The sequence below is a fragment of the Parus major genome, chromosome 1A, assembly GCF_001522545.3.
Source record: "Parus major isolate Abel chromosome 1A, Parus_major1.1, whole genome shotgun sequence".
NCBI classification, from domain to species: Eukaryota; Metazoa; Chordata; class Aves; order Passeriformes; family Paridae; genus Parus; species Parus major.
In genome coordinates this window covers 57,711,146-57,836,009 of record NC_031773.1, presented here as the reverse complement: position 1 = coordinate 57,836,009, position 124,864 = coordinate 57,711,146, and the positions used below count along the sequence as shown (strand labels likewise).

Sequence of the window (124,864 nt, the reverse complement as noted above, 5' to 3'; positions counted from 1 at the left end):
TGAGGTCACCCCAAAGCCTTCTCTTCCCCAGGCTGAACAATCCCAATTGTTCCCTCAGCCTTTCCTCCCAGCAGAGCTGCTCCATCCCTCTGATGCCCTTGGTGTCCCTGCTCTGGCCTGGCTGCAGCAGCTCCCTGTCCTTCCTGTGCTGGGCCCAGGGCTGGAGGCAGCCCTGCAGGGGGGGCTCAGCAGAGCCAGGCAGAGGGGCAGAATCTCCCTTCCCTACTGCCCTGGGGCTCTGGGTGCAGCCAGGGGGGTTGTGAGTTGGGGCATGTCCAGCTCTCACCCACAGCACCCCCAGATCCTTCTCCCAGGGCTGTTCCTTCTGACCATCCCAGCCTGGATTGATCCCAGGGGTTGTCCTGACCAGGTGCAGCACCAGCACCTGGTTCCTATGACCCGTGGAACCTGTCCAGGTCCCTCTGGATGACATCTCGTCCTTCAGGTGCTGTCTGTACTTCTGCAAAGCCTTCTGTTAATGGTTTCACTGATTCCTTGCAGATTTGTTGTCTATTTGCTCTTGATGCATTATCAATCAGGTTATCATAAGGCAAAGATCACTGTTCCAGCTTTCATTATTTCTGAAGAAAACTAAATTATTTGATTATTTCCTTCTGTAATTCAAAGGGTCCAAAACTTTCATTTCCCAGGTCTATATTGGTTATTCTCAGATATACTGTTAATATGAAAATCTGTATTTTTAAAGTGGCTAAATAATAAAGATGTGTCTTAATGCTTATTCAGAGACATGGGATTTAATAAGGGAAACAAATATTTTCCCATTATTTTTCTAACAGAAACAAAAATGCCCAAATGCCGTTTCTTGAGATCAGTTGTATCAGGAATTCCATAAACTACTCTTTAATTTTCAACAGAGGCATTGGGTGTAATTTTCTCTAAGTAGATAAATTTATCACTTTTGTTGTCCCACCTTTCGTTAACCCAACAGACTCGAAGCATATCAGTGCAAACCACAAAGATGAAAACAGGATGTTAGCACTTCTGGTAACCCTCTGTACAAAACCTTGCTCTTTGCATTTGAAACACTTGGTCCTGCTGCTTACAAAGAATTTCTGGTCTGTCTCCACTCAGGTGTGACATTGTTCTCTTGAGAGGAAGCCGAAAAGCTGTGATTAAAAAAAAAAGAACTTTTTTGGGTTGAGGCTATTTCTGCTGTGCTGAATCTGTCCTCATACCCCCAATATTTACAACATTTGTGTACATTTACATGAAGACTTGGAGTATGAGTTGTTCCTGTACATTTGGGATATTAAAAAACTGAAATTTCTTTTTCTTACATTTTGTATTTTTCCCCATTGTTGGGATTTTTTAAATTGTTTTTGAATGTAACTCTAAAGTTAAAGGTTGGTTTTTTCCTAGCCCCAACTGAATAAAAGCATGGAAGGACTTAACTGGCATTGAGTGTAAAACAATCTACATGGTCCTTAGTGTATTAAAGCTCTATTTAATGCTCAGGCATCTCAATTCCTTCACCAAATTCTTTTCCATATGACAGCTCTTGGAGACACTTATAATAGTCCAATATACAAAGAAATTATGAGAAATAGAACTGATTGAAACCCAGATGATATTGTGATAGACCATCTTTAGAGCCAAAGATGACAGATTCTCTGTTTGCCTCCTTGAACAGATGAGAGATTTACTTGGCTGTTACATATTTTTTTTACTTCCAGTAAGTCTGTGTAAATCTTGCTTTCATTTTATTATCTATTTTCATATTATCTATCTTCACTTAGCTGAGGATTCTAAAGAGTTATAATCAGGCAGTTCTTCCACAAATAACTTGTGAACGCCATCCCAGCATAAAGGTTAGTAGATAGGTGCATATTTTTTAGGATGTTTAAAGTCTGTAACTATGTAGGAAGTCAACATTAGAGGGCATAATAACATCAAGTTATCATTCCAGTGCAGTAGAGCTATGTGGCTATCACTTGTATTTGCAAACTGTTTGCATATCAAAAGGTCACATAACAAATGTGAGCAAAATATCAATAAGAGAAAAAAGGAATTTAATAAGCCTTAACCATCTTTTTGTCAAGTATTATCAACAGCACAGCCACACTCTTAACACATTTTCACAGATCAGTGACTTATAATGTTAGTAGGTATTTCTTGCACTATTTAATTCAGTTATAAGCTTTAAAATACAGTTCTTTTCCAGATGTTTGCTACAATTTCTCTCAAGCATAAGTTAGCTCCTCCCTGGGTAAAGGTCATGTTGATACAATTTGTGAGTAGGGTTCAGCTGCTTCAGAGTCTCTGTCACAATTTAATAGGAACAGAGTTTCCTGTAAGTCAAAAAATGTAAGAATAGGAAAATCTTACTCAGCCCTGCCAGGCACAACTGGAGAGCTGTGTCCAGCCCTGGGCTCCTCAGCACAGGAGGGACAGGGAGCTCCTGGAGCGGGGCCAGCAGAGGCTGCAGAGATGATTTAGGGCCTGGAGCATCTCTGACAGGGAAAGGCTGAGGGAGCTGGGGCTGTCCAGCCTCGAGAGGAGCCCCAGCTGAGAGGGGCCCTCAGCCCTGGGTGTCCCTGTGAGCAGGGAGGGCTCAGAGCAGGGCCCAGGCTCTGCTCCAGGGGCCCAGCAATGGCACCAGAGGAACGGGCAGGGACTGATCCCAGGAAGTTCCACCTGGACATGAGGCTGAACTTCCGCGCTGGGCAGTGACTGAGCCCTGAACAGATTGTCCAGAGAGGGTGGGAAATCTCCTCACTGGGGATATTCCAGAACCATCTGGACACAATCCTGTGCCCTGTGCTCTAGGATGGTCCTGCTGGAACAGAGAGGTGGGACAAAATGATCCTCTGGTCCTTTCCAGACTGACCCCTTTTTCAGGAGTCTTTGATCTTCCCTACCATATCTAAGACAGGAAAAGGGATGCATTCAGAACAACAAAGTTAGGAGAACTGCATGGACCTCAGAAGATGGAGGCATAAATGGAACTCCCCAGAAACTTACAATTCTATTGTGCTTCCTTGCATTGAAAATAAGCAGCAATTGGCCAGTTTTCAGGAAGAATTTCTTTACAGAAAACACAATTGAACATTAGAATGGATTCTAGAATGGTACAAGAAGGTGGTGGAGTCACTGTCCCTGTGAGGTTGGTGAGGCCCTGGCCCAGGTTGCCCAGAGAAGCTGTGGGTGCCCCATCCCTGACAGTGTCCAAGGCCAGGCTGGATGGGGCTCTGAGCAATCTGGGATAGTGGAAGGTGTCCTTGCCCATGGCAGGGGAATGGAACTGGATGGGATTTAAGGACCCTTCCAACCCAAACCATTCCATGACTCTGTGATTCTTTGAGTATTATGATGAACCTGCTCTATCCTCACACACATGGATGCAGAGTTTTAGTACACATCACTATCATCACAGGAAAGTTTCTTTGTAATATGCAACCTAAACTCTCTTTCAATTTTAAACCTTTCCCCTTGTCTTGTCACTCCATGCCCTTGTAAATAATCTCTGATAACATCTAGAAGTCCTGCAGTGATTTTAGGTAGAACTCAATTCTCTTGTAAAAATGTTCCTCCTGGCTGTGTTCACGTGGCTGTGGAGATGTAACCATGAAGCTACTGACAGGTTTTGGGAAGGCAGGCCAGCTGTTTTGCTTGAGAGAAAGATCATGAAGTGGAACTCTTTTAAGCTCTTTTTCTTGCCACGTGGATGGGTTCTGGTGCTCCCACCCATTCCACCTGCACTTCCACCTGCACAAAGCCTGTTCTAGGAAGGCTGAATCTTGCCCATAAATCAAAGGCAGATGAGATATATTTACCCAGAGTTGGCTGCAGTTAGGCTACCTGCAGAGGAACTGCAAATGTGGAGAGCTGCCAAAGATCCTGGGAACATTCAAACCAGCAAGAGAGATATGTAGCACTGAATAGTTTGGAAATGATCATTTAAAGAAGAATCATGGCCAGTAGGAGATGTTTTTTATACCTCTGATTTGGAAGGGGGGTTGTCTATGGAATAAAGTCTGATTCTCCACATCTATCACCTTTTTGCCCTGTATTTTCATGAGCCCCAGTGAGGTTGCAGTAATAAGTGATAATGGAGAACACATTCCCTGCTGAACTGTGTCCCCTTTGGAGCTTATCTGAGATCAGCTCCTCCTTCCACTTTCCTCATTTGCTTTGATTCATCTTGCTTGCCAAAGAAATTTGGAGGCAGATTTTTCCAGCTGCTCCCAAAAGAGTGGGGAAGTGTGTTATTGAAGTTGATGGGAAGCATTCTGTCCTCCACACATCACAGCCTGTTCCTAAGTGGGAATACTGCCTAACTCCCAAACTTTCATCCATATCATTCCTGAGACACATTACCCAGCACATAATGCAGTAGCTCCTCTGTACTCCTTCATTTCTTCTGTGCAAAGGAAAAAATGGAAATCTGAGCAAATTCTGCATTTGCTAACACGTGATATGATTTCTTACTGTCCTGACGATGACATTAGTTTCCACTCTGTAGCTGGACCTGCAGGGCAGTTTTACACAGGGTGTAAAGTGAGTGGTGTTGTGCAAAGAGTGAGACAAGGCTGTGGTAACACACCTGAAAACGCAGGGCTGGTGTGGTGAGCGACACTGAAATATCACTGTCACAGAATTGTTTATATTTGTTACTTTAATTATTCTTTGTACAGTAATGGGTATGAAACAGTTCTCTTTTGAAATCTCCCTAATATTCTGAGAATTTATAATGCACATTAGCAGAGTACTATTAAAATATCTTCTACAAATTATAGGAAAGCTCTTTTAATAAATACATATTTCTCCTGAAACACCACTGGGGGATGATTTCTGACAAATTCCTCCTCCTGAAGAGAAAGTGAGGCAAAATACATCTACTATTTAATTAATGACAGCAATACACATGTGCCAGGCATGGACTTTTTTGCCCATTTATCGTCAATATATTGAGATTACTGTATTCAAATTCAGCATATGTAGATACTAACATAGATACCTAAAGAGTAAGTCCTGTGAGGAGTGGCTGGGGGTGTTTAGCCTGGAGAAAAGGAGGTGAAGCACGTTATTCAAGACATATCTGAGTACACAGCATGTGAAATGCAGACAGCAGCCTGAATCCCAGGGGTTTCCAGTGCTCTCCACTGCTGGGGGCAGGAAGAAGTAGACAGTGAACCACTGCACCAGGCATGCACCTGCATTCCTGATGTGCCCAAGTGCCTGCAGCATTTCTGAAAACTGGCTTTTGGCCTATGCAGCTAAATATAGACATCTTACAAGAGCTAAAAGTGAATTCCAGCAGAAGGCTGTCCAGCCTCCCTAAACAATAACCTGGGCTTCACATACAGCCCTTGCAACAAGACAGAACCATCCAAAATACTCAGAGCTGGTCTAGAGAAAAATGTAGGCACAGGGATGTGCCTGGAAATTGCATCCTGCCTTTGCAGATTTCCATGTAATCAATAGATCTGGTTTTAATTCTGTTCAAAAACCTATATATATACTGTCCTTATATTTTTTTTTTTTAGTAGGAGCCATGTAATTGCCGTTGTGATAACTGAGGTTAAAAGTGAAGTGAGGTTTGGAGAGAGAGGTGATTTCTTTCATGAGCCTAATTCAAAATTTTGGGAAGCCACAGACTTACTTCTTTGTTTTAATTGCTATTATTGTTTGTTTTATTTGGTTGATTTTATTTTCCTTTTTCTGGTGACAATTAGGCAGTTCACTTACAGAGCCAAACTTCATTCCTTTATTTATCCACTCATTCTGATTATATTTGTCATATGCCTTCTCTATTAGATGGTTCACTGGAACTTTTAGTCAAACTGGTTTTCCTCTTGGGGGAAAAAGCTGAGGGAATTTGGATTGTTAAATGTGGGGAAGAGGAGGCTTTGGGGTGACCTCACTGTGGCCTTGCAGTGTCTGAAGGGAACCCACAGGAAAGATGGAGAGAGACTCTTGACAAGGGCCTGCAGTGACAGGACAAGGGGCAATGGCTTCACACTGACAGAGAGCAGGTTTAGATTGGATATGAGGAAGAAATTGCTCCCTGTGAGGGTGGTGAGGCCCTGGCACAGGTTGCCCAGAGAAGTTCTGGTTGCCCCATCCCTGCAAGTGTCCAGAGCCAGGCTGGATGGGCTCTGAGCAAGCTGGGATAGTAGAAGGTGTCCCTGCCCATTGCAGGGGGGTGGAACTGGATGATCTTTAGGGTCCCTCCCAACCCAGAGCATCATTAAAAAAGAAAATCTGATTTAAAGATTTCTTTTCTCTTTTTTTTTAATTCCATGCCCACTGTGGCTTTACAGTTTTAGGGTTGGCATTGGTCCTCTGTTTTTAAAATATTTTTCTTTCACTTTAGTAAAATTTGTGTCTGCCTTTTTTCTGCCTTTTTTTTTTTTTTCAATTTTTAATATTAATTGCTTTGTCATTTTCATAAGAAAAGTAATAAAATTGAGACTAAGCATTAGATATTTCCCCATGGAATCTGTCAGGAATACTTGAATAAAACACCATCGAGGTCAGTTCCCTTAGTATTCCAGCTGAAGCTGCTCCAGCTGCAGGCATTTTGGTGATGGAATATCTACGGGGTCCATAGGGGATTAGGGTGTAAACAGAGACAGGACTACCTAGAAACACTCATTCCAAGATTGTCAAGAGTTCTGAGTGCTAAGAGGGAGTGTGGTGCTCAGGGGCACTGCTGGGATTCTCAATGGCACTGGGAATTACCTTGGATTTACTCTCATTAGACAGTTCTTGTTCAGGGCAGGTGACCTGAAGCTGCAGCTGTGTGTTTGAAAAAGAATTAAAAAACAGAAGGAAGGAAAGCAAAGCAAATGAGGCTCCCCAAGGGATGGGTTTGCAGTGCTGCTGAGCCTAGCTGACAAACATGCTGTGCTGGTGTAAAGTCCTCCAAGATTTCATAGAGCATCAGCTTCCCAGTTCAGCTCAATTTGGTTTGTGGCATTGCTGGGGAACATGGTAAAACAACCTGGGACTTGATTCCACCCAGCTCACCCTAAAAGTCATCAGTCAGCCCAAGCCTTTATTCACAGAGGAGCACGGGTTGGATCAGATTAACTGCAGTGTCAGGTTTAAATCACAAAGAGAACAATTTAATGGAGACCAATTTTAAACACGGAGCTTTGTCATTATGGGAAAAGCAAGAAAGAAGCAGTGAGAGCTGCTGTGATTTCAGCTTCTTCAGTAACTCTTGTCTACAAGTGAGAAGAAATAAAAGAGTCCAGCCTAAGGTAATCATGGTTGGCATTTTTTTTTATTGTTTGATGTACAAATGTTTGTATTAGGTTGTGACATACCTGTTGTGAGGAACTGAAAATAAACAGAAAGGAGATAGTTTGGTCTGTTGTACCATCTGACATCAATTCTTATGGTATTTTTATTGCATTAATCATTATTTAAATTTATTTGAAGAAGTAGAATTAAGATGTGTGATTCTTGAGACTATCCTGTGCAGAGCTTCAGTGATCCTTGTGGGTCCCTTCCAGCTCAGGATACTCTATGAATCTATGATTTTATGATGGCAATTTTTAATGAAAGCAGTATCATTACTATTGCTGCAAAGATAAGAAATCAACATTTTTAAATTACAGGGGTATCTTACAGGTTTCTGCATAAATAGTAAGCAAATAATTAATTTATAGATTCTCAGAGTACCTAGCATTCTGCAAAAGATTTCAGATTGACCTTTAGGTTTAAGTGAAAGTCTTTGTGGTATATTAAAAAATATATGTATACTGTAGACAATTGGTCTATTTTTTATTTTAGAGGAAAAGAAAGATGCTTTATAGAAATACAGTGAGCTGCATTACTCTGAAATCAGAAATCCTACATTATTTTTATGTGTTTCTAAGTTGAAAACTGACATTTGATGCTTTTGTTTAAAGTGACTTTCTGGAGAAAAATCACTGTGAATGGTTGCTCATTGCTGAGGTACTGATTTCATACAGTGTAACCCCTCTGAAGTGATGGAGTTGGGCAATTATTTCACTGTTTTTTCTCTTCAGAGGGCATTATTAAGGAAGCATATCTGAATACACAGTTGAATGTGTGATATCAGTAGGATTTGGGGAGGTATTTAGCAATTGCAGTTATGAACTACACAAGGACTGAGAGGCCTTAGTTCTCCTGGATCAGCCTCCAGCTTCTACTTCCAGGCAGCACAGGGATAACACAGACCCTCCCCACATTTCACCTGCAGATGGGTAGAAGCATGGAGGTCTTTTTTGAAGCTTGTTCTTGCAAAGCTTTCAGGGCTTGACAAGCAAGCCAAAAATCCTTTCCATCATGATCACGATCTTACCAAACCCAGCATCACTGGTGAGGCCAGTGAGGGGATTGTCCTGCTCTGCTCTGGGCTAGGTTGGCCTCACCTTGAATATTCTGTTTGGTTTTAGGTGCTGCAATATAAGAATAATCTAAAGTTTTTAGAGGATGCCCAAAGGAGGGACATGGAGAGGGTGAAGGGCCTGGAGGTGAAGCCACACAAGGAGCAGCTGAGGGCACTTGGTCTGTTCATCTGGGGAAGAGCAGACTGAGGTCAGAGCTCACAGCAGTTCTGCAGCTTCCTCACGAGGGGAAGAGGAGGGACAGGCCCTGATCTGTGCTCTGTGTGACCAGGGACAGGAACTGAGGGAATGGTGAGAGCTGTGTCAGGGGAGGGTTAGGGTGGGTATCACGAAAAGGTTCTTCCTCCAGAGGGTGCTGGGGCACTGAACAGGCTCCCCAGGGAATGGTCACAGCTCCAAGGCTGACAGAGCTCCAGGAATGTTTGGACAGAGCTCTCAGGCACAGGGTGGGATTGTTGGGGTGTCTGTGCAGAGCCAGGAGCTGGGCTGGAAGATGCTTGTGGGTCCCTTCCAACTCAGGAGATATGAAATCAAATATGATATATTTGCCTATCAAATTTTGTGGGGTTTGTTTTTTTTTTTTTGCCTATGACTTTTCAACATATCTTAGACCTACATTTCATCTGTGCACCCCACTTGATTTAAGTCAGCTTATCTGGTTCATATCCAATTCCTGCTTCTCATGTGATTCCTCTTCAGTTTGTGAGTCCAGGAATAACCATATTTTCTGTTCTTGGAATAGTCCTGAGAACAGATTGATGCATTAGAAAAATCAGTTGGAGCACTGATTTCTGGGCTGTCATTTCTTTGCCCAGTCTGTTTTCTAGAAATGATGATGTCGCTGGCGTCCATTTGGCTTTATTCAGTCAGAGAGCTGCTTGGAAAATCCCCATGTCCCCAAATTCTATTTGAATTCAGTCAAGGACACTTACTCAGATGTTAGGAATTATCTCAAAAGGTTCTGGCAATTACATCCTTAGCAACACAGTGCCTTAATTCCCTCCTATGTAAAATTGCATTCACGATTCTTATCCACCTCCTGAGAACATTTAGAACAAACAGCGTTGTAATTTTTTTTTCCTTGTTTGCTAGGAGAAAGAGCAGATCTTTGATAAGAATTGTTAATAAACTTTAAAGAGCCAATATGCTAGCAACTTATTTAAATGTTAGAATCTTGACTTTATCATATCCCAGGCTTTTGCACTCTGTGGAAGAAACATTCTAAAGGAGCCAGAACCCATGACTGGCTTTTCTATTTCTATCAGACTTGGACAGATGGGTTCATCTGGTGGGTTCTTTGCCCAAGTAAATGTATGCAAAACCTTAAATCACCCACTCCCTTTGCACTGATTTTGCAAAAGGCAAAAAGCATACTTCCTATGCTTTAGTAGAGCAAATAGAGCAGGAGTGGTTTAAGAAGTTTTCTGTCAACACCACTCACATTGGGAATTTGGTATTTATCTTTCCTGGTTCAGCCTGCAGTGGCAGCATTGGATGTTCCCTGTGGCACTACTCAGACTCGGATGGATGGCACAGCCAAGCACTGAGACAGGGCTCAGTTCATTGTTCCTCTGTTTTTTGCCCTCACTCAGATCAGGAAGACTGAAGTGCAGGAGAAGCAGAGCAAATGCTATAAAGAGTAGAATTAATCTAATTCTAGGGATGTAAAAGTTTGGGATATTTAGTCTACGTTATTGGAACAGGCTCTTTCTCAAGGCAAGCCAATAAAAAGACAGGGGGGCTTCCACAGGGAAGTTTGTTTACCTTGAATGTTTAGCTAAAATGGAATGAATTCTCTTCCCACTCCACGATGCAGGTGCTTTTCTTTGCAGGGAAAGCTCTTTAATTTCCTTTACCACTAATACTATTCTTCCTCACAGAGATGGTGCCAAACTTACAAATTTGTTAAAGATGTTGTCTGTGTGATGATCACAGCCAGTGAAAATATCCATAAGGAATTTATGTACTATTGCACTTAACTCCTTTAATTAACTGTCTTTCAGAAGTGGGTAATTAAAAAAAATAGTTACAAAGATCACAGATCTTTCCTTCAAACTTAAAAAACTCTGCTTTGAAATTTATAGCTGAAGCATTTTATGTACTACTTTTTACTTCAATGTAGCATGACTGAAACTTAGTAAGAACTCTGGCCAGTTTCTCTTGCTCTGAGAGTATTGTTGAGAAATGGAGGAGAAAACTGTATTCAGTATCTTATGTCACCAAAAATTAGTTAGTCCTCTTCAGATAATACAAAAGAATGATTCTGAAGGCTGTTTTTATTCCTGTGTGACTTATCACAGCAAAGTTGAATATGTTTAAAATGAGGAGAGAAAACATTGCCAAGAAAGAAAATAAAGAAAATAAAGTAGAGGATGTTCTTCTAAATGGGGCATGGCTGAAACATGAGCAAATCTGCATTTCACTCTTTTCTATGGAGGCCATTCTGGAACTACTAATTGACAAGGGCCTGGAGTGACAGGACAAGGGGGAATTGATTCCCACTGAGGGTTTAGGTGGGATTTCAGGGAGAAATTCTTCCCTGTGAGGGTGCTGAGGCCCTGGCACAGGTTGCCCAGAGAAGCTGTGGCTGTCCCAACCCTGGAAGTGTCCATGGCCAGGTTGGCCAAGGCTTGGAGCAACCTGGGATAGTGGAAGGTATCCCTGGTCATGGCAGGGGATTGGAATGAGATGATCTTTAAGGTCTCTGCCAACTCCAGCCATTCTAGGACTCTATGATCAGCATATCTACCCAGCTGGCACAACAGCCTGAGTGGTTATTTGGTGAGAAAAGGAGAAGTTTCTCTTGCACGTGAGGTTTATAATACTGGGGCGGATTTGTTGCTTAGAGGGTTGCCAAGCTTGGATGAATGGAAAAGTGGGAGTGATGGAAGTGTGAGCAATGTGGCTTTAAGGAAGGTGCAGCCCAATAATTACATGAGGAAAGGCTTTGCAGATAACCATGAGTGCAGAGGAATAACTGTTTGTCCTTTGACCATTCCAACAGCATCTGTAAAAGCAGCAGCCTTCAGTGGAGGAGCATGTATTTCCTCCTTGAAAACCCTGGTTTCTGAGTGAAAGTAGAATTATGCTGGGTTGTTGACAGATTTCAGACCAGCAGGGAACATGTCATTCTTTGGCTGTATGAAGGAGGAGACCACACTGTATTTTCACTTTAGATATTCCCTTAAGACAGCTGGGGAATAGGGACGCCTCCATCAGTGCCCCATCACAAATACAGAGCATCTAAAGAAGGAAGAGGAAAGACAGGAGGGCAGCTAAGCTCTGTCTCATTATCTGCACCAAAATCATCCACACTCTCATTATCCCACAGAGCAGAGCAGCTCTGTACCAGTGCCCTCAAGAACCACGGACCAAGGTGCCACAGTTTGGTCGTCATTAATTGACATATAATGCCCAATGAGAAACCAACCCTTAAGAAATTAATTAATTTTCATTTTCCAGTCTGTCAGTCTTGTTGAAGAGGTTTTGCTCACTGTATAGCAAGGTCCCTGTGACAAATTTTGACAAAATCCAAGTTCAAGTGTTTTTTGGTTTCGCAAGCACATGAGCTCAGTGAGAAAGAACAGACTGAGATGACAAGGAGAACAGCCAATCCTGTTATATTTGTCTTTCTTATTACTGACTTGCCATGATAAATATGGAAAATTATATTTGGCTAGAAGGAGGCTGAGAAAGGGAACAGATGGCCACCAAAAGAATACTAGAGCAGCTAATAGTCACTGGCATATTTCCGGGAGAAAAACTTAAATCTGAAGCCAAGCAGAAGCATTATCCATTTTTTTCTGCTCAGGGCACTGTGCATGGAACTGCTCCTGCTATGCTCTGACTAGATGAAGGTGGGCTTCCTGAAATGCCTTCTCCGAATGGAATAAACAGCTCCTATCCTGCACTTTACAGCTCTTGCAGTAATGCTGACAGAAATAGTTGACAAGGTGGGGAAAATGTTTGTGTTCCTACTGTGTTTTGAGTGAGAGAGTGTATTTGCTACGGCTTTTTAATGTGTTGCATGATTTAGCACCTGTATTGTATCGTCTCCATGTATTCTACAGGCTTCATTCAGTTCTGAGAACAGGGGAAGAGAATGTCTATGTGAATGAGGAGACAATGGGGTCTTTATTTTATGTAGTTGTGTATTTAAAAATTTCAAAAATTTTAATGCATTTCTGGTTTCTATGGTTAACATGGTACTGAAAAAATACTCTGATATTTTGAGAATTATGGAAAAATCAGACATCATGTGTCACGATGTCTGATTTTACAGAATGCTGTAAACCTAAAACTTTGTGACTGCGGGCTAGGTGGTGGATAAGGACCTTGTTCTGTTTCTTTGGTGGTAACTGGAATGAGCAAGGTGATCCAGGATTTGAATAGCTGAAATAGCAGGAGGTGATAGTCTGGGATTGCAGCATTGGAGCTGTAGGACAAGGCTGAGTTCCACAGGATCAGAGAAACCAGGAATGAAATGGAGTGGAATAGTAAGAGTTGCTGCAGTTTTCCTTTGGAGTGCATCTCCCACAACAAACCCAGCCACAGCAGCTCAGCTGCTGAGCCCATAGGGCAACTCCAGGCTTTTGCTAGAGAAGCTCTGTTGGGTCACCTGGATCAAGACCATCAAATAAAGCCACTGTGTGGATTGTCCAATAAATCCACCTGCTCCCCATGCAGCCACCAGCAGGACTGGTGTAGGCACAAATGAATTTTTATACAAATAAAAGTTCGTGTTATTTACCCATTTGGGGGAATTTTATGAAGGTTGGTCACTTACTGGTTTTATTGAATAAATTGTCTAAAGAGCAATAGATCCTTAGTAAGTAGGTTTTGAGAAAGGGGGACAAAGAGGATCACAGATTTCCATGGTTAAAAAAGGTGTGGACTGGTTTTGATTTTTCACTGTAAGTGAGGAAATGTCCACCTCAAAATCCTGTTAATCTTTCCCCAGTGAATAGAAATTAAATGGATTCCAAATTCTGGCAGCACATCTTGGAGCCCACTCACCCTCTTCCTTAGCTCTTGCTCAGTTTTAAAGACATTTTTTAAATTTTTCATGCTGTGTTAGTAAATCTACTTAAAAAAAAAAAAAATGTAGTAATATAGACATAACTGCCTAGCTTTTTAAAAGTATTGCTAAGAAATAAAATGCCATTTTGGAGTGAAGATTCTGCAGTCTGCACAGGTATGTGAAGTCATTGTTTCTTTAGTTTTCAGTTTTTTTAGTTTTCTATAGCTTTTTCTCTACAAAATCCTGACTTTGCATTGACTTGTAGTTAGAAAAGCATGAAGCAGTTAAGAAACTACCTTTAAATGAAATGTAAACAACAGCTCCAGAAACTGAACATTATAGCTTGCTGTGAATGAAGTATGGATGAAGTGTGAGGGAAAGTATAACGTGCACTAAAATGAATAGTCTCACAAAGAGCTGGGCTGATATAATTAGAGTTTTGAATGTGTATCCCAGATTCATCTTCATAACAAATATGACTGTCCCTTGAAATGCAAGATACATAGATTGCATGAGAAGATTACCTGTAGATTGTCTGTAGAAATACTCTGGTGCTGAGTTTTCCATGGAATCATCATCTAAAGAAATTCTTACAAGGATATTTGGTGCTCTGGGCAAACTGTTGTTCTCTAGGACACTCCTGTTTAGGATGCAGTAGTCTAGTGGCCCTTTTCTGTGGCATTTGCTGTGCTGGCACTGGGAATATTTTGGATTTACAGCACATCATCCCTTATCCCTGGCTGGGATAAGCCACCCATGACCCTTCATCTCAAGCCAGAGCTGTTCTCAGTTTGTCCCAAATCTGAAGTTTTCCCTTGCAGAAGGGTTTGTTTATTCATTTGTGAGCAGGAAGAGCACACACACAGAGCACCGTTACCTCAAGGGCAATTTCCAGCTGGTCTGCCCAGCCTGGGTGGTGTCTTTTTGGCTGATGGTGAGACAGCTGAACCTGTCATATGGCAGAATTTCCTCCATGTGGTCGGGTAGATCCGTACACAGAGTTTTATCTCCATATTTATTTTGGAGAAGTCTTTTAGAGTCTCTAATCTAAATGTATATGAAAGGATGGATGTGCCACAGCCTTTGGAGTCAGTTGAGAGGAGGCCATCAAGGTGATCAGAGGGATGGAGCAGCTCTGCTGGGAGGAAAGGCTGAGGGAACAATTGGGATTGTTCAGCCTGGGGAAGAGAAGGCTTTGGGGTGACCTCACTGTGGCCTTGCAGTGCCTGAAGGGAACCCACAGGAAAGATGGAGAGAGACTCTTGACAGGGGCGTGGAGTGACAGGACAAGGGGCAGTGGCTTCACACTGACAGAGAGGAGGTTTAGATTGGGATACGAGGAAGAAATTGCTCCCTGTAAGGGTGGTGAGGCCCTGGTGTAGGTTGTCCAAGAGAAACTCTGTATGCCTGGAGCCTGGGGCTCTGAGCAACTGGTGTGGTGGAAGGTGTCCCTGTAGGGGTTGGAACTGCTTGGTTTTTAAAGTCCCTTCCAACCAAAACCAGTCTGTGATTCTGTTCAGGGCAGGATGTGCCAGAGCCATTGTCAAGGTATGTTCAGTTTGATCTCCCTGTTTGTGGAAATGCTAATGTACCTTGCGTATATCAAGGTCACAGTGTGTGTGGATCAGTTTGCACGCAAGCATCCCTCACCCACTACAGCTTATATATATATATATATCTATGTCTATATCTATGTCTATATATGGATATCTGCAGTGTAGTGGCACAGGTGCAGCATCTAATCTGAGTTGTCCCTGCTTCTTCCAGGCTCAGACATAGCTCTCTTTTAGGAGCCCCTTTTTTGAACCAACCCAGTGGGGTTCACTCCAGCCCATAGAGGAGAGTTCCAATCTGCTTTAGCCACGGAGTTTTCACAGTCTAAATTATCCTAGAGATTTCTTCATTTCATTGCAGTTTGTTATTGGGCAGAAATGTACGATTCTACTTAGCATGTTTATTAAAAACTGCTGAAAGCATCAGCAAATTCTTTAAAATGGTAAGCTGCTTAGCACTTCCCCCATGGGTTTTTTTGCTAATACTATCATTGGATTCAATGGGGTTTTGTTATATATTTCAGTAAACTTAAACCTTGATTTTGTTTTTATAAAATTTGTACCACAAGATGGATCAGTTTAATGCCACTTTTAGCAATGTATGGGCTCACAATCTACCTTGTCAATGAGTTTAAAGCTGTCCTTCCAAGCAGACTCACTACCAGCTTCCAAGTACATATTTAAGGATGGCAGAGGGCCCCCTTTGCCGTGGCTGAGCACAGGGGCACACCAAGCATCTGAGAGGCATAATAACAAAATAAACTGTCTCTGCCCCAGCCCACAAAACAGCTGCTCAACTGAGAGAAGCATTGCCAGAGTGTAACATGTTTTCAGCAGCTTTTGTGGCCCTCTCTCACACCCTGTGTTGGCACAGACATTGCCACAAAGGAGGAAAACAGAAACCATGCAGGGGTTCCATATTTTTTTCCTCCAGAATAATTTTTATTAAAGCCTTGCTTCATGTTTGCAGTCTTCCCATGTGGATGCTTTTTCTCAGTCTCAGCTGACTGTTCAAGAGAGGGATCATCTGGGCTCTAACAGAGTTTTCCATCAGGTACGTGACTCTTCAGCTGACTTCAAAAATACCTGAATGCTTGTTTTTTAAGTGATCTCTTATAATAAATGAATATGGGCAGAGGCTAGTCCTCTATTCCCTGTCCTCTTCCATTTCCCCTGTGGCTGTATGACTGTCCCAAATGCCTGCAAGTATTTTGGTTTTGCTGTTTTCAGTAGCATTTGAGGCATTTCTTCTGCCAGACCACTTGTTTCTTGAAGCTTTCAGGAAAAAAAGTCTGCAGTCCCAGTTCTAAGGTTTTAAAGGCTATTCCACAGTATTAGAATAAAAAACTTACTTATTGAGGTTGATTGGCTTGAGAGCATTGCTCCTTTGCTTTTTGAGAAAATATCAAACCTCACCTTTGTTGTCAAATATGTTTCTATGCTTCCCTGAAGAGAAAAATTTCACAGGTTTATGTGGGTTGTAGCTTTAGCTCTCTGGACCTTATTCTGCATTTCACAGTGCACAGTTGATCTATTTCAGAACTATTTAAAATAATTTTCTTATTATTTGCCAAAGAAATAGTCTACCTGAAATAGTTTTCTTTGCTGCTACAAGTGTGACTTTTCTGACTTGAAATATTCAAGACATTGATAAAAGACATACAAGACATTCATAAAACTGCACCCTTAGATGACTGACTGTAATAAATGATATAGAAGTGTTTTGCAAATAATAAATGGGAGAAGTCAGGAAGGACTAGTAATCCTGAATTATTTAAATGATCATAAGCATTTATTTTTAAGCAAAGTTTGCTGAGAGCTTGCCTTTTCCTCACTAATAAGGAGTGCAACAAAAGGTTGAGCTCCATAGGAAATGAGGGGGAGGGAAATAGGGAGAAACCAGTGCAGGGAAGACTTCCACTGTGTCCACCCCTGGTGTTTGGCAGCAGTCTAATCCCAGTTTCTCTTCTGCCACTGGGAATAGAAAATGATATTTTCTGCCATTGACACTTCATGCCTACTTATTACCCTACGTGGGCTTTATTTTCCCTGCTTGCTGGAGTCCTGCTGCCTGGAATGGCTGCTGGGCTTCCAAACCCAACCACCCTTCGCAGCTGAAGCAGCTGTAGCTGCTCTGATGCTGGATAGAAGTGTTCTTGTGAGGAATCTCATTCCCAAAATCATGCTGGATTGCCCAGACAACCTCCTGCTGCCCATGAGTACAGCTGGAGCTGCCTTAGCATCTGCTCATTTCCCCTTTGCCTTTAGGTGTCGGAAGTGAACCACACACCTTTTCCAAGGATTTAAATCCCTTTTGGTGTTCATAGGTGTGGCACAGAACTGCTTGCTAGGTCGTTAAGTGACATTTCCTTGTGCTTTCTATTTAGAGAGTCAGCTGTGGTGTCCTTTCCCTCCCACATCTGGAAGGTCAAGTGAAGCATGGTCTGGCTGCAGACACTGCAAACCCTCCCCCCTTTGAGAGCAGCCTGACTCAAATAGCAAATAAGAGCTTGCAGAGTGTCCTCCCCTCTCTTCAGGTGAGTTGTAAAGCTCCTGGACATCTCGTTTGCCTGGTAAACCAGCGTTTCTCTTAAGTACCACTGAGAGAGTGTCAGTGGCAAAGTGTCTCAAGTGTGTAAGTGTGGGGGAAGAGAGATAAAGTGTCAGAATTAGAGACAAGCATGGACAGATGCATCATTTTGAAAATAACCCATTTTTACTTGAACACATCCTTAACTCAAACCCCACAAGCACCAAGATGCTTGTATTGAAGTGGTACCAGTCAGGACTTCTTGCAAGGGCACGGTGGACCCAGCTTGCCCACTTGTTAGTCCATATCCCATCACCTGGGTTCTCCTTGTCTTGGCAACCATGTGCTGGTTTTTGGATATGGCTTTGGTACCCTTCATACACCTTAGTAGATTTTTTTGTCTCCATCCAGCCCCACTTCTATGAGAACTTTCTCAAAGGATGAGAAAGAAATAAATTAATGAATCATTTAGGCTGGAAGAGACCTCTGAAGAACATCTGGCCCAACCTCTCAATACAAGCAGAACAAACTTGGAGCAGGCTGCTCACATTACTATCTATTTATCCAGTTAATCTCCCACTCACTGGACTCCAGTGTCACAGGCCCTGCTCAAGGCAATGTCCATGATGCTCACTGCTTTTTTCCCACTAGTCAAGCCAATCACTTCATCAGAGAAGACAACCAAGTCAATCAGACACCATTTGTTGGCATATCCATACTGGTTATTCCAAATCAATTTCCTGTCTTTCACTTAGTTTGACATGGTTTCCAAGAGGAGTTTTTCCACAGCCCTCTAAGGCTGACCAGCATGGATATAAATAACATTTCTAGAGAGTCCATATACTGAATGAATCTGGAAGATGAACTTTCTTCTCTTGTTTATAAAGATTTGTCTTTCCATGGTTCAACAGCCTTTAGTGCTTTTGGCAGAATTTGCTGTCTGAATAAGCAGGGTGTTCTAGTGCCCAAGCTTGCTTGTTCTGTCTCAGCACAAAATTGACATAGAGATTACTCAACTAATCTAAAATATATTGCAGCTTTGTCTCTGTGAATACAGCAGGTTTTAATTTTTAATTTTTTTTTCTGCTTGGCAGGAAAATGGAACTCAAGGCAATTTTCCCCAATTTAACCTTCCAGACAGTCTTCCTGAGAGTGATACCAGAGTCCATACAAAACCATCTGAACTGGAGAGCACCAGCATTGGGGTCAAACTGCCTATGACAGCTTCAGGTAGAATATCCCTGGATAAACTGACAGGTCTAGAGTGACAGGCTGCCTGCACAGATGAGGAGTGTGTACAGTCAGGACTCTCAGGGACCAGAGGTGCCATGCTAAATGGCTGCTGAAATATTTAACAATTTAGAGTACAGCAATATGGATAGGACTCAGTGATTTTTAATTATCCAGCTTGGGGAGGTACCTAACAGGAGAATGATTTGACCAATACAAATACAGAAGAGAAACATGCAGTATGAAAAAGAATGTGTATTTATTTACCTAAGACTTAGGTGGGGTAGCTGACAGCAATATCCCATTACAGGGATAAAACCCTTTCCCACTTCCTTGTGGCTGTGTCCCATTTTACTGATGTGGGCTAAATTGCACTTTGGGAGTTCTCAGATCTAGAAAGTTTCTGACAGAGTTAATCTATTTCTAGAAGGAGTCTAGGAAAAAAAAAAAGTAGTGGCCTTTTGCTTTGAAATGATTTAGCATCCTTGCATTGCTGGATGAAGATCTGCCACTGTTTAACAAAACACCCACACATGCATGCAACACATTGATTTATAATGCTTCTGTCTGAATATATATCCACATTTAAATGATGGGAGTGGAGGTGTTAGGGCAGCTGAAATTCTATGCAGGAAGAATCAGGACTAGGAGAAAAGCAGATTTGGGCTCCATTGAATCCCTAATGTCAGGCATCTGAGCTTGATGATTTTTATCAGAAAAACAGGTACTTGAAAGCTTTGGTTTACTAGATATTATTGATATTTTATAAATATGGCAATCAAACCAATAAAAATTTAACTTTTCATGTAAGTTGTGGAGCCTGAGGGAGCAGATAGAAAACAGATGGGATTTTCAAAAACATCTATATACATAGCTTCCCTCACAATTAAATAATTTTTACCTAAGTTCTCTTAAAGGTCTTGCTGAGAGATGATGAATGCTTTATTGAACTTAATACTACAAGCCAGAAAAAATAAGAAAATAAACAGAAATTTGTGTGAAATTGTAGAAGCAGAAGAATCTTAGTTGGAAGTGAACTCTAACAGCATTTCTCAGCATCCTGCTCAAAGTGGTGTGCTCTACTGTGAAATGTTCCATTGTAAAAGCACTTTGCCATCAGGTTTCTGACATTTTATTGATTTTTGGTTTTACATTCTTGTTTTCTGATTTAGAAGCCTTGAAAAATTTTAGAAACCAGTTAACAGTCTATGAGCAAAAAGAAATTTTCAATTATACAGAGCTCTGGTTTCTTGGCCTGGAAGCTAAAAAGATTGAAGGTTTGCCTGAAACCCAGAATAATAATTGTTATGATGATGAGCATGGTTCCTACTTAAAGGTAAGTGGAAAAATTATGGTACTCGTTTTGAGCTCAGTAAGTTTGTAGTGATTTTATGCCAACTCTTAAGTGTTGTCTGTGAGATAAATGTTGTTTCCAGAAGATAAATATTCACATAGTGAAAACATGCCTTTTAAAGCTCAGAGGAGAATTCACTTTGCATGTTATGCAGGGCTGATGCAAGGTAGGTGAGCTCTGGAAGCATCACTTTGGATTTTCTTTGTTACACTTATTTGATGTAGACTTCACCTGCAGCTAACCCACCATCTGTCATGGACAGCAGACTCACACACACACACGAGCTACAAGGAAGCCTGGTCTTTGCTGTACTCTTTGAATCTGAACTCTGTGTTCTTTTGAAGGTTTTACATGACCACATTGCCTACCGCTACGAAGTCTTGGAGGTCATTGGGAAAGGGTCGTTTGGGCAGGTGGCCAAATGTCTGGATCACAAAACCAATGAGTTAGTGGCATTGAAAATAATAAGGAATAAGAAAAGGTGAGATACCTGCTGACCTTAAACCAGTACAAACATCCCTGTTATATAGAGGCAAACTGTGACAAGGTGAACAAACCAAAATCAAACCTCCTGTACATTCATTAAACACAGTGAGGGCAGAGTGAGGAAACAAGATATCAGGACCTGGCCTGGACACAGAGGAGAGACAGCCTAGGAAAGAAAGCACAGTTTCTCCAGGCTCACAAGGAGGTCTCTCTATAACAGTGAATACACAACCCAGGGTAACCAGCTGCAGAGGACTGAGAGCAGGGAGCATCCCCACAAGACTCTAAAACCACAGGAATATGCTGGAAGGCACCCATCACTTGCTTGAACATGAAAAATTCTGTACTGTGGTCCTAAGCAACCTGTTCCTGTTAAGTGTCTGGTTACAAATTTGTGAGCTTGAAGCAGAGTCAGTGAAACAGATGTTCAGCTGTTCCATTTTCCCCCTCAGTGAACAGTAAGTGTAAAGATGCTTTTCAAAACCTGTCTGACTGTGGTAGGTGTGAAACACAGCACTGCTCAAGGAAAGTGAAGCATTTCTATAGACTTGAGAGCACCACGATTTTAGTCTGGATGCTCATTGGAAACCTTTTAATTTAAAGATTTTTTTCAGACAAGTCAAATTATCCTGAAGTGTTCTGTAAGGCCAGTGTATTTAGACTAGGATTCAACTGTAAGAAATCAAAATTACAGTGGTTACAAGGTTGATTGAAACATTTTAATAATTTCCCTACCTGCTGAGCTTACAGTAAGCTCATGGTGTTTGTAGCATTTGCAGAAATAGAAATGCTACCCTGAGCTGATACCACCATTCCCATGTCGTGATATTTCAGATTTCACAGCCAGGCTTTGGTAGAAGTGAAGATCCTTGATGCTCTGCTGAAGAAAGACAAAGATGACACTCACAATATCATCCACATGAAGGAATACTTCTACTTTCGCAATCACTTCTGTATCTCCTTTGAACTGCTGGGGTAAAGTACATTTTCCTTTACACACACCTTGAGGAGAATTGTAGATCTTGTTCCTTACAAGATTTAATTTTTATGTCTTCTTCAGAAGAATTGGCAGCTAGAAAGGAACACTGTCTAAATACAGACTGCATAACTGAGCCTTTGATCACCAAAGGTGAACTGAAAAAGGCCACGTTCAGACTTCACACGGGCAATGACATGATCCAACCCTTATTTTCTGTGCTGGGTATTGAAGTCTTCTTCCCCGAAAGACCTGTGAGGAAAAGAGTAAATTCAGGACTGGTAAACTTCAGGGTATATAAATATGAATAATATCAAATAATTTAAAAATAAAACTGCGTCTTGCTTTTTATGCATCTTTGCTGCAGGGCATCTTAGGAGGAATTCTGGAAGAATTTTGGAGAAGTCAGATCATTTTATTCATCAGCCTTCTTGTAATCAGGGAGTCAAACTGGAATTATCCAGTCTACCCATACTTCCCCAGCCCTTAGAGTAAAACCCCCATCGCTGCATGTGCTACAGCCCCTGCTGAAGATTTGGCATCATATGGGCAGCTTGATCCCAAAGAAACCTAAATCCCTTTGTTGCTGCATGTGAGTCTGTCACTTACAGGCACACAGGGTAAGAGGTGACTCCTCTCCAGGGAAGACACAGACCAATCTTTTCTGAAAGCTGCTATGGAAACACACAAGGAAATGGAATAGCCACTATCTTTAGCTGTTTACAGAGGAGTTGAAGATTGGTTGTCATAGAAAAATGTTTGTCTGGTAAAATTTTCATTGCCTTTAAAATGCCATGAAAAGCCTTTGATTTGTGATCTTTTCCATTAAGTCTTGGCAAATTTAATTCCAAAGGAATGGGCCCTGCCTGCCACCAGTGGACACTCCAGTGGGGAAGGCACGAAGCTCCAGTTGGTCATGTCCTTGCAGACATGTGCTAGTGCTGAGGACACCTCTCCCAGGGAAGAATTTGTTCCTAATATCCAATCTAAACCTTCTCCTTTTTCAGTTTGAAATCATTGCCCCTTGTCCTATCACTATCAAGAATCTCTCTCCCTCCTTTTTATAAGCCCCTTATGGCACTGGAAAGCTGCAGTGAGATCTTCCAGAGCCTTGCCTTCTCCAGGCTACTGGGCAGGGCTACTGGAAGGGGGTAAGATGTGAGGGTCACAGGAGGGATATAAAAACCTAATGAAAACTGAATTGAGTGGGTGGTTATCTAGAAACACTGCTGGTTAAAAACCTTTAGGCAGAAATTATTTACTCAAGATGCCAAAGCAAAGAGAAATGACAGCAAAAGGAGACAGAAGAAAATTTATTTTGGTTCCTGAATGATTATTGTTCTTGGTGAAAATCAGCACAGCTGCTTAACAGCAGAGGGTTTAGCAAGCAAGTTCACTGATTTTACATGTGCTTTAGATCTGGGAGGTGTTTGTGCATATCACATGCAGAGCATTCTCAGGGAGGAAAATAGCTGTCATTTTTCCTCTGCATGAGTCCTCCACGTGGGAAGACAAGCTCTTAATTCACTGGAAACTAATAATGCCTTTAAAAATCATTTCCCCAATCTCTTACCTGCTCTCTGTCTGCTGCATCTCCCTCCCCCACAGAATAAATTTGTATGAGCTGATCAAAAAGAACAATTTCCAAGGCTTCAGCCTGTCTTTGATTCGCCACTTCACTCGCTGTGTGCTGAGGTGTTTACAAGTGCTCTACCAGGAAAGAATCATTCACTGTGATCTGAAGCCTGTAAGTACAATCATTTCATCATCTGGTATCCTGTACAGAATAAATGATCTTGTCCTTTTCTTTATTGATTGAGAGGAACTGTCAGGAGAAACCCTAAAACCCAGAATGATGTTTGTACAGAAGCTGAGCTGTAATTTATTTCAGATTATGTTCATGCTACAGTCAACTGTAATAATCAACTGATTATTACCATTGATACAGTTCATTCACCAAAGCATTCAATGAGATTATTTGGTTGACAAAATGTATGCAAATATGAATCAAATGCAGGTAATAGGTAATGACTTTTTGCTTAAAGAAAAGAAGTACTTGTAAAATTAAGTATTTCAAGATGAGGGACGTTGTAATGTGAGGAGTATTCATAAGGCAGCCTGTTTCAGGTTGTCCTGTTAAGTCTATTTAATTTCTTAGGCATAACTATAAAATTAAGTAGCCTTGTAAATGGCAAAGGAATTCTGTGGAACAGTATTTAGGGTGTTCACTTGTTTCTGGAGGAATGTCTGCCATCCAATTCCCTCTGCTGTATCTGCTAAGCATTCATGCTAGGTGAAATATTTCCATTCTCCTTAAGCCCCAAATTTAAATTTTTGCAATTTTCAGAGATTTCTGAAGGATTTTAATTATATTTTCTGTTCAGGTGAAAGTTTCTCTTTATTTCCTTTTCAAAAGGGAAAATGAACCAATAAAAAAAATAAGTTCAAAGGTAAAAATGCTAGAATAAAAAGGATAAATTTCTGTTCTCACTTTGCTAAATGTATCTTGATTTAGAATTCTGAGAAGTCACATACTGTACCTTGTTGTTTTGCCAATATCTTTGCCAGACCAATTTGTAGTGAGAAGAGAGGCTTGCAAGATAACTCAAATATCTGAATCAAAAACAATTAGCCAAAAACAATTAGTCAATGGGAAGTCTGTTTCCAGGAAGCCACTGACAAGGAATGACGTTGGCAGCATCAATAAGTGTAGTCTGTATTTAAATAGAGCAACATATTAGTGAAAATGTAGTGAGTTAATTAAAGGACAATTTTGTTCTCATTCAACAATTGTACAGTTTCATTAATATATGTTGCTTGAAACTCACATCTGTTATCCCATCTGCCTCCTTATGATACTTCACAGCATAAAGTAGAATATGGAGTTTCTCTGGCCTTTATGCTAGGTAATCACTGCCTCCAAAGCCTGTTTTTCCAGTCGATCCTGGTTTTCCAGCTTTGATCAGCTCCCTTGCATTGTGAGGCATTCAGTATAAGAGACAGGGTCCTACCATGAGCACAAAGGGATATCTAGCTGCAGAGAGGGGATGCTACTTCCCTTACCAGAGCCAAGAGCACCTGGACTGTGGGATCCAGTCCTTGCCTTGACTTTCACCAGTAGCACTTCTCTTTCTTGGTACATGAAGCGTTTCTTTATGAGTTAATTACCCAGGAAACCACTTCATCTTTATTTGGCATCCACCTGGGAAGTGTTCAGTCCTTCAGAGCCCTGACATATAATCACTGTAAAACTGGTTGATAAAGGTAACCATCTGTCTGCTGAGGAGTGGAGAAGGAAATCCTTCATTTAGACAGACTTTTAATGAGGATAAAACTCAGCTGTGCAGAAGAGAGCTGAAGGCTGTATTTGCTTATCAGCAGACATATCCCTGAGCTGGCTGTTTAATAATCACTTCTCCAGCTGGAATTGCAGGAACCCAGTGCTGTACCCACCTGCACCCAGCTAAGAATCCATAGGATCCTGCCCTGTCCATTTATCCCTCCCTTGAGACCTGTGCATCATCACAGGGAGCTGGCATGGAGTCTGGAGCAAGGTGTGCAGGGAAGAACTATGGAGTGTGGCTCCTTCATGGGCCAGGGGCTTTCTGTGCTTAGAAAAGGAAGGTTCTGGTTAATTCAGCACAGCACAAAGCCAAGTGCAGTTTGGCTTTTACTAGATAAGCAACCCTGAGTTTTGGGGAGCTTGCTGGTGCCCTGTCTGGCTCACCTGCAGCCATCTGCATCTCCCCTCTGCTTTGCACAATTGCACATTATTGGCTGCCTCCTCATTTTAGCAAATGTATTCCAAAGGAGGTCGAATTTTGAAGTTCTCATTATGCTGACAAGTGTAAATGTGATTTGCATTCTGATTTTCCCAAGTGTTCACTAACTTAAAATTGTGCTAAATCCCTCTTTTCCCTGTGATTTTTTTTTTTTTTTCTTTTTAGGAGAACATACTATTATACCACAATGGGCAAGGTTCGGTCAAAGTTATTGATTTTGGATCAAGCTGCTATGAAGACCAAAGAGGTTTGCAGAAAAGTCAAGTTGATGTAATTTTCTTAATAAGCTTTCTTAATTTTAAATAATGTGGAAAAACTGTTTCTTGGATTGGGCTAATATATTGACCTATGCCCCTAATTAGAACCTGGTGAACTGTTCAGCCACTGGTGGTGGAGCAAATACTGGTAGAGACAAGTAAGCTATTACCATTCTTTTTCTTTGTCCCAAGCCTGATCAGCTTCTCTACTCCTGTTGAAATCAGAATTGCACTTTCAGGAGTGCTTATCTGGAACAAATTTAAGAGGATAATCCAAATATTTCACTTATCAAGAAGTTTGTCAGGTCCAGAGAGTCTTTCTCTGTGAAATGGTTAAATTATAATTGGTACTTTTTGTATGAATATCACAGAGAGGGAAGTGGTGACTGTGCATTTAATTTAGGAACTGTTGATTGATGCAAATGGAACACCTTAAAACAGGAAAATGAACATGGATAAACTGAATCACAGCATTAGTAGAACAATTTCCTTCAGTGAAACCTGTTGAAAAACAGTTTCTAAATAGAACAGTGGAAAGTGTATCACCCATTACTTTTAGGATGGGATAAGAAAATATTTCCAGAGCCCATGTGAGCAATCCATGGATAGACAGATTTATGATTCCTGAACATATGCCACTTTTCTGTGAAATCTGCAATTGACACTTCAGTCCCAACTGTGATATTTTGCTTCTTGTCTGATTTTTGATCCAGTGTACACCTATGTTCAGAGCCGCTTTTATCGCTCCCCTGAGGTGATTCTTGGTCATCCTTATGCTATGGCTGTTGATATGTGGAGCTTAGGCTGTATCATAGCAGAGCTTTACACAGGCTACCCACTGTTCCCAGGGGAAAATGAAGCTGATCAACTTGCCTGCATCATGGAGGTAACCTTTGGGATTGGTTTGCATACCCATTTGATAAACTGCACCACCAGAAACAAAGAGGAACCTCAAGCAATAATGAAATATAACTGGCTACGGCCTGGCCTTTCAGAGGGAGGTTTAATGCAGCCAAATGGCTATTTGAGCCAGAAGGTTCCCCCTGAGCCTCTTTTCCTCCAGAGTCCCTCCAGCTCCCTCAGCTTCCCCTCATCAGAACTGTGCTCCAGCCCCTTGCCCAGCTCTGTTCACTTCCACGGACACGCTCCAGCCCCTCAATGTCCTTCCTGAAGTAACAGGCCCACAACTGGACACAGATTTGAGGTGTGGCCTCACCAGTGCCACGGAGAGAGGGACAATCACTGCCCTGGTTCTGCTGGCCATGCTCTTTTTGATACGAAGATGTGTACCAGCAGCACTAAGGAATCCCTTAATTCCCTCAGCAATAAAAGGAAATATTTTGCAGGCATTTCAAGTAAATTGCAACATGCAGCTTCTTTTCATAAGGAGGGCAAAATGCCACATCTCACTTGTTGGTTGTTGTGTATCTCATGAAATGAGGTGTAACTCTTTGAATTAATTTTCTATGAAGGTATTGGGTCTTCCACCAGCTGATTTTATCCAGGCTGCATCAAGGAGGAGAACATTCTTTGGTAATTTCTTTTGATTATTTGTCCTTGCTGGATCCCTCCTTGGTAGTCAATCACTAATTAATAGCTCTAGTAGAGAGTAGAGTCAGAGATCTTTAGCTAATTCCTAGGTGATAAAAATACTTCCAGGAAGAGGTATGGAAGAAAAGCAAAAGGATAAAATGAGGCCTATAAACGAACCTGGAGCTCTGTTCTTCATGTCTTATGGGCCTCTAATTGCCAAAGTTATAGAGAAGTTGCTCCTTAAAGATTTTGCTGCTGAAAGGAATGCAGTGGGCTCTGGGAACTAATTTACATTGTTCATTTCTCTGTGTATAATTTGGGTTTGGAAATTGCTTAAAGCGAACAAACCAACAAAGTGTAGGGTGTGGTCTCTAGGATGTAACCAATCCACCACAATTCTGGCAGATTATCAATCCAACAGGGCAAAACTGGAGTTTAAGTGGGATGGACATGGATACTGTTTATGCAACTTCTTAAAGTATTTAGTGAAGGTTTTTAATGTAATTTTTCGAGGATGTCTTTTTTTTTTTTTTTTAAAGATTCCAAGGGTTTTCCTAAATCCATAACTAACAGCAAGGGGAAAAAGAGATGCCCAGACTCCAAGGATCTAAGCACAGTGCTGAACACTCACGATGCTGGTTTCTTGGACTTTTTGAAAGGATGCTTAATGTGAGTTCATATTGTATGCAATAAGCCAGTTTTTACTTTGCTTTCATTCTTTTGTGCCTTTTAAATCTTTGTTATATTTGTTTTTTTATTGTTTGGTGGTATGCTTTGGGTTTGGTTTGTTTTGTTTTCCTCATGGCATCATTTGTATAACTGTTATTACTGAGATTTTACTATGTCTTCTTTAGCAGTGACTTCAAATTTGTTTCTAGCAGTTCAGTAGAGCTTTCCTAAAGGAATTCTAAAGAAACTGCTAACTTGTGGTTACATGGGGAGAGAATTAAAAAATCATCCCACTCTGTTTCACAAGAAGGCTGCTTTCAGTGTTCTCTGTTTGCCAAGTCTGTGTGAATCATTGATCCATTTTGGTTTGCTGGTTGAATCAGAATTTTCAGAAAATAATTTCAGTGGAGCAAGAAACCAAACCTTAAACAAGGAATTTTGGTTCTCCACCCTAATAGAACCAGGAACTGCATATTAAAAATGGTTGGATGCTGCAGAAGGTTTGATCAGCACAGTGCTGACGTAAATAGGTTTTGAAGGATGGAGAAGATCACATAAGATTTTTCCATGGTTTTGTGATAAAAATATAAAAATTATTTTTTAAAAAAAAAAGTCCTCATGACTTTCAAAAGACAAGGCTAAACCTTTTTTACCTTGTACTAATTTTCAGACAGAAATAGTTGAATAATGATTTGTCTCTGTGGATTTAAGGTGGGAGCCTTCTCTGCGCATGACTCCCGATGAAGCGATGAAACACGCGTGGATCCAGGAGCCAAAAATATTCCGGAAAACACAGGCTCCAAGGAAGATGAGTGATGGCTCATTCTCTGCTCTGGAAAATAGAAGAGAGACCATTCGTAAGCATGTTCTACTTCAGAACTAAGTGCATTTTTATCAGTGTTTGGTGTTTCTTTGTGCTTAGTGTCATCTGCCTGGAGTAAGGGGAGGTGAAAGTGTGGAGATAGTGGATGGCCACTGAAATGAGGTGGGTAAAGGCACCATTCCTCAGCTGTGTAGAGCTGCATGCCTCATGTTTTAGTTCAGCTGCCTGCAAAAAGACTGAAAGTGCTGAAGAGTCTCATGGAAAGTCCTTTTCCCTGCTGAGAGCGAAACAGTATCTGACCCTACACTACAGTGCCTGTCACTTCCAGAGCAAAAGAATGCAGCAGTGGGGGTTGTAAGAACCCAGAGAAAACTTTCACCTGATTTGCTGGGAGTTTGTGTCAATCCTGTGTTTTACCTGCTGTTAAAAGTCTGCAGTCTTAACCTTCTTATTTTAATGATTTATTGTTACAGAGAATCTCTGGAAAAATGCAGCTGACAAAGTGAGAAGTGAATTGGCTGACAGACTGACTCCCTTCACAGGCACAGCAGAAAGTGATGTGCAGAACACAAGGAAGCATGCTATTCCAGACAAATATTTTGAAAACCACATGGAAAAGCCTATTAAATACAATCAAGCAGAAGACAGTGGCGAAAGAGCTCTTCCAAAAACTTCTCTTTTTTTCCCACCAATTAAGTAACAAAGAGCACAAGCTATGATTGGCTCGGTTGCATACCTAGTATATTTTGTAGGTATTAATTGTACTCAGGAATATAAGCTATATCTGTCTGTTCATGGGCTGTGCACATTGTAAGTATATTTAATGTTCTTTTTACCCTGAAATCATCTAGTCAACCAAAACGGAATTTGAGAACCATTCATTTTCCTCATCTACATCCTTATAATCAGAGATTCTTCACAACAAGCAGCAATAAAATGGAGACTGTAGAGGTGGAGAGTGGCTTATTCTTGGTGTTATAACAGACTTTTGAATTTCATATTTTCCTGGATATAAAAGAACAGATGTGTTGACTGAAGAATCTGAATTCTTTTACTTAAAGCAGCATAAGTCAGGAATAATTCATGGATAAGGTTACTGGATTTACTTATGTATATAAAAAAAATAAGAGCAATCAAACCCAGCATCCTCATTTTCCTCCTTCTCTATCTTCCTCTTTCTATAGAGAAGCTGCTAGATGGAAACCATTGTCACACCTTCCTAGCAGATTTAGAAATGTAAATTATGCTCTTTAGCTCTCCAGCAACAACAAAGCGGAGTGGTATTCTGGGCCTATTTCTGCAGGGACTCAACAGGAAGAATGGATTAAAGCAAACTGGTTTGATTTGGGAAAATTGTCCTTCATGGCAAGTTTAAGTTAATACTCTGAAAAAACCCCAACAAAAACCAAATTAATTTCTGTGATCCCTATGGCTTATGTGTTTAATTTAGGTATTTGGCTCCTCACTGCATTTGTAAAGCACCCATCTCATTACACATCTTACATTTATTGGAGCTTATAGCTAGAAATTCAGTTGAAAAGGAATAATGAGAAAATTGTCCTTTTAAAAGCAGCTGCTACTTTAGCAGTGACACTGCAGCAGCCCTAAGGGAAAGAGGTGTTCAGAGGTGTTTAGAGTCACCATAGCAGCAAACTCCCACAGGCTCTTTTGCAAAAGTAAAATCCAAAGGATATGGAAATGGTCCTCAAGCAGTTCCAGAGTTACAGGAGTAAACAATCCACCTGACAGGTACAGCTGAATCACTTAATGGTAGAAGTCACCTCAGGGAAAATGGACTGCTATGATTGTCCCCTCAGCTTCAGGCAAATCCTGGGACTTCTGAGGAAACACCTGGAAAATGAGTGACCCAAGAAGGGCAATAGCCCATTATTAAGGGTAATTGAGCAGAGAATTACAAGGATATTTTGGCAGACAAATACCACCCTGCTGTGATGCAGAGCATTCCTGACAATCAGACCAGCTTGCAATGCCGGAATTATTTGTACCTCTGGTTTCAGAGAGGCTCTTTTGGAGCTGAACCCTCCTGGAGACTATAAAATGCTCCCATTCCCATTCTTCAGCAGAATGTGCTGGGAAAAATGGGTTCTGTTCTGCACCATGTTGTGGCACAGCACAGCACAGCCAGGGTGGGTGCACTGTAGAGTGTGGGCCTTGTCATATTTCTAAGACCCTTGGAACAATAATTTACTAGTTTGGTGCAGTTGCTGGTCATTCTTCATCTGCCGTGTCACATTCCCTTCACTGCTTAGGCTGCCCCAAGTTAAAATATCTGATTCTCACAATTGTGCACTTGGTGTTTTGTCTGCTCTACTTCAGGGGCAAAATTTGGGGGCAATTATATTGAGGTGTCTGTGACACCTGCAATGGATGTCACCCTAATGAAGGTGTAAACCTCATTTGATAAATGGGCTTCTGTGCTGGAGCTGTGTTTTCTTCACAATTAGTATGTTTCAGTAGCTCTCTATAGTATCATCATATTATTTCTCATCCCATATGCTGATGGGTTTTCCAAGGCATTCTGTGTTCCAGGAAAAGTGGCAAAGTCACCTGAGCCTGTAATTCAGTTTGATCATGCTTCCATACAGAAGGCAGATGGATGGTATTTCACTGGAGTTGCCATGAATTTGCTGTCTTCCTTTCCTTGCTGGCCTGCTGTTCTGCTTTAATTCCTGCAGTCTTTATGGTAATCTTCATCTTCAAAATCTTTCCTAATAAGGGTTCTTTTGGATAACTTGAATTTTTTTTTCAGAGATGACAGAAATTAATATAAATTACTTAGCAGAAATATCTAGCCCTGAGATATCATCACTGCTTTCACATTCCTCTGCAGAAGCAAGTAGATCATCAGACACAAGTAGCATCCTCATTTCAGTGCTATTTGAAAGGAGATAATGAAAAAATTCTCTGTGTAAGAGGACAACCTACAAAATGCTGAGAAGAATCCTCTGACTCATGCTCAGCTTGAGCCACCCTCAGACTTTTCATGACGCAGACTCACAGAGAAAAGAAGCACTGATAATTTGCTTCCTTGAAAAGCCCAGTCCATACATCATGTTTTGTTTCTCTATGTACTGCCATTTTTTAACCACATTTGCCAAGAAAATTGAGTGTCTGCTTTCTTGTCCATCTCTGCACATTGGTCTGTCTCTCTGGTCCAGTGAAAGGTGTCCCTGCTCATGGCAGGAGGGTTGACATGAGATAATCTTTAAGGTCCCCTCCAACCCAAACCATTCTATGATTTTATGATTCAGTCTTCCAGTTGTTGGGCATTTTTACAGCACAGATAAGTGATTTGGGGTGTAAGGCTGGGAGGGGTATCACAGTATGAAGAAGTGCTAGGGATCCACGTCACTGAGTTGAAGAGAATGTGCAGGACCAGCACTGTTGCAGCAGTGGATATTTGCAGGATGTCAGATACAAATCTTGAGGTAATCAAACTGTGAGGACACAAAGGCTCAGTGACCAAGCTGTTAGAACACTTCTGTCTCCACAACCTCATTACAAAACTGTTGTCAATAACAACCTTTCTGGAACTGAATGCTTTCTGTATCATTACACTTCACCACTGCATTTGGGAGGCTGCATGGGTATCACCGCAATACATCAAACTCACAGTCATTGCAGAGCCCACATTGGTGGCCTTCAAAAGCAGAGACTCTCCTGATTACACCAGATCTACCATGCAAGGATTTACCAGCAGGCATCAATTTCTGCAGCTCTGGGTGTGCTTGTGCCCTCCTATTTGCTATGTGAGACAAGTAAAGCCAGTTTGTCAGCCTGGGACTGCTTGTCTTTGACCCTCACTGTGCTTCCACTGCTCTGAGCTTTCAGGTGACAAGTCTGTCCAGAAAATGGATATGTAGACACTGTTTATATCTGTTCCAAAATACCTTTAGCCATCACCTGGGATGGCCCTGCCTTCAACAGTATTTTTGGCACCACTTTAAAACTTGAGAAGGGAAAGGGGGAAAAAAGAACTGCAGTCCTACAATTCCCCACTCTGTAAATATCCCTCACATGCTGATGTATCTGGCCCTGCTAACCCACTTTGCAAATTACTTATTATAAAGAGAATCTCCACCTCTCCATCCTTGGGGTTTTTGGGCATCCAGGATTTTCAGCCGGTGAAGAAGGAAAGGGCTTTTCACAGCTGCAGTGGGACAACTCCTGGAACAGGAGGATTTGTATTACACAGCTCTGGATAAACAAGCCCAGAGCAGTGAAAGAGCTGAGAAATTACATTAAGCAAAAGTAAAGTCCTTTCACGAGGCAGCTTGTGAAAAAATTTCCCTTATGCCACCCCTTTTCCTTCAGGATTGCATGTATTACTCAACAAAGAGCTTTATATCTCCTCTGCTGCTTCCATATGATCCATAGGATTTGGAAGAAGTAGTCCTGCAGATGTGTGGCAAAAGGCGAGTCAGTTTGGCACCATCTTCCACAAGGGCTATAGTTTTTTGAAATAAAGAGAATCTGGGATGGATTCAGACATGGGAAATAGGACTCTCAAAGAAATGAGTAGCTGAATGTTCTAGCCTAGTTACAATAGGTTCAAGTTACCATGCTGTTAAATACCTATTTGGGTATCAGCCTTCAGACATTTTTAAACCAAATTTCTTTTTAAGTTGAATTTTTTGTTAACATTTGTCCTAAAAGAACAGAGGTGTCAATAACCTCACCAGAATGCAAATACTGTGAAATGCTACTGGCATTGCTTCACCTGGCTCTATATAGCAAGATTCTGCTACTTCCTGCACTGCAGCAGGATGAGCTGGGGAGGTGTGGGGTGGAAGCCGGCTGTGAGTCAGGGACGTGTGTGCTGCCTGCAAAGGATTTCAGCAGTGGAACAATCAGGGCTGTTTCCAGAGTACTGGGCATAGCATTTTCCTTCTTCTTCACCTCCCGAGTTTGTTGCACGCCATCATAATTGCCAGAGAGAAAACTCGGGGAAACTTCACTGCTTTCCTCTCCTGTCTGTCTCTGTCTGTTGCCTGAGGCAGATACTCAGAGGTGCCATCACATCCTGTGGTTCTGACTCTCCTCTTTCTTTTCACACTTGGCTACTGTACGAGCATTTAGTTTTCTAAAGGAAGCAGATTTTATCTTCCTCCCTCTTCTCAGGTCATCTATAATTTTAAAATCTTCCTTGGCATGCTGCTCACTGCCAATCTGCGGTATCTTCCTGCTTCTGCACATCTCTCCCACGCCCCTCAGCAGTGCCGTGCAAACACCACCACATCCTGTTCCACCCCAGAGACCACGCAACTCCAATCCTTGTCACACAGCTAAACCCCTTCTCCTTGTAATTCCAGAAGAGTTGCACATTCCAGCAGCGTCTCAGTTGCATCCTCCAATCTCACACTTTTCTCCATGTGAGGAAGGGATTTTCTGCCGAAAAGTGGAGAACAAGCCATAGTGAAAATTTCTCACATGGGCAGCTCTGCAAGATGCAGATTCCCTTGCCTTTTCCCCTCCCCAGTTCATGATTAATTCTGTCTTTGGTTCATATCCCAGAGGGGCCAAAGTGTCTCAGTTTTGATATCCCTGTGCTGTCCTAACCTTCAAATTCTCAATTTGCATTCTTGTATCCCTCAGTCCTGGCTCCCCCCCAAAAACAGAGTCTTGGGCCTCTCTGGAGTGGACAGTAATAAAAAAATGTCAGCACTTGATTAGAGAACTGAAATAAGAAACCATAAATATACTTAATGTCTAAAGCAGGTCTGACAACATGTCAACAACAAATTGCTGGGATTCAAGCAATCTGTATGCAATTCAGTCTTTTTAAACCCTCTCCCTGAGGATCAGATCAGGTAACTTGCCTTCTCTGTTGTTCATCTGTTCTTCCAACGCTTGCCCCAGAAAAATAATGCAAATGCTTTTTCTACATTTTCCCTGCAAGTTAATAGGAATAAACGACCACGTCCTCCAAAACCCACAGATGTGGGATAAGGTTTGTAGTGGATCATGCAACTGGGGAAATTGGAGATGATGGACAAGGCACTTCCTGGCAGAACTGGTCAAACATCTGCTGAGAGTTTTTGTTTTTATGTCATTACACTGAAAGATCTCAGGCAGCACAAGAGATGATGCACTTTTCTCCTTTGACTCACTCCCACCAAGGTATAGCACATGGAACAGAGACATTTTTCTTATTCTACTCTTCCAGATTGCTATCACAGGAGCCCTTTCCATGTGCCACAACAGTTTCCTCTGATAAGCCCACGGCATTAAGACTGAGCTTCTTTCCAATAAATTTGTCCATAACCACCCTGCCACAGTGGCATAATCAGGGCTCATTACAGAATCTGCAACAGCAAGACAATTTCATCAGAAGAGCCCCTTTTCCTTGGTGAGAGGAGAGCCAACATTCACCCACCCTGAGGAGTTCTGGGTAGGAGGTAAACACTTGGCTGCCTTGTTTTGGTCTTGTAGTACAAAACAGCTGTTAAAAATGTTAAAAGATGTATATGAGATGGCTTCGTACAGTTTCACTCAGGCAAGGTGCCAGGGCATGTTATGTAAAGTGTTGATCTTTCTTACATTTTAAATTGAATATAGATCAGTCGGGTTCCAGCCCTCCTTCCTGGCAACAGGCCCAGCCTCGGGCACTTCCATATAAACTGGTCTTCTCATAGCTGCCCAAGGTATCAGCAAGACTTAGAGGTATCAGAGACTGCAGAGATGATGGTGATGTTCTTTTCAGGAATCAAGAGAATGCTCTTCCTCTTGTTCCTCCCATGCTCTTGTTCTGGCCAGCTTGCATCTCTGCTGCTGAGTTTCCCCACCTTCCTGGATCCTTCCAGCATGTTCTACCTCTGCTGGCACCATAAGGAACAGGAGCTGATGGGGTTGAGCTGCACATCCACACAATTGGCTGGGTGGCACATGGAGAGCCCTCATGGAGAGCTGCCTGGATCTGACATTGTTTCAGGCAGGAGATGCCTACCGGAGTGGCAGCATCTGCTTCCCTGTAAGCTGAACAGATTTCCTCTTCCCTTTGCTAAGGGTCCCCCTTTGCTAATGCTCCAAGTATCTTGAAAAAAAAAGGTATATTGAAAGGCTAAGAGGATTGGGAAACTTCAGCCTGGAAAAACTTAGGGAATTGGGATTTTTCAGCCTGGGGAAGAGAAGGCTTTGGGGTGACCTCGTTGTGGCCTTGCAGTGCCTGAAGGGAACCCACAGGAAAGATGGAGAGAGACTCTTGACAAGGGGCTGGAGTGACAGGACAAGGGGCAATGGCTTCACACTGACAGAGAGTAGGTTTAGATTGGATATGAGGAAGAAACTGTTCCCTGTGAGGGTGGTGAGGCCCTGGCACACTTAAGTATGTCAGGCATAGGATAGGATATCCTTGGGAATTCTTGTTTTTTCCACTGTCAGGCAACCACTAAGGATAGACGCTTGATGTTAAAGCAGCTGGAGTGTAGAGAGGGAAAAATGCCACCAAGGCTGCTAAATAAAAACCAGGCTGCTGTTTTGTTTTGCTTTAATTATAAAAGAGAAACAGGCAGCTTAATTTTGTCCAGATACAGAGAAAAAAACTGATGAACAGTGAAGTATTGGCCAGTTGTAGCCGTTTTACTGATCAGCTGTTTTCAATTCCTCTTTCATACAAGAGCAAAATACATTTTGCACAAAATATTTTGCAATGATATCTAAAAATGGGTAGACTTTGGAGGGAGTAAGGTTGCCAACCTTCCTTATTGTCATCAGCTGGTTGCAAAATGATTCTTGTCATAACCACTTTTAAAATATTTTTTGGATTGTGACCCAGACAGGGACCTTTTGGCTGTGAATCACTGCAGGAAAAAATAGAAGAAACACTTGTTCTTATTTCTTCAATAATGATTTTAAAAAAGGGTTTGGGGATAAACCCAAAGCATTTAATTTCTCCTAAAAGAACATCCTGAAAGGAAAAATTGAAATATTGGATTTCCAAAGTATTAAACATTCCATTATTTTCAGAAAATATATTTAATGTTAACAATGATATTTTCCTCCTTGATAGTGGAAAGTCTTTGTTTATATTAGAAAATCGTTTTGGTCCCAAAAAGTTACCATTTTTTTTCAAATCTTTTATGTATCAGAAAATATCTCCCAATTAATTTAGGTCTGGATACAGTAAGCAAGCACATGAAATCCAGACAAATCCACATCTGCTCAGCTGTCAAGCACATCCACTGAACCCAAGGAATAGACAGTTTGAGGGAAAGACATCCTAGTTACTGTAAGTGGAATTTAAGTGAGGTTTTCTATTTGAAATCTTCCTTCTAAGCCTCTCTCTCACATCCTTGGGTTTTAATTTTCCTTTTTACTACAACCAAAAAGTCATTATCTGAGTATTGTCAAGGGGTGAAAAACCAGCCCAAAGGTTTACTTTCACAAAGGAAAACACTTGTTTTTCCAAGTGTTTACCACATTCTCCATTCATACTGTATAGTTAATTTAAAATATTTTATCTATTTCACAGTAGCTGATTTGCAGACTATTTATCTTTGAATTTGGATCTTGTAATGACATCTTTACCAAATCTGTTCTCTTGATGAGGTACAGAGACCCATTGGACTCAAGTGATCTCAGAAGATTCTTCACCTCTGACCTGAGGCTGCACAATGTAAGTACTGGACAAGAGCCTGGTATGTTAAAAATCTCCCCTTCTCCTGTCTTTCTTGGCCATGGCCACACTGAGTTTGCGATTGCACAGGCCAAAAGATGGACATGACTGGTCTTGGAAACATGGGAATAAAGCTGGCAAGAGTAGGAGTGAAGTGGGAGTGTGAAGGGTTATTTGTTAGGAAAATGCTGTCAGATGTTGCCCATGCCCTTAGCTAGAGTTTAGGAAGCCAAATTCATTAGGTGCTAATGAATTGCAACAGAATTATTAACACAAACATCTCATTATTAACACAGACATACAGGGCTATTGTCCCACCCATACGGGTCCATATAAATTAATTTACTGAAGATATTACCACTCCCCATCATAGTTTTGTGAGAAATACACAATACCACAGAGAAATAATAAGTATACATTTAAATGAAGAAAAGTGTGGCTGAGTGCTCAGAAATACAATACAAACTACCCTGTGTGCTATCTCCGGTATTAAGTTATGCAGCACCTCAGTATCACATGAAAGGATTTGCAAGGGGAGATGGAGCCCCCTTTTAACTTCCCCTCCATGGTATTTGCACCATGCTTGCCAAATTGAGTTCAAAAGCACCAACTCAGTGGGGTGTTGCACCTTCCTTCTTCAAACAGCACCGGCCCACACAGTCAGCACTCCCTCAAGATGCAGCAGAACCTGCTGATCAGCGTAGGCAATATTCCACAGGAAAGAGGGGCACTATTTTTATGGCAAAATTTGTGGGATTGGGGCTATCATGTGCTTGTCACTCCAGAAAAACAGCAGTGAAAACCTAAAAAGTTGATTGAACTCAATGGATGTTTCCTACACTCAGTCTGTGTTACAATTGGCAAATTAGTAATGCAATTCCCTAATAGAAAAAAAAATCTGAATGAAAAATGAATTAAGGCTTGGTGGAGCTGAAAAATCACAGAATACTTTGGGTTGCCCAGAGAAGCTGTGGCTGCCACATCCCTGGAAGTGTCCAAGGCCAGGTTGGATGTGGCTCTGAGCAAACTGAGATAGTGGAAGGTGTCCCTACCCATGGCAGGGGATTGGAACAAGATGATCTTTAAGATTCTTTCCAACCCATTCCACCTTTCTGGAGATGTGGAACGGCTTCTGACTTTGTTGTGACAGTAGCTCAGCCAGGGCTCAAGGGTGAACCAAAGGAGTTGTCTTTGATTGTGTACCCCTCTAATTAGGCCAGATGTGGCCTTATCCTGCATATTCTAGATATGCAAAGTAAACACTTGTTTTTCCAATAAACAAACACATACAACAATAGTTCATTCATAGTTGAATATATCTATCTCTATATCTATATCCATGTCTATGTCTATATCCACATATAAATACCATTTGGCTGGAAGGTTCATCTAGAGGCAACTTTGGCTCAGTGTCTGTTGTTGAGGCCTCGGTCAGGGTCTGTTGTTCAGGCCCCACTACTTCATCTGCCTTCACAGAATTTCTGGACACGTCTCCCTGTCAGGACTGAGGGCCACTGCAAACCTTCATTTAACCGCAGTGCAAACTTCTGAGTCATCAACCACCACAGAAACTGCTTCACTTCCTCCTCTTTCTCTCACACAGCTGGTGATTGCTTGGCTTTTCTGGGCCTCTGATTATGGGACATGAGGCACAGAATACCAGAACACATCCCTGGCCCTTTGAAGAAACCTCTGCCATTACCACTGGGAGCAGAGGGTGTTCCACATCTGATGGCCCTGAGAGAATACTTCCATAATATAAAATTGTCTTTCTGTAGAAGAAAAAGGTTCAATCAGAATTGATATTTAGTTTATTAAAAATAATCACTCAACTTTTTCCTATAGTTTGTTCTAAATCAGAAAGGCAATGTCTTACAGTTCTGTAAAGACAGAAATACAGTAATCATAGAATTATGGAATGGTTTGGGTTGGAAGGGACCTTAAGATGTTCTCATTCCTCCTTTCCTGCCATAGGCAGGGACACCTTCCACTACCCCAGGTTGCTCAGAGCCCTCTCCAACCTGACCTTGGACACTTCCACGGATGGGACACCCACAGCCTCTCTGGGCAACCTGTGCCAGGGCCTCAGCACCCTCTCAGGGAGGAATTTCTTCCTAATATCCAATCTAAACCTCCCATCTGTCACTGTAAAGCCATTCCCTCTTGCTGGTCACACCAGGCCCTTGTCAAGAGTCTGTCTCCTTCTTTCTTCTAGCACTAAAAGCATCTTTCTTCAGGCACTGGAAGGCCACAATGAGGTCACCCCAAAGCTTCTCTTGTCCAGGTTGAAAAATTCTCTGACTTTCGTCAAGGCAGAGGTGCTCCAGCTTCTCAACTCAACTCCACTTTGTTGAGTCATGTGGACTCTCTCCAACAGCTCCATGTCCTTCCTGTGCTGGAACTCCAGAGAGAAAAGAGGCCACCCCTCAGCCTCCTTTTCTCCAGACTGGAAAAAACATGAAATCCTCAGATGCTCTGCACAGGACATTCCTCCCAACCCTTCCACCAACTTTGTTCTCTTCCTCTGATCCTCCATTCAAGGACCTTCACACCCTTCTTAAATTCTAGGGCCCTGGGCTGGTTCTGGCTGGGATAGAGTTCATTTCCTTCACAGCAACTGGTATGGGCTACATTTTGGATTTGTGTTGGAACAGTGTTGAGAACAGGGATTGCTGAGAAGAGATTAAACAGAGTAGGAGTCCTCAGTTTGCCATCCCACCCCACCACTGAGGGGGCTGAGGGTGCACAAGGAATTGAGAGAGGACACAGCTGACCCCAACTGCTCAGAGGCATATGACAAACCTGGAAAGCCAAGGGATTGTTTTGTTTAGGCTGCACTATATCCAGCTGCTGCCTTTGCATATTAAGTACCTTTTGCGCTTCCCAAAACAGGCTGGACCAATCCCCCCCTCTGAATCTCCATTTGCCCCCAGAATTCCCTTGTAGAGAAGCAGTCTGTGAGCTGCACAAAGCCCACAGTGCTCAGGACACAGCAGGGCAAAGTGTTTTGTGTGTGGGTGTATGAAGCTTCAGGAACTTAAGACACTTCAATGCCAGAACCACTTCCCAGCACAGGTGACCTACTGACATAGAACCCTGTGCCATCAAAAGATTAAGCAGAAATAGACTTTTCATCAGAATTTTATGCATGACTAGAAGAGTCAAGAACTTCCTACTGAAGTTTAGAAAGGGGAGGGATCTCTGAGTTGTACCCAGCCTAGAGGATCACTCTCAGAACAGCTGAGGGAGGGAAAAAGGAGAAGCAGGAACAAGAATGGCAGAAAATGTCCTCTATGCTGACTTGAACTTGTCTCAATCAACCAGACCCAGAATCCTGACGGTCCCTGATGTCCAAGGTAGGTCCAGTGCTGAGCACTGAGCTTTTTTTTGCATTCTCCAGTCTCTCCTGCATATATTGAGAGAGTTCCTTGGAGTACCAAAGTCTCAAAGAGCACAAGGAAAACATGAGGACAAGTGCTGGAAAACTGCAGGTGGAGTGTCCAGGGAGGATTGTTTATATTTACAAAGGCCAGTTGTTAAAAGATCTACTTTTCTCTTGCTAAGGTGCAAGTGTGAGGGAGCATCTCTGGTGTGATATTCAGAGTAGTTTTTTATCCATTTGGAAGACCATTCTAGAGCTGAACATCCACTATTCCTGCCCTAGGTTTGTTGTCCCCAGCAGACAGGGATTCCTGCAGCAAACTGCTCAGGATGGAGTGGCTGCTGTTGCTGGTGTTTGCAGCAGTCTCCTGCACAGCTGTTCCTGCTTCCTGAGCACAGCAGGCGTTGCCTGGGGACTTCTCTTCCTGCTCTGGCTGTACAAACTTCTTGTTTAATGCACAGCTGTGAAATGTTTCATGGACAGGTTTAGTCTGATTTAGGATCAAAGACTGAAAAACTCTAACCTATGATTTATCTTTAATGAGTAAAAAATTTTTACATAAATTTTATGTAAAATTTAACGTCTTTTTTGCAACATCTGCATGAAAGTACATCCTAAAAAATATGACTTCATACAGTTTGTCTCTGTATTTAATTTTCTTTTTTCTTTCCTTCCTTTCTAACCCTCCTTTCACTCTGACAGAAATTATTTCTTGACATCCAGTGTTTGTCTTTTGCATGTGGGTGGGCTCTCTGCATCTATTTTCAGGTGGGTGGAATTAACACCCCAGGAAATAGGGTTTTACTACCCCTTTTAACACATTAATTCAGGGCTCAATTGCCCACAACAGATGCCACAAGTTCCATTTTCTTTATAATTTAACCCATGTGTTTCTATTCAAAATTTTGATAGATTTCTAGTAACATTTTTATGTTTTTCTGCTTGTGTCTTTCGGGGAAATCCCTACCAGCTCTTCTGTGTGTTCACTGAGTTTATGTACAAGATTTCCCAGATATTGTCTCCATCTTCTGGAAAGAGCTCAAAACCTTGGCTTCTGTCTTAGCTCTGTACAGTGATAAAACCCAGGGGGCTCAGTGTTGTATATCACGATGACTTTGAGAGCTTCATAACATTGCAACATCTTTTTTTTTTTTTACTTTCTACCCACTTTTTATCTCCCTCTGATCTTTCTTTCCTCTCCATATGTTTTCTTCCCTGCTGGTTTGTATTTATTACCTGCAGATGATAGAAAAGATTTCACTATTCTCCATGTTATCTTGTTAATTTTGATAAGATCTCAAACCTCTCCAAATTTAGCACAATCTGCAGTTTTCAGGCTTTGATGTTTTAGTCATTCTCACCATTTCTGTCTGGATGAACAACCTTAGGCCACCTTTGGCACTTTCCTCCCCTTTTGTCAAGGTTGACCATGTGGGTGTGTGCCCCTATTCCCTCTGATATTGTCTGCATTGAAGAGAAACCAGATCTGTTCCTGCCCATAGCAAGTGCTCCAAGGGTGAAAGTGTCATCATGGAACATGGACTCACAATATCTTCAGCTGGAAGGGATCCACAAGGATCATCCAGTCCAATTCCTGGCCCTGCACAGACACCCCAACAATCCTACCCTGTCCATCCCTGAGAGCTCTGTCCAAACTCTCCTGGAGCTCTGGCAGCCTTGGAGCTGTGACCATTTCCTGGGAGCCTGTTCAGTGCCCCAGCACCCTCCGGGGGAAGAACCTTGCCCTGATATCCAACCTGACCCTGTCCTGATACAGCTCCAGCTGTATCCCTTGGGTCCTGTCCCTGGCCAGCACAGAGCACAGATCAGTGCCTATAATGGAGAAAAATATAATTTGTGCATAGTTAGCCACAGTCACATCAACCAGTCCTGTGTTCAGCATTTCTCACAATTTCAGTCATTTTTATTTAATTTAAGTTGATTCACAGCTCTCTCTGTGCTCTGTTCTTATTCCCAGACTCAGATTGTACCTACGCAGAAGTTAAAGTGAAATCCCAAGACACAAATGCTGCAGCAGACTGCAAATCATCTGGTGAGTTTAACTGTCTGATAAAGTGATGGGAATTTAAACAAGAAGGGGAGTGGGGCTGGTTCTGATGCCCCAAACATGCAGTGACACAAAACCATGAGGATACAATTGTCTGCTTTCCACACTCAGAGCAGGGGCAGCTGAGGTGTTGCATTCTGTGCCCCTAAACACTTGTTGGCTTTCCCTGGCAAAGGAATAGAAGGGTAAGATGGGCCATACACAGCCACCCCCGAGCCCCGGCTCCTGCCCCCAGCAGCAGTGAAAAGTGAATAAAGGAGATGAGGAAGCAGAGGGTGGCCACTGATTGCTAGGACTCTCCTCCTTTTCACCTCTCCTCAAACCCACTGCAAGTTGGGATCTATTCAGTTCCCTGAGCACAGATGATCGGAGCTAGTGGGGAAGCACTGGGACATTCAGCCTGGCTCCAGCTTGCAGATCTGGAAGGCCCCAGATTCCCAGTGTGGGCCTGAAAAGGGCACCTTGGAATGCCGAGGAAAGGTGCTTCTGTCCAGCTGGTCCCCTAATCTTTATTTTTCTCTGTAGGTAAAAGCTGTTGTTCCAGAAAACATGTTGCTATATTGGTGGTGATAATCCTCATACTGGTCCTGGCAGTATATTTAATAATCACATGTAAGTTCTTTTGTTAGTGTCATAACAGCAATTAATTTGTGTCTCTCTCCCACTGACTGATGTCCAGGCCATGACATATAAATCCAGTGGGAACAGAAGTTTGCTTTGAAGGCAAAGGACAGCAGTTTTTTGCCAACCATGTAAGAGGAAATATGTAAGAGTCAGGTGGTTTGAAAGATTAAAATTCCAACAGATGGAAAAGCCAAAATCCAAATGAAAAACTGACAACACTCAAATGACAAAGAATTTATTATAGAAATGTTTTGAAGAAACAAGTTAAGATTTGATAAGGCTTACCAGTAATATCATTGCTAACTGTGAGAATCCCACAAGGTGGTGAGGTTGTATTATGAGACCAAGATGTCCATGAAAAAAAAAAATCTTAAAATAATTATGAATTAAAGTTCATTTGAAGGAGGCAAATAAACCACATCTTAAAGGAGTTTGCTTAAGATCATAACATATTTTGAGCTACATAAAAAGATAAACAATATTTTGGACCAAAAAAAAATCTTACATCAGAAAAAAAATTAATAGATCCATTTGGTATTTCCTTGTTTTCAAAGAGCCATTTTTAAATTTCATATGGTTTTGCTTGTTTCATTCCATCCTTTCACAGATGAGAAAGCTTGAGAAACTTCCACAACCAATCACTCTCAAGTCCCAGAGTTTGCCACTAGCTCAGAGATGCACATGGGGAAGACACAGAAAAGCCTTTGATCCTTGGAACTTAAAAAAATAGGGCTGGGGGAGGCAATTTATTCTTCTTTTTCAAGGCAAAGAGTCAGGATTGATATGTGACAGTGCCCTGACATTTATAAAATGTCAAACAGCAAAGGGTGAGGCAAATTAAAAACAAATAATAAACCAACAGAAAATAAAAAATTGTAATTTGCATTTAATACAGCTTTAAGTCTAACATGGAAAGAGGAGTCCTTAGACTTAGATCCAGGACTGGCTTTAGTTATAGTTCCTTTGTGGGGCTCAGTACCGGCTCAGAACAGCTACAGACCTGAAAAAATACTCCTAAGAAACTTGAGATCGAGATCAAACTCAAGAAATGAAATCAAAGTAGTCTATAAGTTCAAGAGCACACAGGTTTCACTTGTGCTCCAAATAAAAACTGTTGCATTTTGAGTTTATTCTAAGTTTTAGTTTTTTATTAATTTTCCATAGGGTCTTGTAGGGTTATGTGAACTACACTATTATTAAGATATAAGTTACTTAAATGAACTAAAGTGCTGCCTTTTACTCAGTGGAACCTGACCTGACTATTTTATGATCTTTTATAGTAGAATCATAAGCAAAGAGTCAGAGTCTGCATTATGTGTTGGGTGATGGCGGGGGTCAGAGAGCTCCAGTAGAGCTCTGACAGTGGTCATTCCTTGCAAGCAGAAACTGTGTTCTTATTTCCAGATGGTCCAACTGCAGGCAGCCAAAACAGCTCAACAACCTTGTCCCACATCCCTGAAGAGGAATTAGGTAGGCAATCTTCTGTCATTCCAAAGGGAGTTGCCAGAAGCCTGTTAGATTGAATGCTAAGGAGGACAGAAAGGGGGCTGTGTCAGCATTTTGTTCAGAAGGAAAAGAACCTCTCTGCCATGTCAGGAATACAAACCTTACCCTGAACACTCCCAGGATGAGCTTTGGAGCCCATGGAGGGTTTGCATTTGCACCTCCTTTGGAGCCAGTGCTGATCCAGCTCTGCATTCCTGTTCCACAGGAAAGAACTGATGCCTCTCTGCTGCCAGAGCAGAGCAGTCCGAGGCAGTGAAGGGACAGGAGGAACAATCCCTCTGGTACCCCAGCCCTGCAGGGAGCAGGATGGACAATGTGCTTGTGTTGCTTTCCCAAGGCCCCTCCATTGCCAGCCTTTGACCTCAGTGTAATTCCATGCTGCTCTTTAGGAGCTGCTGGATCCCAAACCAAAGTGTCTCCTGCAGGCCCTGTCTCCCTGAATCCCATCTCCCCTCCCAGATCCTCCCACTGCCCTGCCTGGCAATGCACACAAATGTTGGTGCTTTCAGTAGCACCTCTGCTGCCCAATTCTGCATCAGGCAAAACAGACTTCAGGAATCTGAGAGCTGCTTCTGCGCCCTGAGCATTTCTCTGTATGCCCTGATCAAAGATGGGAAAGGCTGGATCATGTTTGCCGTGCTGCTCCGTGTCTGACTCTTGCCTGGTGATTCTGGGCTGGTATCAGCTCCAGAGGCTGTGGGGGATCCCTGATGACAACTGACAATTCCCAGCAGGAGCACATGGGGATTTCTGTGGCTGGAATTGCCTCTCTGACCTCTCTTTAGCCGTGGCATCCTTTGGTCAGCATGAGCATAGATTTTCCACACCTCTTCTTCCCTTCTGCAGGGTGTCCTCCACTATGGAGAAAGCATGGGAGAAAATGCTACTTCTTTTCTCCAGAGAAGAAAGAGAAGGACTGGGAAGCCTCCCATAGAGAATGTATTACCATGGAGTCAGACCTTGTGGTCATTGACAGCAGGGAAGAGATGGTGAGATCCAACTCCTGGGGCAGCTGCTCAGAGGCAGGAGCTGCCTGGCCAAGGGCTGAGCAGTGACATTTGTGCCAGCTCCTGTCACATGTCCTTGGGCTCTGGGACGTGCTGCCAGCCATGGACACCCCAGCCCAGGCAGCGGGAGCAAAGCTCTGCACAGGGAGAGGTCTCCTGGGGCTTGGAGACCTGCCCCTGGAAGCTTCTGTGCCCAGGCCTGATGCCATGGTAAGGAGCAAACTCCCTGCCCAGCTGCCTGGGGTTTTACAGGGATTTAGCACACAGGCCATGGAGACTAAACAGACACTTTATGAGATCCATGGCTGTGACAAAACCTGAAAAGGCTTTGCCACCCCCAGCAGAAGGGAAAAGTGTCCCCAGGTATCAAGTCACAGCTGTTAAACTTCAAACTACACCTATAATAGCACCACAGGTGTATTATTGCATTTGTTATATTCATAAGGGGCCTCCGAAATGGAGAAACTCATCCTCTGGAGCTGTGGGAAGAGGTGCTGTGGCTGGATGCATACTGCACTCTCTGTGCTGGCTATTTAACACTGAGACTTGTGCCTCTGGTGAAGAAAATGTCATTTTCATGTATTCCATTGTTGGCTTCCTTTCCAGAGTTACCTTCTCTCAGTATCAAAACATAACTACTACTTACTTGGTCTCAAATACTTTGAAAAGGAGGAGTGGAAGTGGATCAACAACATGAAACATGACCCAACCATGTGAGTTCAATCCAGCAAGTCCCTGCCATGCAATGTCTGGGAACAGGAAAATCCCAAAGCCAGAGCAAAGGGCAGGGAGCACAAGGGAGATCAGGAACTGTAGCTGTGGGGAACCTGATTCCTTGAGATTCAGATGCTTCAGCACATGCCCGTGCCAAGGGAAGGGAGCCTTTCAGTGCTAGGGAGCACAGGCCTGTCCCATCAGGGTGGCAGGAGAGGACACAGCTGTAGTTCTGCTGGCGAAGGAAGAATCTGACTGGATGCAGTTTCCTGGGGGAAGGAAGGAGACAGGAGGCAGGGACAAGAGACAGGGTGATGTCAGCACCATTGGTTGGAGGGGACCAAAGCAGGGGAAGGTCTGGATGGGAAAGCACTGCCCAGAAACTCTTGTGGAGATGTGGGGAAGAAAAATGAGGAATAGGAGGGAGAATCCAGCAAGGCAGTTCCTGATCCCAGTGACAGTAACACAGCTTAGCAGCCAGGCCAGGTGCCACTCTGCCTTTCTCTGCATGTCAGGAATGTAACCAAATTTGACTTTTTCCCCCTGTTTAGGTTCAATATAACCAGACCTTATAGTGACTATGACTGCACAACCATTGGATTTGGTAAAGTAGAAAGTGCACCTTGTGGTGGATCCCAAACAACACAAATTATGTGTGAAAAAGATGCGACGATTTTAAAAAGGCATCAGAAAGAGAGCTAAAAACAAGAGGTCCAGGCTATGTTATCCCCAGCTTCCTGTAGGAAACATGGATGGGATGTGTCTCATTTCTCTTTAGCTGCCCAATCTCTTCTCCCAGGGACTCCTGCAGCCTCCCTTGAGACTCGTGGCTGAGCTCAGCCCACCCTTTTTTCTTTGATGGTGTCTGAGCTTGGATGGATCCCCTCTGGAAGCGCTGGCACTGGAGCACAGGAGGGGTCTGGAACTGTCTTGTGCCGGAGGTGGCACTTCCAGGCAGACACTGCCAGAGGAAAGGAGTCCAGGCTGGGGACAGGAGTGATCCCAAACAGATACTGACTCTGAAAGTCACATCCATCCACAGCCCTGCCTGGGCACAAGGAGACCCTTCCCCACCTGACCACAGCCTGGTCTTTCCTCCAGCCACAAGCGAAGGGCAGCACAGATTTTTGGCTGGGACCCGACAGGGAAGGGCAACCTCTCTCCTTGCCAGGTCCCATGGCCAGGATGAACAGAATAAAGTGAGGTGTGGGTGTGGATAAACCTTCCCTTGTCCCAGACTGTCTGTTCCATGGCATCCCAGAGCCTGTGAGGCAAATGGGAATCAGCACAAGGGAAAGGATCCTACACCAGCACAGCTCTGGGCATAAAATCATCCCCATTCCTGTGTAAGGAAGGGAAAGAGTGTCAGATTTAGGATCTGCTGAGGAAGGGCACAGGAAGAAGGCCAGCAGAGACCAGCAAGGCCTGAAGAACAGAGTCCCAACAGAGGCTGAACTAGGCAAAAAACAGAACAATGAAACCCACAGTGACCTGTGAAGGAGCTGGTGAGAAGTATGAGAGTGACCTGCAGGGAGTGGCAACACCATGCTCTGCCCTCTTTTCCTTGGAGATTGATCACAGGTGGAAATGATGACTGAGGGCTTTTCCTGCTCAGAAAAGTTCAAGCCAACACAGAAACAGGTGGCACCAGGAAAACAGAGCTGTGGAGTAAACAGGGAATGCCACCAGAGCTCTGCCCATGTGCTTCAGTGGCTCTTGGGACCCTGTCTGACTCCAAGAATTATCCTTCTTACTGTGTCCTTTCAGGCAATATCATTCCTCCTTTATTGGTGCCTTTCATGGCTCTCTCCTTCAGCTGCAGGATGGAGAAAACTCTGTGAAGTCCTTAGGAAGTGACACTGATGGCCTGGTTTGTCACTGAGAAAAAAATTTCTCAATCAAAAAATCTATACACATGTTGTGGCCATTGGAAGGGAAAATTGAATCCTGCAGGTAAAACTGTCTCTTTCTAAATTGAAAGCACATTTTGACATCCCTCACACCAGCCGTACTCACTAACTGCTCTCATCAAGATGCATTGGAAACATATTTGCAGTTCTTTACCTGACTTTCAATCCACAAAGAACAGAGTTAGAACAGGGAGCTGTAGCAGAACAATCTCAGTCTCAGACCCCAGGATCTGCACTGTTATTCCAAAAGGAAGCTGAGATGGAGGAGCTCTTTGCTTGCACTCACTTCACTGGAGAGGGTGGGAGAGCATTCTATGTTGTGTTATAGATTTCTGCCCTTCTATTTCCATATTCCAGCTGCTGGAATGTACTTACTTGGATCAAGTGGGCTCTCCTGAAGGGCCAGTGTTATGCATACATATATTGCTGGCTTTTCGCAAATATTAGAATGAATGTTGTGGAAATTTTTGTTCTATTAATATAGTTTTCTTTATTTCTGTGTCTTGGTTCTAGAAGACAGGTGTCTGCTAGGGAGGGCAGGAGCCTCCCTTGGGATGAAAGAATGTAGACCCTATTAAAAACGAGATTCACTTAATAAATTATAAAAAGAATTTAATATAAATAAAAAGACAATTAGGAGACAAAAGAAATAAAGCGAAGGGTTAAAATGGCTGGGTGCCCTGGGGGGTTGCCAGGAACACACCTGGTATCCCAGGAATTCTCCCTTTTATCCCCCCCCTGCTATGAAGGTCCAATGAATATTCAAAGCGTCCCCTCCCCTGGTTCCGCCTTCTTAGATCACGTTTTTATTTTCTGCTGGTCAGCATTTATTTGGCTGGTCATCATTTGGTTTCTTTTCTTCTGCAGATGCTCAGGGCAGATAACCATCTGGGCCCCTCATCCTTTTCCTGAGGGTAGCTGGGCTTCATATGTTCCGCTGATAACAGTTTGGCTTCTACTGTTCTCCTGATAACAGCCCGGGCCCCAGTGTCCTTGCCCTCTGGGGTTTCCTCGCCCTGTACCTAGGAAATTCTTTTTAAACTTAAAACTTGTTAGAAGAAAAAGGTACATACATAGCTAAAAAGTATTTAATATATAATATTCATCTGCGAGAGCCAATATCATAATAAAAATTTATAACATCACACCAGGGAAAAGCCTCTTCCCTGGGATCCACTGGCCCTCAGCTGGAGCTTTCAGCAGGCAGCAGAGGCAGCAGCTGTGCACCAGAGAGGTGGAAAGGGGAAGCCACCTCTTCCCCTGGGGCCACTGCGGAACTGCACAAGCCCCATCAAACCTAAAAAGCCACAGGAAGACTCAGGACTCAGGAGCAACTACTGCTTGCAAGGAAATCTCCAAGGGCAGAAGTTCGACTGAAAGTGCTTTTTTTCCTCTGCCTCTTGTGTTGTTCTTGTTCACAGTTCTCTGATCCTGTGATCTAAGTTTTACAATAAACTTTCCCTTTACAGTGTGTATTTCTTGGATTACCTCTGACATCCCTACTGCAAGGGAAGGGTGAAACATTTCCTCCTCACTCTGGTGTGGTCAGGGTCTAATCCTGATGCCAAGGCCAGGCAATCCCTAAACAATCCCAACCTGACCTCCCACTGCTTCCATGCTCAGTGCCTTAAAGAAGGCCAGGCTGGTTAAATTCTTGCTGCAGCTGGGCAATGGGTGACATTCCCTGGGACAGGCCAGGCTGGCAGCACCAGCCCCAGAGGGGCACATCATGGACAGGACTGGCTGCATTAGTAACCTTTATTGAGGAGAACCTGTGACAGGGACACCTCCAAGAGCTGATCCTCTGGGCCAGTCCTATTTCTATGGACCTGTATCCCACCAGTATCTCAAGCTGTGGTAATCAGGATACACTTGGTGGAAAAAAATACTCAGAGTATCTTGGCAGAAACCACAACCAAGGGATTTTGATTTTATTTTGGGATAAAACAGTGAATGAAGGCAAGGTTCTTAAAAGAAATCACCCCAAACCATTAAAAAGCCCAGGAACTGGTGCATAGAAGTAAACTAAGCAAAGACAAACATGAATAGACATTTCAAAGATGAGTGATATTTTACGTAAGCAAAATGAATTCATGCAGTATTGCACATGCAAACAATTTTATCTGGTTCTAAACGACAAATGCAAGAAAAGGACCTCACTGCCAAATGAGCAGTTCAGGGAGGATGCACTGCCAATGCAGATTTGGTGTCAGAACAGCAAGCAGGGTTCAGGACACACAAAGAACACCTTAAAGGCACTGAGAGTGCTACAGAGAGCGCAGCAATCACTGGCAGATTGGGTTCCTTTTTAGCACACACTGGACTTTCTGGAACTGTTTTGGGTTTGTGACTGCAAAGGCTTCAAATGGTGAGTGATGTTTCAAGGTGCTAAGTGTTATGTTTGCTCTGTGGTGAGTCACATATTCTCTGTAGAGAAATTCTGTTCTTTCTTGGGAAGTAGTCCATGGGAATCTCGTGGGGTTTAACCAGGACAAGTGCTGGTGCTGCACCAGGGTCAGGACAACCCCTGGGATCAATCCAGGCTGGGAATGGGCAGTGGGAGCAGCCCTGGGAGAAGGATCTAGGGGTACTGTGGGTGAGAGCTGGACATGCCCCAACTCACAACCCCCCTGGCTGCACCCAGAGCCCCAGGGCAGCAGGGGGGGGCGGGGAATCTGCCCCTCTGCCCGACTCAGCTGAGCCCCCCCTGCAGGGCTGCATCCAGCCCTGGGCCCAGCACAGGAAGGACAGGGAGCTGCTGCAGCCAGGTCAGAGCAGGGACACCAAGGGCATCAGAGGGATGGAGCAGCTCTGCTGGGAGGAAAGGCTGAGGGAACAACTGGGATTGTTCAGCCTGGGGAAGAGAAGGCTTTGGGGTGACCTCACTGTGGCCTTGCAGTCCCTGAAAGGAGCTTATAAAAAAAGAGGGAGAGTGACTTTTTACATGAGCAGATAGTGACAGGACAAGTGTGAACAGTTTTGAGCTAAAAGAGAAAATACTTAGAGCAGATATTAGGAAAAAGTTCTATACTTGTGGGGTGGTAAGGCCCTGGCACAGGTTGCGCAGAGAAGCTGTGGCTGTCCCTTCCCTGGCAGTGTCCAAGGCCAGGCTGAATGGGGCTTAGAGAAACTTGGGATAGTGGAAAGTATCCCTGCTCATGGCAGAGGGTTTGGAATTAGATAAAAAGTCTATTCCAATCCAAACCATTCCATGATTCTATATTCAGTGAGTAATAAAAGGTAATCAAAGATTATTTGGGGTAGCAGCAGGCAGGAGGCAGCACAACAGGATCCAACTGTGACTTTTCAAGTCAGTCCCATGAGAGCCCTTTTGTAAAATGTCATGCTTTTTCCTTAAAATGCTTGCATTTTTCTCCCTACATCATGGCAATATTTTAAAGTAATTTTCCAGTGATTCAGTTTGGAGGGTATTTCTGCCTTTAGGCTTCAAGAAATTCCTATCTTGTTAAAGTTTCATTTTAGGAATTGTCTGGAGGCTTCTCAGCCAAACTGACCAGTGAAGGTGAAGGTGAGTGTCTCAGTTACAAGCATCTGGGATTAATAACAGTAGTTTTGGAGGATCAGATGATTCACAGCTATGTTTACAGCATTTCTCAGGGTTTTTTTGCCAGCCTGGAGAATCTCCTGCAGCTGTCAGAATTACCTTTTGTGGTAGAGAATTACCTCGTGGGTGAACATGAAGAGAGCGCTCACTTCTCAATGCTCTGTGGTTAAAAGCCACAGTGCTATTTTTTACCTCAATGACAGTCAGGACTGAGTGGCAGGAGCCCAAGCCACTCCTTCAGAGTGAATAAATGCTGAATAAGCTGTGTGTGTAATTCCTAGAATGCCAGCTGTGCACACACCCATGTTCCACTGTCTCCTTGTGTGTAAAATATGCTCTTCATCATCTCCCTGCTGCCCTAATTCCACACTCCACTCTCATCCTCTGCCCCTCTGGATTCATGTCTTGCAAAGCCTCTGGTCTCCAGCTTGTGGTCTCTGGATCCATCACCTCTTCTCTCTCCTGGGGATCTGTAGTTCTCTAACCTCCCTGAAGCCACCATACCTTAAGCTTTGTTACACATATCTTTTGGGCTTGTCTCCACCCCTTTATTTTTCCTTTCTTTCCTCAGTGACTTCATGGGAATTTTGACCAGTCCAGCTCTCTCCATTCAAAGCTTAAATTAACTCCCGCTGCAGGCAAGGGCTAAAATCAATTGCAATTCAAATTATACTTGTGGAAGTATAAAGTTTATATGGTTCTTTATAAGGTGTAAACATAAAGACCTGGAGATGATTTTCAGCAGCTCAGCACTGCTCAGAATCCTTGACAATGAAAGTAATTGGAGACTGCAGTGAAAGCTTAAGGTGTAAACCCCCCTCCCATTCCCATGGTTTTCTGTTGGAAGTTTCCTGCCCAGGTACAGAAGGATGCTTATTTTGGATAAACCACCGCTGAATTCCTCACACAGAGCCCACATGATGACTGGGAGAGAGCTGTGTTCCTCAGGCTGTTTGAACACGCAACACAGCCCGGATCTGTCGTAAGAACAGCAGTTATTGTGCAAAACCACCAGATGAAATGGATGGTATGTCTGGCCCCATCTTCCAAGCAATGCTGAAATTTCTATTGCACCTTCATCCCCACAGCTGGCAAGCCAGCACCATCAGGCTTTATGTTCTTCTAGGTAAAGCAAATCACTGGCCAGGTTTCCCAAAAAGGGTTAAGTAATCAATGTTTAAACACTTGATTTTATTCTCCTCCTCCTCTGTACAAAAGAAGAGAATAAATATTAAATAAATTTTAAAAACCCCAAACAAATAAATAAATAAACAAAACCCACAAAACCAAAACACCCGACACAAAAAAAAAACAACCAAAACCAAACAAACCCCCCCCAAAAAATCCCCAGTAGACAAAACCAAACCAGAGCCATCTCTCTTTGTATTAGTTCCTGGAATTTGCTTATGCCAGAGGATCTTGGCGAGATCTTGTGGGAGCCGACTTCTCCTTGAAATTGCGGCCGTTTCCTGTTTCTGGGGAGTTGCGGAGTGACTGTTCCCGGCGCCAAGGCCGGCTCCGAGCCCACGCTCCGTGGCCATGCCCCCGGGGCCGGGCCCACCCCGGGCCCCGCCAGCTGGGCGCCCATGGCGGGCGGCGCGCGCGGCGGCTCGGCGGGCCGCGGCACGGCCCTCAGCGGCAAAGGTGACGGCCGGGGGACAGCCAGGGGCTGCCGTGAGGGCGGGGAGCCGGGACATCCCTCCGCAGCTGGCCGGGGATGCCGCGCTGGGGACGGGCAGAGGCTGCCAGGAGAGGGGAGCTCCTCTGGAGCCTCCCGGCACGGCCGGTCCCCGCCGCTCCCCGGACAGTGGCAGGGCCGTGTGCGCTTCCAAAGCCCTGGAGCGGACAGGGAAACGAAAGGAGACTAAAAAGCTGTGGCTGTGGGATAAGGCTGGATATTGCTCAGACGTTTTGGGCTCCAGAACTGATGGGGTTTTTTATTTCACTTATCCGTGCCATGTTTAGGCGCCAGGTCAGTATCAAACTTACTGTCCACAGTAATTTTTCCCATGCTCGTTTCTTTCTCTTTTGATCGCTTCAAGTTCTGGAGTTCTTGTTAGCTAAGTAGCCTTGTGAAGATAAGTTAAATGTCTCTGCTCCCAGCCTGCTCTCCACAGCTATGTTTTTGGGTTTTTTTTAATGGCTTTATGCCTCCTGGGCTCTACTCCCCACTCAGCTGGTCTTTATTTGTTGTTCTGGGTTTTTTTGGTGTTGGGTTTCTTTTTTTCGGTTTTCTTTTTGGGGAGGGGGGTTGTTTGTTTGTTTGTTTTATTTTGTTTTTTAATTCATTACATTTATTTTTTCAGGTCTGTTCTCAAACATCTGGCTGTGGCGAGCTGTCGCTGGAGTCCTTACTGCTGCTGTCATTTTGATTTCATGTATTCATTTTGGTAAGTAAGGAATTTTAAAAGGAAATATAATTAGCAGAGAAATTACCAGAGTTTGGGGTTCTATACTCAGAGAGTGGTGAGGCCCTGGCACAGGCTGCCCAAAGCTGTGGCTGCCCCATCCCTGTGATGCCTAGAGAGGCTACCTGGAACAGATGCTAGATAGAGTTAATGGAATAAAGTAGGTATTTATTAAAAGGCCTTCAAAGGATACACCTTGGGCAGTTGAAGATCCTGGCTGTGGCTGCACCCAAGATGGGCCCAAAATGGACAACCGCTCACGACTTTCCCCACTTTTATAAGTTTTGGTCCATTTACACATTTGGGTTAATTGTCCAATTACAGCTTCAGGTTATGAAGTCCCATCCTCCCAGATTGCTCTCCTCAATTCACCATTATTTATACCTTTTTGGGCTCGAAGCTGCAACAGTGTCCTTGTTTCTCAGGCTGGAAAAGGATTGTTTTGTCTAACTAAACTGTGAAGAGAACTTGCTAACACTTCATATGAAGTTCGGAGTTATACATTACTGCAGTACAGAATCTGAGAAATATGAAAGCTAAAACTTAAGGCATCACTTGGATGCATCCAAGGCCAGGTTGGATGGGGCTTGGAACAACCTGATCTCATGGAATCTGTGCCTTCCCATGGCAGGGGGTGGAGAAAAAAATGATCTTTGAAGTTGCTCTCAACGCAAGCCCCTCTGTGATTCTGTGTTGTTTGAAACTGTAGACCAGGGCCAGAGTTGGGGGAACAACTCCACATGCTTCAGGGGGGTTAGGGAGGGTTCAGTTTAGTTTTACTGTTCTTTTGTATCAAGTTTGTCACATCACTGTTGGTCTTAATCCAAGTTCAAGAAAACAAGTAACACAGAAAGATTGTCCTAGGGATCTGCAGTCCTTCAAAAATGACACTATAATAAACAAAGTTACTAATTGAGCTGCGAGGAAGCCATGCGTTCAAAAACTGGAGTTGTTGGAATTTTTAAGCTGTAGAAGAGTCCTTGGGTGATACTTTATTTTCACCTCCTCAGCTACTTCTACAACTTGTCCCTGACTATCTTTTTAAGGATATATCAAGGGGCAGAAGGGTGCAGGATCCAGACTGTATCATTAGTTTACAGTAATTATTTCAGCTGGACAGAAGTAACAATGCTGTGGCTAGACTGGGATTATTTTAGATGATGCAGTCAGAAAGTAAAACCTTTCCCAGCTGGAAGAAATGGGTAGATTGTTTTTTGTCTTTTCCCAGTAAATCGTTCTCTGGGCAATGACTCTCCTGTGTGCCCTCCCCTGGACCTGTGTCCATCAGGCTGGCTGTACTTCCAGAGGAAGTGTTACAACCTCTCAGAGAGTGAAGCTGACTGGAACTCCAGCCAGAGCCACTGCTCTTCCCACAACTCTTCCCTCCTGGTCATCGAAAATCTTCAGGAGCTGGTAAGGGAACCAAAGGGAGATCCTGTTTCCTTCCCTGGAAGTTCACTTCCAGGGAACCGCTTTCCCAGCCTCCTCAGCTGAACAGTTAGGAAGCTGATGAAAGACCACAATGAGTCACAGTCTGCAGAAAACTGAGCCTCTTCTCCCTAAAAACAGGAAACATCAGCTTGAGCAGCTGATGTTTTAGAAAATGTCCGAGTGCTTGTCTGAATTAAACTTGGTGCTGCTAACAGTTATAAACACTCAAATTGAAGGCATCTATCAGGGTAAACACTGTTGCATCTCATTTTTCTTTAATTAAACAACTGTTTTTTCATATTTAGATAGATTACTGATGCACAAGTTGGTAAATACGTTAATTGTGACCTTTGGCGTTAGGAAATAGTTACCCAAAGTGCAGCTTGCAGCATTTTTTTTTTCCCTGTATTATACCACAGTATTAGGAAAGATTCCACCCTGCACAAAGGGGTGTATAGATAGATAGATAGATAGATATAGATATATATATATATATATATATATATATGTAGAAGAATATATTCTTCTGTACCTGTTGCAGACCTTGAAAGCAGATATTTTAGATATATTTTTGATATTTTAGAATAGCCTCTCTTTAGGTCAGTCAACCCTATCGCAGTCACCAGTCTCTCTATATTTAGGTTTTAATGTTGTTTCTTCTGCAAGGCTAGAATGTTGTTTTGCTTTGGCCCTGGATCAAGGACTTTTTATTTTGATAGTTGGACTGAACATGCAGAACTACTTTTCTCATGTGGGTTTATTCCTACAGAGCTTTATGATGAAGATAACAAAGCAAAACCCATGGATTGGACTCCATAAAAGAAATGAAGAGTTCTTTTGGGTAAATGGAAAAGCATTAGACAATGAACTGTAAGTTGATGTGGAGGGGTTTTGCTGGTGATATTTGATTATAGGGGAGTAAGAAAAATAATACAGAAATAATGACTTGTAGGAAATATCTGTTATTATGTTGAAGGGATGATTATGGAGAGGGTATGGAATGCAATGTAGATTTCACATGGCATTGTAAAATCTGGCAGATGAAGTTAGGGGATAAATTTGTAATGTTGAGAAGCAACCTGAGGCAGGCTCATGGTAACAGACATTAGAGAAAGTGAAACCAAGAGACACCAAAATACCAAAGGCTTTGGGGGTAGGAAGGGAAGATTACAGTAATACAAATTCCTCATTATAGAATATATTTTGCAAAAGTACAAACCTGCATGTAAGTTGTGTGACTTTTATAGCAAAGACTGCTAAGGGAGACTGCTAAGACTCCATGTAAACTCCATATAAAATTGTTTTCATTTTTATAGAATGTTCTTCTGAAAGAGGCTGCTGGAGGGAAAGGAAGATGTGAATTTGTGTTGCATGAGCTGCTCTGTGCCCTGTGTTCTGTGCCACCAGTGCCAGGTGTGGGGCACTTTGTTCCTCTCCCTGGCAGCCATCCCATCTCAGAGGCTGCTGCAGCTCATCCTGGAGCAGCTGCTGGCAGGAGTTGGCAGAATTACCATTAATAGGCATAAGCACTGAGATTTCACAAGTCTGAAATTACCTTAAGAAGTGGAAAATTTAAATAGTTTTAGGTCTGTGACATTACTGATGATGTGTGACTATATTCACTTCATCCCCAAGCCCTATAACGTGAGATATGAGGAACACATGGGCACCTCAAATTGAAAACTGCCGTCCTTCCCACTCTTTTATCCCCTGTCTGCAATAAGACATCCACTGATGCTTTCATTTTCAGTGACTTTCTTCCCATTCTTGGCCTTCTGCCTCACTGCTTGCCTCAAACTGCCCCTCCTGAAGGGGAGGGCAAACACCTTGATATCTAAGCTCAGGTGTTACTACACTGGTGAGGATTTGTCCCTTGGCTTTTCCAGAGACCATTCCAGTTTTCTTGGCCAATCCACAGAATTTTGTAGCACTTTGTTTGAAAACAGAGTTGCTAAAGGAGTCCTATATCTCTTATGTAGGGACACCTATAGTGTGGAAACTGAGGTTTGCTTCTTGTTTTTCCCCAATCCCTTAACCATGGTGCCTTTTAGATTCTGAGCAAGGGAGAAATGAGAGGTATGTTTGCTTCACAGCTCCTGCTGGAACCTTTTAGCTGTATAAGAGGATGTGGAAATGCAAAGTGGTGGTGCCCATCTCGATGGCGTGGCATCCCTGAGAAGAGCAAATCTGGGTTTCAGTCTCTGCCCTAAGGGTGTATTTCACATTAAGTGACCACCAAACAAGATGCAGGAGTACAAGTCCTGGATTTTGTCTTCTTATCACAAGATACCATTAAGAAAAGACAATCTCCATGCTGTTCTCTTCAAGGCACAAAACATCATCCTCCTGTGGTACCTTGCCTGAGATTAATCAGGCTTTATTCAAAGAGAACCTGAGATGCCTGTAGCTGTCTTTGCTGTATTGCAATGTTTGATTGTGGGTGTCCAAGTAATCCTGTCTTCCCTTCTCCCTGACAGGTTTGAAGTAAAAGGTTCTGGAAGCTGTGCCTATCTGGAGTCCAAAGGAGTCTCAGCCTCGGGATGTTATTTAACCAGGAAGTGGGTGTGCAGCTTGAATATCAACTCAGCTCAATAAAGGTGGGCCAAGCCACCACCCCTGACACCTCAGAGCTCTGATACGATGCCTACACAGGATATGTCTATACTTTGGGACCTGGGAGTGTGTGCCAGATCCTACCCAGAGGTGAATGACTTTTCTGGTAGCCAGAATTCCCCTTCCATGGAGGAAGGCTTTAAAGATACCATTTAAAAGGCTCTCTTCAGCATCTCGATGAGTCATTTCCTTGCCCCATTTTTCCAGCTACTGCCCAGCTGTAGTTTCCTTTTTGTTGGGCCATCAATATTTCTTCCATTTACTCTTCTCTTGTAGGAGCAGCTGTTCTTTCTTTCCCTTTTGGGTGTGCAGTTGGAGGTTTTTGCTCTGCTTTTCCTTTTGCCAGCCTCTGTGCAGGGATGGGGGGTGGAGTGGGTCTGTCTGAAGGACTGCCAGTGCCTTGTGGCTACAGGGTAATGCAGAAGTGAACACTGTTGTTTTAGACAGGATCACAGTAGATTCCTCTTTCCATGTTTGATGGGATGCACCTTGCATTATATTCCATGTTTTGTTAATGTTATGTTACATTAATCTTGTTAAATCCTGGTGATAACGCTGTCAAGCTAATTTATAGGTGCACTGCACCTGAAGTGATCCTCACAACACTTTCTTTAGCCAAAAAAAGGTCACAATAGATTGTGAATATTTATTTGCGTGAGCATATGCACTGATGGGGGTGGGGGGTGAAGAGTTAGAACTGGAAGAGTGATAGTGAAGCTGGAGGCATTAATGTGTAAAGTAGTGCAAGGAGGCAAAGTTAGGAAAAGTGAATGAGAGAATTACCAGCAAGGGATGTTTCTCTGTGTTTTCCTCATGCTGTGTGCCTGTCACACTGTGAGGCTTCTGAGCAATAGAATATATATGTCATTTCCAGATGGACAGTCAGTGATTCCTTGTGTAGGGGACATTTTCAGCAGCAGCCTCCAGTACTCTAGGATTGCTGGGAGCCTGAACAGAATTAGGGCACAATCCCTTTGATTGTCTGAGTCCCACTCATGTCTAGAAGGTTATCTAAAGATTAAAAGTGTCATTTGACCCAGAGGAAGAAAATTTTCCTGGAAGGAATATAACTATCAAGTTTCTAGAGAAGGAAAAATGGGAAGTTCACCTTCATCATTTTCTGTGACAGAAGGACTTTACTGTAGCACATGGACCACACACATGTTTCAGATGTTTATTTAAATATAACCACTAATTTTGCTGGATTACACTTTTCTTAATTGCTTGTGTTCTTTATAGGCACAGTAACAGGACCTCTACAGTATGAAAAGCCTAATTATCTATTAATTTATATGTTGGGGGGAGAGTGTTATTCTGAAATGTTTTTAAATTAGCTTGATTCTGAAGGATATGGAATGTCCTGAAATAGTCCTGAAAAGATACTTAATAAATGTCTTTACAGAGCCCTTGAATTACAGTGGTTTGTATCTAAATATTGAGACATTAAAAGTCTTTTTCATCTCAGGCACCATTTTGGTGAAAAAAAAAAAGTGAAGCAAAGTAAAATATTCAGGTTTTGAACATGAAAAAAATATTAATCATAATGTTGGGGTTGACATGAAACAGGACATTTGATCCAAAAAATAATGCTTTTCCCTTTCTAATGCCTCATAATGGGTCAGACTTTATAAAAGAGGTTACAGTGAAAACTCTTCTGAAATCTGACTCCTCAGGGATAGCATCTTCTTCAGTGATGTTAAGAAAAGAAGGGTCAAGCTGCAAACTCTGACAACTTGCTTTACTCAGTGGAGTTTGATGAAGTACTTCAATGGTAATTTCTTTTTTCTTTTTATATAAGTGACTGCTTAAATTGTAGGTGAGAGCCTCAGTAAGGTCCTGCAAAAACTTGTTTAATTACATGAATAATAGCAAGAAGGTCCAAATAGTAGATGTTTTGTGAATATTATTAAAACCTAAACACCACAACTAATTTGAGAAAATCCAGCATGCAGGAGTTAGTTTTTCTTGATAAATTCAGCATGAATCAAGAAAGATGTGCCATAAAAGCAGCAATTGTCAACTCTACTGCATGGAGAAGGGTGTGCTGTGAGTACCCTGAAAATTTCTCAGCAAAGAGAAATTATCTCTCTATAAAGCACGTATTATATAGGTATAGACTATTATCTTACTCATTTTAGACTCTTTCCTTTTCTTTGCTTCTCTCTAGAATGAGCAAACCAATCCTCTTCCCCCCACATGCTGTGAATTTGGGGGATTTTTGTTGTTTCCTCTTACATAACAGCAGTTTCTCATCAGTCTTGAGCTCCTGATGCTGCATTCTGTGGGGTAAATCTGTGTTGGGATTTTTTTTTTGTTATTGTTTGAAGGGAAGTCCCTGAGGGGACAGTTCACTTTTTAATCTGCAGCCCTAAAGTGCTGAACATTAACCCTCCTCAGGCATGTGCAGGCATGAAAAAGCATCTCTGTGAAACTGCAGCTGCTTTTATTTGTGTGCATCACAACAAAGATGAGGCAAAGGCTCACCATCTCAAAATCCATGTTATATTTGTTTCTCTTCTCATTGCTGTAAGGACTTAAATTCCAGTCGGTGCCATTTTTGTTAGAGTAACACCTTCAATTCATGACATTTCTTTAATTTTGTCAAATAATCTGAATCTAATAAAAGCATGGGTCAGAGTGCTCTTAGCATTTTTGTGTTCTAGACCCAGAAATAATATTTATTCATGACACTTCAATGCCTAAGTAATGCATTTACTGAATGCACTCCCAGGCATTCATTTCACCAGTCTTACAGCTCATTATAGCATAACTGTAGTTGGAATTTACAATGTAACGGGACAAAATATAGGTGGAGAGGAAGGTTATAAACTTCATTTCCTTGCACTGCAATGTTGTTTTACAGTCCAAGCTCCTTCCCTAGTTAATCCCTTCAGATTCCAAGGCTCAGCACCAGAAGAAGATGGGAGCAGTCAGCAGATTAACCATGATTGTTACAAGTCACTCCATGCATGGTCTGCTGTATACACCCAGTTGCTCTGCAGCAGCTTTAAATAAAACACTGTCCAATAAATGCATTTTTTCCAGCCCTCAAGTGGCTTCTGTGAGTCACAGTTAGACCCCAAGGAAAAGAAAACAGACCCACAGACTTCAGAAAACACTAAAATCCTGAAACCCAACTAAGAAGTCCTCAGCTCAGCAGCTGTCTGCAGGCAGGCCCACAAGCAGTGGGCCCAGCACACTCTTCATCCCCCACAGGGGCCGTAATTCCTGCACATCACACAGTTCACGTGCACAGGGCTCCTCCTCACAAGTATCTCTTCTCCTCTGACCTTTCCTGAGGCAGCTGCTGCCAAAATCTGTCTGTGTGAAGGCTCAGCACCGCAAAATCCTCATGTGCCAGCTTACAGCCCTGTTACAGGGCCTGTCTTCTGACTTCTTAGAGAGCACAGCAAAGTGCAAATTTCCCTGCAAGTCTGATCAAAACTATTTACACCACAAGTTGTTTTGTCTGTAAAATGGGTCTTCTGACAAGAAGCTCTGCCTGTTGTCTGGAAATGCAGCTCAGAGCACCAGCAAAGTTGCGTTCTTCTTACAGATCCACTCCTTTAACGTCTGGCAGTTATCTGCCTGGATCACATTTTTCCTTCTGTAAACAGCACAGTTCTTGTCAGCCTTGATGCTTCTTAGAGCTGTCCTGCTGAGAGACCAAAAGGAATGCAGTTGTCAGCTTTAAACTCATCTTTAAACTCATCCTGGGGGTGCCCTGAGTGAGAGGGGGGATGATGTCCACTCCAGCAGCCCCTTGAAGCACAGCAGCTGTGCAGAGGTGGGTTGGGCACCCCCAGCAGGGACTGCTGGCTTCTGAGGGATGGATGCTTGGGATTATTTGTGTTACAAGGATAAGGATCCTCCCCATGCAGCCACAATGCTGAAGAAAGCTGCTCGGATCCCAGCCAATGCTATGTGACAGGCATCACCTTCAACAGAGGCGTGGTCTGTAAAGTGAGAGTTTGTTGGCAGGGATTTCAGCAGAAGTTTGTAATAATATCTCTGCATTAATAAATGTATGAGCTGTGGCTGTGGTTGGTCCTGGAGGCAGAAATCAGTTTCCAAAAGTGCCCAGCAGGAACCTGTTGACCTGGAACTGGGCATGAAATAGACTCTGAATATGTACCTGAGGCTGCAGGGTTAGATCTGTGCTTTGGGTAATTAGCTCAGATTCAGAGCTGTATTTCCAAGCAGGGATACCACACTTTGCTTTTCCCAAAGATATCCTCCCCCCACAAATCATCACCTCTGTTTTTTTACTGTGTGATCTTCCACTGAACTCCATGCTTTCTCCATGTCTTCAGTGTCCAAGCCAATCCAAATATATTTGGTATCTTTGTCTTTGTTGTCTATAAATTCCTGTGGAATGATTGGAAGGATGTTACCTGACAGAAGAGCTTTCCTGCTGTGCCCGGGTCACTGTCCTGCCTCATGCACAGCTTTTATTTCCTCTTGAAGAGCAAGGACAGGGATGCAGCCATGGCAGAGCAGCCTCTTACATCAGCCCGTACACATGACCAGGCTCCTCTCTTCCCACAGCCAAGTGGTAGAAACGAGTGGAAAGTCACCAGCATTTCCTCCTCCCAGTCAAAACTACTCTGGCTTCCACACTTGGCACCTTTTGTGCTTCTCCTCTTCAGCTCTGCTCTGCTGACATTCCCAAACTCAGCTCCTGTGCAGGGAGGGTCAGATCCTTTCCCTGGTGGGGCTCTTGCTTGTCTACCTGTACTTTTGACATCCAGGCCATTTTCTCTTGGAGAAATGTTTGGCTAAGGCCTGTCACATGCTTTTAGGGCTGCTGCAAGACTCACCATCTCAATTTCATCCTCAATGACAAGCAGCTGGGATTTCCTGGCCAGGCAGTTTTTCTGGCTGTCCTCCCAGCTCCTGGCCTCCTCAGAGAAGAAGTAACATCTGCTCCTGTGCAGTTGCCACCCGGCGGGACACAGCTCACATGTTGTCCCTGTGGGTGGACAGGGGCAACCTTTAGCTCCTACAATTAATGGAATTCCGCCCCCTGTTTATGAACCATTGTCTGGGAAGTGTTCTCCAGGACAAGAGGAGGATATATGGAATTTCTGACAGCAGCTCCTGGCAGAAAGAAATGTAATGAAAATACTGGAAACTATACCAAAAGAGGAGCGAGACTATCATGGTTAAAATGTTAGTTTAGATTTTGCTATCACTACTCTGCAGGAACATCATGCTTCCTGGGTAGCACCAGTGACTTCCCATAAACTGCAGGGAGTCAGAGAAATGGGAACAGAGACAACAGAGCTTTGCACACCACATGTCCCCTATGCTGGGAAGGACTAACATGCCTTACCCTGTCCATTTTCACACAGCTCTGCCATGAGCCATTTCAGGAGTGCTGCTGAGTCAGTCCTCTCTGAAGAAATGTCACTGCTGCTGTTGTTCAGACCATACTGGGGCAAACTTTCCAATTTTCCCGCTCTGCCCTTCAAAACTTGAATGGCCCAAAGTAAGCAAAAAAAAAAAAAAAAAAAAGAGAGAGATCATGGTTAACAACAAAGATAAAGAAATGAAGAAATTCAGTCTTTGTACCCAGTGCTGTACAGTGAATGTGAGGATGTTTCTGCGTACATTGCCTGGTACAGAAACAGCTGTGAGCAAACTCAGTGAGTAAAGCTCAATGAGCAAAGTCCTCCTGAGAAGATGTTCATGAAATGGCCTGGTTTGGAAAGACTTTAAAGATCATTTCATTCCAAACCCCTGCTATGGGCAGGGACACCTTCCATTATTCCAGGTTGCTCAGAGCCCATCCAACCTGGCCTTGGACACTGCCAGGGATGGAGCAGCCACAGCTTCTCTAAGGATCCTGTGCCAGGGCCTCACCACCCTCACAGGGAAGAATTTCTTCCTAATATCCAACCTACATCTGCTCTCTGTCAGTGTGAAGCCCTTGTCCCTCATCCTGTCACTCCAGGCCCTTGTCAAGTATTTCCTGTATTTGTGTACAAGTTGACACCTTTCAAAACAACACTAAGGGAATTTTTCTCTCAGCTCTTTCAGAGGTTTAAGCATGTCTGCAATGAAGGGATGAAGCAGGAGGAAAGATCTACTCACATTGCTTGGCCTGTATGGCCACGACTCCCAGTAGGATGAGCACGAGGACTGCCAGGACCAGCGCCACGTAGAACCAGGCTGAGCACCTGTGCCGACAGTCTGGAGGGAGGCAGGAGGAAGAGCAGCTTAATGTCCTGGCACTCTTAAAATTATCACTGGGTAAACAACAGAGAACTCATCTGCCTAAAATCAGTCTGCTGCCAGGAGGATGCAGTGGTGTTTTACTTATTAAAAATCTGCATCCATTTTGCATACATGGAAGTGAAATCAAAACATTTGGTCACATAGAGCAAGTGATTGTCAACCATTAAAAATTTGCCTTTTCTCCTTTGACTTATTTTTCTCAAGCATTGCCTCCTCACACCTACACACACACCCTGCAGGACCTTGCAGAGCAATTCAGGGAAAGTATCAAGGATGGGCTGGGGTGTCAGGGATAGGCTGTGGAGTGTTCCTCCTCTCTGTTTCCAAATGTTGCTGTTCCTGTCCTGCACCTCAAAGATAACTTCCCTAAATACATCAGAAAAAAAGCCCCATGCTGACACTCCCTGTCACAGGGAAGTGCATCAAAGCAAGCATCTCTGCAGCTGTTTGGCATTCATCCTATGTTGGAGGGAAGCACTCAGGAAGCTTCAGAACCTGAGGAAATTTGGGGTAAAGGTTCCATGAGACACAGACTTGCACTGTCATAACCTGTGTTTCCCTGACCTTGCCTGTATGAGATGAGCAACTGCTCCATCCTCTGGCTACCTGAGCTATCTGGTATAATGTTCTCTTTCCCTGGCAGGCAGGTCCTTCAGTCCAGGGAGGGTGAGAATCACCAGGGCACTAATGGCACACAGACCTGCATTACCCTGCTTCCAAAGCCAAATGCATCCCTGGGACTCTTCCTGAAGGAGGGCTCTAAAAAAATATGGAATTCTACTTAGCTTTACTGCATTTTCCATGCAGAGCACAAAGGCATTTTTAGAAATTATTTTTAAAACACGTCTACCAATATTTAGGAAAGTGAAGAATCTGAGAACTCAGCAGAAAAAAAGCGCAGCAGATGAAATGATAGATCAGTCCTTCATTGAGAGAGTATATATAAAGGCTCTTGATAACAGGTTTCACTGTTGGGCAATAGGAAAAACTAGATCTATAATTAGTAACCAAATTGTACAGTACCAGGAGCGGAAGTCTCTGCTCTGCTGTTTCCATGGGGTCTCTTCACGTGCAGCTCAGCGTATGTGATCGTGCTTCCTGTAAGGAGAGGGCAATGCTCACATTTGTGGCTGTGAGTAATAATCACCAAATAGAGGAACAATAAAGGCTGAGCCTCTATGAAAATGGATGTGTGTTTGCAGGGCTGCCTGTTCAGCATTTTCCTTTTCCTAGGCAACAACAGGCAAGATGATGATTTACCACTTCCTCCTGCTGTCAGGCAGGAAAAGCCTCCTCCATACGCTTTAAACTGTTGGGTGCTGGCTGGAGCAAGAGCCAGACAAACAGGCTGAAGGATGGGAAAGACCTGGATCCTATCCATGGCAAGCATCCCATCTGTTGCTAAGCCATCTCAGAAGGTACCACAGGGTCTGGAGGGGCACCAGACCCGTGACTGCTTTGTGGGGCAGAGAGATGCCAAAAGGAAAACCAGCATTTAGAGAAATGCTGCTGCAGCAAGGTAGCTCCTGTGGGCATTCCTGACTCGTGACTGTTTATCCAAGGATATTACAGGTGGTGCCTGTAGCAGCAGAGGAATGGACCTGATGGCTGAAGACATCCTTTTCCAAAAGCACGTTGCCAAAACAGAACCAAAAAGGGCATTAAAATCTCACAGTGTGGGTTCAAGGCACATGGATTCTTTCTGAACATGTTTTCAGTATCATTTACCTGGGTATTTTGCGCAGCTACTGGTTAGAAGGTATCTGAACCTTTGGGACACTGCTTTTGCTTCTGTAAATTGAGAGATTTTATCCATCTGAATCAAGAATAAGCTTCTGTGCTACCACCCTATTTTGTGACCACTGGGGCTTTTAAAAGGAACTGTTGTATTAAACTTCACTGATCAGGGAAAACCTTGGCAGAAGAAGAGAGTCTCATTAGGTTAAAATGAGGCAGTATTTCATGTGAGAATTGCTGAAGTGTGGAGAGGTTTTACAGTAAAACAAAAACACTGAGAACCTGATTGGCAAATAAGGGTAATTCATGTAGGGGAGAGAGTCTACACTTTAGAGAATCTGATCTAACACATTTGGGTTTTTGCTTTATTTCAATTTATTAGTTCAATGAACTACAGAAAATTTGTAAATTAAATGTAATTGTTCTCAAATCAAATTCCTTAAAAGTTTTTCTTCTTAAAATGTAAATAATTTTCCAAAAACACTCAGGACTTTTAAACTTTTAAATGCACTAGCCCTGTAAACAGAGATATTTATAAAATAAGTACTTTAGACATTCTTCTACTATTAGTAAATAATTTGTCTCTCAAATGAATATTTATTCCTTTAAAGAATCTCTAAGTCTCTGTCTGTAAAAAAAATAATTATCAATGCAAGCTGAATATTTAAACAGTTATTGCTTCTATTACAGTGTGTATGGGCACACGATTATTTGAATGTGAATCCTCAGAAGTCAGCAAGGGGTTTTAAATTACCACATAAGCTTCATTCTGCCGGATGCTTCCACACCCTCACCTAATTCAACAACAAGGTGGAGATCTCTGTCAGTCACTAAAACTGAAATTTCACTTCCCTATGCCTGTTGTCAGGTGCAGAAAAACATCTCTGTTTATTGGAAGCTTCTGTTTGGTGAAAGTGCAGACAGCGAGTGCTGCTGGGGGGGTGTCAGCAGTAGTGTGTCCATCAGGGACATCAGGGAGGTCATTCTCCCTCTGTACCCAGCACTGGTGAGGCCGCTCCATGAGTGCTGTGTCCAGTTCTGGCCTCTCAGTTCAGGAAGGATGTTGAGACGCTTGAGTGCGTCCAGAGGAGGCAACGAGGCTGGTGAGGGACTGGGAACACAAACCCTGTGAGGAATGGCTGAGGGAGCTGGGGTTGTTTAGCCTGGAGAAAAGGAGACTCAGAGGTGACCTTATCACTCTCTACAACCTCCTGAAAGGTGGCTGTAGTCAGGTGGGGGTTGGTCTCTTTCTCCAGGCAGCAGCTGATAGAATGAGAGGACACAGCCTTAAGCTGAGCCAAGGGAAATTTAGGTTGGACGGTAGGAAAAAGTTCTTCATGGAAAGGGTGATAAAATACCGGAATGTTCTGCCTGGGGAGATGGTGGAGTCACCATCCCTGGATGTGTTTAAAGAAAGACTGGATATGGCACTCGGTGCCATGGTTTAGTTGAGGTGTTAGGGCTGGGTTGCACTCGATGATCTTGAAGGTCTCTTCCAACCCAGTGATTCTGTGATTAGCGAATGTTGTGTCCAAATGTGGGCCAGCACCTCCAGGGGTCTGGGGGAAGCTGGAGAGGCTCCAGGTGGACCTGGTCAACACCTGGAGCAGCCCAGGAGGTTAAGAAAGGGAATAAGAAGTTAAGAGCAAAACCAATAGCATGCTACAACTACTTGTGGGTTAGTTTGGTGATGGATTCGAACTTTCCTTGACTTGTTCTTCTCCCAAGGAAAGTTGTGTGTAGCCATTCATAATTCATAATCAGTCAACTCTCAAATTATCTGTGAGGGAACCAGGACACAAAAACTACTGGAGTCTTTCACTGGAAAATGGATTCCCAGGTGTCTTTATCCTTGCTGGGATTTGGGAACACTTTTATACTTTTGTACACCTGTTTTGAAACACCTGCACAGTAACAGCACCTGCACCTACCATAGTGCCATTGCTAAATCCTCCTCAATACCCTGTGGCAGAGCAGGCAAGAATCCCCTCATCCTTGTCATTCAGAGCACCTGAGTGACAACTGAAGTCCAATTGTAAGTCCAAGCCCAGTCAAACAAAATACATTTGAGTATACTCAGACATAAGAGTGGGGAAGGTGAGACTGGGAGCCATAAACAGTGAAGAAAATATTATGTAAGAGATTTTTGTCTCTGTATAATTGAGACAGCATAACCAAGACTTGTAGAAATATTGGGTGGATCTCTAGTGCCTGTTTGTTAAAGGAGATGGAAGCACTGGACTATGAACAGAAGAACATCCACAAAAATGATAAGCATTTTTGAGAAGTTAAATATTTAAAGGGAAAAGGGCATTGAGAAATCACTTAATTACCATGGCCAGTAACTTCATGTGAGAAAATATCAAGAGTTAAAATCAGTTCAACAAAAGTTTCCTAAGAGCCATCCACATGTTAATGATAAATTTCATTGGAACTGGCCTGTCCAAAATTGAGTTTTCCTTTAGGCAGCATGATTTAGGAATAGTTTTGGATATCTTCTAATCAAGATTTGACGTCTGTCTCCCTTCACAAATAAGTTTTATCACTTTGGATACTGGGTAAAATTACAGGCAAGCCCTCTTTGTGTTGCACAGGTTACAGCAGTACAAACAACATCCATGGGTGTATGGACACAGTCTAAGGTAGTATTTCATATCAAAAATATAATAAAGTGAACTTATTTTTATCTTTTTGATACCTGTCTTGTAAAAATATATAAAAGGTATTCTTTTCTGTCATTTAAGTGCAGGTATTCAGAGCACCATTATCACTATTAATCTCCATTCTAAGTAGAACATTTAAAAATGTTCATTACACAATGTTATTTCCTTAAGGGATTAAATACATTAATTACTAATGAAAGCATGAAGATATCCTTAGTTGATGCCACAAGCATTTCCTATTTGCTCATAATAAGCTTTCATTCATATTAGATGTCATCCAGAATTTTGTCCAAATGCTTTCATGAGTGAATTTTTTTCAAAGTAGTAGAAATGTTACTTCTTCAGAAAATTTAGTTTAGAACATCTCCTTACCCTGAATATTGGCTCAATCCTTTGGGTTGTTTTTACAAATATAGGAAGTGATCACAGATTGATAATTTGGTTCTGGAGAATCACCACTGGAAAATTAAAGAGAAAGAGCAGGAAGTTTTTAGGAGACATTCAGTACTTCCTTCAGTGACAGTGACTACACTTTTGACTGCCACTAGTTTCCTGATTTACTGGTTAATTTACTGCTCCTTTTCCATGAACATAAACACTGATCTGATTTGTGGGCTAGGTAGTAATTCAGTGGAGCATTGTCTTGATCATATTACTCATTTAAAAAGAAACATTAGGCTCATTATTCAAACAATGAACACTTTTTCTTTCTCATTCTGTTACTTAAAGCCTGGGACCAGACCTGAGCTGCTGCTCCTTGGTGATTGTGATTTGGGAGCGGCTTGGCTGATTCGTACTGCGAGGATCTCATCCACTGTTCCAACTTCTCGCCCTTCCCATGCAGCATCCTATGGCCTTCTTCTAGTTTTACCCAATTTAAAATGTGAGACAGAAAGAGAGAAAGAGAAAAAGAGAGAGAGCGCAGAAGAGAGCAAACAGTGCATGCCCAAGATGTTTTACCTGGGTTTGATGTTCCTGAAGGAGTGTGTGGCCTTTCCCTCGGCAGCATTGCCACGGCCGCATAAGTGACATCCCCTGCCATCCGTGAACCTGTCCCTCGGAGCTATGGAAAGAGCAGCTTCACCACAATCATTTGCATGCTGTCTCAGCTTTGCCTGCCTCCAGAACAGTCACACGCTGTGCTATGGCTCTGAGGAAGGCTGAGAAACACTAAAAAGGAAGTCACTAAGTCACCTCTTTCAGTGCAGCTTCAAAGACTGTTTTCAGCCACTGTTCTTCTTGCCTTTCAGAATAAGCGAGAAAATGAAGATTACACCCTGCCATTTTTTTAACTAATAGATATTAAAAAACCTTATTGGTCAAAGCAGTGGGAATTAAATTTACTAAGGAAGGCCCAAAAATGGACTTACACAGGTATGAAAGGTTTGCTGGTATTCATGAGAATAGAGGGTACAATTTGTGCTGTGGCTGTTTTGTGCTCCTCTGCATGATCTTACACAGCCTATTCACCTGAAAGGAAGATAAACAAGAAGTACATGTATCAGTATAAGATGTTTTGGGGTTAATGTAACTGCAACCACACAGCTTCAAAAATGGAACTCAAATTCTAACCTGCTCCACCCACAAAGTACTTTAATGGCTTAACTTTAATGGTTAAATTTTGGTGATATTGATAATGCATGAACATGAACTCAAAATAAAATCTAAAAAATATGATCAATGCTTTTTACAAGAATGTTTCCATACTTTACTGTAACAGTAGTTAAGGAGCTGCTATTCCTACATTGCTTGAACTATTCCCTACTTGAGCCAACAATTCCACAGATGGAAAACCTGAGTTGCCTTTATTACCTTAAACTCCTTTTTCATTACCCATGTGTTTGCTGCAGTGTATTTGGATGACAGTGGTTTTGTCCTCTATTTCAGGTTGGGGGAAGCCTCACAGATTTTAATTGAAATGTAAACAAGGTTCTAAAACCTAAAAACACATTTAGAACACTCGGACACAGAGTTCTGTGCATGACATTTCCTCCTAAGAGCTATGCTCTTGGTCTTGTGCCTTATTCCAACTTAGAAAATTCCCCCCAAGTTCAACACAGAAAGGGTATGCAAACCTACATGGGTCTTTGGAAAATAATGTTTATACAGGCTGTTTGCAGGGTTTTGTTACATTCAAAGGCACCTAAAAAAACCAACGTTTGGGACTGTAATCTTACACTACTGATCTTTTCCCTTACAACGTTAAACACTGGTAATGGTGTTAAGTGCAGAAACAAAAAAGCTTTGGGGGGGGGAAAGAGGAACCTTTGATAGTCATGGAACAGATTAGTCAGAAGTGCTGCCTGAGTATGACTTATAAGCAATGTATCTAAATCATGATGGGTTTATAACCTGATAACAACTGATAAATCAATACTGTCTGCTGGAGCCTGATAAGGTTTGTTTCACAGACACATATATAGCAGCCATATCACCAGACCTCACATGAAACAGAACTTTGTCCTCTGAATCAGTTTTTCCCTGAACTTCTCGGCATCCTTTACAGCAGGATAGTTAGGCTCTGAAATGGAAAAAAAAAAAACCAAAAAACAAAGCCCAACCCTGAACTAAACCAAATTTCCTTATTTGGGTTTTATTTGAAACTTTGGTCCATAAAGGAAAGTTAGAAGGCCAAGTGGGTTGTTTGAACTCTCAGTCCCTTTCCATCACTGCACACACTCTTCAGCAGTCTCTTCTCTCATGACTGCCTCCTAAACCAGTCACAATCATCCAGAGGTAACACTGTACAGTCTTGACGCTGTTTGCTCTTGTCCTGTCCCTTATTCCCTGGGAGCAGAGCCTGACATCCCCTGGCTGCCCCCTCCTGTCAGGGAGTTGTGCAGAGCCAGAAGGCCCCCCCTGAGCCTCCTTTTCTCCAGGCTGAGCCTCCCCAGCTCCTTCAGCTGCAGCTTCACAAGCTGTAATCTGGGTTGTTTAATTTATCGCATGATCCACCTTCACCTTGTGTTTTTGGGGTTCTCCAGGTAGAGCCTTGCCTCAGCCTCTTCTTCCCTCCCAGGAAATGAATCTGGATTAATATGCAGAGCTTACAGAACCCTATGACCAAGGGCTGTGTATCAAACATCCACATGTCTGGGGAGGGGGGAGTGGTGTTTTAGCCTTGTATTTTCACTCTTTTTGGCAAAACAGGGAGATATCTGAAGGCCCAGACTCTCTTGCAGCACCTGCAAGGAAAGATGGTGGGATTGTTGTGTAGGATTTCTCTGCACATTATGTAGAGCTTGACAGCCTGGAGCTCCAGAGGCACTGTGGGGGTAGGCAAAGGATGTGAGCTCATGTCATTCCCCATCCTGGGTGCACACAGACTCCCCCTTTCCAAGTGCCAAGCCTGAGTGATGTCACTGAGTGATGTTCTGGTGTCAGCACAGTTACCAGCTCCAGCTATGCACAGAACAAACGTGGTGACAACTGCAGATGCCTCCCCATCTTGTGGGTGTGACAGCGTCACCTTTTTTGCCTGTGGAGGCAAAGGCAGACTGAAAACAGTGACGTGGGCTGCCAAGCAGAATCCAGCAAAGCAGAATTCAGCCCCTCCTGCCACAGAACAGGCAGCTCAGCCTAGGACTCCAGCTGCCTCATAATGCACATTTGAAAGAATTTGAACTGCCAGTCTGACAATAAAATGCAGTTCACAAAGGCTGAGCTGCAAGACAGAGGTTTTCAGGCTAAATTGAGAGAGTACCGTGAGTAAATGTCCAGTTTAGGTCTCAATTCTAAGCCTCTGCTGTGTCACAGCAGAGCCTGTTTGCATAATGAGCACCCAGAAGGCATGATCAGAGCTAGGGCCAAAACAAAGACACCTATTGCCATAAAGGAATGTCTGAGTGTGGTTATACCACACTGCAGCAGGAAAAAAAGATGTCATTTAAACTTTTGAACTCACAGGCTGAAATTTTTTTATCTATTTTGTTACAAAACCAAAATTTTGTTAGAAAAACAAAATGTTCCCTGCTATGCTCTATTCTGCCATACAGACACAGTCTACCTTGCTTCAGGTCCAGTAGAGCTCCTGTCTCTTAGCCCCATGTCTGAAAAAGCCTGGGTTTTGGGTGTCACTTTAACCTGTGGGTCTGAGAGCACTTAGCAAAGAAGAGAATCAATTCCAGGATGCAGTTGGAAGGGCAAAAATAAAAGGACTTGCCTGAGCCTATCAACAGGCCAGAGGCAGGGGTAAAAGACTGCTCAGCACTTCTATTCCTCAGCACAACACCCTTTTCTGAAAGTGTGCTGGTTTGGGCTGGGACAGAGCTCATTTCATTCACAGGAGCTACCATGGATTTGTGCTAGAAGCAGTGTGGGTAACACAGGGGTGTTTTAGCTATTGCAGTGATTGCACAGCATCTTTTCTGCTCCTCACCCCACCCCAGCAGCCAGGAGGCTTCACAGGAGTTGGGAGGGGACGCAGCTGGGACAGCTGACCCCAGGTGACCAAAGGGATTTCCCATATGGAATCATGATCAGTATTTAAAGCTGAGGAAAGAAGTAAAGGGGGGGATGTTTGGAGTGCTGGTGTTTCCTAGGTTTCCTAGGTTATGTGTGGTGGAGCCCTGCTCTCCTGAGGATGTCTGAGCACCTGCTGCCCATGGGAAGCTGTAAGTTAAATCCTTCTTTTGACTTTTCTTGTGTGTGCAGCTTTTGCTTTATCTATTAGAGTGTTATCTCAGCCCACCAACTTTCTCACTTTTACCCTTCTGGTTCTCCTCCCCATTCCCCAGGTGTGAAGAAACCAGAGTGGCTCTGTGGGGCTGAGCTGCTGATGGGGTTAACCATGACAGCAGGCCAGGCTGATTGCTGATACTTCATAGGTTTGTGGGTTGTTGCTTCAAAACTGGAAAACCTGAATCCAGTTTCATCACTTCCCTTCTTTCCATGCACTCCAGAGCTCTTTCTGGAAATACATACCCATGTTGATGTAGAAATCCCTTAGCTGTTAACACATTTATTTATATAACACGTCAAAGTGCGTTTGGGTAAAAAGCTTCTTTCTGCTTGTGAAATTGGAAGCAAAGCTGTTGTAAAAGCAGGACCATCTATAAATTCTGTAGATTGAATGGACAAATGGTGCTTGTAAGCACACACAGCTTACAATCCTTCCAGAAGTTATTGGCATTAATACCCAGTGGCAGGAATGAAGAACAAAGAGCCCTCCTTTCCACAAAACTTCCAGTGCTCTCTAGCCTTGTTTCTTTACAAGTACGTGACATCTTTACATTTTTCACCAGGAGGCAAAAATGGAACTATTGAATGAATTTTTCTTGATAATTTCAAGATTCAAAAACTCTTATCACATTGGCTTCAGAACACATTAGTATAACAATGCAGATGATACAGCTCTTAAATTATGATGTTTGCATTGGAGGGGAGGTTAAATTTAAGAAAAGTTTGATGTATAAGAATACAGCTTGAGCAACAAAGAGTGAGTCAGAGTGAGCAGTAAGATCATGTATTGCTTGGATGGAATTAACACATTGGAATTACTCCAGTAATATTTGCTGCCAGTGAGCTGCAGCAGTGGAACTAGAGAAGGAGGCTAAGTGTGAAGCAGGGTTTTAACAGGAGTGTCTAGGGTTGTGTGGATCTTGAATATGGAAAAAACAAGGAATTAGAAATAAGAGCAGTACAGAAGAACAAGAAATCCTTTTCAATCCTAAATGTATCACCACTGAGAGGTTTCAGTAAAGAATTCCAGCATGGGTCAGGCTGAAAGGGTCATCTGCTCCCACCTCCCTTCAAGCAGGGCCATCCCAGGGCACAGTATTGTGTCCAGACTGGAATATCCCCAGTGAGGAGACTCCCCACCCTCTCTGGACAATCTGTTCAGGACTCAGTCACTGCCCAGGACAGAAGTTCTGCCTCATGTCCAGGTGAAACTTCCTGGGATCAGTCCCTGCCCGTTCCTCTGGTGCCATTGCTGGGCCCCCGGAGCAGAGCCTGGGCCCTGCTCTGAGCCCTCCCTGCTCACAGGGACACCCAGGGCTGAGGGCCCCTCTCAGCTGGGACTCCTCTCGAGGCTGGACAGCCCCAGCTCCCTCAGCCTTTCCCTGTCAGAGATGCTCCAGGCCCTAAATCATCTCTGCAGCCTCTGCTGGCCCCGCTCCAGGAGCTCTCAGTTAAGTTGTAATAATGGACAAACTGGAACAACTTCTATCAATAACACAGCACACAATTTATCCAGCTATGCTGAGTAATTGATGTTGGCTCTTGATTTTTCTTCTGTTAAAAATTATTCTTACATGAAGTATTGGTCATGAACTGAATATCAGAGCTGAGTAACTAAGCAATTCATGTTTGGAATCTAGATGTCTAAGTTCTCTGAGGGTTGGGATTTTATAATCTGAGAGGCTCTTCCCTGGGACACTTCAAAGAAATAAAGTTTAAAAAGAGAAGCTTGAAAGCTTTCCAGCAGAAATTCTTGTACTTTGCCCCTTGCTGCTTCTGGTGCTTTTGACAAAATCCCCAGAAGTTCTTGAAAAGACCTTAGGGGACAGTAAATTACTGTCTTGCAGTGTTAATTTCAGTTATTCTTAAATTTTCCTTAGATGTTGTTCCTGCAAACAAACCAAAGTGAAACAAACCAACCAAACAAAAAGCAAAACAAAAACACACAGACAGAAAATCCCCCAAAACCTATAAAAAACACCCAAACTGAGATGATATCTGAGGACCCTTCTACCCCAAGGGTTCTAAGTGTGTAGAACAAGAAGGGAGCAGCAGATGGCCATTGTGCTTTGAACTGCAGCCACACAGTAGCATGAAAACTAGGAAAGGAATTGTACAGTGTAAATTACACAGCCAAGTGAACTCCTTCTCTCTCCCCTTGCTCTTCCTCTGTCTGTGACAAACTCCAGACCCTTCTAACAGGTAGTTCTAACACTGCACTTTCCTCTGTGCAATCTCACAGTCACCAAACCCACTCTTGCAATGTACACACACTCCTTCCTGCAGGGAGAACAGATTTGAGCCCCTCAGGCCCCTTTTACTGGATTGGTGGACTTAATTTCATTTATCTTACATTAAAATCAGCTGTCTTAACTTCTGGGTTTTTTTCAAATGCTGGAAATTGCTTCTTACCAAAAGAAGATGGGGTGCACATGTCTCATTAAATAGCTGGAAAGGACATTTAAATATATGTATTGATCCTTAGTTCTGCTTTTTTCCTGTCCAGTTGGGGAACTGTTGCTCCATTTGAGCAGCTTAACATCATTATTTAAATGGGGACTTTTGAGGCCTGGAACTATGGAAGCAGCTCTGTTCAAACCTTACAGTTTGCACTGTAAGGTTTCTGTTGCACTTCCAAAGGACAAGCCTGGGCTTTTTGTAACAGCAAAGATTTGTTAACTTTGAAATTTACAGGCAAGGTCTCTTCCACAAAAGTTTCTCTTATTTTCTCTCCTATCCTGCTAAAGAGCAGGAATGAGAGAGAGTTTGGATGGGTGTCTGGCTGCCAGCTAAGGTCAATCCATCATAACCATCTTACCAGCCTATATTACTTTAAAATTTTCTTTTTTTCTTATATATATTTGCTAAGCTGTGTAAAGTTTTAATAAAACAAAAGCAGTGGATCCTGTGGTTATCTCAAGAAGCTCTTAAAAATATTAGCAAGAGACCACCCATGGGAATATTGACAGAAATTGACTCCTAAGTGAATTATCCTCCTGAACAGGAACAAACCAGTTTTAAAAGTCAGGAACCTGCTAAATAAGCTGTTCAAATATTTCAGTCTTTTGTTTCACTTGCACTAAATCCCCTTTACATTCTCAAATTAGTTTTTGAAAGTTTGGAGTGGAAGTGAAATTATTTTCATGTAATGACACATAAAGATAGCAGAAAGCCCACCCAGGGAAAGGAAAACCAGTCTTTTAGTCTGACAAGAGTAACACCCCTCTCATCTCCATCCAAGTTAAGCTCAAGGCTATTCACAGGTTAGCAGCAGAAATTGATAGCAACATTGCAAGGATGAAGGTCAGAGACAGTGCCAAGCCTTCAAAATCCAGAGCACTGCCTCAACAGAAGGATGAAGGTCCCAAAGGGGAGCAATGCAGGGAAACTCAGGCATGTTTACATTTAAAGATAAGGTTCCCCTGGAATTTTCTGAGTAGCTGTGTACCTGCAGATGGTGTGTAGTGTTTTCAAAGACCACAAATCTTGTTCTTTTTCTGCACATTCAAAGAACTGGCTTCTTGTTACTCAGATAGGTTTCACGCTTCAGGTTTTATTTCACCAGAAAGAACATTTCAAAGCCACTCTCACACATATATAAAATGTAGTGGCACTTCCTTTTCTTTTGTAAAGTGCAGCACATACTTTAACTGAATAAACAAAGAGCAATTCTGAGAAACACAAATCCTTTCTTGGCAACGTGGTGTTGTGAATCCAAGGCAAAAACATTGGGATTTTTCCTTTATTTCAGAAGGATATTCATATTCCTTTTACTGAGATGATAGATCCAGCAAATAATGGCAGAGATAAGCAACCAGGCAAGAACAGCAAGAAGCCTGCCTACAAAAAGGCAGGTGTTGAAAGGAAGCAAGACGAGAGAACTATAATTTCTATTGGGCTAAAAACCTGTCCCTAGTGGGGTCCCACAGGGCTATTTCCTTGGCCCTGTTCTCTTCCACATCTTTGTGAATGACCTGGACACAGGACTAAGTAAATTTGCAGATGATCCTAAATTGGAAAGAGTTAGTACAATGTGCAAATGCATTATTGCTTTTGATATCCTCTTTTGTTCTTCTAGCTAGGAAGCATCCAATTCCTAAATGCTCTAATATTCTGTTAGGTCAGTAATGTTGCCCATAAAATATAAAAATACTATGAAAATCCTGAACCACAAGAACTCAGAGTTTCTGATTACACAACTGGTTAAGACTTTTTGTAATGTTTGGGCTTTATGTCTGAGAAATCTCTTTACATGCCTAAAAGCAGCCACGCTTTTAGCAGGTCTCAGTGGTCCATTATCACTCAGTTATGTTGGGAAAATCAACCTGTTTACCTCTGACACATAGTAACATTTGCTTTTGTGAACATCCTTACAGTGCAATATGTAATAAAACCCCGCTTCTCAAAATTCCACTTCAGAAGATGTTTCATGTAAATGAAGATCAAAATTCCTGTAAGTGGCTTTGGCACCATCTAAAGAAGCAGGAAGCTGCCTAGGGGTTTAATGATACAGATCAAAGGACACTAAAGGTGCTTTAGTAGAATGTAGATGTTCTCATACAGTCAGAACAAAAATAAGAGGAACTAAATTTTTCAAGTCTTTCACTTTACTAATTCCCATGGATGCTCTTATCAGGTTATGGATGTTCACAAGTTCAAAACCATTCTTATCTGGTAGCATGGTTGTCACAAAGCTGGCACTACCCTCTTTTTCCATCCTGTAATCTGCCTCTGGATTTCTTCTGCAACTTCTGTTTTAATTTTGCCTTCTGCAGAGCAGCCTGGAGCAATGTCTTGCATTGTAGAATCATGGAATGGTTTGTGTTGGAAGAGACCCTGTTCCACCCCACAGCCGTGGGCAGGGACACCTTCCACTGTCCCAGTTTGCACAGAGCCCCATCCAGCCTGGCCTTGGACACTGCCAGGGATGGAGCACCCACAGCTTCTCTGGGCAACCTGTGCCAGGGCCTCACCACCCTCACAGGGAAGAATTTCTTCCTGATATCCATCCTAAATCAACTCCCTTTCAGTTTAAAGCCGTTCTCCCTTGTCCTGTCACTAACTTTCCCTCTCCAGCTTTCGTACAGACCTCCTTCAGGCACTGGAAGGTATCTCAGCTCTGAGGTGTCCACACCCTCTCTTCTCCAAGCTGAGCAGCCCCAATTGTCTCAGTCTGTCCTTGTAGGAGAGATGCTCCATTCTTCAGATCATCTCTGTGACCTCCTCCACACCCATCCCAACAGGTCCCTGTCCTGTGCAGATCCACAGAGCTGCACACAGGCTCATTTCCTAACCACCTCCTAAATCTTTCAACTTGGGAAATAGGTCCCCATTCTGCAGCCACCTCTTATTTGTGGCCGATTTTAAGAAAGAGGATGCAAATAAGAGTGTGAGGAAGCTCTTGGATGACCTGATTTGAGCCACCAGCAAGTGGTTCTGTAGTTTCAGCAGCCTTGAAGCCTCTGAGTAATATGAAAATGGTTGCTGGAGGAAGTGGAGGTAACTTCTACACATGGGCAGCTTCTCTTCTTTCCTTGCCAGAGCTGGGGTGCGCCCTGCCTGTCTCATCCATGACCTTCCAGCTGTATCAAGGCTGGGTGGCACATCCACTGGTACAAAGTCAGAGGTGAAGCCTTGAGAGTGGAGGTAAAAAATTGTCTCTAGTCTTGATGAAGACTCTTCTCTATACCCAGGCTTTCCATTTGCAGCACCTTCCATGTCAGTCAGCACAAATTCTTTAACTTGATATTTATGTCCAGTTGGTGCTCTCTTTTTTTGCAGGAGGAATCCTTACAAATGGGATAGGAAGTTGGAATGTGAGACCTTGGGCACAGTTCTCACATGTGTTTGTTCCTGCACTAAATATTACATGAGCCCCCCACCCCAGAGGATTGTCAGGGGATCCTCCAGGAATCCTCAGGGGTGTTTGGGTTAACAAAGGAAGGAAGAAAGGTGTCTGTGGGTGCAAATAGCCCTGACACAGGGGAAAAAAGCTGCTGCTGTTTTTGTCAGAGCCCTGCCCCAGCAGCCACCATCAGTGTGTCCTGCCATGGGGCAGCCCAGCTGCCTGGCTGCTGTGGTGGTACCCATGAGACAGCTTCTACTTTACCACCTCCCCTTCCCCTCTGTGAATGAGAGGGGCTGGGAGCCCTGCCTGATCAGGAGGGCTGTGAGGTTCACCTTTTTGGATCTGAGAACATCAAAACCTCAGAGGTTGTGGGCAGCACTGCTGGGCACTACAGTCACTGCAGTTTCTAAGCCCTAAAACCTCTGGACACAGTAGATCCCTTTAACCAAGCTTGTAGACAGTTTTCAGTTACTGCCAGCAGGAACAGGATTATGTCCAACAACCTTTGAAGAGAAATAACTGGCAACTAAAGACTTAATTTTAATGACTCTGGGCTTTGAGATTGATATATCTGAGGAGTATGTTCTATTTTTTTAGGTGTACCTTGCATGGCTGGAAAATAGCTGAAATGGGGTGCTTGCAAGAAGAAAGGGATCTGTTTGATGAGTTCTTAGGCAAATAAGAAAAATGACAATTCTGTTGGACTTCAAGAAATCATACATGACCAGGCATTTAGACCTCCCCATCACCCTTTAAAAATGTTTTGATCGGTTGTTGAAATGTTTGATATGTAACACGGGCTTGTGTGAATGTGTCACTGCTGCTGTATCAGTCACTCTTGCATAATTTCCTCCCTTTGTGGATTTTTGTGTGCAGTATTCTGCATCCTCAGCACCTGAACAGAAAACTCAAGCAGAACGACAGTGTGTGCAAATATCACTGATGACCAAACAGCTGCTTTTGCTGCCTGAAAGCTGCTGAGCTCCAGTGAAAGCTTTCTTGAAACAATAAAAATGATCCCAGAAAAATGCCAGCATGGGGAAGGTCTTTGGTAACAGAAAATAGCTCAGTTTGGCCCAGACAAACACAAAACAAAATATGTAGTTGTACTTCAGTGCAGTTCATTCAAGACAGTTTTTGATTCTCTTTTTGTCTCAGAATCCCAGAGGGAACATCCAAGGTGCAACACCTAAAAGCCCCAAACTGCCTGACAACTCTCTCAAAGAGCCTCTACCCAGGAACTCAGGGAGGGAGCTTTCCACATTGTAAGTTTGAGGCTCATTGCATTCCTCTTAGCATTCTGTTTGCATCAAAATTAATTATTTACATAAGTCACAAACCACCTGCACAGCTGCTGAAATGCAGAGCATGAGCTCTCATTTCAGCAGCACCAGAGTAAAGCAGGGATAACCTTAGGGAAGTTGACTCTGGAAATTCCTGGGTGTGAGGTTGGCATCAGTGGGACCTTCAGGACTTTCTCAGCAGGTCCACCTCCAGTGTTTCTTGTCACTAATGGAACACCCACCCCCCTTATCTGAGAGCTTTCCTGCAAGCTATTGGAGCCAGTCATGCTTTGACTTGACACAGAAAAACTCCAGAAAAAAATAGGGGACTTTATTCATTGTAGAGTTATAATTTTTACATATTTTCATTCCTTAATGTGCAAATAATACTAGTTCAAAGTTTTATTATTATGATGATTATTATACAAACAAAAATAAACTTGTAAATGTCAGTTTAAGTCAGCTGTGCAAGGGAAGGTCAAGAATTCAGTAATTTAGCTTTTTAAACCCATACTCAAATTAGGACAGCATGGAATGAGAATAAAAGCAAACTGCTGCGATATATCCTGCAAGAATATGGTATTTCCTGCAGTATTAGAACTTCCAGGTAATCTATCCAAGATTTCACTAACCTATTTTTACAAGAAATATGCCTCAAGTATCAGTGCTTCCAGTGGGATTTCACAACCATTCAGAGTTTATCTTAATGCATCATAAAATCTTTAAAATCAAGACTTATTGACCATTGTGCATAAAATTCTGCATTTTTTGCAAATTGCACTTATTGGCAGAAGGTAGATGATTATTAATTTCCACACAGCATCATATCTTTATTGTTAGTGTTGTTTATGATATACATTGTAAATTGATCTGCTCAGACTCAGGAAGATCTTCAAATATTTGAAATAAGATTATCAGAGGAAATCTTGAAGATACAGCATCCAGTACTTTTGAATTTGAAGTATTTTTCTATACCACTTCAAGGAAAACATATAAGGGAAAAGTTGGTTGATTATCAGATGGGAAGGCCTTCACCCTCCTGCAAATACAGGATTTATTATCCAGGGGTACTAAGTTTGCATCTTCTGACTCATACAGATTGCATAAAAGGGGGGGGGGGGGAAGAAAATACTTTTTTAATACTATTCTCAGTGGCTTTTATTCTGCTTGTTCAGCTTTAGTCAGCTCCTCAGTTTATACTCAAAAGCTGAAGACTTAAGGTGAAACAATGGCCTATATCCAGGGAGATTTATATCCATAAATGTGCTTGTTTTGCATATGAATGTTGTGAATTTATTCTCCATAGTGAAGAGTTCAAAACCATGAAGTAAATAAAGCTTCTTCTCTTCCTACTCTGCCCAGTGCAGGAACAACAACCTGCTATTATCTATTTCAAGGAGGGAAAACACTGGGGTTTTTTAAACTACGCCAGAGGATTTCCTTTAACTGGGAGCTATAGCAGAGCTTTAGGTGCTGGGACAGAGCAAGTTTATCTGCAGAACTCGAGGAATCAAACAGGTCAGTGTTACTGACCTGTTTTCAGAAGTCATACTTCTGAAAAAAAAAAAAGGCACTTCAAATTTCCATCAGGTTAAATTGTGTAGAAATTCTGATATGTTTTATGGTGAAGTAGAGACATCTAGTGACTATTTTGCGTGATTCAAATGCAAAGGATTAATGTAAGAGGGGAAAAAAACCTTCTTCCAAATTCTTTAATATCCTTCTAACAATAAGTACATCTTTATATCTAAAATAAATTTAGTCTGGCTTTGCATTACTGGCACTGAGGACAGTTTAGTGCCCAAGTACTAACACAAATCCCTTCCTCATGCTACTTTGTTAAAGAATCTTCCTCAGAACAACTTGGCTGCAATCTCAAGCAAAAAAATGTCTTTTTCTACTGAACCATCACCTGGCTGCTAAGGGAAGGGGAAGACACTGGAATTAGAAGGGGAGAGATGTTGGAACTGGAAGCAGGCTGGAATTAGATGGTCTTTAAGGGCTCTTCCAACCCAAAACATTCTGAGATTGATTCCATGCTGCTTTGGACAGAAAAGCTTTAACCCCATAATCTTCTGCTCAACCACTTAGATGCCTAAATCTCAGCTGTTTATAAAATTCTGCTTTTCCAGTTGGTACCTCCACAGTCCTCCCACTTTCTCCTGAAAGGTCTGTGAGGTACTACAACACTGTGGGACCCTTCAGATTTTCTCATTCTGTTTCAGCAGCCTAAGAACACATCATTCCAGAGTATGAGAGACTATCACTTTCTCTCTTTGCTGTCCTCTTTTTCATGAAGGAAGACATTGTGGTTATTCTCCTCTCTGCTGAGCCCCCCCTGCAGGGCTGCATCCAGCCCTGGGCCCAGCACAGGAAGGACAGGGAGCTGCTGCAGCCAGGCCAGAGCAGGGACACCAAGGGCATCAGAGGGATGGAGCAGCTCTGCTGGGAGGAAAGGCTGAGGGAACAATTGGGATTGTTCAGCCTGGGGAAGAGAAGGCTTTGGGGTGACCTCACTGTGGCCTTGCAGTGCCTGAAGGGAGCCCACAGGAAAGATGGAGAGAGACTCTTGACAGGGGCCTGGAGTGACAGGACAAGGGGGAATGGCTTCACACTGACAGAGAGAAGGTTTAGGTTGGATATTAGGAAGGAATTGTTCCCTGTGAGGGTGGTGAGGCCCTGGAATGGGTTGCCCCGAGAAGCTGTGGTTGCCCAATCCCTCAAGGCCAGTTTGGACAGGACTTGGAGCAGCTTGGTCTGGTTGGAATTACATCGTCTTTAAAGTCTGTTCTAATCTAAACCATTCCATGATTAATGCAGAACCTTTTAGTTACCAGGATTGTGAAGGCCCATTCTAAAAACATCTCTGATATAAGCTGAAAATGCCAAAGTGTTCATCCTTCTTCTATGGCTGTTCCCAAGAGGAAAAAACATCACACTCCTTGACTTACCACCATGATAACCCCAAAGAACCCCGTTTTCTGCCTTTATTGAGAAAATTTGAAGACCAACATGCAAAGGAAGCATAGGTCAGACTCAGCCCTGGTTTAATTCTGAGCTCAACAGTGCCCCAGGAATATGGGCATTAGCATATGGTGTAGAGCTGGTTGAAGAGCAGAAGTTCCTCTGTGAGAAGAATTTAAATTTTTGGTATCGTTCTAAGTTACCAGAAACCCCAAAAATTTAGGAAAAAAAAAAAACCAAACCAACTTTAGAAATTTCTATGGGGAGGAAAATCCAACAAAAAAAGGGAAGTGGACCTTATAGAAACATTTTTAAAACTAACTTTTAAAAATAATTTGATTCTGTATGAAATATTTTTAAAAATAAAATTCAGAAAAGCATTATTTCAAAAATAATTAGATTCATTTTTTCAGCAATATCAGATCTTCTGTCTGTTCCTCCCCATATCATTGCTTTCTTGTTTCAACCCTAAACTATGGAAGTTTAGGAGGAAGTGATCTGATAATCACAAATGAAAGCAATATAATAACCAAAATATAAGCAATCTAATAATAATGAACTGAGTTTTCTGTTGAAACACATTTTAATGTCCAGTTGGTTTGAGGAGAATATGAACACACTCAGCACGTTGCCAGCTCAGGTTCTAAATGAAAATGATGTGGTCTGAAAGTCACAGTTTATGAGAAAATTGATCAAAATCTCAGTTTTTAACAGAACATACATCAAGAGAAGGGAACAAGAATTAAACATTGTTTGTCAAAAGCCACAAGGTGAGAATTTACATTTGAAAAAAACGGTTCTGGTTTCCTTCCGTTTTGCAGCCATCTAAACACTTCTTTGACCTAATGTGGTGTGATGGGGGGAGGTCAGAAATAGGGGCTGTGTTTTTTCAGTGAGTCCATTTTGATGGCAGACCTGAGAGCTGAAAGCAACTTTTCAAAATGTCAAGTGAGGTGTTCTACACCAAGGTGTCACCCAAGGAAAGAGTGAATTTTATTTCAGAAGCTTCAGATACAGGTAAAAAAAAAAAGCTTATCTTAATATTACTTACTTTGTTCATTGACATATTCTTAAAACTTGCACTCTCTTAAATCGTTCGCAAGCAGCTGAAGTCATGTGGAGACCTTTTATAACTATTAATACCCCACTCTGTTTATTTTATATATATCTATTGGCGCAGCAAATTCATGTTTATTGGTAGAATGAATGCTGAATTTTGCTGAATTCTAGCAAAAGTGAAGATTGACCTTTAAAATCCCATTCTGGCTTTCAGCAAGACGGCTGAAATAGGATCTTTCTTAAACACATTAATGTTCAGACATTGAAGAGCTTTATACGCATTATTGGAAACCCATTGAGAGTTGAAGTTCACTGAATGGACTTCTCTCTCCTGTAGTCCACTTACATTTTGTATTTTAATTTGATACAGTTTCTTAGAAACCAGAAATACTTTTAAATTCTAAAGTGATAGGTCTGTTTCTCTTTTTTCATACTTTTTCTTTTTTCTCTCTTTCTCTGTCTCTGTCCCTCCTCTTCTAAAAGTTCTGTGTTGAGAAAAATACAAGTCAAGATTTAATAGCACTTTCTATAATTTTGAAAACTCTTAGTACTGCAATTTGTGTATAACCTACTGACGCCTTCAACTATAAAATTGTACTGCTTAAAAAATTATTTTCAAAAAATAATATGTGAAATATAGTCATTAATGAATTTAGGTAGGAAATAATTCATGGTTTTAAAACAAAAGCATCAGGTTTTACTTTTTTAATTCTGATCAAAAATAATATTTTCCTGTTGTAGGAGTATTGAGCACGGAAAATATTCAGAGTTTCCAACAGGAAAGAAAAACATGTCCTGAGTATGTCAGTAAAGCAATATTTAATTTTACAAATTAGATATGTATATTCACTCATTGGAAAAGAGTACAAAAAGCACCTGTATGGGTATGAACCCTTTGTCTTTCACTGTTAACTCAGCTTGCCCCTTAAATTACATGATCAGCTCTCTGCAGAGGAGCTGCAGTGACAGGACCATCCTTGGCACTCCAGTGTAGAACTATCCCCTAAGGATTTATTTGAGATGCACCTTCATGCCCAGTACAACTCACTGTGAAAATGTCTCAGACTTGGAGAGTGTAAAAGTCTGTTCCAGCTCTTTTTCTTTTTTTCCTCACCTGTTCCTTAATTTTCCAGTTATATGTTAGTTTTAAGTGCTTCCACACAGTTTTTAATTCACTTCAGTGAATCATGTTTAGAAATTGCTGTATAAATTATTCTGTGAGCCCCTTAAGCCAAGATCATACTTCTGAAATTTGCCAATATAAGGTGCTTGGAAATTCAGACTCTAAAAAATTCTAATGGCCAATTATGAGGCTAATTAAGTAACCAAATTCCACGCAAAATGCTATTCTTATTTTTTAGAGGATGCCAGCATGGTGTTTAGCCCGTCACAATATTTTTTAAAATATTTTCAATTGAAATATCTATACTCTTCTCACTTCTGTGAATCTTGCATCCCTGTTGGTGTCCCAAAAAATGCTTTATTAAATAGCATCCTAAAACAAGGACTTTCACAGGCTGATTGTAACACCTTGTGTGAAGAAATATTTTAAATCAATCTTGAGTTTGGCACCTATTAATAGCACCAGTGTGTCCTAGTGAGATATAGCGGAAAAAAAAAATCACCTATCTATAGAATTAATATCTTTTCATGTTCTTATGGATATAAAATCATATCTATACATTTTCACAATCTTCAATTTCTTTGTATATTCCATTGCTTTTGTACTTGTACAAAACTTGTATTTTTGTACACCACAAGTGCAGAAAACTGAGCCTTCATCTTCTGCCAGATGCTGTGAAATTATTCTGACCACTCGGCTGTTGCGTGTGAAAGATGCTTAGTTCTGAAAATGGGTTGGATTTGATATTTTTTGTAAATCTAAGGTTGATCTCAGCAGCTCTGGCACTTTTAGGAGGTTGCTTTTCTTCAGGCAAACAAAAAAAAATCTTATTTAACACACTACTAGTGAGCAAATTTTTTGAAAGTAGCTCCTGGAGAATGAGGCAAAACATGCAAAGCAGGCAAATCTGGAGGTTGTGGTGTGCTGCAGTTGATATAAAAATAGAGCTCCTTCCTTCCTTCTGCTGCCACACCCACCAAAAACTGCTGGGGTCAGTGACACATTCCACACCTTTGGAGAAACCCACCCTGACAACACTTTTTATGCTCTCTGTTGGTTGCAAAAATCTTGTAACACAGGATGAAGAACTTTTTATAATGGTTGTGACCATGAGTGTGACAGCCACACTTGTGGTTTATTAAGAAGTAAACAGAAAAAAAAATGTTGAAAGAAATGTTGTCAGATGACTAACTTCTGCTTAAAGACTGACAGAATATATAAATGTGTGTATAAGATATGGGATGACAAGGAAAAAATGGAATTATTAATAGAGTAGCTCAGTGTGTGGTAACTGAGAGTCACCTAGAAGGATTTGTAAAACTGTCTAAAATTTAATAAATTAATTTTGTTTGTTTGTTTGTTTGTTTATTTGGAATACTGCATTGAAGAACCATTGTTGCAGGACCTCTTCTAATACTTTCAGCCCTTTTTATGCCTCCAGGTGATCCAGTCACATATGCCGAGGTGAAATGGAGATCTGAGAGAACTGACAGCACACCCAAAATTACACAATCAGGTACAGCAACACCGCAGGACACTTCATGTTTTCTTATTATATTTCAGCAGCCAAACATGATATTTTCGCAGAGTATGGGAGAGAGCCACTTCCTCTCTTTGCTACAGGTGATTTCAACCCATTTTTTCCTGTTCCCGCTCCTGAAGGAAGAAGAACCTGCTAAAAATTCAGTTTGCAGTAATTTTTGGAGTAATTTGAAAATTCTTCTGTTCATTTTAGCAACAATTTCTATGTGTTGCTTTTCACTTCCAAACGAATTTTGGGTGAATTAACAGGCTAACAATAGTATTTAAACCAAAACTGAGTTACTTTAGGAAAGTAATAGCCAAAAAGCAAAAATTCTGAACAGCTTTTTGACAATTCCAGAAAATGGTCCCTTAAGTTAAATTTTAAGATACTTTAAACTGTCTCAAAATGTGTAACCAACTCCGAAAGAAATTTTTTTTTTCTTCAAAGCGAAACAATAGATTGGATACGTGTTTTGACTCTTGTGTATGAGGTGAAAATGAAGAACAGAATATTGCATTCATGTGAGACATAAGAGCAATTGATATAAGTATGGAAAAAATGCTAGCTGTGAGAAATACCAGCGCAAACAAACATTTCCATTGGGGTTTAATTTGGCCTCACAACAAGGAAAAAGAAACCGAAAGCTTCAGATATTTTATCTGAATAAAACTGGCAGTCAGGCAGACAAGAGAGTGGCCCAGGTGGAGACCCTGTTACAAATTAAAAACTAATTTACTGGCTTCATTGAAATGCCCTGATTTTATCCCAGTGAAACCAGGCTTGGAATGCAGCATGGAAAGTGTTGTCAGTAATGCAGTTTTGATATAGGGCCACTGACCTGTCTGATTTTGGGCTCCTTTTTACATCCCAGACCAAAATTCCTCCCTTCCTTTCTCTGATTCTGGCTACATTGTTCAGGTTTTTAAAATTTTGTTCAAGGAATATCAAAATCCATATGTGTTCTACATATGGATAAATGCTACTAGGAGAGCTCTGTCCCTTTACATTCTTAACTGGAACCTCTTCAAAACCACAGAAGCCAAATGTTTGTTCTGATTCTTGTTTAGTTATGGGAGCAGCTTAAATGGAAAGCATTAAGGAATGGGGATCAAATTAACACAGTGATCCTAGTCAGAATTAAAGCTGGAGGAAAAAATGATGGAGGCAGGGATTTAAAGACCAATTAAACAAGAGTGTCTTTGATGTACTTAAAAATTATGGTAATCTGGGAAGGGTCTCTAGAATTTCAAATTACCTATAAAATCTTTTTCAAAAGCCTGAATGGGACCTTCAAGCTTTCCTTGTGAGTCTTCAGTTGAGTAACCTCAGACAATCAACACAGAGTAGCACAAGCACTGCAAGCCATTTTCCAAGGAAAAGACAGGGCATATTCCAGAGTGGGAAACACTGGCAGTGCTGTGTGTGCCCGCGGCAAAATGCAGGCACAGCAGTGCTGGCAAAGCTTTGCTCCGCCACTAAAGGCAAGAGGTCGAATTTTTAGGTTTCTTCTCAGTGGCTGTGATGATAAAATTTAGGAGAGGCCAGGAAAAGGTTTTTTCCTGACCCTGAAAGTGTGATTTTAATAGCTACACACAGGTTTGTATACATATAAACCTGTACAGATATACAGGTGCGGTTCTATAGCAAGAGGGACAATGATTTTTCATACTCCTGTAACTCAGAACAAAAGTTGCCTTGCTTCTGCCCGCGGTGACACCCCTGTCCCTTGTCCCTTTGGCAGTGACCTGCTTGGAGAACTCCCCCTGGTGCTACGCTGTCTTCACCCTGCTCTTCTGCGCCGTGCTTCTGCTGGTCACGGTCATCCTGCTGGCGGTGAAATGTTACAGCCGCTGACCCTGCTGCCGCGCAGGGTAAGCCCTTCCCTTCCCTTCCCTTCCCTTCCCTTCCCTTCCCTTCCCTTCCCTTCCCTTCCCTTCCCTTCCCTTCCCTATTTCCGTGCAATACCTTGGCGTTCAGCGCAGGACGCGCAAGGACGCTCCCAAACCAAAGGCTGGTATTTTTATGCAGACACGGTAACAGCGCAGGTTGAGCTTCAGTGAGGTACTCTAATTCTAGCAGTCTTCTCTCTTTTTGTAATAAATGGAATTGATACGTGCTAACTAAACTGTAACTGTTATTAATGTTATTATTAGAAGCAGTCAAAAGAATCAGTGTTACAAGGCAGATGCGCCCCTTTACAGATGTTACATGTTAAAATTGAGGTACAGGATGTAGTTTGGAAGATAAGTGATGTCCCAAGACGAAAACAGCCTTGAGATGAAAAAAATTAGAATGACTTTAGGCATTGGGCCTAAAAATCAGTAAATATAAGACTTATTAGTAAATTTACATAACACAACGCTTAGTACACACATGCAAACCTGTAAGGTTATCCAAAGGACAATGAGGAAGAGAAGCCTTCGCCAAAAGACCACCAAAAGAAGACTGAAGATCCCCAAACAACAAGTGAGGCATGTGCCGTGAAGAAAAGTGATGTAACGTCAGAAAAATTGGAAATAAGAAGAAACTTACAGGAAACATTAATGAATATGTATAAGCATACAGTATAGAAATTTAGCTTGAAGTGCTTTGTTTTGTATGTAAGGTGGGGTGATAAGCCTTCCCAGTACCCCGGTCAGTTTTGCTTATGCTTTAATCATAATTACTGGCAAATTATATATATAAATTATAATTTTTTACTAAATTGTATTCTTTTACTAAACTGTATTTTTTTACACCAAATTACTATTCAATTTATTACATTGTATCTATTTTTAATTAAACTGCCATTAACCCAAGGGACCTAGTTGTCAAAATTCTAATTTCATTTATAACATTTTATTTCCAGGTAAGTCAGTGCAGGAAAGTTCTGCTTCTTCAACAGGATGTAGTGCTTGTTTTATTTTACATTATTTTGGCTGAAGAGACAAAACGAAGATGTGCCATCAGTCTGATCACTCTCCAGTTATGTCATCCCAGATCTCTGTTAAATCTCTAAACTCTCCATATGTGGACAAGACATATATCCATTTTATTTGGAATTTTCTTAATCCTGTCATTCCAGCAACCATCCAACTGTATCAGTGCATGCATCAAGACATGGGGTCAAACTCCTGCATCGAAAGGTGGAGTTTGGCCTAGTTTAGACAACAAAAATGACCAGGTGGAGACATACATTTAATTCACATCTGACTTGATTCTGCAATCACTTGATGTGCAATACAGATAAGCTTTTGGTTATAAGCAAGTGCAAAAGCTCATGGACTAAAAAGTGAATGTGGAATGTCGCACTGAGATTTTTTTATAAAGCCTAGGCTAGGACTTGATTTTTCTTCTTCTGACAGCTGTTAGTTGGATTTGTATGAAAGGGATATTGAAGGTTTGAGAAACTAAATGCTGTTAGTAGAGAAGTCTCAGTTTCATCTCCTCATTGGCTTGAATTAAATTATTCTGTTCCACTTGTCCAGAAGAGCATCTCACAATACACTGTTTCTGTCTTGGGGCAGTAATTTGATTTTTGTATTTGTTTGGGGTTTCTTTTCCTCATCTACTTCAGTTAAAACTGAGTCCTCCACTGGAACTGGGGCACCTGAGGTTCAAATGCATTTGTTTGTAATTATGACCTTATTGTCTGTTTTTATATTGTTTTAGGATCTTATCCATTATAACATCTTCATGGCAGGCTGCAGAGGATTTGCAGACCCCGAGTAGGAGGAGTCTGTACAGCAAATACTTCTAGAATATTTCTTGTATCTAAACTTACCTGTACTTTAGCTGCTGTTGCTAATGTACCCCATCTTTATAATATATATATATGCACGGAAGTCAATAAAGGGATTTAGTAAAGCACTTTTGCTGGTGTTTGGTTGGTTTGTTTTCCTCCAGTCTTCTGCTAGTCAGTTTTAATATTTGTATTTTAGTATTTATTTAGTATTTACTATTAGTATGAGTGTCAGTTTTTTTGGGGTAGCCCATTTATGTCACACCTGTTTTACAGATCTTGCTACTTACCCTCCTTTTTTTTTCTTCTTTCAGACTTACCCTTGCCCTCCCCTCTTCAAGATAAAAATGTAGCACATAAAACCCAAAAAAGACAGAAATTAGACCAAAGACAGGCAAAATCATGAGACTGGACATTGGTTAATATTAGAATATTAGAATTACTAGATGAGCAGTAGAAGACAGTGCAAGGTGAGAGTAACACAAGGCAGTCAGTGAGGTGTCAGAACCAAATATGCCAATATCACTTTTAATAATCTTTTTTTTAAAAGATTTAAAGATTAAAAAATTTTTTTTTAATAGTTGAATACAACTCTCTCAGAGGAAGGCTACCTGACTGGTATTGCCAGGGAGGTTCATTTCTTTTCTGCTCGCAAATGTCTTCAGCCAACAGCCTCACAAGTACCCTGGGTCATACATCCCTCAGATTTCTACAGTGTGTGATGACCTGTAGAGAGGAGGAAAAATTGATTTTATGATAATTTCCTGGATACTGGCTTTGTAGCCTATTCCTTTGTGAAGTATAAGGAGAGACAGGAGAAAAAAAAAAATATATTGTTTCTGGCCTTTTCATCATCCTACAAATATCTTAAATTTCATGTCAGGCCTCCTAGTTTAGTCGAAAAAATTCTTGTAGGTCTGAGAGGGGCTGATTACCATTCCCACATCCTGTGATGTGTGATCTGGACAGGCTGGATAAATGGGCTGAGACCAAAGGAACAAGGCTCAACAAGGCCAGGTGCCAGGTCCTGCCCCTGGGTCACAATTCCCATCAGCTCCAGGCTGGGGAAGAGTGGCTGGGAAGAGCCCAGCAGGAAAGGACCTGGGCCTGCTGGTCCATAGTGCGTGCGCAGGAGGGCAAGAAGGCCAGTGGCACCTGGGCTGGGTCAGCAGTGGTGTGGCCAGCAGGACCAGGGCAGTGACTGTCCCCCTGTTGTGGGCACTGGCGAGGCCTCACCAATGTGAGGTGTGTCCAGTGCTGTGTCCAGTTGTGAGCCTGTCACTGCAGCATGGACATTGAGGGGCTGGAGCGTGTCCAGAGAAGGGAACGGAGCTGGGCAAGGGGCTGGAGCACAAGTCTGATGAGGAGCGGCTGAGGGAGCTGGGGGTGTTTAACCTGGAGGAAAAAGAGGCTCAGGGGAGCCTTATTGCTCTCCAAAACTCCCTGACAGGAGGGTGAAGCTGGGGGAAGATGAGGCTCTGCTCCCAGAGAACAAGGGACAGGATGAGAGGACAGAGTCTTACGCGGTGCCAGGGAAGGTTTAGTTTGGACATAAGGCGGATTTTTTCACGGAAAGGGCGATTAGATATCGGAACGGGCTGCTCAGGCAGACGGTGGAATGCAGGTCCCTGGGGCTGTTGTTAAGATGCACGTGGCGCCCAGTGCCACGGTGCAACTGACGCGGTGGCGAGCGTTCAAAGGTTGGGCTCGCTCATCTCCGAGGTCTTTTCCAGGCCCAAAGCTCCTGTGACTCCGTGGGTGCGGGCTTCCCACCCCTCGCCCCGCGCACCCCGGCGCCGCCTCGCTCCGCTCTCGTCTCCGCGGCAACCGGGCGGACCGGGCGGGGCCGCGCCGCCCCTCAGCGCCAGGCGCGGGGCCGGCCGGGCCGCGGCGGGCGGAGCGTCCCGGGAGCGGCGGCGCGGGCAGTCCCGGCAGCTCCGGCCCTTCTTCCCCGCGGTTCCCCCGGCGGCCCCGCCGGCTCCCCCGGCGCCATGTGCGAACCCAGCAAGCAGGACATCGCCGCCATCTTCAAGCGGCTCCGCTCCGTGCCCACCAACAAGGTAAGGGGCCGGGCCGGGCCGGCGGGCAGCGCTCCGCCGCGGTGACACGTCGCACAGCCGGCGGGGCGGGGGAGGCGCGGGGCCCGCAGCCCGGCGCGTCCCGCCCGGGACAGCAGGGAAAGGCCCGGCGGCTCCCCGGGGTGGCCGTCCCGGGAGCGGGGCGGCTCTTCCCAGCCTGCCCCCCGTCCCTCCGGCCGGCATCCCGCATCCCGAAGGGATCCGTCCTTGGGGAGGGAGGTGCGGCCCCCACCGGGTGCCTCAGGTCCGCTGAGCATAAAAACAAGTTCCCAACCAGCTGCAACGTTGAGTGTGTGTTGCCTTTTTGTTTTTTTCCCCTCCTGTTTTTACTGTCCAGCAAAGTGGTACAGACATTTAGGCAGTGGTAAAAGTTTGTTGGTTTTTAATCTTGCTGGGCTTGTCCCGTGCTCAGGTGGCTTTCTCCGTGGTGCGAAGGTGTTGCTGTAGTGTCCATTGCCTGTGGAGGTGTGGGCTGGGAAAGGTGGCTGGCCAGGTGACAAGTGCCTGCAGCTGCTCTGTGTCGCTTGTTTGTGTTGGCTTTGCGATGTACGCTGAGAGTATACGTGAAATATACACCCACCAGGAAACTTCGGATTAGCGTTACGGAGAAACACGTTGGGTTTGTTTTCTGAGACTAGGAATCCGGATGTCTGTCTCTGGTCCAAAACTGACTTCCACTCTGTGAACGCAGTTCATTAAGACTGCACAGGTCTGGTTTCTCAAAGCAGAGCTCAGAGATGAACACTCAGATTCTAACAAAAGTATTCTTAAAACTTGCCTTTGCAATGGGGTGAAAAGTTGATCAAAGAAAGGTCCTAGTCCCAACAACGAGGGTGAGAAAAGATCTCTTACAAGCTCCTGAAATTCACTGCCACTCTACCTGAAAATTTAGTAGTTTAGGGCTATTGTGATACTTTTTCTATATTGGGATCACAGGAGAAATAGAAAGTACTGCCCCTGCCTGGCAAGCATGGGGTGCCTCGGGCAGTTCCCCTGTGCTGGACTCCTTGTTACTGTGTAGATTTGATCAGGTGGATGTGGTACCTGTGGTTGCTCAGGTGTATCTGTCTCCCCGTGTCAGACGCCACATAGAAATTCAGTGTTGACACAGCAGTATTGGCACAATGTGTGCTGCCACTCACCGTGGGCCACTGGCAAAGAAGTGGCTCAGGCACAGAGAACTCGATAACAATGCAGTGGTGCCCGGTCTGGTCGACCTAAGAAGGCAGAGAGGGAGAGTGGAAAACATCAGCTAAGGTCTCACAACTCTCCCGTGCCTGTCTGTCTGACAGTTCTCCTGAAGTAAAAGTTGTTTCTTCCATCAGTTTCTCCTCTCGTGTTTTTTACCTTTATGTTTGTTCCCGTTCCGTTGTGTTCTTCTCAAGCAGCCTGTCTGCCCCTTTTATTTGTAAGGGGTTTTTTTGGTGGGGAAGAAAGACATGGGAAAATGCAAATAATGAAAAGGGTTCTGGATTAAAAGCTTAGTAATTTGCTTTAACTGTGCTGTTTATGGGTAGCGTTTGGGAAGGTCTGCTCTAAGCAGGCATGTGCATTTACAATGTTCTGGGTGCTCTGTGGTAGTTCTTAGTGCATGTGAGCTCAGGAAAATAATTCTCATTTAAATAAATGCAGTTTAATTTGTGGGTGATAGTGTGTTGAAAGTGATGCTTGAATAATTGTCTTGAAATTAACATCTGTAATTTCATGTTAGCTCCCTTTATGATGAGGTTTTGAGTTCTTGGTGTCTTTGAGGGTTACATAATGTAGAACTGCCTGATGACAGCAGACTGATCAGCTGCCTGATGACTTAATAAACATGTTACACTTATTAAATAGGATGTATTTTGTACCCATAAAAATGATCATAGTCCTTAAGCTACTTGATACTGTTTACTTGAGTGTTTGAGCTCTACGGCTCAACCCTTTCAAAGACTTGTGCACTCAGGCTGTGCTGAAAGTCTCTTCTATTCTGCCATAGATCTATTCCTCTGAAAATGTTGTTTTCTCATTCTTTTCCACCTAGTTCTTTTCTTTGGTTGATGATGGTATTCCTGTCTTTGCTTGGACTCCCAGCATGTTGTGCCGGTGGTTTATCAGTAGCTTAGTTTTGTTATTACAGCGTGTGTTTGGGAGTGGTCTGTGTTGGGTTTTGCCACAGGATGGGCTCTGCTATCTTGTGTCCCTTAAGTCATGTTGAGATGATGACACTTCCAAAACGGGCAGTCCTCTTGCCTTCCCGTGGCCAGCACTGCAGTTCCCTCCCTTATGTTGGCATTCCTGACCAGGTGGCTGCACTCCGAGTTGGCCCTGCCTTTGCTCTGAGTCCGTGTGCCCATGCAGAGCTGCTTCCCAGCGGGATCAGCAGCTGGCATTATTAGTGCTGATGCAAGAGAAGAAGGAAAGCGTATCTGGGGACAGTGGCTGGTGACTAAGAGGAGCTGCTTGGGTTCAGATCAGCTTGGCTGTGTGGCACTCCTGACCTCAGCCGGGTTGGTGTTCAGGCAGCTGGATCCACAGCCTGGGAATGGCAAGGTGTGGATCTGCCCTGGGGCTGGAACCCTGTTCCAGTGGAGGTTCAGAGTGCAGAGGCTGAAAGTTTCTGTGTAACCCTGATCTCAGGGATAAGTGCTCTTGCTGAACCCACTCACCGCTTCTGCTCTTGCCAAAAATAGCATTTCTATCAGCTATTTATTGCTGCATTTCCATAGCCAATGTCAATATTTAATTAATTTATTTATTAATGTAGGTGTTTTGCGCAAGGTGGATGTTTTATGATTTATTAACTGCTTGCTGTGGGTTATACCCAAATCTCTGTGTTTGCTCTTGTAGAGACATCTCAGTTACGTCTTTGGCTGTGTTTTTCCAAAGTGACTCTTACTGAATCTACACTGTGGAGTGTCTCAACACAAAATAAACAAAAATCATGAAAATGTATTTTGAAAGCACTAGGTTATTTAAGCCTATACTTCAAATTTATTTTTAATCAATATTTTAATATTTTAGTTGCACCTAAATCTGCACAGAAAATACAATTTGTCTGTTTTTAAAATGGAAACAATTTCATAGTGTGGCTCTGAAATTGATTTCAGTTTCTTCCCCCTGGTTCTTAAAAATTATGTGATGGGGGAAGCACTTTAAAAATTGAGAAAATGAAGCAAAATTAATCCAAATGTTAATGAAACATGCATCTATTTATATTGGCATAACATTGATGGAAACAGGAGCTCCTCCTTTGCTTTCAGAAGAAAATTGGATATTCCTGCTTTCATCTCAGTCCTGAAAGGTACATTTTTATGCCGCCTGAATAGTCTCACAGGTATCTGGTAGGGGCTCCTGTGTAACACTGAAGAAACTGAGCTGTGGAAGCCAACTCCAAGGTGATGCAATTGAATTTCAGATGTTAAAATTACAAAGTGCTCATAATTGGAGGAAAGGAAAGGGAAAAGAAAAGAATCTTCAGGCATGTTTATGATGGAACTTTTAAAGACATGAGTGGTTTTTTTTAACCACCCACTCCAGATTCTGGTTTCCCATTTGTACTCCAGGGAATTTCCACAAGACTTCCACCTGTAAGTCAACTTTGCTCTCCTATATCAGATGTGAGACCACAGTTGCTCTGTTTGCTTTAGTTTCAAGCAGAATCTTCTCTTTTGTTGTCCCCATCCTCTTTTGGCCTTGTAAGAAAAAGCCTGAAAATTGTCAATTTAAAATGAAGATGAGTCTCTTGTATTTTAAGGAGCTGCTTCAAAGAATTTGGGGAAAAAAAAAACCAAAACAAGTTCTGACTACTTAAGCTGTGTGTTGTCTTAGAATATGGCATGCATGAAGTCTTACTCATTCTTTTTCCCCTCACCCCCTGTGTGCCATTCCACCTGAGCTTGTTTCAGGGACTCCTTCTAGCCCCTCCTGTTGTCACCCATTCTGTGTTGCTTTCATTTCTGCTGTATGCCAGTGAATGCCCCATTTCCACATGCAGAAGTGGGACATGTAAATAACATTAATAAGTATTAGGTCCCTGTTGAGAGGGAAAGGCAGGACTTGCACATGCAGGAGCTGTGATCTCCATGATTTCTGTGTGTGTTACCAGTCATTACCTAACTGCAGCTCACCCTTAAAGTGTTCAGTTGTTGGAAGAGTTATTGCTGAATCTGCTGGTGAGCTGTGCTTATGCTTGATAAATTTGGAGTGCCCAAGCTAAATAGACCCACATTAAGCTGAGGAGTTTAGCCTTAAACTACTCCTAGGCATGCACCTGAAATTAATTTGGATGGATGATGGGTGACATGACTTGATCCCAGACTCAGGGCTTGTTTGACTGTGTATGTACAAAAAAAGAGAGACAAAAATCTCTCTCCAGGTTTACAGAGGGAGTTTCTGGCAAGACTCCTTAATTTTATTTTTATTTTGTTGTTCAGCCTGGCAAGGAGGTGCTGGAAGCTCTGTGGCCTGTTTATGATGTTCCATATGTTCTCACCTGGCTTGGAATAAACTTTATTTTTCATATCTGCATATAGCTAGAACTTCCATTGCGATCTGAGGATGCATTAAGTTTATATGAGGTTGTTAAAGGATAAAGTTGCAAATTGGAATGCTGTCAGTTTGTGTTTAAAAGCTTATCTCTCTGTGGAGTTACTTCTTATTAGGTGCCACTGGGTGGATGCTTTTGCTGTAAAAAGGCTTCTCTGCAGCCTTTTTCTTTTACCTCTGAAAAAACATTGATCAGATAAAGACCTGTCATACAGGAATAGATGTGTGCACATGGCATTAACTCTGAATAGCTGTTTATGTTTAAAGTTGTTGTGTTTCTTGCATTTCATAATTGATTTGTATCAGATAATTTTTTCTGGTTCTTGCTTTCCTTGATCAAAGTGGCACAGAATTCAGAATAGCTGAAAAAGGGCTTCATGGTCTGCTGACCTGCAAAGTGTATGACACACACACAGACACAGCTCTTGCTGTTTTGGCTGAATGTTAGAGGTCCAACGCGGTGTCAGAGGGAAGGAAATTCCTGGGTTTGTCCATGCAGTAATTGTGGACCTGGTTGCTTTTTAACCAGTGTGGCCCAGACAGTGGGAAGGCTGATGTGGCAATTGGTGAATGATGAATCATGCAAATATCTGCAGAGGCTGCCTGGATAAGCAGTGCTCAGAGGCCTTCCTGACACAGCTGGATTGCCATGGCTTGCCCTGAAGGTCAAGGTTTCAATATAGGAAAGTAGATAATGATGGCATTAGTCCTGCTGATAACCTTCTGGGGACTCACAGGTGCAACATGAGGAGAGCCTGCCTTTGGGGAAATATTTCTTAACCACTTTCCTATCCCAGCAGTGCTGGAAGCGCTGTATTAAATGTGTGTTTGAACTAGGCTGATGTGGGTTCTCTGACCTGATTTCTTAACCTGTGTACAGTGGTTAATTTTGGAAATGGGGAGGCTGTAGTTTGTGGGCAGATTGTGTAACTCCTCTTTAGATGCCTAAAATTAGGATACATGGAGTTGTCATGTCAACAAATGCTGTAAGAATGAGTTAACAAAGTTAGATCACTGCAGGGGTGTTACATTGACTTGTAATACAGCTCTAAGGCCTGGTTATGCTTGACTCCTGTTACTGATGTTTGCTTTCTTTAAGGTATGTTTTGACTGTGGAGCAAAGAACCCCAGCTGGGCAAGCATCACCTATGGAGTGTTTCTCTGTATCGATTGCTCAGGGACCCACCGGTCCCTTGGCGTTCACTTGAGTTTCATTCGGTAAGTATTGGTGTGTTTTGACAGTAAAATTCATCTTTTAATAGTTTTGTTTGTTCACAGACTTGCTCAGAGAGGGAAACCCATTCTTCCTTCAGCTTCTGATTCAAACCTTCTTAGTGTTTGTGTTGGCTTTGCTGATAGCTTCTGATCTGATAGCTTCTTGGGAATTGTGTTCAGTTGCTGTCTTAGTTTCCTGAAGCAGCTCATTGTGGTGGCACCTGAATTCTACCCTTCCAAAGCCAAACTATTCTGTGGTTCTAGTACTTGGATAGTGCTCAGGTAGTCAGCTGATGCAATAAATCTGCACCCTGAGTTTGTCCTATTCCAGGTGAGTGTCCCAGCTGCTGACTCAGGGCCTTTTGGGGTCTGATAAATAACTACAGATTACAAAAAAAAGGGACAGGGGGTTGGAGAGAAACACTTGGAAAAAGAACAGAAACAGAGAGTTTTTTTAATGGCTTTGGTGGTAACACTAAAAACATTTCTTTGCATTTAGGTCTACAGAGCTGGATTCCAATTGGTCCTGGTTCCAGCTGAGATGCATGCAGGTCGGAGGAAATGCAAACGCTGTACGTACTCCCTGGTGTTTGCTTTGCATGTTGAAGCTTGGTAATCTTGTAATGTAAGCTTGGAGAATGTTCTCTGTCCTTACTGCCTCTCTTTCTGGAATTATTTTTATTTTTCCAGTCCTTTTTTTTGTTACAGCACACACACACAGACACACACACACACCCCCATCTCTTCTTTTTAAGAATTTCTCTGTCCCTCTGGATGCTGATTTAATCCTCCTTTCTTGCAACTTCTCCATTTTGGTGTAGTCTGAAAATGTTTTGGTTTTTTTTTCTTAGAAGTCAGTGATGAAAATCACTGAAAAGGTCAGATCAGATTCCTTGTCAATGTCTAATTTAGACAGCTGCTCAAAGATGGCTTATAAAGGAAGCTTATGGGCCCCTTCCTGTGACCACCATTCCTTCCATGTCTTGTGAAAAAAACATGCCAAAACCCATGGAACTGCCAAAAGTCACCTTGGAGTCAAGATCTAACTTCACCTGAGTTAGCACTGAAGATAAGATGTGCTGCATTGTTGTGGGGACTAGCAGTGTCATGGTTTGGGCCAATTCATATTGGCTGTTACTTTCAACTTGATTTTTTTATGTACTTACACAATGTGTTTGTAAATTGAAGTTCTGTTGACAGCTGTCTAGTTCTCAATCTCCCTTTTTGTTTTCTTTTGTAAGCTCTTTGGCAATCTTTTCACAGCTTTTTCCACAAATAACTGAGAGTGCTTCCTTAAGTTGGCCCACCCAGTGTGGGAACATGCAACTTCCAAAAGCAATTTCTATTTTTCTTCTAATTCCCTGGATGCTTACCCTGTATATTTTTTCATTTGTGCTTGGTCCTTAATGTTGTTTCTATAAGAAGCTTTACCCAAGCTTGTTTTCCATGGTCTTTTCCGTGACAGTTTTAACCATCTTTCCTTAAGTCTTTAGGGTTTTTATAATTTTTTTCTTATTTACATACAAAAAATGCTGAGTTTAGGGTCATTGTTACTTATCTTCCACTTCTGTATTTTCCAGTCAAATATTTTTCTTTGAATTTGGCATGCATCGAGTCACTGTCTCAGGGTTACAGATCTGAGCAGTTACATGGTATCTTCTTCCTCTTTTTCTTCTGTCTGTCCTTGCCAAGTTATTCCTTTCCATGTTAGTGCTGCTGTTATATGAATGTCCTCATCAAGTTTCTGTTATACCACTGAGTACATAAAAAAAAATCACTGTTTTGACTAATGAGAATAGGGAGATTTCATGTTAAGAACAGTTTCTTTTTTAGCCAAATGATTAAAAACTTTGATTAAATTATATAAATTGTGCTATGTAAAGGGTTTGAGGCAGTTGGAAAGAAGAGATGGCAAAGTCTGAAAAAGTCTTCAGTTAATCTTAGAAAGTCTATTAGTGGAGGAATTACAATAAACCTTAACTGTTTGATTTTGTTGGGTTTTGTCTTCCTGCTTGGATGTCACTGTTTCCTATCATATGTTGTACCAAGAGGTGCAATACACCCTCAGCAATTCCCCAAGTACCTTAGGTTCTCAATGGTCTGGTTTGGGTTACTTCAGAAGATTAATACCTGAAACTTGAAAAAACAGATTGTTAAATTGTCTGTACATTGAAGTAAAATTAACACTTTTCTTTTAATGGCACTAAAGAGCCATTCCCTTTTGGTTCCAGTCAAATACCAAATTCTAGGTTTACTTACTATTGGCTAGAAGCACTGCTAGATTAACATCAATCATTTGTGTTCTGTAATTGCCTGATGATACTGAATCCTGGCTAACAGTGGATCCTGAGCTTCCTGGTGAATTTTAGATAGCTAGAAAATCCAAAGTGTTCTTAGCTCCTTGTGCTTTCAGATCACAGCTCTATGGTAATTGGAATTAGGGTTTCTAAGAAGCTTCTCTAAGTGCCAAGTTAATAGTGTATATATTAACATGCAGAAATGCACAATCTTCATTTATTCATTTTATATAAACACACAAGCCTATAAACATATCTGGGCACAACTCTTGCTTTTGAAGGAGGACCACTTTTGTACACTCATTTTGATACTGTTGAAATTGATCTCCCCAGCTTGACAGAGATTAATCCAAGCAATGCCTTTTAGAATATTAGGAATGTCCTGTGGAGCACAACTACTGGCAATTAATTTTACCTCTTCCTTCCACTTTATCACTTAATTTCAGATCAAGGATTTTTTTGTAAATGGTGGAAGCTTGCATTTGTATATGCTCTTATAGCATCACACTGATATATTGGGGTTTTTTTCTGTTTTTATTTATATGTAAAGAAGTCCCCAGAGTGGAGTTTCCTTTGTACTTTGCAGATTTCTTAGACTCCATAACTTAAATTATTAGATTTAGGCTGGGAAGCAGACTAGTTTTCTGCATTGCAATGTATCTTTGTGTCAAATGACATTAGCTTTTCAGTCTGTTCTGACGGCATTTTCTGTGTTCTGCTTCCCAGTCTGCTTTTTTCCACCAACATGGGTGCACAACCAATGACACCAATGCCAAGTACAACAGTCGTGCCGCTCAGCTCTACAAGGAGAAGATCAAATCTCTTGCAACACAGGCCACGAGAAAGCATGGGACTGATGTGAGTAGTGTGTGTCCTGAGGCCAGGAGATTCCTGAAAAAACTCACTTTTTTCTCCCTCTAAAGTCACTTTACATTTCTGATCAGTAATCATTTCTAATAGAAAAGGTTATCAGTCTTCAGATAATGTGGCCATTTCTCCATGAACCATGTAGTGGTTTTATCTTTACTTCTCTGAAATTGGATATCTAGAGGAGTATAGCATGAAAAATTGTAATGGAATTAACTACACACTGTGTGTGATTTAAGTGGAGTTTGTTTTGAACAGGTAGATAATGTATTTTTTTGTTTTTTCCCTACAAAAATAATATTTGGGAAATTAGTGAGTTGTGAAGAACTTGCTGTTCTCTATCAGAAATGCTGAGGCAGTTCATGCAAGCTGTCAAAACATTGTAAGGTTGCTGACAGAAGTCAAGCAAAGTATCCAGAATTGATTTCTGAAGTGTTAGATTAAGTTTTGACAACAGTTCTCTTCTTCATACACAGAAAACATGTTTTGATTGTTTAATTCAGGTTGTTGAAGTTTGGGACTGGTTCATGTAAAGTTGATCAGATGAGTGGAAATTAAAAGCAAGAGGGCTTGATTTTTTTCTCGTATCACTGCATCAAACACCATGAAATTTAATGGATCATTCTCAAGTATTCATAGTATGGACAATATAATTCACACCACTAAGTTTAGAGAATATTTCTTTTGACTTAAACACATTTTACATCTTAAGCTGTTTATTAAGTATAATATACTGTGTGTATCTAAGTTTGTGGCAAATTTCCCAAATGACTCTTTGAGGAACTGTGATTATCTTGTTTCAATTACAGATTCCATCCAATTGTTTGATATTCACTAAAATATTTACTAAATTCACTAAATATTTAGTGAATATTTTTAGCTGTGCACTGCAGACTTAAGGAATTATGTGCTATTTAAATTACTGAAGTAAATTATTCAGATGGTTGCATTTAGTACCAACCATCCCCTCCCCTGTCACATGGTAAAAAATTCCTTTTCTGACTTACTGAGGACGCTGATTGTTGAATGGTGAAGTGAGCTTGTTGTACCTTCAGTATCCTTTCTGACAGAGATCATTATTCCTGCATGGAGTAAGAAGAGCTGTGAGAAAAGATTTGTCTGTGAGTAATCTTGGAGTGCAGGCCACAGGTTGGAGCCCTGTCCTGCAGTCCTGTGGCACTTTGGGGACCCCAGTCCTGAGATCTGCCTGTGCTCAAAGCTCTTGGCTGGTCCACCAGAAGCACAAGAAATATGTGTGGATTTAATAAAAAAAGGAATGTCATCTATTGAACATTGGATAAATTTGTATGGAAAAAACACAGACAAGAAGAAAAGTCATTATGTTTTTAAGCTGAAAACAAAACAGAATTCTTTTAAGATTAGTGCATTGGGAAAAAATATATTCATGCAATTAACCTGTAAAATTTTGTCTCTTAATTTCAGCTGTGGACAGATGGATGTGGAATGCCACCAGCATCACCTCAAAACAAAGAGGAGGAAGATTTTTTTGCATCCCATGCTTCTACCAAGGTACAAATTACCTGTCTAATTCTTGTTTGCTTTCTAAACACTTTGGTTGACTGTGAGCTCTGTGGTGGAGATTAAACCCTGAAAGAAAACTTTATAGAGAAAAGGTAGGTCAAGGAGTTGGTATTTATCTGCTTTTCCTTCTGTGAGTCTCAGAATTCTTCCTGGATGTGAACCACTTTCTAAGATGATCATTTTAAATGACCCAGATAGTAGCTAAACGTGGAATGAAAATCTATTTTTTTGTAGACATAACAATTCCACTTGGAGCCAGGGTTTCTTACTTGGAAGTGCTCTGATATAAATATACTGTGTTGTACCTTGGGTTTTTGATCAGCAAAGTGTAACAGTTCTTACAACATTTGTTGTGACCTGGTCACAGACCTGCCTGTTGAGGGGAATGTGTTTGAAGTGAGTGGGAGGATGCACCAGGAATGTTGCTCACAATTAAAAATGAAGTGAAAGATGAAAACAGGAAACGCGAGAGCTTCGGAGGTGTGGTGATTATATTTAAGTAAATCATCCAGCATACAATAAATAAATCTAAAGCACAGTTATAAATGCATATTATTGGTTTTGATGATAAACATAAGGTAAACAAAATTCCTGAGAGGAGAAATAAAAGTATTCAGGAGTGGATTGAAACTACTTGCTTTTAGTAAAGGTAGGCATTTCTTGTAATTTTAAGAGCTGCCCTTCTGAGTACAGGTTTTAATCCTAAAAGCTGTAATCATAAAAATTCAATATTAATAAACCAGTGATGCTTATGCAGTCTTTAGTTAAGTGCTCATATTTATTTGCTGTATTTTCTGTGCACTTTTGATTTTGTGGGGTTTTTTTTCAAGGCAAAGGATACAGAGTGGGTGTTACCAGAACCAGTTTCTCTCCAGCAGAAAACTTCAGAAAACATTTCAGAATCCTGTGAAGGTATGATTGGTTCTTTGTTAATAATAAGTTGCATTTTTTTAATATTATCTTAGTTTAGTCTCTTTTTTTTCCCTGTTTTAATAGTTAAATAACCTAACCATGCTTAATAACACAAGAATTTGGGGTAGCTGCTGCTCTCTTAAGTGACTGGGAAAGCTGTGATGAAAATACCACATTATGGTGTCTCTATCAGAATATCAGAGCCTTCTGATATTCTTACCCTTGTTATTCCTTATCTTTTAGGACCAGAGCATGGACCAAGTGTTGATGGCCTTAACACATCCCCACAGCCTGCATTAGGTAATGAGTGCAAGCAGCAAAAGAGAGCAGTAAATGTAGGAAACCCAAATATCCCTTTGGACAAAGAATGCCTGCCTGGGAAGAGCTGTGGAAATAGATTTTGCTCTCTTTTCAGAAATCTGAACATAAAAACTTGGACTGGAAAAATCCTGTGTTGATAATGCAATACCTTCAATCACCAGGCTCTTATACTTAACAGTGAGCAGTTTATCATACTGTGAGTAAGGAAAAAAGCTGATGGAAATAGAATAGAGTAAAATACCTCAGTGATTTGTCACTTTGAGACTTGTCCTGGAGGACCAGGTTTCTGAGAATGAAGTGTTGATTCTCAGCAGCACAGAGGTGGTAAAGAAGTGCTGTCTGGGCCTGTTTTGATACTTTAGGCAGGTATGGTCATCATCACTGTTTTAATTTGGTTTGGTTGTTTTAGAGCTGAGGACTGCAAAAAAGTTCACTGGATGTACTTCCTGCTTTTCTCATTTGTATCTCTAACATGTTCTCCTAAAACAAGTGCTTTTCTTGGTTGGTTTGGACATGACAAGTTCTGTCTTGAGGGAAGAATCTCTGTTCTGTTTATGCCCCTTTCCACACAAATTTCAGCTCAGAGTAGCTTTTCTGTGTGCACAGGCATCCAGTAGGAGCCACTTAAAATGCTTGTGATGTTTTGGGTGAGATGTAGATATGTTTTATGTGTATCCCTGGTGGGTTTGAACACAGCCAATGCCTTTCTAGACAGGAGAAAACTCATCTTGGAAGTGATATGAGGTCAGGTGGATCTCAAGTCTGATTCAAAAGAATAAGTCCTGCTTTCCTGTTCTGTTTATTAGCAGGAATCTGCAACAGATAACCGAGCAGTAGTTTCATTCTTATTGCATATTTTCAAGAGATGCCAATCAAAGGTAGCTGCCCACATTTTCTTGGATATATTCACAGCTCTGTTGTGTCACTTGGTTTAGTATCTCAGCCCTCAGTGTAGAAAGACAGTAAAATAAATGGCAAAAACTATTTTGAGGTTGATGTTACAGAAATTTTCTTCTGCGGTTCTGGAATAAATAAAAATTGTCTGTTAACTAATGTACATTTAATTCTTGCAGAGAACACCACCTTCATAAAAAAGAAGCCAAATCAAGCTAAGAAGGGGGTAAGTATACCCATGAGAATTTTTAACTGTATTATAGGTCATTTATTTAAAGATAGTTTAAAGATAGTTTAAAGATAGCTTACAGACTTGATTCTGCATGGGGTCTTAGCACTTTCTTAGCATCTGGTCTCTGTAAAAAGGCAGGAAGAGAGTTTCGTGTCTCCAAATGATGGTTCAGGGCACAGGAAGACTGAGGAAGGCAGCCCAAGTTTTGAATGTGTGGCTGTTGCAACTCAAGGAACAGCACTAATAGTCACCCTAATGCCAGCCTAATTGTGGGCTATCAGGTGGCAGCTTTTTTACAGGGAGTCACTCCTTTTAAGTCTGGGCCACTGTAGAACAGAAGATTTTGAAGGTTTATTGGAGCAGATAATTTAGATTAAATCCCATGATTTTGTGCTCCCACTAGAAGACCCTAATACCCGAGAGGAATTTTTTATTCTGGGTGGTTTGTGCAGATCTGGTCCCTCCCAGTGAGAACAACAGAACTGGGCTGACAGGTGCAGGTACAGTTTGTGATCTGTGGGTGTGTGGCCTGGAGCTTTTACATTAAGGCTTTAAAGTAATAAAAAGTGAAGATAAATGCATTTTGAATTTTATTGTTGCTGCACTGTTGCAGGTGAGGAATTAAACACAGAGGAGACTAAGAGCAGCAGTTTGAGGGCTGGGCCACCATCTGAGTCAGCACATTGTATCCATATTTGCAGTATTAAGTGTTTTATAAATCTGATAATGACTCCATTCCAACGAAATTTATTATTCCTATACAGCAAAAGAAAACAAAGTTGTTCTGTGTGCTATATTTATTTGAGCCTGACAATCTCTGAACAACTAAAACTCGAATACTTCTATTTTTTTCTGTGGGACTTCACTGCAAAGCTAACTACATTTGTAAGTACAATTAGCAGAAGCAGAATTTTGAAGTCCAGAATACAGAAAGAAGTATTTTCCCTGCTCCAGATTGTTCTTGCTGTCTGCAAGGACTGCTCCGAGACAGGGTGTAGTGTTTGCTGTTGTTTTCACATCTGGCTGTTGAGTCAGCTGAGGTGGCTGTCTCAGTTATAATATTGGGGCTTTTGGTTTTTTGTTTTTCAATCATTCCAGCTTGGTGCCAAAAAAGGTGGTTTGGGAGCCCAAAAAGTGAGTAGCCAAAGCTTTAATGAGATTGAAAAACAAGCACAAGCTGTAGATAAAATGAAGGAACAAGAGGATCTTCACAGTAGTAAGAAAACTGAGAAGGAAGAGCCACTGTGAGTATGAATTAATTATATAATGGTAAGCCATGAAGCCTAATTTAATGAGCTAATTGACAGCATTTTAAATACTACCATAGATTAGCATATGCCAATAAAACTTCAGTCCTTAAAAATGCCCAGACTTGGTTAAGGTGAGCCAAGCAGTAATTCTCCCAGTGCCCTTTTTTTGGCCATTAAATATATGTTTATACAGTTGATGAGTTACTGTAGAAAGTTAAGTGTTAAGAAGACTCTTGGCTCTTGACATTTTTTTTATCTCATGCTAGGTACCTAGTTTATTTTGGTTTGGTGCAGTGAACTCAGTAATATTGAAAACAGTCTTTCTAAGAGCATAGGGAATATTCAGCTTAACTTGTACTTAGTGGGTAAGAGCAGAGGAAGTTTAAATATGTCTCTAATTGCCTGATGAAGTTTTCAGCTGATTTATGCTGGAACTGCCCTCATTTTCGCCAAAACCCTTTGAATAATTCTGTCTGAGGCCTTGAATCTGTTGGTCCACCTTAATTAATAAATACTCAGCCCTAAAGCTCAGAGGGTGCTGTTCCTGATTCCTTCCACATTCCTCTGCTATGTGCTTTTGGTTTCTAATATTTCATTACTTGTCATCAACATTAGACTACTAAATAGTTGGTTAGTTTGCTGTTAACAGAGCTTAACAGCCTGTCAGGTGCTAGGGAATCCTTCCTATAACCTTTTAAGTTTTCTGAATTATTACATAATTACAAGATCACTTTTTGATTGTGATACCAAGGTGTTTGGTCTATAATCTCCTCCCCATTTCTTTTGCTCACTTTTATGTTGTCCTTGCAGAGATGGATGTTTTGGTTCCATTAAAAATGCCAATCACAAGGGGATCATTTGAAGTGTTTTAAGCACAACATCATGGTTCTTGGTGATTGCCAAAAAGTACCAGTGGAGAGACTCTGAAGTAAAAACTAAATAATAAAAAAAAAGGATTCTTCATGTATTATTATTCTTTATCAATATTTTCTTTGATTGTATAATTTAGTTTGGAAGAAAGTCCCAAGTAGTGTCTTGGGTTTTGTGTCAGAAATGTATAAATCTAAAGATCCAAGCCAACTTTTATTGTAAGTTCTGCAACCTTTCTGCAGTAGCCAAAACTCTCTAAAAATGCTTGTAAACATGAAGGATGCACATACACCAAGTTTATGGATCCAGTCCCAGTGGAGGCAAGAGATCTGTATTTCCCTGAGATTATCATTTGGGAATTTTAACTGTAGGTGGCAGCAGATGCCAAAATGAAAGGAAGGGTGAAGTCTGCTAAAACTGCATTTGATTCAAACTAATTTGTGTGGTGGCTTTAATTTTAAAAGCTTGAGTAATAAGCTTTACTAAATTAATTCAATAAGACTTTGTTTTGTGGCAGGAATGGAAATGATTCTTTTGTAGTTTAGTATTTAGAGGGAGGAAGAGTTCTGAGACTTGAATCTTTAAATGTGATTTTTAAATTTGTACACAATTTCCTTAGCTTCTGCTGAGCAGTGAAAATAATAGGGGGCTGAAATTACTTCTAAAAACTTGATCCGTATTCCTATTTGTTTTAATCAACAGCAAATACAGTTTTGATGTTAATAAAACAGATTTCCTGAGAAGGGCTGCTAATCTTACTGCTTAAAATTCTGGGTCGATGTTTTCAGTTATTCCTTTTAGTTTTGCACCACATCTAATAGCAGCATCCTGAATTTCATTTGCCTTTCTTCTGATAGTTCATCTGTACTTCATGCCAGTTGAGACTTATGAATTAAAATATTGCTGAGTTGCTCTTTAAAATCAAAATTGTATCCCTTTTGACCTGACAAATTAAATTTAAGCAGTATTTCTGCAATTCTGTAATCAAGATGAAAAACCTCAGTCTCTGCTGCACTGGTGTGACTGGAAAATACTGAGATGGTTTAGAGGTAAGGGATAGAGACTTAGCTGAGCCCAAATATGCCTTAAGGGAAGACATTAAAAAATACAGTGCTACAATAATTATTGTTAATGTTCTGCTGATCATTCAGTGTAGCATTGGACATTTCTCTGGTAACTGTGGTTTTTTTTTCTAGTGTGTCATCTTTAAGGTTGGCCTACAGAGATCTTGATATTAAGGCAAGAGAAGAAACCTTAAACCTCTCTGGTAAGAAGAAAACAGAACTGGAGAGGCTTGGCATGGGATTGGGCATCAACAGGAGGTATGTGAAGTTATGGAAACTGACTTAGAAATGCTATGTGGTTTTATGCACTTATCCCTTATTTTACTCAGGAAATGAAGAAATGGACTAGAACATGTTATGGAAACTTGACAATATCAGCAAAAAATCTTCTCTTTGTCAAAGGGAAGCTTCTGGTAGATTTAAGTTCTAGCCTGCCAGACAGAGGTCAACCTAGATTGTGTTTTCCAGGTGTTAGAACAGACTTTGTGCTCAGAAGTCCTGTCCCTACTTGAGAGAATGACAGTTTTCCAAGGGTCCTTTATTTTAATTCCTCTTTCCTTAAATGTTTGTATAGCTTGCACTTTCTCAGCAAGCTTCAGAAACTAGATTTGGGCTTTGATTTTTTTTTTTTCTTTTATGGTGTGGGTTTTGTCATCTATTTACATGCTTGTTTTCTTCCTGTCCCCAGTGGCATTTCTCACTCAGTCACCTCAGATATGCAAACAATAGAGCAGGAAACACCTACAATTGCAAAGCCAAAGAAGAAGTACATGGATGATGTGGAAGACTCTTACTTCTCTTCTAGCTCAAGGTATTCTGTAAGCTTTTGATTTTGGATGGGTCCAGAAGGATGTGCAAATGCCATAATAATATGCACAGTGTTTTTGAAAGCTGAGATGAAGGCAGTTTGAACCTGTGTACACACCCAGCATGTTTTCAGGGGACATCTGAATCAGAAGAGTTGTGGAAAAGTTGACTTTGCCTCAGTGACAGATGGATTTGTGAAAGAGGGGAGGCAGCTTTGTTGGGAAAGTGGTCTGAACTTTGTGTTTGTAGATTCCGTCCTGTCCAGTCTAGTCTCTGCTTGCACACACAGTTGCCATGTAAACTTTTATTTGCTGTATTCAAAATCCAGTGAATATTTTATCAGAATGTCTTGTGTTCATTCCTTTTCTCTTTCTTTCTATTATCTTCAAATTAAACAAGCATTGAAGTCTGATATTAGATGTACCACAGTTGCATCATTCTCTGCATGCCAAATACAAAAACTTCAATCTTTTTGAGGTATTGTGCTGGGTGTGTTGTGTGGATGTCTGCAGTCCTATTTCAGAGACTTTATGTAAAACATAAAATGTTAAGCGAGAAATAATTGAGATGTTTGTTATCAGAGGATGAATGCAATGCACACTATAAAATATTGCTCTTGGGAGAAGAAAAATAATTTAATCTTGCAGGCACTAATTACAATGAACCAGCTTTTTCTGGACTGAGAGACATAAACAGGTGCTTTCATAAACTGCCTTTATTGCATCCATGCCACAGAAACATGAGAAATTGTACCTAATTGTAGACAGACAAATAAAAGCACAAAGGCTTTTGTGTCACTATTTTCTAGTGCAGTCACTGCAGCAGAAATACAAATGTGGGTCCAGGAAAGTGGCAGCAGTCTTGTAAAATAAAATGTAGCATTTCAGTGCTTGCCTTGTTTGCTCCCTGGAAAGAACTGTTACTGCTCTCAAATTATTCATCAGCTACCAGCAGGCAAAGGATGAATTATGGAGGAGGCTTTTTAGTGTGTTGTGGTTCAATGATTAGAGGATAAGTTGTAACCTGGCTGTAATTGTAACCCTGCTGTTGTTGTTCTGGTTCGAGCTGGGAGAATCCAGTTGGAGTTGGTACACAAGTTCATTCTCTTTAAAGAAAGAACAGTCAGATTTGGACTTGTTAAAGGTATTATTATCCTTTATTTCAAGTTGAGACTTTGAAATAGAGGCAAAGTAGCTTTAGCATCATCTTAGTATATTTTGCCCAAAAACAAAATAGTCATACTGGGTATTAGAGTGGTTATAAATGAATTAAGCAAGCTAAAAGTCTCAAGGTTTTTACATAAAATTCAAGCCTCTGAAAATCCTGAATTTTGATGTTCTGCTTTTGCTACAGTTAATGCAATCTTATTATCATCACAATGTAAAACTTTATTTAATCTGTTAAATGCAGTTTTTCTCTCTTCCCCCACCCCAAATACTGAAGAAGTATTTTGCAAAGCTGCAAAAATGTGAGAGGGAAGGTTAGAGAAAATAAACACTTTTACTCAAATCAGCTCATGCAGCCCCTGCCCAATGCCATGGTTTTGGTGGCCATTGTGAGACTGGAAAGCTTCAAATCCATAAAAACACCTTGATTGTTTGTTATTATGGAATTAAAAAAAATTGCTGTGGGTTATATTTGCCTGTCAGGAGAAAGGCTCCTGCTTTTTGGAGATGTTCATTCCAAATCTGTCCCTCCTATTTTCCGTGCTTGGTGCTGAGACTTTGCTGCTGCAGGTGTTACATTTCTCATAAACTGCAAAATCGAGTGGCCTGACCATTCATAGTGCAAACATTGAGAACTTTCTTTTTTAAGAGTATTTTTCACAAAATGCAGGGGCAGGTTTTAATATCCTGTCTTGTTGTACTAAATGGTTCCATTCTCCTATCCCCCTGTGGTTTTGGTCATCTTTCTCTCCATCCTGGTCATATCCAAACTTCAGGTAAATTTCTTCAAGCACAAAATCTTAATCTTCAGCATTTTAATAGGTTTTTGGTGGTATATTTTTATTTTTTCAAATACTTTCCATATATGCTGAAATATGTGTAGGTAATAAAAAGAGGAAAAGATCAAATCATGTACCAGAATTGACAAACATGCTTAATTTTTTTCCTTTTATTTTGTGTTTTCCCTGCGGTTTTGATGTGCAAGAGAAGATTGTCTTATTAAATTCAGACTCGCTTTCAAGAAATACGTTTTTAGCATTTAATTTTAATGAATTGTGCTGCAAAACTCATGAGTTCTTAGTATTTGGATTAAAAAAAATACAGAACCAGAAATAATAAAGGCTTTCCTGCCTGTTTTGAGCCATTGGATTAAACAGTACAAAGCTTCTAAAGCAGTGTTGTGAAATCCAAATTATTCTCACAACTGACAGCTGTAATTTTGGTGAAAATGTACTTGCTAATGAATACTTACAGCAGTCATTATCTAACAACAAATAAATATATTCCCACTTTTCAATAAGTAACAAAGTTCTGACTTTTCAACAGGTTTTTCTTTCTTTTATTCTAGGTACTATGATTCTTCAGATTTGAGGAGCAGCACCTTCTCTAAATGGGATGACAATTCAGATGCTTTTTGGAAGAAAGAAAATAATAGTAAAGACATTGATATATTGTTAACTTCAAAAAGCACAGGATTTTCAGACAGGTACCTCAAGAAAACCAAACAGATTTTTGTCCAGAAAGCCCAAGTTTTAATGTGATTTGGGTCATGGTCATAGTAGTGGGATTTTCTTCAGTCTATAAAAGAAAAATTTGGCCAGAACTTCCATCAGCAGTCAAGAGATCTCCTGACTGAATTTCTTTTGTAAGCTGAATTTCTCACATTTTAAGCACTGTCTGTTCTGCTCAGAGATGTTCGGTGCATGTACTGGAGGTAATTCCCAAACACTTTCAGCAAAAAAGGAAGTAGACAAAAGATGTGGGGAGAAACTCAAATATTTGCCCTGTTCTGAACAAATACCTGCTTTGTTTATTGTGTGATGAATCAAAGGAAACCTTGTTAACAAATGAAAATTTGGGGTGCTCAGTTCTGAGGATGGAGGTACTGGAGACACAAAAAACAAGTCGGATTGTGATGATAAAAAAGTATATTTTCTCTATGACAACTTTCTCTGTCAATCTTTGTAACCAAGTAGAAAATGTAGAAAAGGGGGAGGTTATGTGCTTGGTTGGTGTTTTCTGCCTGTCTTCTTTCTACTTTAAATCATATTTTTCATTTACCTGTACAATAGAGTTGGAGTACTTAAGTACTTCTTGATTCCTTTCATTCTGTCACGATGTGAATGAGGTTTCTCTCCCTGAAGCAGTTTGTTGTCCTTCCAGGCCTGCATCTCGGCGTAAGCCTGAATATGAACCTCCTGCAAACACAGATGAGGCACAGAAAAAATTTGGCAATGTCAAAGCCATTTCATCAGACATGTATTTTGGAAGGCAAGATCAGGCTGATGTAAGTAGGAAACAGTGATAAGTATTTTTAAGTGTTAAAATATTCTATGGCTATAAAAATGGTGTTCTTGTAAGAGAGAAGGCAATCAATAGTTAAAATTTGTAGAATTAGTGAGCTTATAGAATTATGTCCCCTTGATTATTTGTTTGATAGAAATGTACAAATTTCTGATAATTTAGAATTTAAGTAATTGCAGTTGCACATAGAACCATACCTCCATCATTCTTCTTTCCTGGCAGAAGTGGTAGACTGTGATTTAGCACTCCCGATTTTTGATAGAATCAGGCTTAATTTGTTCTAAATACCCAAACTGATGCCAACAAACCACTGCTGAAGCCTCTTCCTGCTGTGTATTTGTTACATGAAAACATCATTAATGTTGTAAAGCTAACCAAGTAAATAAATAGTTGAGTGAATTGCAAGGAGCTGAATCAGCCTAGGAAAAAGAGATTAGTATTGTGCTGCATTTTGGAGGTGGGATACAGATTTTTAATGAAAATCTAACAGTGTAAATACTAATTAAAAGTATAATTACTGTTTGCAGGGCACTTGGAAAAAGATGACTTAAAAGTGTCATGTGGTTGGAAGAGTCAGCAGGACTGCAGTGCTTTCCCCTCTATTTCACTCTTTGTAGTTGTTTTTAATGGTTTTTCAGCAATTGTAGAGTAACTAACAGTGAGTGGGACCCTTGGGGTTTCAATGATAAATGTCACTCTTGGGTGACAACTCACAAATGAGATGGTGGCAAACTCAGTGTAAGTGGTGTGAAGATTGAAATGGGCACGGCTTTCAGTATAGTCCAGTTCTAAGTGTCTGTAGTCTCTGATTATCTGATGTGACCTCAAAAGGTGGCAGCAAGCTGATAAAATCCTTTTTATTCTCAATTCTTTTCCAGTATGAAGCAAGGTCTCGGCTAGAAAGGCTTTCTGGAAGCACATCCATAAGTTCAGCTGACTTGTTTGAAGACCAGAGAAAACAACCAACAGGTACATATCAGAGTGAGAAACTGGAGCATGTGGGGAGTGCAGGCCCTGACTGCTTCTAATCACAATCATTGTGTTGTGCAAGCAAAATGCTAATAGCTCCAACAGGGACAGCAGGTGTGGTCACTGTTTAAAAATTAACCCCTTAAATCTCAAGTTCTCAGTTTTGATTCTGTAAGTTCAGTATTTTATACTGGGGGCGTGTGTTGCAAATAACAGACTATTTTGTAAATAACATGTATCAAAGGAAAACTGTAATATTTTCCAATGAGGTAACACCTAAATGTAGTTTCAGTAGTTTGAGTAGTCTCAGGTAGTTTTTTGATCAGTTACCATGAATAGCTCATTAGCTGTCATAATTATACTGGATCTAGGAAAAATCATTAATAAAATGTTAGTGGACTTGAAATTCCCATGTAAACTGTTGCATGACATATCCATTCAGTGGGATATTTGCTTCTGCCTCTGGCCTTGCAAAATTATTAAGGAAGATCTTCACTTGGATTGTCTGTTTCAAAGATTTGTTGGAACACCTCACACTGGAGAGTGTTGTTCATCAAATCAGGAAGGGAGAAAGATTAGATTGAGTGAAAAGAAGTCCCTCAGGTTATTGAAAATGTCTGTTTTCTTTCCAATGCTTCTTGGATTGTGCAGTGATGTGCAATGGAAAAGGTGGCAAATACTGGAACATTCTATAGGCTTAATCAGTTGAGTTTCATCCCTTAGCTTTTGAAGAAATTGGAAAAAGAAGAGTTAGAAGAGTTACTGAAGAACTTGAAATCTGTGAGTAATTATTCAAATAGGCTGGAAAAACAAACAGTGTGCAGCATCTGATTTCACTTTGGAAAAGTAGGAGGGAAAATCCCCAAAACACGTGACTGTTTAATTTTGATGCCCAAAGCAAGTTTGAATACACTGACTAGCAGAGAAATAACTCCTGTTACCAGTTGCTTAAGACCAGGGTTTAGGAATTTGAAATGTGAAAAAAAAACTTGTCAGAAGAAGATATGAAGCAAAAATCCCAGTAAGTTGCTTTAGCTACTTGAAAGAGTCTTTGCAGCATGGTGTCATAAATGAACATTTTATCAAATGTACAGAAACTTCCTTTCCTGCATGTCTCTGCTACACCCCTCACCCCAAAAACTGAGGGGTGGCCATTCTTGGAGAAATGCTACTGCACTGACAGTTTGTCTGGTGTGGAATTAATGCCCAGAATATCATTAGTTCCATAAAATAAACTTAATAACAACACTGTCAACAAAAACACTACTGTAGTTTTGGAGTCCTTGCTGGGATAAAACATCCTTTGTACCTAAGGTTGTTTTTATGAGCATTTATGAGATGTCAGGGTAGAACAGTGTAGGGCTCCTTGTTTTTGTACAGAATGCTGTAGGGAGGTTTTTAACCAAAGAAGGGGCTGCAAGAAAAAGCCTTTTTGTATTATTTCAAAGCTGATGCTTTTGAAAGTCAAGTGGCAGACTTGGTGCCAGTTTGCAAGGAAACCACAAAAAAAGGAGTTGCTTTTCTGCCTTCTTCAGACCAACCAAACTTAGCCAGCAAATGATAGGGAATTCTTGTGGCTGAGAAGTGATTAGAGCTTCTCAGGTTATTTATATCTGCAGCTTTTATTTCTGTGACTGATTTTAGTAACAAAAATGCCTGAAGCATTTGATGAGTGGAACAGATAGTGAGGAAGTCCAAATTACAGCTCAGAAATAGGGCTGTGTGAGGGAAATCTTGGAAATAATTTATAAAGAGGATCTATAATATCTATAAACCCATGCTGGGTTGAAGTATTGTAGTGGGAAGTTCTCTGAATGTTACAAGGCATCTGTGCTACAAACCAGCCTCTTGTCATAGGTAAAACAAATTATCTCCAGGGTTGTCTGTCTCAACCTATTGATGAGGCCTTTAACTTCCCAGGACACAGGAGCTTCGTGGTCCCTCTCTTTCTCTCTCTTCCTCCTCCCCCCCCCCATTCAAAAAACTAAAAGGAGTCTCCATTTAAAAATGGTTTGATTTGGGATGGTTACTTCCTGGAGCCCTATTAACTCCTGAGATCTTTGGGGTGACCTCACTGTGGCCTTGCAGTGCCTGAAGGGAACCCACAGGAAAGATGGAGAGAGACTCTTGACAAGGGCCTGCAGTGACAGGACAAGGGGCAATGGCTTCACAGTGACAGAGAGCAGGGTTAGATTGGATATGAGGAAGAAATTGTTCCCTGTGAGGGTGGTGACACCCTGACCTCTGGTTACCCAGAGAAGCTGGGTGCTTGTGGCTGCCCCAACCCTGGAAGGGGTCCAAGGCCAGGTTGGAGAGGGCTTGAAACAACCTGGGATAATGGAAGGTTTCCCTGCTTGTCACAGGGGATCAGAATGTGATGATATTTGAGATTCTTTCCAACTCTGACCATTCTGTAATTGACTCTGTGATCATGGTTCTGTGATTCTGGTTTAGTTGGATTTGTGCCTTTGACACTATCCCATATTTGATATTAAGGTATGCCAGTAATTATTTTCACCAGTGAGTGGGTGATGGTAATTGTTGTCATGTTAATACTTAGCACGGAGTTAGTTTTGAGTATAATTAGAGTAATTAATTAATTATCTTTGATTTCTGTTACCTTTAGACCTGCACTTTCCATAATAACGGCACACCTAATTCTGTCCAAAATATATTGACTTTAAGGAAAGCTGGATTGCCAGCATTATTCTGGAGTTTTAAAACCTAATTTATTTGCATTTACTGTAATTTCTATGGATTTTTCAAAGCCTCAGATGTAGTAAGGCAAAATGTATGTGTTTATGCAGCATGGAAATCACCACTCTGCAAGCACACGAATAGGGTTCATCACTTCAGCCACCTCTGAAGTGTATTCATCTTCAAATTGCAAGGGGATAACAGCTGTTGAGGATACAAAACAGCCTTGTCACAGCCTGGAAGAACAGAATAAGTCATCTACTATCCAAACATGAATTGCTTTGCTGGGAATACAGAGTGTAGAGGATGACACTTGGGTGGAATTATGAAAACCTGCAAACAATCCAAAGGAAGATGCATTTAAGACATCAAGATCTCTGTAGTGCTCCTAGTCATACATTGTGCTTCAGGGAGAGAAAAAAAAGGTTAATTTTAATACAAAATTCTGTTTCCTCCATGTGTGTGTTCTCCTTTTAGGAAGCTACAATATTACCAATGTCTTGCCTTCAGCTCCTGATATAGCTCAGTTTAAACAAGGAGTGAAATCTGTGGCTGGCAAACTTTCTGTCCTTGCTAATGGAGTCATGACATCTATACAGGTGAGTAGAAATGTCACAATCTATTAACCATCAGTTGAAGTCTTTCTATATGGATCCTGCCACTGAATTGCCATTAGGGAGAAAAGAATAAATTTGGTTTTGAGTTCCGTAGACTTCTCAAAGTAGATGCTAAAGCACTGGTCAATTTTCTGAAAGTCTTGAAGAATTCAGCTGCTATTTATTGCACAAATGGAAGTAAAAGTGATTTCTTTCCATGTAAAAGCTACTCATATTTGGTTTGTTATTTTTTACTTTTCTAGGATCGATATGGCTCCTAACTGAAGCTAAAGAAGGATTCCTCTTCAGGCACACAAGTAATCACTGCTGATTCAAATGAAGGTTGCCTTAAGACTGATGATGTTTTTACCTGTTTCTTAGTGCAGATTTCTGACTCAGCCTCTTCTTAGTGCTGTTGTATCTTTGCAGAAATCTTGCAGCAACTTGTTACATTGCATATACTTTTTCTTTTTTCTTCCTTTCCAGTCTTTATTTCTTAACAACCTTACTGTTAGATAAGCTGAGAGCTTTATTTTATTACTGGCTCTGTCTGTGAGGCAGGAAGGAGAAAGGAGATGTGCTGTTTAGTAGACTGTAGCAAAATATACATTTAAATTAAACCTGTGCTTGCCAGGAAGTAAAAGCTCTTGAAGTCATTTATTGATGTGCATTAAAATGGTGGGGAATTAGTGGTTTAAAACAGTATTCCAGCTAGAAGGTTCTGTGCTTAGATGTGAATGTGGAGAAGTCAAAACGTGGTAATACTGAATAGTGGATTTCACCTTGTGGGAATAGTCTATTTATACCTAGTTTTGAAAGTTACAAAAAGAATTGCAATATAGAATCCTTAAGTGCTTTTTAAAATTCTGTATTGTGTAAAAAATAAAAAATAAAAAAAACTTGAAATCTACTAAGGGCCTAATAGAGTAGTTAATTAAATACTTGTTAAAATGTTTAGTACAATCTTAGATTTTTGATAAATTATCAATTATTGAATAAGGAAATAGTGGGGCTGTGTTTTAGACAGTCTAGAATTTATTGCTGATGACATCCTGCATAAAAATTATTATGACCTTAAAGGAAAAACTTTACAACCAAGAATGAATTCAAGTTAATTCTGTTCTGTAATTTTCTTAATTCAGATTTGTAAACTGCTGATATCTAATAAAAACAATTGCTATAAACTCAGTTTTGAATCCAGTTTCTGTGTGTTTTCATCAGTATCCAGCTTTCTAAACACTGTCATCTGTATTCTGTCTATACAGTGGTCTGGTAAAATTAGCCTTTAGTTTCAGGTAGTCAAACATGCAATCTTACTAAATTGTTGTAGTGATTTAGAAATCTAAACACTAAAGTTGGGGTAGAAAATAAACTACTGAACTGAGATATTGTGTTAGATACCGTTAACAGTGTAGCTGTATTTGGGATTTAATTTGTACCTGCCTCCTATCTAATTCCCACTTCTGATAACTTCTGTTCTTGTGGCTGTTAGGTTTAGATTTATTGATTAAATTTATTCATCAAGAATTACCTTTCTTTTTTAAGAGAGTTCCAAGATGAGCATTTGTGCTGCCTAATGGTACAGCTTTGCAATAACAGATATGCTTTCCTACCTCCTTTCCCACCTTATAGAGATTATTTTGGTAACATTAAAAAGAAAAATAAAATAGTGCTCAGGGCATGTTTTGGTTTTCCCTAATTACAGGTAGCAATTTTTGGCCTTCAAAGTATTTTCCATTTGAGTGTCCACATGAATTTATTGCAAATAATCAGTGATTATGATCTACTACTTGGAGTTGTGACACACAAACAGCATCCAGACTTGCAGAAGAGATGCTCCTCCAGTGTCTGGGCTGTATATTCAGACATCTAAGGATGCATGCAGATGCTTAAATTAGAACAGGGGAGGGTTAGGAGGTGTAGTTCTGTCCCCTCTCATGTCTCCTCATTTGTAACAATTTGTGACAAATACACTGCAGTAATTGTGTCCTGGTTTTATGCATTCTTGCATACCACTCCTAGATGGAAAAATACAAATATTTATCTATATTTATAAATGCTTTTGTGACAATCTTCTAAGGGAGACTTGGCATTGGTCACCAGTTGTGTTTTGTTGCACCTCTTTTTCCCTTAATTCCCTCTTCCCACCATTCCGCATCATGCTTTCCCCAAAAACAGAAGCAGCAAGTGTGAACCATGCAAATTAAGCTTCCCTCTTAAAATCCTGTAAGGGGAAAGAGGGTTATTTAATACTTTATATTTCAGGGAGTTTATTTTTGATGGTTGAATTGTCAGAGCTAAAAAAATGTTTAAGCATCAGAACGACAATTAATTCTGTGTCCTGTATTCTCCTGCCCCAAGGAAGCTGTGAATGGAATCTTGTTGCACTCTTGATTTAATGCTGTCATTCTGGTCTGCTCCACATCAGTTTGTCCCACTGCTGGGAGAAGTAATTCCAGAGCCATTCAAGATATTTTTGCAGTGTAAGAATGAGCTGGGTGGCTCCCCAGCACAGGAGACTGCAAGTGTTGGTGTAGCTGCCTGTATTTTCACGCTGCTGCTGTCCCGCTCAAGCCAGAGGAGTCCAGCTGTTGCTCTGAATCAGGGCTGGAGCTGAGTGCCACCTAAAACACTCTGTGCTTCTACAGAAGTCAGGACTTTTTGCATATCCATACATGAGGAGGGATTCTCTTGATGAGTAATGATAAAGCAGACTTGGAGGGGGGTACAAAGCAAAAAAGTTGAGGCCATTCTTTGTTGCACTGCCTTTGTCTCCCTGCAAGATCAGCTGCAACTGTCAGTGATCACTTTTATTCTCCAGAGAAGGGAACAGAGCTGGGGAAGAGACAAGGAGTGGGTGGGGAAGCTCAGCCTGGAGTAAAGGAGGCTCAGGGAGACCTTCTGGCTCTGCACAACTCCCTGACAGGAGGGTGCAGCCAGGGGATATCAGGCTTTGCTCCCCAGGAACAAGGGGCAGGATAAGGGGAAATGGTTTCAAGCTGTGCCAGGGGAGGCTCAGGTTGAACAGCAGGAAGAAATCCTTCACAGAAAGGCTGACTGGGCATCAGGTGGTGTTTAAAGAAAAGCCAGATGTGGTACTCAATGCCTGGTTGATAGTGTTTGGTCACAGGCTGGACTCAATGATCTCAGAGGTCTCTCCAGCCTGAATGATTCTGTGACTCTAATGAAAGGCTTTGTGCTCTGGCAGTCATTTGCAGCCTTTCTGGCACCTCACCCACCCACCTCAGGCTCGTGTGCCCCCTGGCTTTGTGTGTTCTGGCACAGCAAGAAGACAGACCATGACTGGAAACCCAGGCATCAAGGCAGGGAAGGACTGATGGCTCACCAGCCTGGCCTGGGAAACACAGGTTATGGGGGTTCAAGAGCCTCCAGACTTGAACTGGCTTCTGCCAGAAGCTGCCAGAGGGGTGTCCAAGCAGAAACCTGGGAGGGGCACGGATGGGCAGAATCAAGGGGAGAGAATCAGACTGCTGAACTGAACCCTCCCCTCCAGGAGCAGAAACAGCATCATGGTCAGAAGACAGCTTCCCCAAACTTGCCTGCTCATCCTCTTCACAGGCTCTTTGTCGTTCCTAAGCATTACGGTATTAACCAAGTCCTTTCTCCCTCAGAAATTTGACTTTCTCTGTCATGTTTGGTCACTTTGCCTTCTCCTTACTTCCTGTCTGGAGTTACCCGTGCTCATGTCTGAGCAATCCCTTTTCCCAGCTAGGAGACACTGGTTTTTGTAGCCTCTGACCTTGTGCTCTCAGCACTTGTATCACCCACCCTCCTCTGTCTTATTTCCTTCCCTCATGTGCAGTTATTTTTAGCATGATGAAGCCAGCTTGGTGGGTTTTCTCCCCTTCCTTAACAACATTAATACCACTTACTAATGCCAGCTGCACTTCTGTGCTCAGTTTCTCTTCATTTTCCAGGACCGGACAGAAAGGTAAGAAGTTTGGGATCAACACCTCAGGTCAGTGTTTGAAGTTCCCAGTCTGCAGGCTTCAAGTAAAATGTGCTTGTTTGAAACGAGGGGTGAGGGGCCAGGGAGGCAGGAGCACAAACCCCAGAGGCTAGGGAAAATGGGGAGTGGGCAGAAATGTCAAGTAAGGCATTGCTGAAGTGTAGAATTCATATGTGGCTGCATAACTAAGTTTTAACTGCTACTCTGATTGAATTTGGTTGATAGAGAGAGGAGCTGATGCAGCTAATCAATAGCAAGTGGCTTTTGGTCTTGTCTCAGACATCACATTCTCTGGCTTGTTTTCCTAATTTTCTAAGCATCCATGGAAATACAGTTTAATACTTTTACCTCCCCTTTTCTCTTGGTGGAAGCTGTGACACTCCAGCTTTTGCAGGATCTGGCAGCAGGATCTGAGGACCTCTCCTGGGTTGCAGGGGATTCCTGCAGTCTGGGAGGTGGGTGTCCTGTAGCAGCAAAGGCAGCAGAACTGCTCGCCTTTGCCAGGCTGAGCAAGCAGGCTGGGGCTTGCCATACTCAGCCTAAGAGATGATCTTTTTCTTTGAAATTGGAGACCTTTCAGGTGAAGGACAAGAGAAAACTAACCAGACTGAGCAAAAACACCAGGAAGAAATTCTCTGTTCTCTGACTCTTTCATTTGCCCACATTTTTGGTTTTTTTGGCATGAGCAGACTGGAATCCACAAAGTTTTTTGTCAACATCAGGTCCTCACTGTGCTGGAAAAAGCTTCTGGATTCAATGGAGCTTGGGATTTTTTGTTCTGTTTTCCCTCATTCTCTCCCTCAATGTGTGCACAGGATGAATTACAGCCCATTTCCCAAATTCCTTCCAGTCTTCCTCCTCCACTGGCACAGCAAAGGAGAGATCACTTCCCTAGGGATGAAGGGGGGACCAAGGAAGCTACAGCAAAAAAGCATTCAGTAAAGTATCTTTAGGGAGATTCCTGCTCACATGAGAGCATTCATGTTCTGCAAAATCCAAGTTTTCACTAAAATGAATTCTTTTAAAAAATTGTCATAGTTGAGGAAATAACTTAATGTAAGTAGGAATTACTTCTGCTTGAGCCTCTACAAAACCTGCAGCAGCACAGTTCATGTAGTGATTCCCCACAGCCTTTCCCACTGTTCCACTGGTGCACTGATCTCTCCTCTGTGATGGCCACAACCAGGAGACCCACACAGAGGGGTCCCAGAGGAAAAGTGAGGCGAGATGTGGCGATCAGCCACTCACACAGCAGGTGCCTGGTTGGGTTTCCTCCCTTTTGCTTCAATTTCCCTCAGCAGGATGGTCAGAGCGAGGGTGATCTAAAACTTCTTCTTCATCTCCCTGACACAAGGCTCTCCAGGTAAAATGAAACAAGCTTTGGCCCTCTGACCCCCACTGCAGGAGCACAGCCACTGTGATTTGTCCTGCCAGCAGAAGGGTGTCCTGGAAAGTCCATCAGTGGTTCCTGGTGTGATTTTTGGCCTCTCCAGTCATGGAGTTCAGCACTGTGTCCCCAGGTGGGTGACAGCCACACCAAGGGAGCAATTCCAGGCAAAAGGTGGTGGCACAGCCAAAGCACAATAGGAAGCTGTGCCCGAGCCCGGGTGCCTGCAGGGAAAGGATCCCTGGACACAGGGGTCAGACCCCACCACAACCACAGAGACACCCACCCTGAGGACCAAGTGCTGTGGCTTGGGCTGCTGGGAGGGACAGGAGGCTCCCAGGGGCCTCTCCTGCTCCAAAACCCAGGGTCAGCCACAGGCAGAGGCTGCTCAGGTGGGTTTTTTTCAGGAACATGATTGGGAAAGTTTGTGGGCTGGCAAGTCTGCTGACTAAACAGCACTGGCTCACTATTTTGGGTTTGGGGGTGGCTCTGAGACTTTAAAGTACTTCTGCAAAGCTTTTTGTCACAGCTACAGCATTCTGCTTCCTTTCCTCAATATGTGAAGCTGCTGGGACTTTGTATAGGAAGCACATGTGATACACAGCTTAAGAGAGGAGCAAAACTCAGCTCAGCAAAACTCAGGACTCATTTCATAAAGCAGCAGCTTCTTCCAAACCTGGCAGAAGGAAATCCCTGCCCCCTGAATGGATGGAACAGTGGAATGCCGGAATGGTTTCGATTCGAAGGGACCTTAAAAGCTCATCCTGATCCACCTCCTGCCATGGGCAGGGACACCTTCCACTATCCCAGCTTGCTCCAAGCCCCTCCAGCCTGGCCTTGAACACTGTCAGGGATGAGGCAGCCACAGCTTCTCTGGACAACCTGTGCCAGGGCCTCAGCACCCTCACAGGGAAGTATTCCTTCCTAATATCCAACCTTATTTTTTTCCTTCAAAGGAAGGTACATCTGAAAACAACTTTGCTGAATTCTTGCTTTTGTTCTGTCAAAAAAAATCCCAAAACAACCTGTCATTTTCCCCTCCTCCCCCTCAGCAATGTAGCATAGATGCCAATGATGGGGAAGAAGCTGGATTTCACACAGTGGAGGCTGTGGCTTATGCAGCAGAGAAGGAGCTGCTGAATATTAAAGACATCAACCAAAACTGGCAAAATCCCAGTAAGGATGTTCTGGAACTTTAACCCATCCTGACCTTTTTCCTTCCCTCTCCCTGTCAGGTTGTACCTGTGGCAAGGCTGAGGTGAGACCAGGATCTGTAAAACCTCTGACCCTCTGTTTCTTGCCGAGGCTGAAACCATGTTTGCTGTCAGTGCTAATCTCTGTTAACATCTGTGAGATGCTGAAAACTCCTTTTCTTGCCCTGAATGCCCAGACTCTGTGTCCACAAGAGGCTGCTTTGCTGGTGGCACCTCAGGGATACTCCCCAAGGCAGCAGGGGGAGGAAGCTGTGGTGTGTCAGCGTGGGAACCGTGGGACACAAGGAGCACAGCCGGAGCTGTTGGCAAGAGGCCCAGGAGGATATTGATGATGTCCCAGGTTCCTGTGTGTTCAGACCAAGGATTGTTCTGGCTGGCAGAAGTTGCACCAATCTCCCAGGAATCTTAGTCTGGGGAGGGA

At 42.0% G+C, this 124,864-nt stretch overlaps 5 protein-coding genes and 1 long non-coding RNA gene across 18 annotated transcripts; 5 read left to right on the top strand and 1 right to left on the bottom strand.

Moving 5' to 3' along the window:
- The first annotated feature begins 11,997 nt into the window (after window positions 1-11,997).
- DYRK4 (dual specificity tyrosine phosphorylation regulated kinase 4) lies at window positions 11,998-31,705 on the top strand. Of its 2 annotated transcripts, none has more exons than XM_015628691.2 (14): window positions 11,998-12,298; window positions 15,889-15,972; window positions 17,306-17,455; window positions 18,543-18,678; window positions 19,851-20,014; window positions 20,377-20,513; window positions 21,353-21,493; window positions 23,103-23,241; window positions 25,442-25,523; window positions 26,247-26,419; window positions 27,006-27,066; window positions 27,606-27,735; window positions 28,447-28,592; window positions 29,032-31,705. In XM_015628691.2, the coding sequence occupies exons 1-14, from the start codon at window positions 12,275-12,277 to the stop codon at window positions 29,256-29,258; spliced, it is 1,794 nt and encodes a 597-aa protein (XP_015484177.1). In that variant the 5' UTR covers window positions 11,998-12,274; the 3' UTR covers window positions 29,259-31,705. The 2 variants fall into 2 exon arrangements, with proteins under 2 accessions (XP_015484177.1, XP_015484178.1); XM_015628692.2 differs by having other exon boundaries at window positions 12,023-12,298; window positions 19,917-20,014.
- An 8,300-nt stretch (window positions 31,706-40,005) lies between these two features.
- Window positions 40,006-47,261, top strand: LOC107204853 (C-type lectin domain family 5 member A-like). Of its 2 annotated transcripts, XM_015628693.3 has the most exons (7): window positions 40,196-40,549; window positions 42,554-42,628; window positions 43,169-43,255; window positions 44,672-44,737; window positions 45,620-45,762; window positions 46,387-46,493; window positions 47,046-47,261. In XM_015628693.3, the coding sequence occupies exons 1-7, from the start codon at window positions 40,468-40,470 to the stop codon at window positions 47,194-47,196; spliced, it is 711 nt and encodes a 236-aa protein (XP_015484179.1). In that variant the 5' UTR covers window positions 40,196-40,467; the 3' UTR covers window positions 47,197-47,261. The 2 variants fall into 2 exon arrangements, with proteins under 2 accessions (XP_033370592.1, XP_015484179.1); XM_033514701.1 differs by lacking the exon at window positions 43,169-43,255 and having other exon boundaries at window positions 40,006-40,549.
- Window positions 47,262-49,430: 2,169 nt separating this feature from the next.
- On the top strand, window positions 49,431-49,879 carry LOC117244460. Its single transcript, XR_004497624.1, has 2 exons — window positions 49,431-49,469; window positions 49,556-49,879. It is a non-coding gene; the product is annotated as an uncharacterized LOC117244460 (long non-coding RNA).
- A 3,653-nt stretch (window positions 49,880-53,532) lies between these two features.
- Window positions 53,533-91,392, top strand: LOC107204890 (C-type lectin domain family 2 member L-like). 10 transcript variants are annotated; one of them, XR_001521788.3, is made up of 8 exons: window positions 53,533-53,613; window positions 54,276-54,359; window positions 55,606-55,790; window positions 56,578-56,678; window positions 58,286-58,405; window positions 87,460-87,534; window positions 89,285-89,414; window positions 91,195-91,392. XR_001521788.3 is itself a non-coding variant. In XM_015628778.3 (6 exons), the coding sequence occupies exons 1-5, from the start codon at window positions 53,556-53,558 to the stop codon at window positions 58,401-58,403; spliced, it is 546 nt and encodes a 181-aa protein (XP_015484264.1). In that variant the 5' UTR covers window positions 53,533-53,555; the 3' UTR covers window positions 58,404-58,405; window positions 69,791-70,742. The 10 variants fall into 10 exon arrangements, 3 of the variants coding, with proteins under 3 accessions (XP_015484264.1, XP_015484265.1, XP_015484263.1); XR_001521786.3 differs by having other exon boundaries at window positions 90,392-91,392; XR_001521787.3 differs by lacking the exon at window positions 91,195-91,392 and adding an exon at window positions 89,932-90,345.
- Window positions 60,848-70,103, bottom strand: LOC107204889 (killer cell lectin-like receptor subfamily F member 1). Of its 2 annotated transcripts, none has more exons than XM_015628774.2 (7): window positions 70,022-70,103; window positions 65,685-65,759; window positions 64,518-64,616; window positions 63,757-63,897; window positions 63,242-63,393; window positions 62,677-62,789; window positions 60,848-62,079 (listed from the first exon to the last, which is right to left on the bottom strand). In XM_015628774.2, exons 1-7 carry the CDS (start codon window positions 70,101-70,103, stop codon window positions 61,944-61,946), a joined length of 798 nt encoding a protein of 265 aa, XP_015484260.2. In that variant the 3' UTR covers window positions 60,848-61,943. The 2 variants fall into 2 exon arrangements, with proteins under 2 accessions (XP_015484260.2, XP_015484262.1); XM_015628776.1 differs by having other exon boundaries at window positions 60,848-62,076.
- A 1,770-nt stretch (window positions 91,393-93,162) lies between the features above and the next one.
- On the top strand, window positions 93,163-119,060 carry ARFGAP3 (ADP ribosylation factor GTPase activating protein 3). The gene is made up of 16 exons (XM_015628923.3): window positions 93,163-93,324; window positions 98,969-99,087; window positions 99,584-99,656; window positions 102,108-102,239; window positions 103,692-103,778; window positions 104,621-104,702; window positions 104,946-105,002; window positions 106,097-106,143; window positions 107,248-107,393; window positions 109,466-109,591; window positions 110,022-110,144; window positions 112,655-112,792; window positions 113,470-113,593; window positions 114,489-114,579; window positions 117,754-117,875; window positions 118,136-119,060. Exons 1-16 carry the CDS (start codon window positions 93,256-93,258, stop codon window positions 118,151-118,153), a joined length of 1,554 nt encoding a protein of 517 aa, XP_015484409.1. The 5' UTR covers window positions 93,163-93,255; the 3' UTR covers window positions 118,154-119,060.
- The last annotated feature ends 5,804 nt before the right edge of the window (window positions 119,061-124,864 follow it).

Excerpts from the sequence above, each read along its gene's own strand:
- DYRK4 (XM_015628691.2), top strand. The coding sequence starts at position 12,275 with ATGCTGACAGAAATAGTTGACAAG. Across the intron at positions 12,299-15,888 it reads TGACAGAAATAGTTGACAAG|TCTTCCCATGTGGATGCTTT; the intron begins GTGGGGAAAATG and ends TCATGTTTGCAG. Across the intron at positions 15,973-17,305 it reads CTAACAGAGTTTTCCATCAG|AGAGTCAGCTGTGGTGTCCT; the intron begins GTACGTGACTCT and ends CTTTCTATTTAG.
- LOC107204853 (XM_015628693.3), top strand. The coding sequence starts at position 40,468 with ATGGCAGAAAATGTCCTCTATGCTGACTTGAACTTGTCTCAATCAACC. Across the intron at positions 43,256-44,671 it reads AGTATATTTAATAATCACAT|ATGGTCCAACTGCAGGCAGC; the intron begins GTAAGTTCTTTT and ends TCTTATTTCCAG. Across the intron at positions 44,738-45,619 it reads CATCCCTGAAGAGGAATTAG|GGTGTCCTCCACTATGGAGA; the intron begins GTAGGCAATCTT and ends TCCCTTCTGCAG.
- LOC107204890 (XM_015628778.3), top strand. The coding sequence starts at position 53,556 with ATGGCGGGCGGCGCGCGCGGCGGCTCGGCGGGCCGCGGCACGGCCCTC. Across the intron at positions 55,791-56,577 it reads TCGAAAATCTTCAGGAGCTG|AGCTTTATGATGAAGATAAC; the intron begins GTAAGGGAACCA and ends TTATTCCTACAG. Across the intron at positions 56,679-58,285 it reads AAAGCATTAGACAATGAACT|GTTTGAAGTAAAAGGTTCTG; the intron begins GTAAGTTGATGT and ends TCTCCCTGACAG.
- LOC107204889 (XM_015628774.2), bottom strand. The coding sequence starts at position 70,103 with ATGGCAGGGGATGTCACTTATGCGGCCGTGGCAATGCTGCCGAGGGAA. Across the intron at positions 63,394-63,756 it reads GCTGTGTGAAAATGGACAGG|GGACAACATGTGAGCTGTGT; the intron begins GTAAGGCATGTT and ends GTCCACCCACAG. Across the intron at positions 62,080-62,676 it reads CACACAGTAAAAAAACAGAG|CAGGACAGCTCTAAGAAGCA; the intron begins GTGATGATTTGT and ends TTGGTCTCTCAG.
- ARFGAP3 (XM_015628923.3), top strand. The coding sequence starts at position 93,256 with ATGTGCGAACCCAGCAAGCAGGACATCGCCGCCATCTTCAAGCGGCTC. Across the intron at positions 99,088-99,583 it reads GTTCACTTGAGTTTCATTCG|GTCTACAGAGCTGGATTCCA; the intron begins GTAAGTATTGGT and ends CTTTGCATTTAG. Across the intron at positions 99,657-102,107 it reads TCGGAGGAAATGCAAACGCT|TCTGCTTTTTTCCACCAACA; the intron begins GTACGTACTCCC and ends TCTGCTTCCCAG.